Source organism: Oncorhynchus masou, chromosome 33 (assembly GCF_036934945.1).
Source record: "Oncorhynchus masou masou isolate Uvic2021 chromosome 33, UVic_Omas_1.1, whole genome shotgun sequence".
NCBI classification, from domain to species: Eukaryota; Metazoa; Chordata; class Actinopteri; order Salmoniformes; family Salmonidae; genus Oncorhynchus; species Oncorhynchus masou.
The window spans coordinates 35,994,571-36,137,206 of record NC_088244.1 but is presented as its reverse complement, the minus strand read 5'-3'; the positions used below and the strand labels follow the sequence as shown (position 1 = coordinate 36,137,206).

Here is a 142,636-nt window from a genome sequence, read left to right as displayed (position 1 = left end):
CTTTCATTCATTTTTCATATGGTGCATAAATACATTAAACTGTGCTGTATTTATCATCCGGATGTAGGTTCCTTGCCTTGGAGGATTTAACTTACTACAGGTATGGAAGCTGTTGCACCAGAAATAACTATAATTCTGTTTCTGTATTGTCCAAAGAGGGAGTAGCTTGATGCGTCTTTGTGAGCAGACAACATTTCAGAAGACAGAACACAACATGTCACAGAGAACATTTTTTCCACACTTGAGTACATAACGACCATGGAAGTCCTACTTGCATAGTAACATGATGTTGCGCTTGTAACAAAAATATTCAAAGGGGCTCATTAGGACCCAGCAGATATCCCACGAGACTGAGTGCCAGTCTACGCTATCAGGTCACCTCCTTGGAATTCATCAGCATGCTAAGGAATTAACATGATTAGCACAAACAGACTGGCACTCAGTGGTAGAAGAAGTTGTCATGCTCACTCACCCGTGTGCTGGTTAAATGTATATCTGCCAAGTCTGAGGGTGGTACCACACTGCTGGCAGGTGAAGCAGCTACGGTGGAAGAACTTGCCCTCGGTGCTGATCCTTTCCAGCACATAGACCCTCTGGCCGCAGAAGTAACACTCCTCATTGTTCATTGACGTCGGGCTTAGTTCAGGGTCAGGGGTCACCTCAGGGGCTGAGAGAGGGGCTACAGGCTGAGAGCAAAGAAATTGAGACCAACAATCATATTTGAACAGTACTTCAATAACTTAGCACACAAACATGTGCTTATGATGTAACAATAGCGACTAGTCCTGAAGGCCAAAGTAAGAGGAACGACTCAAAATGACAAATCTGGCATGTTCAACAATTGTTACAAAGGTCTGTACCCTAGGTGTTATAACCCAGTAGTAACCAAAGAGAGGAACAACCGCCAGTGATGTCAGTAGTTCAATAACATAGCACGGAAACATTGTATAGAATAGCAGTTGGAGTAGCCCTGCAGTCTGCAGATCCATCCATCACACAGGAAAAGGTTAGCGCTGCATGGAAGCCGATGGTAATGAGGATAGCATTTGTATTCTAGACACTACTCACATCTTCCTCATCTCCCATCCTCATCCTTTTATCTTTTTCTTCTGTCTCGGCTGCCAGTCTCTCCTGTGTAAAAGATAAAAGAGTCACATGACAGTTTTTGGTTTAAAATATGCAAATGAATAATGGATGATGTCAAAATGAACAATGCTTTAGATATTATCTTACATGCTTGAGAGGTGTCTTTGCTATTACAGTTGATTTTGGAAAAGGCCAACAAAGGTAAACATCTACTGTAAGTGTTCTGCAGTACGGTATTAGTTATAATAACGAACTAAAACAAGCAAATTATGACTAAAACACATTGTTTAACTGTTGACAATGAACGTACAATGAATGAATCAAAGCATAATTACGAGAACCAAAACCAAAATGGCTGGGCATGTGAATTGAAGGTTCCTATCTAGAGAACTCTGATATTACTGTAAGTAAATAGTTAATGACAGTGGGGAGTTGCATGAAAAAGATTGACAGTCGATGTGAACTTGGTTGGCCTACTCTCCATTTTACCCGACAGACAAATGTTTGTTTTTTTAGCACGCTATACCTGATACTGTATTGAGTAAACAGCTGACCAGTCGCAGTGACAACATGCAGCTGATTGCCCGAGCCTTACCTTGCGTCTTTGCAGAGAGTTGTGCTTGAGCTTGTTGAGGAAGAACACAGCCTGAAATGACAGGGTCTTCGACGGTGTCAGAAGGCTCGGGGGTTCTGCTGCAGACACACAAACGCACTCCGGCTTCAGTTTCATACTGTCCCTGTTCTGCCAGAACACACACGTTTCACAGGCACTAACCTAACCCCACTGTGTTGTCCGGAGTCCCTCCCTACAGCAGAGAAACCTGCATTTTAAAAATGTGCACAGCTTCTTGTACATAAACAATGTGTTCTGGCTTTTTCCTCTACCAATCTCTCTTATGTAAAAATCCTGTCAAGTCATTTTATATTACACATCCAGCTTCTCTACACTGCTGTTGAAAACAAGGCTTTGTAGAAGATGTAATTAAATTCAACTTGTCAATCCCCCTGAGAGAACTCCTGTGTAAGCGCCCGGTGACAGACAGGACATGTCCCTCGTGCATGCGCATCTGTGTGCAAGCCAGACAGCCGATCCCCCTACAGAGAGCTACTGTTATGCTACTTACGGCATCACAGCGACAAGGCAAGCGGAGCAAGTCACACCCTCTCTCCAAGCCTGCCTCCAAATGCTGGATCACCACTGAAAATATCTCTGCTACACACTCTGCTAGTATTTACCAGAAATACCCCCGGCAGCAAAAACAGACCGGGAAAATCCTTCTTCCTCACAGCAGGAATATTAGATATCATTTAGATGACGCCGAGGCTCGTCCCACCCAAGCCTGACAAGCCATTTCCTCACGGGCTGCTGTGCCGTTTGCTTTGACTGCTGCCTGGCTTACCGACTGAGCTCAGGAGAGCAGCACAACCCTGACAGTCAATCAGGGCTGGTTATGAGCACAGACCCAGCTACTCTAACCAGAGGAATGCTGGGTAATGCTCTTAAAGGGACAATGACAGCCCTCTCCCTCCTTATCAACACAAAACACATTTCATAGAGAAAAAACACCTGGGCCCAAGGTTGTACAAATGGGGGTTACATAAGCTATGCACTGTCTAAACAGCAAACATAGGTCCAGATTCAATCGCTTTCACTAATAGTAGGCTATTTGATATGGTTAATATTGAAAACTGCTGAAATTTGGTCCAGCATTTTTAGAAATTAAGCACAAGAAAAACACCTTTATGTAATGAATACAACTATGCATAATGTTGAGATAACAATGTCACAGTAACATTCTACAAATATACATCATCTAGTCTCGTGATACAGACCTCAACAACACTTTCTTGTTCAAGGTGGCTGGCGTCAAGGCTACAAGTAACCAAACAATCACGGTGCTAATTACTGTACGTAACATGTCTGACAGCCATTGCCCTGATGCTTACCTCTCGTGGGCGTCCTTTCGTTGAAGGCATCGTGGATCTGTGTGAGGTAGAGCACCATGGAGAGCTTGTCTATCTGTTCCTTGGTGGCCATGTCACTGGCTGATATGATGGGAGGGATGCCCAGCTCTTCCTCCAGGAGGCTGAAGGCCAGCTGGTTGTTTTGGACCGAATCAGACTCCTTCAGAGAGGACATGTCACTGGAGGGACAGGTGAGGGATAGTTACTGTGTTGACCAGGGCCATGTTCAGTAGGGCACACCATAGAACATGAACGTTTGCTTTCTTATTGGACAGGTAGTAGCATGGAATTAGAATAATTTGAAATTAGAAAAGCCTCTCAGACCAATGACATTTTACTGTAGACTCACGGGTAGTCTTTCCTCCTGCGGTACTACTTGGTGCATTTGCTACATTTGTGCTGTATAAATTGAATTGTCCCCTTATAAAGCCCACAGACTCACATAAGATGGGGTCTGAAGGTGTTGATGAGGGCACACAAGGCCAGGCCAGACCTCCAGGACTGGGTCAGATCCTTCACCTTCACCCTGTCGTACCCTGCCGTGTGCTGCTGGCACCACTTCAACAGCTCCTCAAAAGCTCCAACTGAATCTGGGCCATGAACACACATAGGAACACTGCATTAGGATTTAGAACGCATGCTTAGTAGGCTTACACTACGCAGGAATCGCTCCGCCATTTCCTGGTTGTTAAAATTCTAATAGTTCGCCTAATTTCAGTTTAGTGACAAAACAAGCAAGTATAGTATAGAGAATCATTGTACCATCTAAACCACTGTGAAATATCTTTCCATAACCAAAAATATTGTATTTTCAGATGTTTGAAGTGGGTGTACAAAACTGAAAGTAAAAGACAGCAAAAACTAAACTTAAGAACGCAATTAACGCACATAGAACAGATCTACTGCTTCTTAAACTTGCTTTCAATGAGAATGGCAGATCTATAACTCACATTTCTATGTGCATTTGGTCAGGTCTCCCAATAAGTTACATATTGCAGCTCTATTAAAACTTGTAAATTCCATTACAGAATTACGGCAAAAATCTGTAACGGAATTACTGCAACTGAATGGGAAATCATAATAGTCACAAACCACAGTTGGGTCACCTGCTACTGTCCTCCCTTCCACTGGCATCCTGTTATGTTCAGCTCAGAACTATTTTCTTTGTCTTTCTGTTATCTGGCCTGGAATATTAAAACAGTCAGAGTCTGGACAGTGCTCTGCTGTGCTGCACTGTGATTTCCAAACTTGCGAAACATGAGAATAACTACATTCCGATCCAGAATTATGCATCTCTGTACAGTACAGATCAGGGACCCATAATGTAATTCCGTTACTGTAATTCCGTCACCGTAATTCCATTACCAGATGTAAATCCACTTGTAGTTCAATAACCAAAATATATATTTTCAAACTCAAGGTGTCATGTCATAGCTGACACCCCATTCTTTCTGCAGACATCTTTGAATCTTAATTCAGAGCACGTATTTAACAACGTTATTGTGAAATGTAGACCTGTTACCAAAGTTTGCATCTGCACAGTTCTTCCACTAAGTTCCTTTTTTAAATTCTCCAGTGGAAATGGTTAAAAGTAGTCTTTGTGCATACAGTTGTATGGTTTGTAAAACATTAAGATCAAAAGGTTTTTGTTTAGCATACATTTAAAGTGGAAAAAACTGAGTCAAAGTGTAATTCCGTTACCGTGGAATTGCCCAGCACAGTCGTGTCCAAACAAACAATGAATCATGCCCATGCTCCCCTCATGCATTACTGCTTTAGTAAAGTGAAGCTAGACAAACCTTGTCGCAGGTGAGACAACCTGCCTTTCTGCTTCTTGGTTGGTCGGCCCAAATCAACATGGTCTTCAACATCATACAGATGTTGCAACTTTGGAATGCATGCAAAGAGAGAGAATCATAATAAACACCATAGCACTTGATTTGAGTTGAATTTTATACTAGAGCCAGAACACCGTAACCTGGTTTCAGATATGCTTGTGCTGTCTTGCCAACTCCTACGGTCATTGTCAAGCAAGGGCAATAGGAGTTGGATATACAGCACAAACAGATCTAGGACCAGGCTAAGAACACAGTAGGCTTCATAAGGCTGGTACTCAAATGCAGAAAGCTGGCGTTTGGTTTGATGCAGTGTAATTGATCTGGTAGTTTGTGAAAACTAAAGCCTTTCAGATCAATACTCCTCTAGTGGGGGAAATCAAAAAGCATTTCCTAGCCGGCTCAACACTTCATACACAAACAGAGCAGTTTCTTGGCAACACATGTACACTCTGGGAAATATCAACCCAAAATGGCATAGCAGCACTGATATAATTCACAATGTGTTTACAATGTTACTCAGCACAATATCTATTCACTTTGCTAGCACTGATACAGTGAGACAGTCATACCCTTTTCACCCCATCGAACCCCATCGAACCTGAACCAAACTTTACTGAGCTGGCCTGGTTACGCATCCATTATAGTTGCTGGAACCGTGTTGAAAAGAAAACAAATCCAAGCCAGCACAGTGTCTTTCAGGTTTGTCCAATATTGTGAATCAGGAATCAATGGAGCTTTGAGTCTGTGCTGACCATAGAAATAGAAGGACTATAATGTAATAGATAATATTTGTGTGTTTCTGACCTGGTTGGCCTTGATGGAGTTGAGGTTGACGTGCTGGTAGCGTGTAGCCGGGTCTATGCTGAAGACACTGTAGTTTTTACTGATGTTCTCTGGCGTGGTCTGGGACAGGAGCTGGTAGATACTCTCCCTATTTCAGTCAGAGGGAAAGACATCTCCTAGAAACACTTATCCCTCAGAAGCTCAGTGTAGAACTGAAGAAGAAGCAGCTCCAAAGGAAGAGAAGATTGATGGGTTTGTTCAGTGTCATGATGTTGGCCTGGGTTAGGTTTATGACAGTCATAAATACCTCTTTCCCCCCCCTTTTTCCTCTCTCTACCCTACTGATGTTACATTTGCAAACCCCTTGGTTAACATAGAGATTCTGGTAACATCAGAAGGTGGGGGGAAATTAACTATGCTCTGGTAATCTGACCAATTGAACATATGCAGTGGTACTTAATGAATATGATGTCAGTTCGGTTGTCATCTGAGACATTCTCATCATTGATAAGATGACAAACTCTATACAGTGTAAAGTCTACACATCAGAGTTATCGGATTCACATGGAATTGTTGTTCAATTTAAATGTTTCAACATAAAATTATTTGTGATGGGATGAAATGTGATTTTAGCTTCTAAAATATGAGAATTGCGTTTTCATGAGTGAATTAGGCCCGACTCAGTGGCCCCGCCCACGTGAAGAGACATTGATTGTAAACTATGAAACAGACCCCTTTTCTCCCTTCCTATATAAAGCCTCGACGACAATATAACCTCCTGTTCCGAGGATGTGAGGACGACAGTCCGATTTCAGAATGGTTCAGATAATAACTACAGAACGAAGCCAACATCAGCGTGAGCTTTGGTTGCGAATGGTATGAACTTTGAACTCTTATTCACTACAGAAATGATACCTCCTAGCCGTTGAGTTAGCAACAGCAGCTGCAAACGCAGGTTAGGAAGGAACAGACAGAGTATTCCATCTACCACACAACGACGTTACTACAACGTATACAATTTACCAGCAGAGACATTCTTCAAAGGACAAAGGACTCGGTTGGGCAACACGGCCTTCCATCTACCACCAACCTACCGAAGCGCAGCTCAGAGTAAATATTTATTGCATTTTCCTTTTCGAAATGGGCGGTAATTTAGAATACATAAGATACAGTACTTACGATAGCACAGCTTCTCCCTGTGTCCCTCAGTCTTCCCGCTCTTTCACTCAAACCCAGCCCCTTTTCTTTTGTGTAACCAGCTGTAATATCTGTTCCGCCCGCTAGGGACGTTTTCCTTTATGACGTAATTTGAAATCATGTTATGATTAATTATGTGTATGTGTAATTCTGTGTGATTAGTTAGGTATTTAGTAAATAAATAATTAAACCCAATTTTGTATTGCTGATTCAACTTGTTAGCCAGGGTTCGTGCAGATAACCAAGAATTTACAACTTTCAGATGCGACTGAATTTTGTGACGATTAATATTGACTGCTATTGATGTAAAATATTACTAGGTCTTTAAGAGTTTATTCAGAAGATAACAGCTCTATAAATATTCTTTCGTGGTGCCCCGACTCTAGTTAATTACATTTACATGATTAGCTCAATCAGGTAATATTAATTACGGATAAATTATTTTATAGAATAGCATGTCATATCACTTAATCCGGCATAGCCAAAGACACAACACCAGGAAGATTATTTTTTTTAAATCAGCTGCTTGTGAAGTAATGGATGTTCAAAAGAATGTTGTGAGGAAAAACAGTTAAAGGCCTAGAGTGGTATTACCAGTTGGAGAGTTTTCTCTGAAAGGCCCGGCCAGGGTAACCCCCTTCGATACAGTAACAATGAAAAGGGATGGGCCCATGATTTTTGAGGTGGTGTTTATGATCATATAGAAAAAGCTTGGTTACCGTTCAGCAACGACTTCCAGGTGTGGGTTTCCCTTGCCCCAGCTCCTGACCATCCACGCTGTGTCGAAGGCAGCCAGAAACCCACGGGCAATACCTGTTCCCAGAGGCCAGAACGGCTGTGGACACATACACTTTTAGGATAGTGCTGTATGACAACAGGAAATTGTATGTAGACACTGTAATGCCCCAAGACAATTTTATACTCCATTTCCTAAGTGACGACCGTGTATAAAGTACGATCAGTGTATCATTGTGTGTATAACTGAATGTATATACAGTATGTGATATAGATACCATGAAATATATATATATATATATATATAGAAATCATGAATACGTTAGACATTTTAGAACAAGGCCATCATCCATCACATGTCCATGACCTCTCACCTCCACCAGGCAGTCTCCGACCAGGCCTATGAGTAGTTTCTTTCCTTTCCTCTCCCTGACCAGCGAGGCGTTCTCAGCACGGTGCATACAGGTGAAGTCAAACATGGCCACGTCAGGCTGGCCAGCGTGGTTCAGGGCAAACTGCATGTTGGGCAGGCGGTGGCCTGTGGAGAAGTGGGCAGCGCCGCGGGCGTAACGCAACAAGGCGTCCTGGTCCACGTTGGCCTGGCCCAGGAGCTGATTGGCGTCACTGAAGTCCTGGAGACAAGAGGGAACATAATTGAGGTGGTCACAGAGGGGACACCATATAATTAAATCGAACAAAAATACAAATGGGGAACTATGGGGGACACATTGGGGGTGGTCAGTGCTTGAAGTGGAATGATAAAGGTGCCAGTAAGAATTTTAGAGGCCAGTACTCATTCTAATTTTACAGTAATGGTGTTCTTATATAAGAGGTGCCGATACTCAAGCAATAGAACATTGGAGAAGCTGATAGTCTGTACTACTGATGCAGACTGGCATAATTCAAGCACTGGGGTGGTGGTGACATACATCAGAGAGCTGCCTATCACAGACTAGAATCTAGATGTAGCTTTATGTGAAAACAATGGATATGATCCTCCCACGTAGTCTCGCCAAGCATTATATGCTCCACATAAAGAAGCAAGCCGACACTGAGTCAGCATCTTTAAACAAAGTGGAACAGTGACAAGAATTTCACAAATACCAACCCTCCATAATCATGCGCAAATATATAGAATGATTATAGCTTCAGCGCAACAGAAATACTAAACAGTTACTCAGCAGAACATCTCCCATCTTGGCAACTGAACTATAACAGATGAGACAGGGGAAAGTCTCTATTTTGATAACAGACAGAGTGGACTCTAATCATTGAGGACAAAACAAGAGGATCTGGCTTTGTCATTCCAGACCACTAGTGTGACAAGAGGGAGTGAGAGTGAGCAGACCCTGTGCTGCATAGACATCAATTACATCAACACGGTTTATTAGCGGCTAATTCCAAAGAGCATGAAAAGCCCCCTGCTTGTTTTTGGGAGGACTATGTTTGGATCCAGGCTTGGTCCAGTTTGTCTCGGTATTGTGAAAAGCCCTCTAGAGGCCTAGTGTGGAGCTGCTGCTGCTGGTTGTAATGATGTGGTTCCCTCACCTGTTTAATGACCCCCATCTTTAACAGGCTCTTCTTCTTGGCAGTCATGACAAAGTAGTGGGTGGCGTCTTTATAGTAGACTATGTTCTCCAGATCAATACCTGGAGGGAGGGTGGGAGAGATAGAGAGGAGAGAGAAAGAGTGATGGAGATATGGAAAAGAGAGAAAGAGAGAGAGAGAGAGATCAAAAACTAAATGAATGAAAGAGAGAGAATGAAATGAATGAGTGAGAAACTAAGAACAAGACAATGACAGGACAAGGGAAACAGCACGAGAGAAGAAGAACAGGGGGATTGCATCACAGATGATAGCATCAATTCAAATGACATTGACAAGAGGAAGAGGGACACAGATTAAAAAGACAGCAATCTCCACTGTCCACACCTTCTCTGTCGCCATAATTGTCACCATGCCCAGACTGCAATATTCTTTATCCTGATCCGCGGTCGCTGAAACCTTAGCGTCCAACAGTAGAAGTGTTGGCACTCACTAGACCCAAACCAGGGTCACATAATAGAATCCTACCTTCCTCTGTGAGCAGGTCCTGGAAGAACTTCTGGTTGTAGATGCGGGCCACACCACTGATCTCTGCCACCTGGGCCTCGGCTGCTGAGTGATGGTTGATGAAGTTACATGTGATGCCGATGGCCAGCTTTCCTCGCAGCTCCTTCCACCTGAAGCCTTGGGAGAAAGACATGCATATCGAGGAGAAGCATATGCAGTCTGAATTCAGGTGCATATAATTGAGTGTTTCCGTTTAATGAATCAATTGTAATCGGAGCTCGAGTGTCCGGCTACATTCTTTGTTTTCTAAGTGTGTACAGTATGTGCAGCAGGATGACAGCGTGTGAGTGTGTCCTCACTCCTCACCATCAGGGACAAAGCGCCCTCCTCCTGCAGAGATGAAGACATCAAACTGGAACTTCCCAGCAGGGTGATGGTCAGGAAACAGCTTGGCCATCCAGCCTGATGGGGTGAGCCATAGGGAACCATAGAGAGAGCATAGCATTAAGGTCTATTACCACACACAGGACTCTGGGCAGATTATTTCAACTGCCCTACAAGCTTTTACAGCCATGCAAATAGCTAGTATTTTATTTCTATAATACAGGGAGGGAACAGAGGGGAGTCTAGGAGTACCCGTGGCTTCTGAGGGCTCCACGAAGCCTTTGAATTCCACCCCAGTGTTAACCTCCACCCCTAGGAGGAGAGACACCTTCAGCAGTATCAGCTGGAGCTGACGGATGCCTGAAGGATACAGACACATAGAAAGATGTATGATATTGTCACACCGGGAATTAAAACAATCCTCTTCAATCCAAACAGTTGACTGACGATACGGATACACACTACCAGTCAAAAGTTTGAGAACACCTGATCTTTCAAGGGTTTATCTTTATTTTTTTTACTATTTTATACATTGTAGAATAATAGTGAAGACATAAAAACTATTAAAAAACACACATGGAATCATGTAGTAACCAAAAAAAAAAAGTGTTAAACAAATCAAATATTTTTTAGATTTGAGATTCTTCAAATAGCCACCCTTTGCCTTGATGACAGCTTTGCACACTCTTGGCATTCTCTCAACCAGCTTCACCTGGACTGCTTTTCCAATAGTCTTGAATGAGTTAGCACATATGCTGAGCACTTGTTTGCTTCTTTTCCTTCACTCTGAGGTCCAACTCATCCCAAACCATCTCAATTGTGTTGAGGTCAGGTGACTGTGGAGACCAGGTCATCTGATGCAGCACTCCATCACTCTCCTTCTTGGTCAAATAGGTGGTGTGTGGGTCATTGTCCTATTGAAAAACAAATGATAGTCGCACTAAGCAAAAACCAGATGGGATGGCGTATCGCTGCAGAATGCTGTGGTAGCCATGCTGGTTAAGTGTGCCTTGAATTCTAAATAAATCACTGACAGTGTCACCAGCAAAGCATCCCCACACCATAACACCTCCTGCTTCATGCTTTTACAGCGGTTGGAACCAAAAACAACCAATTTCGACTTTTCCACCGGTCTCTTCTTCTTACTGGTGTCGTTTAGTAGTGGTTTCTTTGCAATAATTTGACCATGAAGGCCTGATTCACGCAGTCTCCTCTGAACAGTTGATGTTGAGATGCGTCTGTTAATTGAATTCTGTGAAACATTTGTTTGGACTGCAATTTCTGAGGCTGGTAACTCTAATGAACTTATCTCCCGCAGCAGAGGTAACTCTGGGTCTTCCTTTCCTGTGGAGGTCCTCATGAGATCTAGTTTCATCATTAGTGCTTGATGGTTTTTATGACTGCACTTGAAGGAAACAATATGTATCCGTATTGATTGTAATTTTTCTTCGCTTATTTGAGCTGTTCATGCCATAATATGGAATTGGTCTTTTACCAAACAGGGCTATCCCCCTACCTTGTCAGAACACAACTGATTGGCTCAAACACATTAAGAAGGAAGGTGCCTTAACAAGGCACACCTGTTAATTGAAATTAATTCCAGGTGACTACCTCATGAAGCTGGTTGAGAGAATCCCAAGAGTGTGCAAAGCTGTCATCAAGGCAAAGGGTGGCTACTTGAAGATTCTCAAATATAAAATACATTTTGATTTGTTTAACACTTTTTTGGTTACTACATGATTCCATGTTATTTAATAGTATTGATTTCTTCACTACTATTCTACAATGTAGAAAATGGTAAAAAAAATAAATAACAACCCTTAATTAAATGAGTAGGTGTTCTAAAACGTTTGACTGGTAGTGTACACAGGCACTGTATGTGAAAAAATAACGGTAATAGATTCATCAACTAAATTAGGTTTGATTTAGTCATGCATAATGAATGACGATATATGATTGGCATTATTACATCAGTAAATCTAGTTGATATAGCATGGCAGTGGTAGACATACTGATGTGATCCAGAGCCCCAGTGCAGAATTTGCCATAGAACGTCTTGGCAGCCAGCCCACGCAGGTCACAGATGGTGTAAGGCCAGAGGTGCAGCACGTTATTCCGGGAAAAAGAGTCCCTCTTCTCCAGTACCACCACCTGAGCCCCCAGCAGAGCCAGCTCTATGGCTGTCCTCAGCCCGCACGGCCCTGCACCCAGAACCAGGCACTGAGGAGAGAGAGAGGGAGGGAGATACAGAGGTGGGTGGAGGGGGGAGAAAGAGCGAGCGAGACAGAGGGGAAAGGGAAAGGGTGCGTGAGAGAGAAGAGGGGAGAGAGTGGGGGGAGGAAGAGAGAAGGAATAAATATAGAGAGGAAGGAAGGAAATAGGATAAAGCTCTGCAGTTGCTGAATGCACCTTGATAGTATCAAAAGCACTGAAAGTACTCTGCCAATGTAGAGACACAATGCTGATGTTGAAACCTTAAACACAACTGGAGAGCCAACACTAACAGACCACCACACAGCCAGCCTCCTTGTACAACTGTGTTTTACTTCAGATAACTTCTTGAGTATTCCTCTTCATTGTTTAAATGAGAATAAAAACACACACACACACCTTGGTTTTGGCACAGACTTTGCCCTGCTGGTAGTCTTGGTGTTGGGCCCGCTTGTCCAGCTTGATCCAGAGGGCTTTGGCCTTCCAGTAGTTGAGCCTCTCCTTGAGCTTGGTGTAGAAACTGTGGTAGTCCCGGGGGTCCAATTCTAGGTGGTGGCAGAGCTCTGAGAAGGTACGCTGCACCTCCGTACAGGTCTGGGTCTGGACAAACTGGTCAAAGAGGGCATGGGAGGGGTTGGTGGGGTCCTGGTTCACCATGGTCGTGGATGCTCAATCTGTGCCTCCAGATTCTTGGATGTTCACTGTGGATAAAGTAAACACCAACACCACGAGAAATATATAAATTATATTATTAAAGTTGTCCTCTAAAGGGGCACACATTTTTGAAAATGTTAAATAATCTGCCTAAAAATAACTGAGCTCATTTACAGAAGTTATTATAATATAAAGACTAGCTAACAAAGCGATGCATTTTTGCCATTGGTCTTTGGAAATATATGGAGGTGGTCTGACTAACAGACAGCAACTGGGGACAATTCCTTCTGTCTGAAAATAAAACCCTAAAATTAGATGGTTTTAAAGCCACCTGAGTCATAGTCGTCGCTAACTACCCCAACCATGTGTTCTGTGTAGGTTCGTTATCTTTATGACAGCTCCCTAAGATTGAATGCTATGATGGGTGTTTACCACTGAACTTAGTGACGCTATATTACACACAAATAAGACCGTCTACTCTTAATAGAACACACTTCCTGTATCTTTGGTCCGGTGTTTCTCTTTCAGAGGGAAGAGAGACAGAAGTGGTTGGCCACATCACACTGAACAGATGGGATAATCTTAGCTTCACACACTGGCCACAAATAATACAGTCGCTATCCTCTTTACTTAAACTGGTTAGATAATATTCACTTAGTCAGCATTGGCTCTGGGTGCGGTAATACTAATAGATCTGAGAAGGGCTTACTTGGATCACATAGCTGAGCATTGCAATGACTAAAACAGACTGCTACTAGAACTTCTTCCATACACCTGTAATGCTTCTACCACCACTACATGTCAGTCAAAAAAAAGCAGTAAATATACATACGGATATAGACAGAAGAATCATTAAACTCCAGTTTAAATGTGCAGGCAAATGTAGACCAACCTAAAATGTTTAACAGCAGTGACAACAACTAGGTGACAAACTCTACTCAACCTACTGTATGTGTCAAGCATTTAGTGCATTGTGGTTGGCAAGTCATTTCCTGGACCTAATGTTTGTTCACACATGACTTCCTGAGATGACATTTACAAATGCTGTAACTTGCTGGTTATGTTCAGCATCTTCGGCTAGACACCGGAGGCAGACAGACACAAACCCGATTGGACAGAGTGGGTGAGGGCTTTTTATGTCCATAGAGCTATAAAAATAGATGTGTTTGTGGGAGAAATATAGGCTACTGTACAGTACAACCAAACATAACTGTATGAAGAGCTATTCATTCAATGGACCGAGATTGTCCAGGTCTTTATTATGTGGATGTTATGAATAAGGTCATAGAACAGGCTCTAGTCTACAGTGTACATTATGCACAAGGAACCTTCACCCTCTCAGTAGATCTCCCTCTATGTACTGTAGCATTTCCCTGGAGTTCTCTTTGGCCCTCATATAGTTGCTCTGTAACAACTCAAGTGTTATACTGGACATTGATAGAACAACATTGCGGTTGAGAGTTGAACCTCTCCGTCACTGCCTCAGGCAGAGCTATAAAATCAGACACAGCCTTGATAGTTGGAACACTTCAGCTGTCAGATCTAGCAGTATCATATCAACCCAGGCCCAACAGTCACACTGTAGCTATGCAAGGGAAATTTATCTGTCAAAAATACACAGGATATTGCTTCACTGGAGACAAAAACGACTGAACATAATTCCTCAAAACCATATCATTAAAATCAGAACTGCACCGCTCTCCAGTCATGCACGCTCTTGAACTCAGCTTTACAGTGACAAAGTGACTGCCATAAAGCTGGTATAAACCAGAGGCACACAACCACACTAATATGTGGGCACAAATTTCTGCCTGGTAATGATTAATCCTCTCTTATCAAATACAATAACAGCTTCCATGTGGGCACAAAGGTCAGGGTAAAAGTCCTTCTCTCACTAGACCTCAAGGAAACAAATAAAAGTGTGTCCAATACAACACATGTAAGCAAGTCACTTTCAGTATTGGTTGTGTGCAACTTGAATGTCCTACTATCCTACTGTCCCCAGCATCTCGTCTTCTCGGAGTCGTCTTATGCCAGTCGGCCATTCAAGTCTGTCACACACCTACGACTGTTTGTTCAGCTTAATTTTAGATGTGACATTTCTGGCATCCTTCTTCTTTGTTAAGCAACAGACATCTGCAAACAGAACGTTGTGTCATTCTCAACATCCGGAGTATTTCATCTAAGAGAGAGAGAGACAAGAGCAACAGTATTTGTTCATACTGTCGAAATACAGTTGACAGCCTCAATGAAGTGTTGGCTGCTGTGGTGGAGAAAGAAAGTAGACAGTTGCCTGTTCTTGACTCTTGTGATGATGTATGTGGTTAAGAATGCTGCACCCTGCAAAGCACAGAACATCTGCCTGGTACAAGTTAACACACACCATTTAGGGTCTGTTTCATTCCTGAGGTTCTACTCAAACAAGTCTTGTCATGACAAATATGGAAATGGCCAGGAACAAAACCTTGAGTGAGGAAGAACCTTTCCTTATGAAGTAGACTGCTCTGCTTGAGCAATGATCAAGTTATTGCTATACTTCCGACAGACAAGGCAGATGTAACATTTACCTGAGGAGAACAGTGGATAAGGGTTTTTGTCCCACCCCGTCGCGTGCCGGCTGAGGACAAGCGGTCTGCCACAATGATTGGTCTGCAAACGCTGCGGTGTATATGATCAAGCTGCTGAATGCCTCTGTAACGTGACAGAGCAGCCAAAAGTTGGGGCCAGGAAAGGGGCGGGACGGCAGAACAGTAGACACAGCACAAATGAGAGAGGTAGAAAGAAAGGTGAGTGAATTGGGTATGAGATGCTAACCATATTCCCCTGAAGTGAACTAATGTGTTTTTGTTGCTCGTTTGCCAAAAACAAAACAACTACGATACCAAGGTTGTACTTGAGAATTCTCACGTTACATGTTCCAATGGAGTTAAGTGGCAATGAGTTTTGGCGAAGTGTACCTCCGGCTACATCGAGTCGGTATCACATCGATACATGTAAAAATGTACATTCTTTAAATGTGTACCTTGTGCCCATTTGTCCTGTGTAAAGATGTTATTTTCTTTGGGTGCTGCAATTTGTCATTTTTGATAAAAATAGCATTTTATTCGACCTCCACCCAGGGAGCCGTTGTTTGTTAACAGAGAAGGAGCAGCCCTGCAAGGTAGATGCCAAAATAGAACTATGGCTTCAAACTCTCATTGACAACTCTAATAACAGGTCAGGACAAGGACAGGTACACAGTAAAAGTGTTTTCCACAAGTAATAGAGTAGCCAGCTAAATAAATAAAAGTAACAAAAGTAACTAAAAATGTATAGGGGGAAAAAACGACATTGAAAATGTTAAGACCACAACAATGCTTAAAACCTAAGGAGGCAACTTTTGAGGTCTGGGAAAAATGTGTGCAGATTTCCGGGTGTAGTTACCCTTTAATTCAAGTGCTAGAACAGTGTGTTGTGAACAACATTAGCATGAGCAAAAAAACAAGTGGAATTGGTGGTTCGCCTTCAAAATAAAAGTCCACGCCACCAAAACTCAATTGCCACTCAACTCCATTGAGATGTGATGTACATATTGTGGAGTTGAGAATTCTCAGCTACCAAGGTTGCTTGATATACAATAATGGGAAATTGATGAATTAAATAACAGGGGGAAATGGGTTGCTGAATAATATGGTGTGTGCCAATCCTGCCCTGCAGAACATTCTTCCTGGTTTCAATAACAACGTAGGCCTAGTATCTGTAATATTACTGGAATTTCAGAATAAAACTTTATTGTGCCATTATCCCAACTGTTACACTGAGAAGATTGAAGGACTGCTACTGTTTACTAGCTGTCATTCAATCTTCTCTGTGTAACAGTTGATATAATGGGATAATTCAGAGTACAACGCAATTTCTCATCACTGGATTGAGGGAAGTTTTTTTTGAGCCATCTCTCACGCCAGCTGAACAGTGTTATAATTCAAGAAAATGCTCTGCTCAACCCTCTAGTGCAGCTGAGAGCAAGCATAAGGTGTTGGATCTGCAGGCTACCTACTGTCTGATCACAGTTGAAGTGAATTCCAGAAATAAATAATTCATTCTCACCTGCACGCACGTTCAGCGCACAGTCAAAATGGACTATATTGTAACTATTCATGAAAACAAAAATGTGCTTTTAGGTCTTAACTCTTAAGTATCTGCCCCTTTTACCCCCCCTCCAATTTTTACCTAAAAAGACATACCCAAATCTAACTACCATTTGAAAGGAAACATTGAAGTTTGTGGAAATGTAAAATGAATGCAGGAGAATACAACACATTAGATCTGGTAAAAGATAATACAAAGAAAAACCAACCGTGTTTTTGTAAAAAATAATTGTACCATCAATCAAAGGTATTTATAAAGCCCTTCTTCCATCAGCTGATGTCACAAAGTGCTGTACAGAAACCCAGCCGAAAACAGCAAGCAACAGCAAGCAATGCAGGTGTAGAAGCACGGTGGCTAGGAAAAACCCCCGAGAAAAGGCCAAAACCTAGGAAGATACCTAGAGAGGAACCAGGCTATGAGGGGTGGCCAGTCCTATTCTGGCTGTGCCGGGTGGAGATTATAACAGTACATGGTCAAGATGTTCAAATGTTCATAGATGACCAGCAGGGTCAAATAATAATAATCACAGTGGTTGTCGAGGGTGCAACCGGAGTAAATGTCAGTTGGATTTTCATAGCATCTCTACCGCTCCTGCTGTCAATAGAGTTGAAAACAGCAGGTCTGGGACAGATAGCACGTCCGGTGAACAGGTCGGGATTCCATAGCCGCAGGCAGAACAGTTAAAATTGGAGCAGATAGCACGGCCAGGTGGACTGGGGACAGCAAGGAGTCATCAGGCCAGGTAGTCCTGAGGCATGGTCCTAAGGCTCAGGTCCTCAGAGAGAGAAAGGAGAGAGAGAGAGGAGAGAGAATTAGAGAGAGCATGCTTAAATTCACACAGGACACCGGATAAAACAGGAGAAAATAGTCCAGATATAACAGAATGACCCTAGCCCCCCGACACAAACGACTGCAGCATAAATACTGTAGGCTGAGACAGGAGGGGTCGGGATAAACTGTGGCCACATCCGACGATACCACCAGATAGGGCCAAACAGGCAGGATACAACCCCACCCACTCTGCCAAAGCACAGCTCCCACACCACTAGAGGGATATCTTCAACCACCAACTTACCATCCTGAGACAAGGCCGAGTATAGCCCGCAAAGATCTACGCCACGGCACAAGCCCGGGGGGTGGACACCTCCAATCCGGACAGGAAGATCATGGCATTGACTCAACCCACTCAAGTGACGCACCTCTCCTAGGGACAGCATACTATCATCTTTGAAGTGCAAGAGAAAGGCCATAATGTATTATTCCAGCCGAGGCACCATTTCGATTTTGGCCACTAGATGGCAGCAGTGTATGTGGAAAGTTTTAGACTGATCCAATGAACCATTGCCTTTCTGTTCAACATTTTCCCAAATGTGCCTAACTGGTTTATTAATAACTTTTCAAGTTCATAACTGTGCACTCTCCTCAAACAATAGCATGGTATTCTGTCACTGTAATAGCTACTGTAAATTGGACAGCACAGTTAGATTAACAAGAATTTAAGCTTTCTGCCAATATCGGATATGTCCATGTCTTGGGATTTTTTTGTGTTACTTACAACCTCATGTTAATCACATTAGTCTAGGTTAGCTCAATCATCCAGCAGGGGACCCACCGATCCTGTAGAGGTTAATTTAAGGTTAGAGTTAAGCACAATGTTAGCAGTGTGGTTCGGGTTAAGGTCAGGTTTATAATACGATTTTAAGAAGAGACATTGTAGAAAAATGTGGGTTTAGCCATAATTATAACTTTGTGGTTGTGGTAACTAGTGATGACCATGAATAAAAGAGGGAGTTTCTGCATATTATGCAACAAGGACAGTGGTGTGAAGTACTTTTAAGTAATAATACTTTAAAAAGTACTCAACCAGTTTTTTGGTGTATCTGCACTTTATCATTTATATTTTTGACAACTTTTACTTCACTGCATTCCTAAAGAAAATAAGGTACTTTTTACTCCATAGATTTGACCTGACACCCAAAAGTACTAGTTACATTTTGAATGCTTAGCAGGACAGGAAGATGGTCCAATTCATGTACTTATCAAGAGAACGTCCCTGGCATCTCTACTGCCTCACTAAACAGAAGTGCTTCCTTTGTAAATGATGTCTGAGTGTTTGAGTATGCCCCTGACCAACCATACATGTTTTTTTAAAGAAAGAAAATGGTGCCGTCTGGTTTGCGTAATATAGGGAATATTAAATCATTTATACTTTTACTTTTGAACTTGAAGTATGTATATTTGAGAAATTACATTGACTTTTGATACTTAAATTTATTTAAAAACAAATACTTTTAGACTTTTACTCAAGTAGTATTTTACTGGGTGACTTTCCCTTTTACTTGAGTAAATTTCTATTAAAAAAAGGTATTTTTTACTTTTACTCAAGTACGACAATTGGGTACTTTTTCCACCACTGAACAAGGGTATCACTTCACATGAAGTAATATAACACAAATGTTTACTTCTTTGTTTTGTTCTCAATCATATCTTATATCGAATGATCTGACAACCACAAACAGGCCTACAGTAGCCTGGGTCTACTGCCTCATAACAACATACAATAGGGATTTGGCATATTATTTGTTTACCAAGCTATAATGATTAAAAGCACCTCTAAAAAAGACAAAGGGTTAGTATCTCAAAGATATGCAATTATCTAGACCAACCCTAGCTCACAGTACCTTGAACTACAGGAGGCTTTTGGATAAAATGACATTGTGACACTGCATCTTACCTCCACCCTATATAAAAACTCACCGAAAGGAAGCCGTCACTTCAGAATGAATTGAAAGGTATAAAGTTCTAGTCTGTTAGGGTTCATGACCTTATGTGAGGTAAAACACTATTTACTGTAAACTGATAGACATCAACTGACTCACTGCCTGGTTGCTCAACCAATGTTGTTATAGTCAATATAAGAAACATCATTTAATGCACTTTACAACATTTGTCAGATTACAGTTTGCAATGTACACATTTTATTCCAACTGTCATTTGAATTTTAAACAATAGTAAGAATTTCAGGCAATATTTGTGCATTTTCCACTGAATACGGTAAAAAAAGAATATACAAAAGGAATATCACAGATCCAAAAAACTGCATAGGTTGAGGTGAAAAAGACCCAAAGAACCCAATGGAGACGTCCTTGTTTTATCAATATGATCATACAATGGGGATTAGGATTAAGACGACAGACTAGTCAGTCTGCTGCTCCATATATTCACAGGACAGAAAACATAACTCAGATTAATAATCTAGGCCAGTGTCTGAGAATTCAATGAAAACCGTATAGAATTTCTAGTGGTTTATGAAATCTTAGCACTCAAGAAGCCCTACAGTACCACAATACCCAGTTCAGATTCTTGATGCAAGTCTTCTTGCCACAGTAACATAGAAACCATGCTGTACCACAGCACTGTACATCAGCTGTCTTCTATTAAAAAAACACTGACCTTTAGTTCGCAAGCCAGCCTCCCCATCAATGGCCTTAAGAGTAGGAAAGACTTCGACATGTTAACGTATGATTGATGAATGTAATTTTTCACAGCAGAAATAGAATCAGTGGCACCTTTAGAGGCTACATAAAAAGGCGCTCTCTTATTCTGAAACGAGGAAGATGAAACCTGAGGTGCGTTCAGTTTGCTTAAACATTTGCGGAACAGTTTGTACTGAACTACAACGTTCCCCCAAAAATGTTCTTGTACCTTTTTGAACAGATATTGAGGTATGTTTGCTGCCTTTGGGTGGGTGTGGCTTGATGCAATGAGTGACGTATTTAAAAAAAAAAGGGCAGTGGCCATGCTAATAGCGTTCCCCAACCCAACCACGTTTTTTTCAACTGGACGTTCAGTACCGTTTCCGTTCAATTGAATGTTCCAGAACGTTTAAAAAAAAAAAAAACGTACTGAACGCACCACTGATGAAAGCTTGTTTTCAACCATGTCCCTCGGGCAGTTCCTCAGTCAGATGTAGTACCAATAAGCATGGTTTCGTAAAAAGATGGAAACAAAGTAAAAAAGTGGTACAAAAGACAGGCGTATAAAGAAAGTTGTAAAACAAAAGAAAAAAACGTTGCTTCACTCGTCACTGATGAGCTCCCAGTATAATAGTGGGATGTACCGTAGACATGGCAACAGGCAGAATGATGCTGAAAATAAATAGACAAATCAAAAGAACCTTTTAATAATATGAATAAATTAGAAACAGGATATATACAAAAAAAATAGTAGCATTGAGGATATTTATGTACAATTGCCCAATGACAGTGGACGTTCAAAATGGCAATTCAGCATCTCAGGCCACTGGGAAGCTCTGTCGTCTCATGCAGGTTGACGTTTATTGTCGTGAGTCTTGTCCTGGAGGCACAACTGAGCGATTTTGCCTTAGATAAGCCAGCTGCAAAGTCAAAATTGTCTATAATGTAAAAATTCATGAAAACACAAATGAGCTTTTTGGTCATAATTGAAGGTTAGGCATACGTGTTGACAGTGTAGTTACGGTTAAGGTTAGGTTTAAAATCAGATTTTATGGCTGTGCCAGCTAGACCACTCTGCAGAGCTGTTTCCAGAACAAGGTTCATGATGAAAAATGCTAACCTGCTCCTCTCATATCTTCAGAATAATTTCCCCATCATTCAATGAAAACAAAACCACTAAATACACTATATATACACAAAAATATGTAGACACCCCTTCAAATGAGTGGATTCAGCTATTTCAGCCACACCCGTTGCTGACGGATGTATAAAATCAAGCACAGAGCCATGCAATCTCTATTGACAAACATTGGCAGTAGAATGGCCTTACTGAAGAGCTCAGTGACTTTCAATGTGGCACCTTTCCAACTAGTCAGTCCCCGGTTGCAACAATCACTACAGAGTTCCAAACTGCCTCTGGAAGCAACGTCAGCACAATAACTGTTCTTTGGGAGCTTCATGAAATGGGTTTACATGGCCGAGCAGCTGCACACCAGCCTAAGATCACCATGCACAATGCCAAGCATCGGCTGGAGGGGTGTAAAGCTCACCGCCATTGGACTCTGGAGGAGTGGAAACAAGTTCTCTGGAGTGATGAATCAAGCTTCACCATCTGGCAGTCCGACAGACGAATTGGGTTAGGCGGATGCCAGGAGAACTATGCCCGAATGCATAATGCTAACTGTAAAGTTTGGTGGAGGAGGAATAATGGTCTGGGGCTGTTTTTCATGGTTCGGGTTAGGCCCCTTAGTTCCAGTGAAGGGAAATCTTAATGCTACAGCATACAATGACATTCTAGACAATTCTGTGCTTCCAACTTTGTGGCAACAATTTGGGGAAGGCTCTTTCCTGTGTCAGCATGACAATGCCCCTGTGCACAAAGTGAGGTCCATACTGAAATGGTTTGTTGAGATCGGTGTGGAAGAACTTGACTGGCCTGCACAGAGCCCTGACCTCAACCGCATCAAACACCATTGGGATGAATTGGACCGCCGACTGTGAGCCAGGTTTAATCACCCAACATCAGTACCCGACCTCACTAATGCTCATGGCTGAATGGAAGCAAATCCCCACAGCAATTTTCCAACATCTAGTGCAAAGCCTTCCCAGAAGAGTAAAGGCTGTCACAGACGCAAGGGGGGGGGGGCCAACTCCATATTGATGCCTATGATTTCGGAATGAGATGTTCGACGAGCAGATGTCCACTTACTTTTGGAAGGTAGACTCAGCGATATGACATAGGTGCAGGAATGAACAGCAGAGTGGATTAATTTGGCAAGGCTCAACTTCGCCTGGCTACCACGCTGTTACAGTGTGAAGCGAACCGCGCAGATACTGGGTGTGACTATGTGAGTGAAGTTTTGCATCTCGCTCATCTCAATATCTGCAGTGCTGCTCATGGCAACGTCATTTCGCTGAGTCTACCTTCAACCAGCGGCTGCACTGATATCACTTCTCAAATAATAGATTGTGAAAGGTCTTAGGGTTACTCCTTTCCTGAAAATAACTAAAAACCATTGCAGAACATTGATGGAGTTTTAATCTGAATGTTTGAACAACCAAAGCCTTAAAATACATGCCTTAGATATTTGATGGAATATGGATGGTATTATTCATATGGATGGTAATTATTCAAAACACATGTTTGGGAATGATTTACAAATAGTGTGTATAATTACAGGGCAACGCTTATTGAACTTTGTAGTAAGAAAAAACAAACAAACTTTAAAACAATGAAGAGAGTAGAAAATAGTAATTTACAGCATTGGCACAAAAACATTGCAGCAGGATTCATGGTCCCCTTCCTGAGAGGAGACTGAGTGATCGTCAGTAGCCTTTTTTAGTCTTCTTCTAGAAACGCTGTGAATATAAAATGAAAAATAACAAACAATTATTCTCCTCTCATCTTCTTTAAGAGTGCCTGGGGAGGGTTATTCCATGCATAGCAATTCTAATTGGTTTCATGGAAGTGTCTGCGTAGTGAAAGTTCCGCCCACCTCGGTCAACTACAAACAGCACCTCAAGCTGCCAAGAATGACCACAATGTAGAGGGGAAACGTTCATCTGAAATAACTGTGGCCTGATTTATAATACCAAATATTCCAGGTTTTAGAACAAATTTGATCAAAAACATAATGCGATATCCTGACAACAGTACCCCTCAGAGTTGCTTCTAGAGCAGTCTGTGGGAATAGATTGGAAGACATACCAGAACAAGAACCCATCCTTAAAACATGGAATCTCATTGTAGAGAGGAACCAATAGGGATATGAGAAATCTGTTATTTCTTTAGCTCTCCAAAGGTGTACCTCTAAAGAGATGGACTGAATTGGTCCATACAGTTGGTTGCTACTCTTGTCCAATGATAAATGAAGGGGCGGGGGGGGGGGGGGTGGGCGTTGGGTGGAGCTACCGCACAATGTCAATAGGAGCACACAGTAACTGACAGGTATGAATGTAGATGAACTCAAAATAAACCAGTAGATTAGTGCTGTCCTTTTCAAAAATCAGAAGGATATCAACAACAATCAAGTAACAAAATAACGATATCGTCACATTGAATAATTATAATATAGGTCAGGTCAGTGTGTGGTCATTGGGAGTTCAGTTCCAGGTGCAACAGAGGTCAGTCTGGCTGTATCCAAAGCACCGTTCCCCTCTCCCCTTCCAACATGAGCCCTATAGTACCTCAGGTTCTCGACTAAAGGTTCTCCCCGGGCTGGTACTGTGGCTCAGTGGAGGTAAAGTAGTCTTCCAGGAAGCCCTGCAGGTACTCAAATGTGGGCCTCTCCTCAGCGTCCTTCCTCCAGCAGGTGAGCATGAGGTCATGGAGGGAGTCAGGGCACTCAGCAGGACAAGGCATCCTGTAACCACGTTCCACCTGGTCCAGCACCTCCCGATTCACCATGCCTGGGGGGGTCGGGGAGAACACAAACATCATTATACAGGGGCCGAATTGCAGGAGAGAAAGATACTGCATTGACCTTCATGGTTTCAAAAAGGTTAACGGCCAACAGTGTCTTCACATAGGTAGACTCGCTTGCTAGCAGAGTGCGTCTTTGGGATGTGCTCACAGTGGTAAGCAACTCTATCAGACAAGGGATCCTTTCACCAAAGCGACATCTTTGCAGATTCACAGTTGCTACCTGGATATGGTACTCTCCCCTTGGTGGCCAGTTCTGTCAGTAAGACCCCGAACGACCAGACGTCTGATTTGATGGTGAAGCGGCCATACAGCGCAGCTTCAGGAGCCGTCCACTTGATGGGGAACTTTGCTCCTGCAAGGGTAGGAGACACACGTTAGACAAGACTCTGTAATTCAAGTTGTGGTGAGAAAACCTGAGAATAAAAACGATGCCAATTGGTCTGGCGGGCCAAAACATTGAGAAGAGGGAGAGGGAAAAAAAACAGAGACAGACAAAAGGAAGAGATGGTAATCAGCCCCCTCTAGTGGTCTTACCCTGCCTGGCAGTGTACTCATTGTCCTCTATGAGACGGGCCAGTCCAAAGTCAGCCACTTTACAAACCAAGTTGTCTCCCACTAGAATGTTGGCAGCCCTGAGGTCTCTGTGGACGTAGTTCATCCTCTCTACATACGCCATTCCTGAGGCAATCTGACGAGAAGACACATGTTTAGGTTTGACTAAAACAGCCAGCGTGTGTGTGTGTGTGTGTGTGTGTGTGTGTGTGTGTGTGTGTGTGTGTGTGTGTGTGTGTGTGTAATACTCGACAGTATTTACACTGACCATCTCTAAACTTGCTTACCTGTGAAGCCATGTCAACCAGCTGAGGAAGGCGGAGCATCTTGCCCATGTCTCCCTTCAGGAAGTCCAACAAGCTTCCTTGTCCCATGTACTCCGTGACAATATAGATAGGTTCTTCAGACACCACGGCGTACAGCTGGACCAGTTTTTCATGTCTCAGCTTCTTCATGACCTGGGCCTCCATAAGGAATGCCTCGGGGGACATGGTACCTGTCTTCAGGGTCTTGACCGCTACCCGCGTTGTCCCGTTCCACGTGCCTACATAAGGGTTGCACAGCTAGTTGTGTTGTTGTGGTAACCATTTCTAGCGTAAGATGATGTTTTCAAAACTGTCAAATAGGTGCCAACTGCCAAGGAATGTGTCGATGCAATGACAAATGCACTCTATAGACATGTTTAGGTCCTCTACATGGCAGTACCCTCTGCTTTGTTTGAGAGGATCAGCTGGTTTAGGGAGTAGGCTGAAGATCAGAATGGATCCCACTGATTAACTGATTCATGAAGTAGCTGATTAAATCACAACATAGCAGAGATAGTATTGTTTTTTAAGATTCCCATTAGCTACGGCACATGCAGCAGCTACTCTTTCTGGGGTCCACATAAAAACGTACAAATTCATGACAAAGTACAGAAAAGTTACATTATATATATATATATATATATATATATATATAAATAAGAGTTATATATATATGGAAAGTCACCAAGAGACAACAAATATACTATTTACACACTATTCATACTCTTATATACAGTTCAATTAGCTCGTAGTGTCTTACCCATCCAGACCTCTCCGAAGCATCCCTGTCCCAGTTTGAGGTCGAGGCATAGAGAGTCCCTGGGGATCTCCCAGGCATCGCGGGCCAGCCCCTGGGTCTGAGGCTTTAGTATGGGACATACCTCCGTCAGACAGTGGCACAGTCCGTCTGCATGCTCTGAGAGGACAGGGAAGAAAACATGGTGAGCTCTAATATCACCTTCTGGTAGTGTGATTTGTTCATCACACATAGTCTCTTCTCAGAGGTATTTGCTCAGAGGTAATTGGTTGAGATGTTTACACTTGTACAGTGTTGGCAATGTGTGTGTGACTCACTGTGGTAGTGTGTGACCAGCTGATGTATGTTGTTAAACTGAGTGCGTGAGGTGATGTAGAAACCTCCACTGTCCAGCTTTCTAATCTTGTAGTGTTTCACATTCAGTCCTTTAGTGTTGTCATAGTCCAGGACTGACAGACAGTAGGCACCTAGGAAGAGGTACATTAGAGACAGGAAATCAGTAAAGAAAGCAAGATAACCTTGGGCAAGAAATATTGTTTAATCCTTTATTCACATTTCCATTAGACGATGCCTTTAGCGACTCCTAGTCTTCCTGGGGAAGGAAGTGTAGTTTGAAAGAAATTGCTTTATTAGTGTAATTTTGTGTTCACAAGTTCCATTCCTTGTGGTCCCACAAAAACAAAACAATACATCCAGTCTGCCACCAGATGGCGGCACCAGCCCAGTGAGCCAGCCTGACGAGTGAACTCAAAGAACCCCTGGGCAATTCCCCCTCCTCCCCTCTCTGTTTAAACTGGGTGATATGCCTCTGGTTGTCGAACGTTGCAGATAGAGATTTCACAAATAGAGCCGACATGATTCCTTATTCTTTGTTATCTAGAGGCATGTTTACATAACATACACAGTGCCCTGCTAAACGTGCCCCTGGCTCCTCAATGACCTACTTCTGTCTTACTCACTCACCCGAGGGCTCCCCACTGCTCCCACTCAGTTCCCGGCAACGCCCCCCACCCGCCCCCTCCCTCCACCTCTTTACCCTCTCTCTTTCTCAGATGAGCTCGGCCCATGGAGAGCGTGTGTGCGCGACACTACTGTGGCTGTGCCCCAGGGGCGTCACATCGAATCCACAAATCAAATTTTATTTGTCACATGCTTGGTAAATAAGAATTTGTTCTTAATTGACTTGCCTAGTTAAATAAAAGGTAAAAAAAATGATTAGGAACACCTTCCTAATATTGAGTTGCATCCCCTCCTTTTGCCCTCAGAACAGCCTCAATTTGTTGGGGCATGAACTCAAGGTGGCCCATGTAGACTCCAATGCTTCCCACAGTTGTGTCAAGTTGGCTGAATGTCCGATGGGTGTTGGGCCATTCTTGATACACACAGGGAACTGTTGAGCGTGAAAAACCCAGCAGCGTTGCAGTTCTTGACACAAACCGGTGCACCCGACGTGTCTTTCTATACCCCCTTCAAAAGGACCTCACATTGTTTGTCGCATATTCGCCCTCTGAATGGCACACACACACAATCCTAGTCTCAATTCTTATTTTACAAATCAGAGGTTAGCTTTCTCTACATAAAAGGGTTGCGAAACAGCCATTTTATAAGAACATGGTTGCACAGCTACACGGCTTGATCCCCAGAAAAGGACAATTCCCACGGGCCAGCATTCCAATGTGGTCTTAATTGTCAGTGGAGATGCTTTGGTGTAATCTGTGAGGTGTTTCCACTGGAGATGCCAGCCTCAGACACTCACCTTTGGTGGTCTCACTCTCTCTCACCAGGAACGTCCCTCTCCTGTTGTCCAAACTCAAGAGGAGCCTCTCCGAGTCGCGACGTGTGATCTTCCCAAAATACCACCTAGGGAAGAGAGGGAAGAGAGCAAGGGGACACAGGGACCAGGTTGAGAGGAAGGGAGAAAGAAAAAAAAAGTGTGGCTGTGTGTGTGAGAGAGAGAGAGAGCGCACGCGATATAACTGCCTTCTGTGCATGCCCCAATCAAAGAAGTATTGCATTCTGATTACTGCCCCTTACCTGGAAGCCATAGGCAATCTGAGATGACTGGTAGGATAAAGGTAAGAAATGGAATCATTACACAGGTTAGTTTGTGTGTGTTATTATCCACGTGTGTGTCTGTGCATGTCAGCTTGTGGAGTGTGTATGTCTTCAAGGTGCATAGAGAGATACTGTAGATGGAGCTCCTTTTGAATTCCATCAGTTTTATTTTCAACTCCTGATTAAAATTAAATACAGGAGAGAAAAGAAACGGTGGGACGGATAAATAGAGGATGAGAGAGAGAGAGAGAGAGAGAGAGAGAGAAGGGAGGGAGGGATTTACTCTTCTGCCTGGATGGAGTCGGAAGGAGCCACATAATTGCTGGGGATGTAACCACTTTCTCCAGTGGTCAGAGAGCGAGCCAGCCACCAGTCCCCTTCTCTGCGGAGACAAGAACGGAACGGTTTCACAGATGGTCTCCTTTGCAAGTCTGTGATTCCAGTTTACGTGGGGTGATTTGGATTCTACTTCATATGGTGGGATACTTAAGACAGGACTCTTGAGTGAAGGAAACCCTTTGCACACAATACATTCACATTGGGAGGCAAATATTGAATATAGTCTTCACAGAGGCTCTTCTTCACATGGAGCTTTCTATTTCGCATAGACAGGGACTACGGTGAAACAGTAACACACGCTCATACAGGGTCGACTCAACGGGAGGAAATGATTTACAATATCCGTAGACTACAGGGCGGTTTCGTGAAGACAGATTAAAACTCCCGGACTAAGAGGATGCGTCAATGAAGATTCTCCATTAAACTCCAATAGATTCTCTAGGATTAGGCTTAATCTGTGTCCAGGAAATCAACCCTACAACTACTAGGAATATTAAAGGAATTGATGCAGGGTGGATTCAAACACAAACGTGTACTATGACACAATTAACCAAATGCCGGGAAGTTATCATGTGAACCAGCAACTATGATGTATTAGTGACATGAACACACACACACACAAAATACAAGAGAAGCTTCACTGACCTGCTGTTCAACTTTCTCCTACATACAATTACAAAAAGGTACAGAGAAATAGTTTGGGGAGATGGAGAGAGAGAATAGATGCGAAGGGGGTGGATGGGGTTTAAAATAAAAAAAAGAGACAGAAAGCGTGTTAGCGAAGCAGATTTGTAGCTAGAGATCCAGTATACAGAACCATTACAACAGGTATCCGCCACCCCAACACTACAGCAGAACCTAGCTCCCTTTGCAAAGACATACAGTGCAGCCATTAAACCAGAAGTCTGTCGAAAGATCATACTGTATGTACATGGAAACAAGGTTATTGACTGATTGCATAGAAAGAAGAGACATTCAGCAGCATACCTAAAACAGAGGATAGATAATATAATAGGTGCAGACCTAATATTAACACCAAGAAAGCTTCAGAACATTATAGCAAGTGCATGGTGCAGAAATAAAGCTGAGAACGGGTTGGCTTATAACACAGGAAATAGTGAAACATTATCTTGTGGTTATCATATCTCGGTGAGTTCACAGAGTTGACGTATTTGACCTGGTAACCCTAAGGGAATAGCTGTAGCAGCTTCGGGGGAAGATGCACTAATCACAATAATCCACTATAGTTCCATTGTCCTCAGCTCAGGCCTTCTAGGTCAACACTTTGTTATAGCTAGAGTATTGGGGACTCGGCTCACTAGAATAATATGGTCCACTGCACTTCTATTGATTAGAGAAAGACTCAAATTTGTAAAAGCAGCACAGACTGACATTATTAGAATGAATGGTCATTTGTCACTTTAACATATACGTTTAAATGACAGTTATTTCGCAGACAATTATCGAGCAAGACTTCAACTAAGGTAGAGGCAGCAGGAAGGGGCTAGTCGCAGCAGGAAGTAGTAGCAGCAGGAAGGGGCTAGTAACAAACGGGAAGGGGGTAGAAACATATCAGCCTCCAAGTGGACGCACCAGTGAGATGAACAGCTGTACTTTTGTGAATGAGCAGGAGAAAATAGGAAATCTACGACAAAAACGTGTCAGCTCACACAAAACAGATACTGGTAAAGGGAGACTGTTTCTATGGTTACGGGCTTTACAAAGGGCGGGTGACTGACACAGGGTTTGGGGGCAGGCAAAACAGCCAGCCAGCGCAGCAAGAGACCAGACATGCAGACTACGGTGTGTGTGTGTGTGTGTGTGTGTGTGTGTGAGTGAGAGAGAATGGGGGGGGGGGGCATGTGCGTCTATCCCTGGGGATATGTCCCCATCCTCATCTTATGCTAATATGTTTATTCTATTCTACTGGGCCATTTAGTTTATGTTCGTATTCTTATATTTTGTTTATTCTTATTGTTGCATTGTTTAGAAGGAAGCTGCAAGTAAATATTTTGTTGGACGATGTACAGTTGAAGTCAGAAGTTTTTCACAATTCCTGACATTTAATCCTAGTAAAAATTACCTGGCTTAGGTTAGTTAGGATCACCACTTTATTTTAAGGAATGTGAAATGTCAGAATAATAGTAGAGTGAATGATTTATTTCAGCTTTATTTCTTTTCATCACATTCACAGTGGGTCAGAAGTTTACATGCTACCAAATACTAATTGAGTGCATTGCCTTTAAATTGGGTCAAACATTTCAGATAACCATCCACAAGCTTCCCACAATAAGTAGGGTGAATTTTGGCCCATTCCTCCTGACAGAGCTGTTGTAACTGAGTCAGGTTTGTAGGCTAGGGCTTTGTGATGGCCACTCCAATACCTTGGCTTTGTTGTCCTTAAGCCATTTTGCCACAACTTTGGAAGTATGCTGGGGTCAATGTCCATTTGGAAGACCCATTGGCGAACAAGCCTTAACTTCCTGTCTGATGTCTTGAGATGTTGCTTCAATATATCCACATCATTTTCCTCCTCATGATGCCATCTATTTTGTGAAGTGCACCAGTCCCTCCTGCAACAACGCACCCACACAACATGATGCTGCCACCCCCGTGCTTCATGGTTGGGATGGTGTTCTTCGGCTAGCAAGTCTCTCCCTTTTTCCGATGGTCATTATGGACAAACAGTTCTATTTTTGTTTCATCAGACCAGAGGACATTTTCCCCAAAAGTATGTGCAAGTTGCAAACCGTAGTCTGTTTTTTTTATGGCGGTTTTAGAGCAGTGGCTTCTTCCTTGCTGAGCGGCCTTTCAGGTTATGCCGATATAGGACTCGTTTTTACTGTGGATATAGATACTTTTGTACCCATTTCATCCAGCATCCTTTGCTGTTGTTCTGGGATCGATTTGCACTTTTCGCACCAAAGTGCGTTCATCTCTAGGAGACAGAACGCGTCTCCTTCCTGAGCGGTAATGACGGCTGCGTGGTCCCATGGTGTTTATACTTTTGTTTGTACTATTGTTTGTACAGATGAACATGGTACCTTCAGGCGTTTGGAAACTGCTCCCAAGGATGAACCAGACTTGCAGAGGTCTATAATTTTTTGGCTGATTTCTTTTGATTTTCCAATGATGTCAAGCAAAGAGGCACTGAGTTTGAAGGTAGGCCTTAAAATACATCCACAGGTACACCTCCATTTGACTCAAACAATGTCAATGAGCCTATCAGAAGCTTATAAAGCCAAGACATAATTTTCTGGAATTTTCCAAGCTGTTTAAAGGCACCGTCAACTTAGTGTATGTAAACGTCTGACCCACTGGAATTGGGATACAGTGAATTATAAGTGAAATAATCTTGTCTGTAAACAATTGTTGGAAAAATGACTCGTGTCATGCACAAAGAAGTCCTAACCGACTTGCCAAAACTATAGTTTGTTAACAAGAAATTTGTGGAGTGGTTGAAAAAACGAGTTTTAATGACTTCAACCTAAGTATATGTAAACTTCCGACTTCGACTGTATATCATGCGTTTCCCGTACATATGACTAATAAAACGTGAAACTTGAAAGACTCATCCCAGTGTGTGTGGAGTTGCCTCACATGTTGTTCACTATTTGTAGCCGTTCCCCCTTCCTGAAAGACAGATCGGAGGCAGTGCGAGACTCGTAGTCATACAGCGCCATGAACGTCGTCACACCTCCTGTGGGGGAGAGAGGCAGACAGACACTCATACCTCAGAGGATGGGTCATCAAATATTAAGTGATATTGCAATACCATTTTTTAAAAATACAGTACTATTCATATATGCAGAGTAAACTGTGTAGCTTTTCCATAAAGGGTATCAAACATACATTGTACTGAATAAGATTTGCATGCACTACAGTAGTCAGTAGCATCAAATAAGTAGCATTCAATGCACCTCTGCCTGTTTTAGACAATCTTACCTTTAGTGAAATTAATCACTATAGTGATTTAATACATTTATTTATATTCCATTCTAGGTATTAGTGGGGTATCTGGGCCCTACAGTCTTACCTGCAAGTGTCCCTCTGTTAGGAGACGTGACACTATTGGCGGACTCCACTCCCCCAAACAGTGCCAGCTCCGGGGTATTGATCAACGGCTGAGTGGACCGGCGTGTTCCACCCACTGCTGGACTCAGATTGGGCGTGAGGGTGTGCTGGGCGGGGCTGATGTTGTAGCTGCCACCCCCTCCTCCTAAACTGATGTTACCATCAAGACTCCGTGTTCGAAGGCCTGCGTCTTTGGGCTTGCTCTTGGTTCCCCCCATGGCCTAAGCCTGTAAGACAGACAGAGAGACTTATGAGCTTTTGCACTTTAAGCAAAGACAATAAAATGCTGGGAGTTTGAGCTGTTTAATTAATCCAATAATATATTGCACAGTTCAGACTTCTCCTTTCTACATGATGGTATAGGCTTAGAATAGATAGAATAATCTTCAGCCAAACACCATTCGATACCTATATACTGTATATTTATTTTGTTTGGTCAATAGGCTGTTGGTCGACCGAGATATTTTTAGTCGAGCAGTAGGAAATATATATAGCACAAGACATATCATATTTCACGCCTGTCTGCGTGGATTGATCCATTGGAGGTTGCAGGGTTGGCACACCAGTAGTACATTTACCATTAACTTCTTGGTGACAGGGGGGCAGTATTGAGTAGCTTGGATGAATAGCGTGCCCAGAGTAAACTGCCTGCTACTCTGTCCCAGATGCTAATATATGCATATTATTATTAGATTTGGATAGAAAGGCGCGGTCACGAGAGAGTTAGCTCTAGTTCCATTGCTTTTCTACAGACATAGGAATTCTCCGGTTGGAACATTATTGAACATTTATGATAAAAACATCCTAAAGATTGATTCTATACTTAGTTTGACAAGTTTCTACGGGCTGTAATATAACGTATTGAACTTTTCGTCCGACGTTAAGGCTGGACCTGAACGCGCGTTTGGATTTGTTTACCAAACGCGCTAACAAAAGAAGCTATTTGGACATAAATTATGGACATTATCGAACAAATCAAACATTCATCGTGGAACTGGGATTCCTGGGAGTGCATTCTGATGAAGATCATCAAAGGTAAGTGAATATTTATAATGCTATTTCTGACTAATGTTGACTACACAATATGGCAGATATCTTTTTGGCTGCTTTGTTGTCTGAACGCTGTACTCAGATTATTGCATCGTTTGCTTTTTCCGTAAAGTAAAAAAAAAAAATCTGACACAGCGGTTGCATTAAGGAGATGTATATCTCTAATTCCATGTATAACACTTGTATTTTCATCAACATTTATAATGAGTATTCCTGTCAATAGATGTGGCTCTCTGCACAAATCCCAGCATGTTTTAGAACTACTGAACGTAACACGTAATGGAAAATGAGATGTTTTGATATAAATATGCACTTTATCAAACAAAACATACATGCATTGTGTAACATGAAGTCCTATGAGTGTCATCTGATGAAGATCAAAGGTTAGTGATTAATTTGATCTCTATTTGTGCTTTTTGTGACTCCTCTCTTTGGCTAGAAAAGTGTTTTTCTGTGAGTTGTTGGTGACCTAACATAATCGTTTGGGCTGTAAGGCATCATTTTTGAAACGAGACACTGTGGGCTGGATTAATGAAAATGTTATCTTTAAAATGGTGTAAAATACTTGTATGCTTGAGGCATTTTAATTATGAGATTTTTGTTGTTTTTAATTTGGCGCCCTGCACTTTCACTGGCTGTTGGCGAGGTGGGACGCTACCGTCCCACATATCCCAGAGAGGTTAATTCCCATAAATCCTTATTTTATATTTAAAAATAACTAAAATAATATCCCCTTTTCGTGGTATCCAATTGGTAGTTACAGTCTTGTCTCATCGCTACAACCCCACAGTACGGACTCGGGAGAGTCAAAGGCTGAGAGCCGTGCGTCCTCCGAAACACAACCCAACCAAGCCGCACTCCTTCTTGACACAATTCCCACTTAACCCGGAAGCACCAATGTGTCAGAGGAAACACCGGACACCTGGCAACCGTGTCAGCGTGCACTGCGCCCGGCCCGCAACAGGAGTTGTAAGTGCGTGATGGGACAAGGACATCCCTGCCGGCAAACCCTCTGCTTACCCGGATGACGCTGGGCCAATTGTGTGCCGCCCCATGGGTCTCCCAGTCGCAGCCGGCTTCGACAGAGCCTGGACTCGAACCCAGAATCTCTAGTGCCGAATCTCTAGTAGCACAGCGAGCATTGTGATCCAGTGCCTTAGACCACTGCCCCACATGGGAGGCCAATTCCAATCATTTCTAATCTACAACGCTTGTTTGGTTACAGAAATGTATGTTAATGTATTCAATATAAACTCAGCAAAAAAAGAAACGTCCTCACTGTCAACTGCGTTTATTTTCAGCAAACTTAACATCTGTAAATATTTGTATGAACATAACGAGATTCAACAACAGACATGAACTGAACAAGTTCCAAAGATATGTGACTAACAGAATAGTGGGGGGGGGGGATAAAAATCAAAAGTAACAGTCAATGCAGCTGGTGGCCACACCAGTACTACAGTGCATCTAAGTACTACAGTGCATCTCCTCCTCATGGACTGCACCAGATTTGCCAGTTCTTGCTGTGAGTTGTTACCACACTCTTCCACCAAGGCACCTGCAAGTTCCCTGACATTTCTGGGGTGAATGGCCCTAGCCCTCAACCTCCGTTTCAACAGGTCCCAAACGTGCTCAATGGGATTGAGATCTATGCTCTTCACTGGCCATGGCAGAACACTGACATTCCTGTCTTCACGCACAGAACGAGCAGTATGGCTGGTGGCATTGTCATGCTGCAGGATGAACCTGCAGGAAGAGTACCACATGAGGGAGGAAAATGTCTTCCCTGTATAACGAGTTGAGAATGCCTGCAATGACAACAAGCTCAGTCTGATGATGCTGTGACACACCGTCCCAGACCATGACGGACCCTCCACCTCCAAACTCGATCCCGCTCCAGAGTACAGGCCTCATAGTAACGCTCATTCCTTCGACGATAAACGCGAATCCGACCATCACCCCCGGTGAGACAAAACCGTGACTCGTCAGTGAAGAGCACTTTTTGCCAGTCCTGTTTGGTTCAGCAATGATGGGTTTGTGCCCATAGGCGACGTTGTTGCTGTTGATGTCTGGTGAGCACCTGCCTTACAACAGGCTTACAAGCCCTCAGTCTAGCCTCTCTCAGCCTATTGCGGACAGTCTGAGCACTGACGGAGGGATTGTGCGTTTCTGGTGTAACTCGGGCAGTTGTTGCCATCCTGTACCGGTCCCACAGGTGTGATGTCTGGATGTACCGATCCTGTGCAGGTGTTGTTACACTTGCGAGGATGGTCAGCTGTCCATCCTGTCTTCCTGTAGTGCTGTCTAAGGCATCTCACAGTACAAACATTTAAATGTATTACCCTGGCCACATCTGCAGTCCTCATGCCTCCTTGCAGCATGCCTAAGGCACGTTCACGCAGATCAGCAGGGACCCTGGGGATCTTTGTTTTGGTGTTTTTCAGAGTCAGTAGAAAGGCCTCTTTCGGAGGTCGGAGCTCCGTGGCCCAAACCTATCCCCGATAGGGGAGAGAGCTGAGGCCCCTCAGTTTTTATAACTGTAACCTTAATTGCCTACCGTGTGTAAGCTGTTAGTGTCTCAATGCCCGTTCCAAAGGTGCATGTTTATTAATTGTTTATGGTTCATTGAACAAGCATGGGAAACAGTGTTTAAACCCTATACAAAGAAGATCTGTGAAGTTATTCCGATTTTTACGAATTATCTTTGAAAGACAGGGTCCTGAAAAAGGGATGTTTCTTTTTTTGCTGAGATTATTATTACTACTACTACTACAGTCTTTCCATTATCATTGGAGGAGTGGAGGAGCACACAACCTAGGCTACACTGGTGAGAAAACGTTTTGTGTTTATTTCATTCCATTTATGAGTTGTCAATTACTCACTGTCTTTTGTTCGGAGCGCTCCAGACTTGTCTAACTGGCCTGTGTGCAGGTGCAGGCCTATAAATGTGCCAATTTGGGGATCTGATACCATTTCTGATTGTCTTAACTCTCCATCACTGTGGCGCTTCTCAAATTTGCTTTTGCTTCGCCTCAAACGGCAAGTGAACGAAGTCTGTTTTTACATCCATTGAGAATGACAATAGTTCCTCAACGTAGCCTATTGTAAAAACTTTTCCAGCTCTCTCGCCTTCGATTAGCACTCGGCATGACAGGGGAAACAAATGTGATGCGCTGATCTGGTGGAAACATCATAAAAATAGGCCGACCTGATTACTTCTTATCCCTTGAACAGAATAGCCTGTGTCTGTTTGGAGTGCATTGGTGTGGGAAACCCTGGAGGACCCAGAATATTCCATACAATGTTCGCTAGCACGAGCTTCAAGCCGGACCAAGTTAATACTATAGATTATACAATGTTTCAAGTTCCTTGTTGGCTTTATGTTTATTTTTACATATTGGCAGTGGCAATATGAGTTTTAAATTTGTATAATTTTTATTTAGAATTTCTTAAACCACATTGAGATATTTTTCATTATCAATTCAATTAAAAACTGTTCCACAAAAATGTGTATATGATAATCATAACTAGCACTCAGATCAGTAGAAATGGTAGGATAACTTGGCACTCCAAATGGAAAACGTTTGCGACCGCTGGTGTAGCCTATTATCGGCAACTTCAGGAGCATAACAGTAGAATCTGCTAAGACCAGCAGCAGCGGGTGGAGGAGGCTCAGGAACAGGTTCTCTTTCTTCTAGTTAGGCTATATTTATCTCTGGCTCCCTCTTTAGTCATTTGTATGTCTTCGTTTTTAATTGCAATGCTTAAAGCGTCAGACAAGCTCAGTAGCCGACATAGGGAGTGTCTATAGATGGAAAAATACACATTTAAAAAAAGTTTGACCTATCGTTTGGTCAAAAGAACAGAAGACTCAACAATTTGTTTTTTTTGTCAGGGACAACCCTAATATTTATATTCTGGACTCTGACATTGCTCGTTCTGATGTTTCTTAATTTCTTTCTTTTACATTTTTGGTTAATGTGTGTATTGCTAGGCATTACTGCACTCACAGTGCAACATCTGCAAATCTGTGTTCGTGACCAATAAACTTTGATTAAAAAAAATTATATTTGAACACTCACCTCGCTGACCCCAGGCTGCTTAAGAGGGCAGGGCCAAGAGCAGAAACCAGAGATACATGGGAAGCCATACAGTTGCTATATCCTAACCCACAGAAGTACAGTCATGTGCAGCAATAATATATGCTTAACCAATGCTTCCCTAAGGATGGGCTTGCAGCTGCCACTCCTCAGCCACCAGACAGGAAGCCACAGCTGTAAGACCCCTCATCCTAGCTTTCACCCACACCCACCCACAACATACCAAACAGAGGCTTCTCCACCCCAAGAGAGATGATTGAATATGAAATGTATGAAATACAGAAAAGACAGAATGGGAAAGATCATGTTAAGAGAGCAAGAAATCAGCAACTAAAGTGTATGGACATGGATCATTTTTCGCTCCGCCATCATGGCTTTGTGCCACTGTATGGCCTCCAGTGTTCAAATGGCAGAGCACGTTGCTCTCCGCCATCATGGTTTTTGCAGTGGCACTACAACACTAGTCAATGGCACAGGGCAGAGGACATAGCCACAGTCCTCAGTTTACACCGAAAATGATCATTGCCTACAATACCGATCACTTATCGCGGGCCTTTTGCTGACATCGTTCATAACGATAATAGCCCATACTAGGGAAATGTGAAGTTTGAAATTAAATACGTTTGCTAATATGGGTGATTGTTAAATGGGACAATGATGTCTATAACCGTCAAAACTAGGAGCAGTTTAAAGGATCATTTAAAAAAAAGATGTGGTGTTCTAAACGTATATTTTTATTTATGATTATCGCATCAATTCAGGCAATTAACTGCGATATGGATTTTTACCCATGTAGCCAAGCTCTAGTTTCCACACAATGATATTAATGAGTCAGGATCAATAGACTCACTACCAGTCAGAGCAAAGGGTTGGCTGTACGGTATCCAACCTAACCTCTCATTCACATCCCCCTACCACCCGGTGAATAGTGTGACCTGCTGCCGTGCCATCGCTCGAGCTCATTTGCTCCAAATGAATGCTGTGAACATGTTGCCCAAGGCGACTCAGCCCATCCGGCCATAAGGCTTACAAATGGGCTCGGACACATAATTGGATAGAGTTCAATTGAGCATAAATATTGACATGTTGCTGTATCAGTCTGTGTAATCACACGGTCAGCCTGTATAAATCGCATGTACTGTAGCAGCTTTAAACAAAGCGGGTCTCTCTTTTTATCTCAAGAAGAATAGCCTGGATAAAAGGAGGTTAAATCAAAGAAAAAAGAAAAACCAAGAGCTGCAATTCCACCAGAGGTTTTGTCCAGAGTATAACAATGACCTATGAGGAGAGTTTACACTTTAACGTGCAATTAAGGCACTAAGATCTCTTAAAGACTCTTGCCTCTTTACTCCGAAGCTCCCGGCGTTCTTCGGAAGAGGCTCCAGCTATAAACACATGATGCATCTCAGTTTAATCACAGTTTAGTGCATGTAATCATTACACTAGATCCAGGATCATTTAGGCACTCAGCCTCCACTACTATTATGGATGGATACACACTAACCTATGTATTTATTTGGACAGCGAAGCTTAAACTTGTCATTTGTCTCTAAACTTCCAGCATTTTGGATTTGATATCAAATGTTTTCATATGAGGCGACAGCACAGAATGTCACCTTTCATTTGAGGTCATGTACATATCTGTTTTACTGTTTAGAAATTAAAGCACTACGCATCTAGTCCCCCCCATTTGAAGGTGTCAAGTATTTGGACAAATTTCCTTGATGTATAACATTGTCAAAAGTTTAGTATTTGGTCCCATATTCTTAGCACGCAATGACTACATCGAGCTTGTGACTCTACAAACTTGTTGGATACATTTGCAGTTCATTTTGGTTGTGTTTCAGATTATTTTGTGCCCAGTAGAAATGAATGGTAAATAATGTAGTGTGTCATTATGGAGTTACTTTTACTGTAAATATAATATATTTCTGAACACTTCTACATTAATGTGGATGCTACCAGGATTACGGATAATCCTGAATGAATCATGAATAATGAGTGAGAAAGTTAGATGCATAAATATCATTCCCCCAAAATTGCTAACCTCCCTGTTATTGTTAAGGGTGAGAGGTTGAGAGGTTAGCACGTTTTGGGGGCATGATCTTTGTGCATCTGTAAAATGTTGTTATTGTCTATAACTGTTCTGTACTTTGTCATGTACTTTGTGTTTTATGTGGACCTCAGGAAGAGTAGCTGCTGCATGTTCAGTAGCTAATTTGGGATTCTAATAAACTAAACCAAAACTCCAAAGTAACTGAACCAAAACTCCAAAGTAACTAAACCAAAACTCCAAAGTAACTAAACCAAACTCCAAAGTAAGATCCAAAGGATTCAGCTACTTTCTATCCCGTTGATCTAATTATGGAGTCGGTCATTGTGTGGTAGTGGAGTCATTCATCAGGCTGCCATGTGTCTGTCTATAATCCTGCTAAACTAAACCAAGGTAGCAAGGCTATGGTGACAGACAGCTTCTCAGAGGCTTGCAATGTACTGATGATACGCTGGAAAAATGTATGACACACAAAGAAAAAACACCCTTCTTTCACCAGGGGGAACATTCTGAGACCTATCCATGCTTCTCATCTGTCAGAGGAGAGACATGCACACACATGCTTGGCAGGCAGCCAGGAGATTGGAGACGGAGGCCCCATAGCCTCTTGCTGCTTATCAAACAGCTGAGGAGATTCCTATGGATCCGATGTAGACTAGGACACAGCAGCAGCCAGTCTATCCTGCCAGCCTCCATCTTTCTCACTCACACACACACACACACACACACTTTTCATGAGGAAGAAAAGCTGAACCAGGGGGGCTCATTACATTTCTAGCCCAGCCGGCATCAGGGTGTGTGAGGGGGCTGGTTGTTGGAAGGAAAGGGGGGCTGGTGGGGAGCGAGAGGGGGCAATAGGGATAGAGGAAGTCGATATGTCCCCCAAGGGTATGTCTGTACAACAGGGTAGTTTTACTGTACAGTTGCTAACAGTGTGGCCAGGTTAGAGCGCAGTCAGTGCACACACTCGAGCAGACACAAAGAGGACGGGTAGCACAGCAAGCCAGTCTTTGTGTCTTTTGTGTGTCTCATCCACTGCATATTAAATATCCTCACTGTAAATCAGCCTATTCTCCAGAGTTTTATGTTTGTCTAATGTATTTAATAAAGTATATTGTCTATTCTGTATGGTGACAATGTTGACTGTCTATTCTGTCTGTACATTGTCTATTGCTGGCAGCACCTATTCTGGGCATGTGTAAATGTAGGCTACTTGGCGAATAAAGTGATTCTGATTGTGGTTGAATGGTTAATACGCCTTTTCAGACACTTCCTCTACCATCTCACTGTCTCCATCAAATGACCAGTCACATTTCACACAACTGGCACTTTCATGATGGAGATGTTATTTGAATATGTCTCAGGTATTTATTTAGTAATACACATAACAGTTTCTTAGTGAATACGCTGAACCCATTTCATTAGTGGAAATCAATGTAATATCTAGATCAGCTTTAGACTATAGCATGCAACAAGAGCTTAACATACCATGTGATCTGAGAGAAAAAAATCCCCATTTTCTTTTTTTTTTCTACAGAATTTCCTCCCATTAACATCCAAAAACAAAACTCCAGCAAAGCTTGTTTGTCAGATCTGACCAAATCTACCCACGTCTCAGACAGCTGAGTGAAGTAAACATCAGATGGGTCTCAAAGTCTGAGCTCTGGGGCATTCCACCCTTCCTCTATTACACTACTGCTCAAACAAAGAACTCTACTGTCAGCTCACACTCCCAGCAAGCCTTACAATCAAACACAATTTATTTGAATAGACTCGATTCACACTATAGATCCGTCCTGGATCGCACTGCATTGGCTCGGCTACTGCATGGTTTGAAACAGGCAGCACTTTGCCCATGCCCAAGCTACTGCGTGTATGTGTGAGAGAGAGAGCGCTATACCACCCAGATTCTGCCCTTTGTGCATGTACACTGTGTAATAAACCAGTGAGGTCCTGTCAGTGCCTCATTGACTAATAAGATTGAGGTAACTAAGCACCTGCTCTACTCACTACGATGCAGAAAGAAACCCAGAAAAATCCCTCTGGCAGCAAGGCAGGGGGTGATGAGGGATAATTATGCACAAGAAACCAGCAATGGTTTCCAAATCCTTCCAGTCTCATGGGCTTTGGCTGAATGGGGGGGGGGTCGTCTTTTCACTTCGCTGCCGTTGTTTTTGTATATTCTGTTGTTCTCTCTTCATTTTTCTGTTTCTTCTGAAAGGATCATCCCTGACTAGGAAAGTGAAACAGACTAATCAAAGGCTATGGTGTCATTAATCTATTTAAGACGGTGCACATTAAATCACTTCTTTGTCTGAACATTTCCTATTAATTCAATAACACATTGATTAAAAAAAAAATTTTTTTGCTCCTTACTGATAATCGAGAAGTCATCATTTACTCATGAATAGTGGTGCTTCGTGGCTCAGTTGGTAGAGCAGGGCGTGTTCAACGACATGAGGTTGTGGGTTTGATTTCCGCTGGGCCCACCCATATGGGGCAGCCGGTAGGCTAGTTGTTAGAGCGTTGGGCCAGTAACCTGAAGGTTAAAGGATCGAATCCATGAGCCGACAAGGTAACAATTTGTCGAGGGGTTGGGTTGAATGCGAAAGACATTTCAGTTGAATACATTCAGTTGGACAAATTACTAGGCATCTCCCTTTCACATTGGAGAAAATAGTCAGCAAAATGGCATATTATTATATTATGACATAATAAAATAATAAAATATATAATAAATATAATATAATAAAACAGCGACTTGCATGATTAGATTTTTTCAGGCTAAGATTGAAACCCCGCAGCCAACTATGATGATGGACTGTTGACAGTAAGTGTGAATTGCATGCTCATTCCAGTGAGACAGCTGAAAACCACACAGAGGAAATCAAAACAAAACTCATGAGAAGGAGAATCGCCACGAGGGGGGGGGGACGACACCAAACATAATGAGCCTGAAAGTCGTCATTGTGGCCACGCTGTGGCAGTTTGACGTCAGTGGTGAGGCTTGACATTTAAATTCCATCTTATCCACTAGCCTTCCTTCCCATTACATGAGTGACAGAACAACAGGTGCCAGACAGGTGGAGAGATAATCATCTTGATTTTATTCCATTTACATGAGTAAGACATCAAATATTGTTTTAATATGCTGTATGCATCTGAGACCTGGACAGCTCGGTACAGTGTGTGTTTTTTAGGCTCTTTCACATGTTGTGCAACTTATAGTACATCTAACCCAGGGATGGGCAACTTTGATGGAGGTGGGGACAACCCAAAATCTGAACTCATCAGATTTTTGGTCGTTGGTCTGCATACCCAAATATGCAGTCAGAGCCGGCCCTAGCCTTTTGGGGGCCCTAAGTACAATTTATTGGGCCCACCCCCACCTTGCGAACAAAACATTTAAGTTTTGTGTAGAATTGCAGGAAATTCACACATTTTGCTATGGGGCGTAAAGAAAATGTTGTAGTTTTAAAATAGGTTTGCTGCAATTGTACACATTTTGCCATAGGTTGGAGAGAAACATTTTGCAGTTTTTTTTTTATATAATCGGTCGCTAATTCGACCATGATTACTACAAATTGATCGTCTAGCCAACTAATTTACTCACCTAAAAAATGTTAGCTGACATGGGCTAATTGAGTGACTGTCAGTGACTGACATAACCTGTGTATTCTACCATTATAACTCTCAATAAGTTGAAACCCCAACGGAGTTACTCATTTTATATTTCTTTATGCATTTCCTTTAAATTAAAATCGGGTCGTTTTGTGGCCAATCCATGATTTTACCGCATAGGTTCTAACAACAAATCAACATATAGCTCAACTCTTGTCCTGTTACATAACATGTGAACTGCTTCCCCGGCTACTACTATCGTTATCAGCTGGAGACCAGTCTGAGCCACAGGTAGAGTCAACTGGGGATGCTAAAGAAAGGATTCAGATAAACTCCTATCAAAACACTGAGGTACTGTACATCAAGTATCGAAAGGTCGGATCATGGGTGAAATATCTGAGGCTACGGTTTCATGTCATTGCTCAACGATGTTCACATTTAGGCAGAAGTTCCACATCAACTCCCTGAGAAAAAGAAGGTTGAGGGCAAGTTAGACCAGCATTGAACCAGGGAATTGCAGCATGTGGTCCTGTGTCCGAAACAGTTACCGGCTGTCATTCTTGCTTCCTCAATTCTTCTCAAAGTGAATTGAAGGAGAGGATCTAAGGTCCCTCCTCCAATGCGCTTGGTGAGGAACTGAGGAAACAAGAATGGAGGAAGTGAGGAGTTGACCGTTACAGATGTAATTTTTTATTTGTATTTTTTTAAACACAGCCGTGAATCAGGCCCTGGATGTATTCCTTCATCTTAATGCTCTCTACGTAATTACTTAAGGGAAAGCAGGGAAAGTGGGAGGCTTTGGCTCGGCCCTCCTTTTCCTGCGTCACTGCCCACCGTCTGCTTGTTCTCTCCAGATTACCAACATCAATTCTGTAATCGTGTTCGGCTATGCCGTGATGACATGCCATATGGGGAGTCAAGACTAGCTGTAACAGAACAACATGGCTACAACAAAATTGAAAGACCGGATATACCGGTCGGACTTCTACATGCAGCCAGCACATATCTTATCCTGCCTAGACAAATCCATCTGCCGCAGTGTGCTAAATACGAGAAGGCACCCAACAGTAAATCTCCCCCTCAGACAGAGTGAGTGAGTGAGTGAGTGAGTACTGGCATTCCACAAGCAACGGCCCAAATGCACTTGTACACCAACTTTTTTTTCTTTTTCAGAGAAACGTGCAGAAAACAGCAGCAAGTTTATCAGTTAAAGAGAGAAAGAGAGAGAGAGAGAAGTCTCCCTGGCTGTCTCGGAGCTATCAGGTTGGATGCCGGTCATGTCCTGAGAGCGACTGAAGTGAAATCACCCGGAAAATTCTTTCCATTTATGTTTGATCTCCAGAGAGTCCTGTAAAAACACAGGTTGCATCCCAAATGGCAGCCTATTCCCTTTAAAAAGCGGCCCATATGTCTCCGGTCAAAAGGAATGTACCACATAGGGGATAGGGTGCCATTTGGGAAACTCAATGTATTGTAGCCTCATTCGGACGAAAGAGTAGCAGAGGAAGGAGTTTGCTTCTGGTGCAGATTTTGCGGTAAAACATTACACGTTGCTGCAGTGCTATGAATTGGGACGCAGCGTTTACCCACTTTCCTTTCCCCAGCAGTCTCTTAAGAGTCTACTGTACTGCGGAGAGTCCTGTTCCCGTTCACTGCTCAAGTATGTGTGTGTTTGGGGGGGGGTGGGGGGGGGGGTGATGTGAACTTAACCCAATCTAAGTTCACATCACCTTCGGTTTTTAAAACAAAACATCCGGTCAGTGTGACCATGAGCGCGAGTGACATCTCTCTCGCCCTCAAAAAAGTCTCAGAGGCTGAGGCTGGTTGGCCTTACAACCCTGTCTCTTCAGGCAGGCCTTTCATATTTACGACTTCACAACAACAAATGAGCCACTGGTCTGGCAGGGTTCCCAGATCCATGGATTTTCTAAAGGCCTGTTATCACCAGTTCTTAATCTCACTGCAACACATATTAAATCATTTGGGAATTTAGGCTCAACTCAAAAAATAATCTGGGCCATTTTGTATAAGAAGGGATTAGTTCAGAGGACAGTTCCTGTGACGTCATGGAGGGAGTTAAAAAAAATAGAAAAAGGTACTTCACTTACCATAGAGCAACACAAAAGTAGGATATTTTCACTTTTTCAACCCTCTTTTCTTTCTTTAATCATCTCTCCCTTGCTTCATTCCTTCCTTCACTCATTCTTCATTCCCTAGCAGAACCACCCCACATCATCTCTCAAAGCACAAACTTATACCACTCCACCTTCTCTATGCTCTTATAATTTCAGTCAAGTCACTCAGCATAGGACACATCAATATTGTGCATCACAAAAGTAGAGAGGAGCAACTTCTAGCACCCTCACTGCTCTCTGCAACCATGATACAGAGGCATAGTCATTCCAGGACACAAACTATTATGTGACCAAATTGAGAGTGTGGCAAGCAAGAGCAGAGCTGAGGCTGAGCTTGCAGAGCGCAGCACGCCAGTCTCTCTCCATCCCTGCAGTGAGCCTCCCACCCAGGCAAACTTGGCCCATCTGATCTGAGCCACACACAGTAGGAGACGAGCCCCAGTCCCACAGCAGCTCTGTGTATGTGAATCATCCACAGATTTAGCCCACACCGAGGTACAATCCCATGTTAGACAGAAGCACAGCACTGTTTCCCACGCAACTCTGACTGACTGAGCCATAGGCCTACAACCATCCCAACACAGACTTTGCTGTACCATGCCTAGTGGCTTATAAGAGGCTCTTAAGAGACAGACATGGAGAATTAAAAATGGTTAGCTTACACAAGTTTGGGAAGTGGATTTACAAAATATGACTCTTTCCGTCTCTGAGGTTCTGTAAGAGGTTCAAGCTGTTGACTGATTTTGGAATTGAAAAACAAAAATTGGTTGACTGTTTTGAATCACGAGACTATCAAAAAGAGGTAACTCCTAGAGTGCCAAAAGTGATCATCATTGCTTAAGTAATAAGGAGGTAGCAAACAAAACCCACTACTGATGTGGACAGCGTCAGAGCAGTCATGAAGCCACTAGGACTGTCCCCGACTAAAAAAAAAAAAAATCTTGGTAGACCGAAAGTAGTCTGTTCTTTTGACCAATCGACTATTCGAAAATTTTAAAAATGTGTATTTTACCATATATAGACACACCCTGTGTGTTTTAATAAAAAAAAAAAAAAAAAAAAAAATTATATATATATATATATATGAGCTTGTCTGATGCTTTACGCTTATGGTTTGATGCCTCAAGAGGGTGCCAGATATCTAGATAAAAATATAAAAAAACTTCACCTGACCCAACTATTCTCTTCCTGCTCCTGCTGGCTTTTGCAGATTCTGCCATTACTCTCCTGAAGTTGCCAGTAACAGGCTACACAAGGAGTCGACAACCTTTCTAATGTGGAATGCCAATTTACCTTACCATTTCTACTGATCTGCGTTCCAGTTTCTATTGTTTACATATGGAAATTTCCGTGAAACAGTATCAATTGATTTATAATAACATCTTCGTATCTCAAAATCATTGTCATGTGATTAATCAAAATTCTATCCAAATATAAATGAAAATTATAAACCTAAAAGAGTAATTTCTACTGCCATTGCAAACTATTTAAAAATAGTCTACATTGCAGCTGCAGGGACAAAATATCCAGATGAAAATAAATATCCTATAAATCGCATTGGCTACACATGGCTTATCTGCAACGAACTTGAAACATTGTATCAACCATTAACTTGGGTCTGGCAGAAGCTTGCACTAGCAAACTTGCAACATTATATAACATATTCTGGGCCCTCAGAGTTTCCTGAGCCAGTGAGCTCGGGACAGACACAGCTGTAGACTATTTGCGCAAGGGATAAGAAGGAGTGCTTGACTTGGGCAGGAGCTTCTGTTGTGCTCCTGTTCCTCTTATAGAATATTAGCTCAAAAGTATTGTGGAGCTCCTGCACATAAATATAAACAGTAGCAGCACCAAAAAACGATTACCAGAACTGATTTCAGTCCAAATCAAGCACTGATAAGAAGCCTATTTTATGATGTTTCCACTGGATCAGAGCATGACATTTTTCCCTTTCACGCTGAATGGTTATCGAAAGGGAGAGCGCTCTAATAAAAATCTAATACATTGAGGAACTAGTGTAATTCTCAATGGATGTAAAAACAGACTTAATTTGCTTGCTGTTTGAAGTGAAGAAAACATTACTTTGAGAAGCTCCACAGGTCAATAGGGATGAGTTAAGCCAATAAGAAATACTATCAGATCCCCAAATGGGCACATTTATATGCCTACATTTGCACGCAGGCCATGTAGCCTATAGGCCTACTACTATTGGCAAGAGCACTGCAAACAAAAGACAATGACTGAACTGACAGAACTCAAAACTGGAATTAAATCAAACAAAAACTTGTTTCTCACAAGTGTAGCATAGGCTGTGCACTCTGCAAACAACGTGTCCACTCTGACAATGAGAACAGGAAGAATGATGAAATAATATTGAATGCATTAAAAGATATGACCATCACGAAAAGTAAGAAACATTGTAGATTTGAAGTTATAGGTATTAACGGTAAATGTACTACATAGGATGGGGAATACATATACACTAAACAATCAAACGCAAACAATTCACACAATGAAGTAGTGAAACAATGAATGTGCACAAATTTGCGGGAGAAATCGCATTCTGGAGAAAGAAGTGCATTGGGCATCTGGGCACATGGTCAATCCTATGTCTGCATTGGCCATGCAGCATTTACGGTGAAATGGCCTCGGCAGAAATCAAGGCATTCATACTTCTTGCGCTTCACGGAGCAGTGCCTAGCTGAAGTCAGAGAAGTGAGTTTGTGTTTATACAGGCTGAAACGCCCCCACCTAGGGTCAACCAATCATGCCAGTGTGGAGCTATACAGAGCCCTAGGCATTGTTTTCAAAATTGGGGAGGCACATGGCGATGCGGTACAGAGCTCGATTTGGCCTCTGCATGCCTCTGGAAGCTCCGCAATTGTGTCACACCCTCCATATGGAGCCTCTGACCACATTTTTGGATCAAGCATAAATTGGCTTTTAGTCTAGGCCTCCGCAATGGATTAGTTCACTGAGATGGGCAAAAATAAATAAATAAATAAATTCCACCAATTAACTTAAAGCACACCTGTTAATTGAAATGCATTCCAGGTGACTGACTCATGAAGCTGGTTGAGAGAATGCCAAGAGTGTGTAACGCTGTCAAGGCAAAGGGTGGCTACTTTGAAGAATCTAAAATATATTTAGATTTGTTTAACACTTTTTTGGTTACTACATGGTTCCATCTGTGTTATTTCATAGTTTTGATGTCGTCACTATTATTCTACAATGTAGAAAATAGTAAAAATAAAGAAAAACCCTTGAATGAGTAGGTGTGTCCAAACTTGACTGGTACCAATTGTGCAAGTTCTCCCACTTTAAAAAGATTAGGCCTGTAATTTTCATCATAGATACACTTCAACTATGACAGACAAAATGAGGGGGAAAAAAATCCAGAAAATCACATTGTAGGACTTTTAATGAATTTATTTGCAAATTATGGTGGAAAATAAGTATTTGGTCAATAACAAAAGTTTTCCACCATACTTTGCAAATCAATTCATTAAGATCCTACAATGTGATTTTCTGGATTTTTTTTCTCATTTTGTCTGTCATAGTTGAAGTGTATCTTTGATGAAAATTACAGGCCTCTCATCTTTTTAAGTGGGAGAACTTGCACAATTGGTGGCTGACTAAATACTTTTTTGCCCCACTGTGTGTGTGTGTGTGTGTGTGTACACACACACACACACACACACACACACACACACACACATATATATAAATTCACACACATATATATAAATTGGGGTCAGCTCTAGAAGCCATACAGATTAGGCCGTTATAAAAAGCAGTTTATTCAGTTACAGTAATGTCGTGAAACAGTCTATACAAAAGCGTGTTTGATTTCAGGGCTCAGGATTTACGGCTGCTAACTTAGCAAAATATCTTCAGATAAATATAGAAGAGACTGAAGCAAGCAAACGAAAGCCTTAGTCACTTTCTCCTGCATTGAGAGTTAAGGAACTTCAAGAGATGGTTCATCGATATGTAATTCAGCAGAATCTCCAATTAAAGATGGATTTTTTTGTGCTTAACAAATATGTACCTTACCATGCTCGTTTTAGAATTTAAAATGGTATTTAATTTATTTTTAGGAAAGCTTTTTTAGGAAACATCAATTTCTCAAGCAATAATTTTGCTAGGACATGTGCTACTGGGCACGAATATGGCATGTGGTTTGTATTCAAACAGGTAATCAAACTCCAGCTCATCTTGGCAGTTCCTCTTCCAACCCTAACTCACTAGGGTTCTTTCTGTTGTAAAACGAGCTCATCTGTCTTATTGAATCAGTTTACTTATGATAAAAATGAAAGGAAACAGTGATGTTACGCTGGCTACTCTCGACATCCACGAAGGCCATGCGATGTCAGAGGTGTTGATGGAGGGGGAGAGGCTATGAGAAAATATTTACATGCTCGATTGAAGCGATGATGCATCAGTAAAAAGCTTTGAAAAGAACGAGCAGAAACGTAATAGCAGCTGAAGCTTCCTGGTTCAAACTTAACCGCATGGTGCGATAAGGCGTGTCTATTTTCAGAGAGTAAATAAATACGATGCAAGGTGTCAAAGGAGAAGGGATCATGCCTCTCTATGATCACTGGCATACAGTAACAGCTGCACAACTTCATAATGATGAGTTGCATCAGTGGTACCGTTGATGTGCTGCTGCCCCCGGGTGTTTGACAACTTATGAGTGGTAGGAAAGGAACTCTTTCTCATTGGTCTATTAAAGGTCGACTTTGGGTAAAAATAACAGCTTTAAACTGAATAACTGTGCAATGCACCACCACACCAGGCAATGTAATACTTAAATACAAAACAAAATGGATGAATATGATATTTTGCTACAGAAGTGCCATTTCTTACCCATCTCTACAGCTTCCGATCAAAAACAAATCCTGTGAAATGAAATCGTCACATACTGGACGTAGTAGAGGTCGACCGATTAATCGGAAGCTGACTAGACTTAGGGATGCCACCCGTTAGATAAAATACCAAACAGTTCCGTATTTCACTGAAATAAAAAAACGTTTAGTTTTCGAAATTATAGTTTCCGGATTCGACCATATTAATGACCAAAGGCTCGTATTTCTGTGTGTTATGTTATAATTAAGTCTATGATTTGATAGAGCAGTCTGTCTGAGCGATGGTAGGCCGCAGCAGGCTCGTAAGCATTCATTCAAACAACACTTTTGTGCGTTTTGCCAGCAGCTCTTCGCAAGCACAGCGCTGTTTATGACTTCAAGCCTATCAGCCTAATGGCTGGTGTAACCGATGTGAAATGGCTAGCTAGTTAGCGGGATGCGCGCTAATAGCGTTTCAAACATCACTCGCTCTGAGACTTGGAGTGGTTGTTCCCCTTGCTCTGCAAGGGCCTTGTCTTTTGTGGAGCGATGGGTAAACACTGCTTGGAGGGTGGCTATTGTCGATGTGTTCCTGGTTCGAGCCCAGGTAGGGGCGAGGAGAGGGATGGAAGCTATACTGTTACACTGGCAATACTATAATGCCTATAAGAACATCCAATACAAATGTTATAGAGAGAAATAGTCCTATAAATACTATATTAACTACAACCTAAAACCTCTTACCTTGGAATATTGAAGTCTCATGTTAAAAGTAACCACCAACTTTCATATGTTCTCATCTTCTGAGCAAGAAACTCAAACATTAGCTTCTTTACATGGCACATATTGCACATTTACTTCTCCAACACTTTGTTTTTGTATTACTTAAACCAAATGTTTCATTATTTATTTGAGGCTAAATAGATTTTTATTGATGTATTATATTAAAGTTAAAATAAGTGTTCATTCAGTATTGTTGTAATTGTCATTATTACAAATAAATGAAATCAGCCGATTAATCGGGATCGGCTTTTTTTGGTCCTCCAATAATCGGCATCGGCATAGAAAAATCCTACTCGGTCGACCTCTAGTTACAAGTGGCTAGCTTAGCTAACGAACTAGCTATGCCAGTTGCGTTGCACATGACCAGAATAACACATTAGTAGTTCAAAGGCACATCCCATTTCTGTTTGAGAATTGAGAAAGAGGAGTTGGACCAGTTCTCATGCCCAAAATCAGTTTTTTCAACCAGCTCTTACACTAAAAGGGTGTTTTCATAAATGTCACAGTATTATTTCAACCCGGAAATGTATGTTTTTGACTGCACAGGGCCTTTAAGCATCTGGGGCTCAGCAATTAAAATAAAACGTGACTGCACTGCAGTGACCTGTGTGTGCATTCTATAGACCATAAGCAGATCCATTTTGTTTCTATTGTATATGGTATATTTACACTAAGAATAGAATGTCTGATTTAGTGTTGAATTGTTTAAAATCTGCTCTGCCATAGCTTCACTTTGGAATCCTGGAAGCCTTACCAGAAGTATGTATAATGCTTGGGTACCCTGTATTGTTCTGCCATTGCCCCCAAACAATCACATATCCTCCCCATCTCTTTCCCTTCATCTGAATATGGTTATTATGTGCACAGAGACTGATGATCTGTGGTCATGTGTTTGAGGGACATGAAGAGTGAGTGAGAGTGAGGCAGAAGAAAAACATAATTCTAAGGGTTTAGCTTTTTCCAATTCTTACTCTCTCCTTTGCTGTCTCTTTCTCCAATCCTTTCAAGAGATTTCCAAAGGAAAATGTATAATTCAAAAGGCACTTGGCACATCTGAGCTATTTTTTTGTTTCAGGTGCATGGTAACAGTTGAATAAAATGAGAAAGAAACCTGCACACTGCTCTTTAATAAACTTTTACGTACCAGCCTCACTGCCTTCCGTCAGAGCTTTTGTGAGTTTTTAAAAATTAGCACCCCTTGGGGTGGCAGGGTAGCCTAGTGGTTAGAGCGTTGGACTAGTAACCAGAAGGTTGCAAGCTAAAATCCCCGAGCTGACAAGGTACAAATCTGCCGTTCTGCCCCTGAACAGACAGCTAACCCACTGTTCCTAGGCCGTCATTGAAAATAAGAATTTGTTCTTAACTGACTTGCTGAGTTAAATAACGTTTTTTTTTTTTTCTTTTTACATGTAGACATAGCCCCACCCACATCTGTTCCATGCATCGAATGGGGTTGGAGTCGAGGGAGAAACAAATAAGTGCTACCAAATACAACGTGCATTTCATAAATATTTACAAAGTGTGTACATAAAACATTAAAACACATCTGTAAAACCACAATGAGGACATCGACCTACCAAGCAAGTTTTCATAAATCATTGGGTACAGCACAAGAAAAACGTCAGATTAATCTGAAATGGGGACATAATTCATATTCACATCATAACATAACATACATAGCATTTCATCACTAAGATCTCTAGGAAAACAAAAAAACTCTCAAAAGCCATGACGAATACGTGACGACTACGTAAAGCTAATTAAAGAGCAGTGTTACTATCAAGAGTAGTGCGCGGATTTCTTTTTTCTCAAAGGAAAATGTATAAAATAAACCAATTTCATCCACAGCCTATTACGGCACATGACAAGGAAAAACATCCTTTTTGCCTGCTTCCCAAATATTACTGAACTAGTCAACTACAAGTAGTTGAAAAACACACCGATCCGTATAGAAATGTATTAGAAAATATAGCCAATGTATTTTCTTCCCTACGATTTTGCTTGTTCACATTATAAACTCTGTCAGAACAGATTACCAAAACTATGCAACATAAAATGCTAGGATAATAAAGGAGAAAACTAGCAAACATGTTACAAAGCCTACAGAAGGCACTGAGATTCTATGAAGTATAACCCTTCAATGATGCTTCTAGCACTTTTCAATCTTATTTCAAAAGAGGGAACATCAGAGCAGCTGAGCTAACATCTGACCAGCCAGCATCCACAGAGACCCGAGAGCGATGCATCCTTCAGTAACTCAGGGGTTTGACCATTTAACTTTTGATCTAGGCAGCAGTGCCTAGTACTGTTACCATTAAGAAAAATCCATGTAGCTCTGAAATCTGAAGTCCCATCAGGGAAACATCTACACTTACAAGAACAAAAGTATGTGGACATCTGCTCGTCGAACATCTCATCAAAAATGTTTATGGGCATTAATATGGAGTTGGTCCCCCTTTTGCTGCTATAACAGCGTCCACTCTTCTGGGAAGGCGTTCCACTAGATGCTGGAACATTGCTGCGGGGACTCGCTTCCACTCAGCCACAAGAGCACTAGTGAGGTCGGGCACTGTTGGGCTATTAGGCATGTCTCGCAGTCAGCGTTCCAATTCCTCCCAAAGGTGTTTGATGGGGTTGAGGTCAGGGCTCTGTGCAAGCCAGTCTAGTTCTTGACAAACCATTTCAGTATGGACCTCACTTTGTGCACAGGGGCATTGTCATGTTGAAACAGGAAAGGGCCTTTCCAAACTGTTGCCACAAAGTTGGAAGCATAGAATTATCTAGAATGTCATTGTATGCTGTAGCGTTAAGATTTCCATTCACTGGAACTAAGGGGCCTAGCCCGAACCATGAAAAACAGCCCCACACCATTATTCCTCCTCCACCAAACATTAAAGTTGGCACTATGCATTCGAGCAGGTAGCGTTCTCCTGGCATCCGCCAAACCCAGATTTGTCCGTCAGACTGCCAGATGGTGAAGCATAATTCATCACTCCAGAGAACGTGTCTCCACTTCTCCAGAGTCCAATAGTGGTGAGCTTTACACCACTCCAGCCGACACTTGGCTTTGCGCTAAAAGCCAAGTGTTAGGCTTGTGGGCGGCTGCTCGGTCATGGAAACCCATTTCATGAAGCTCCCAATGAACACTTGTGCTGACTTTGCTTCCAGAGGCAGTTTGGAAGTCAGTAGTGAGTGTTGCAACAGACAGACAGACATTTACACTTAACAATAACAACACTTATAGTTGACCGGTGCAGCTCTAGCAGTGCAGAAATTTGGCAAACTGACTTGTTAGAAAGGTGGCATCCTATGATGGTGCCACGTTGAAAGTCACTGAGCTCTTCAGTAAGGCCATTCTACTGCCAATGTTTGTCCATAGAGATAGCATGGCTGTGTGCTTGATTTTATACACCGGTCAGCAACTCGTGTGGCTGAAATAGCAGAATCCACTTATTTGAAGTGGTGTCCACATACCTTTGTATATATAGTCTATAATAGATTGGAGAAATCCATCAGGAAAAGTGAATAAAATGTAAAATGGCAGTTCACAGCAACTCTAAACACGTGTGCTTACACACAAGCCCAAATATTAGTCCCCATTACAGGTATGAGCCATCAACAGGAATGAGGAATGAGACAACCAGGTTTGTGTGTGTGTGTGTAGTGGGTCGGTTTGTTGGGCGGGCTGTGTGTCTACGTACAGTCTGTGCATTCAGGTTTGTTAGAACAGTGAGAGAGAGTGAGGCAGCCCCAGTCATGGTTGTGGAATGTAGATTGGAGGATAAGGCAGGTCCTATCTCCTCTCCCACTAACACACCCCACATGAGGAATGCTCTGGGAACAGGTAGAGACACCATACACCCAGGATGTGGATAGATGTTCATGATGCCACAGGCCATAGAAACGTTTTACAATAACTTAGAGTAGGAAAAAGGTTATGGGAGTGTTTCCATTCTTAAAAACAATAAGCAGAACTAATGGAAGACTGATCGTTGTTCTCATCAACAACACAGACTTCTTCAGACTAGTGGATGTTTGGATTTTGAACTGTGGTCCTTTGTTGCTCAGTTGGTAAAGCATGGTGTTTGTAACACCAGGTTAGTGGGTTCGATTCACGGGACCACCCATACGTAAAATGTATGCACATATGACTAAGTCTCTTTGGATAAAAGCGTCTGCTAAATGGCATATATTATAGAACTGACTGAATCGGTGTTTTGTTCGTAATTAGCGTGGAAATAATTAAAGCTTTGATTATATTTTCCTCTTGAGGCTTCAGACAAGAGCACTTCTTCAATGAGACAAGAACTATCCTTCAGAACAGAACGGTCAAAGCTGCAATAGGCCTATACCATTGCCATATATGGATCTGTGCCAATCACTTTGAACTTGACTGTGTTTACAGCATGAGCGGTCGTGAGTAGATGCGCTTGTTTTGAGATCAAAGCGAGAGCTGCATGTAGCCACGTGTGCACGTGTTCATATCCGTTTATAGTTAGTTAATTATTAGCCCAGTTATAGATAACTTGTAGTCAGCAATGGGGGAGGGATTGCTTCCTACAAGAGCACAAAACGTGTACATTTCTAGACAACTTTGAAAAGTGAGTCAGGTAATGAGCTTTTTTTTGGTCTTAAAAGGGGTAGCATTGTATTTTAAATGGGCTTGAATAGGCTAAGTAGCCAATAGGCAGAGGGTAGCATAATGTATTTGATTTTCTGTAATAATGGCATGGAATAATAATGCATTTAATTTTTTTAAGTGGTTTATTGCATCAAACAACATTTTCAGTCACCTCCTTGTCTGAAGGACAAGTGGATAAACAGGTTAATGTCAAGCCCTGCATGTTCTTTTCAAAAGTCTCATGGAATGTAGGCCTACATTGAACACCACACATTGGCTGCTACTATAGGCTGAAGGACAGAACAGCTATTTCCATAATAAAATGTTATGGGATACATTTTCTCAAATTTTTTATGGTAGACCACTCTGGTAGGCTGACATTATGAACAAATAGCCAAAGTAGCCTTCTTGACCTTTTGTCTGAAACTGTAACTTAAAGCGGGTTCAGCCTCAGTGTTTACAGTAAACGTACGCTGAAAGTTGCGCAGAATTTTCACAACGTTCAAGTTTGCGCTCAGCAGACCTGAAATTTGCTCAGTGCTGAAAATAAATTAGAGGGAACATTGGTCATAAACTAAGCATATTTAGAACTTTTAATATTCAAAAACATAAAATGCAGTCAAAACCAGTTGTTCTCCCGTTTATTACTTAACTATGTCAACCGTGATTATCTGGCTCGGCTAAAATAACTGACTTTAGCTAGCTGGCTTTCTGGCCAAGATAACAGCATATACCAGTGACATTATTTGATAACTGGTTAGATTGCGTGGTATATTTCCAAAACTTTGGTTTACTTTAATGTAGCTGGAAGCTAGGTGTTGATAGCAACTGTCTGACTCACGCAGCGCTAATGTAAAGTTAGCAGGCTGGTTGGGCTAAAATTAGCAGGCTATTTGGCTAGCAACCTTGCAAACTGTTTTGTAACCATAAATTATTTGCTTGTAAGTTAGCCATGAGAGCAAACAATTTGGTTCAATTTGAAGTTATACATTTGAAGGTATTTCTGTTGGAGTTTACGTTATAGGGAATAGACTGCTTGCCCGTCCTTCATATTACATCACACCCCGCATATGTTTTTTCCCCGGCATTCTGATCAGTTTTATGTAATAATTGTAACTTTGCATTGGGACTTTTGATGGGCATTCTAATGCAAATCCATATGTTACAATTGGTTATATTTATGCTACCTACCCTTTAAGGAAGTCCAGATTTTTTGCTGTCCTGAGTTAGAATACCTCTTGATAAGCTGCAGACCATACTATTTACCAGTTTTCGTAGCTGTCTATTTACCACCACAAATTGATACTGACACTAAGACCACACTCGGCGAGCTGTGTAGGGCCATAAGCAAACAAGAAAATGCACAACCAGAAGCTGCGCTTCTCGTGGCCGGTGATTTTAATGCAGGGAAACTGAAATCAGTTATACCTCATTTTACCAGCATGCCAAACTTGTTCAACTAGAGGCGTCAAAATTGTAGATCACCTTTACTCCACACAGAAAAGCATACAAGGCTCTCCCTCGCCCTCGCTTTGGCAAATCTGACCATAAAACGCTATCCTCCTGATTCCTGCTTACAAGCAAAAACTCAAAAAGGAAGTACCAGCTCAATAGGGAAGCGGTCCGATGAAGCAGATGCTAAGCTACAGGACTGTTTTACTAGCACAGGCTGGAATATGTTCCGGGATTCATCCGATAACATTGAGGAGTTTACCACATCAGTCACTGGCTTCATTAATAAGTGCATTGATGACATCGTCCTCACAGTGACCGTACGTACATATCCCAACCAGAAGCCATGGATTACAGGCAACAGCTGCACTGAGCTATAGGATAGAGCTGCCGCGTTCAAGGAGCGGGACACTAATCTGGACGCTTATAAGAAATCCCACTATGACCTCTGATGAGCCATCAAACAGGCAAAGCATCAAAACAGGACTAAGATCCTACTCTGGCACTTGTTGGATGTTGCAGGGCTTGCAAACTATCACGGATTAGAAAGAGTAACCCGGCCGCGACTTGCCCAGTGACGCGAGCCAACCAGACAAGCTAAATGCATTTACGCTCACTTCGAGGCAAGCAACACTGAACCATGCATGAGAGCACCAGACAACTGTGTGACCTCACTTTCCGGCGAAGTGAGTAAGGCTGAGAGCCAGACGGATTACCAGAACGCATACTAAGAGCACGCGCTGACCAGCTGGCAAATGTTTTTACTGACATTTTCAACCTCTCCCTGACCCAGTCTGTGATAACTACATGTTTCAAGCAAACCACCATAGTCACTGTGCCAACAACGCCAAGGTAACATGTCTAAATTACTATCGCCCGTAGTATCATATCTGTAGCCATGAAATGCTGTAAAAGGTTGGTCATGACTTACAGCAACACCATCATCCCATACACCCTGGGCCCACTCCAATTTGCATGCCGCCCCAAACAAATCCACAGATCACGCAATCTCTATTGCATTCCACACTGCCCTCTCCCACCTGGACAAAAGGAATACCTGTGTGAGATTTCTGTTCATCAACTACAGTTCGGCGTTCAACACCATAATGCCCTCCAAGCTCATCACTAAGCTTAGGACCCTGGGACTAAACACTTCCCTCTGCAACTGGATGGTTGCAGGTGGTGAGGGTAGGCAACAACAAATCTGCCACTCTGACCCTCAACACGGGGCCCCTGTGCTTAGTCCACTTCTGTACTTCCTGTTAACCCATGACAGTGCACGACTCCAACACCATCAATAAGTTTGTTGACAACATCGTGGTGGTAGGCCTGATCACCGACGATGATGAGGCAGCCTATTGGGAGGTCTGTAACCTGCCAGTGTGGTGCTAGGACACCCCCCCCCCCCCCCTCAACATCAGCAAAACAAAAAGGAGCTGATCGTGGACTACAGGAAACAGAGGGCCGAGCACACATCGACGGGGCTATAGTGAAGCGGGTCGGGAGCTTTAAGTTCCTCGGTGTCCACATCACTAAGGTATTAACATGGTCCACATACACTATCACAGTCGTAAAGAAAGCAGGACAACACCTCTTCCCCCACAGGGGGCTGAAAATATTTGGCATGGGCCCTCAGATCCTCGACAGATGCTCTGTCATTTCCCAAAGGTGTCTGCAGCTTTGTGACGTATTTGTAGCCATATCATTGGAAGATTGACCATAAGAGACTACATTTACCAGGTGTCCGCCTGGTGTCCTCCGTCGAAATTATTGCGTAATCTCCAGCTGCATGCGCGTTTACATTTTCTTCAGAAGTGAAAGTCAACTGCCACGAATGATTTATCGTCGATAGATATGTGAAAAACACCTTGAGGATTGATTCTAAACAACGTTTGCCATGTTTGTCGATATTATGGAGTTAATTTGGAAAAAAGTTTGCATTGTAATGACTGAATTTTCAGGGTTCTCTCTTAGCCAAACATGATGAACAAAACGGAGCGATTTGTCCTACACAAATAATCTTTTTGGAAAAACTGAACATTTGCCATCTAACTGAGAGTCTCCTCATTGAAAACATCTGAAGTTCTTCAAAGGTAAATTATTTTATTTGAATGCTTTTCTTGTTTTTGTGAAAATGTTGCCTGCTGAATGCTAGGCTTAATGCTATGCTAGCTATCAATACTCTTACACAAATGCTTGTTTAGCTATGGTTCAAAAGGATATTTTGAAAATCTGAGATGACAGTGTTGTTAACAAAAGGCTAAGCTTGAGAGCTAATATATTTATTTCATTTCATTTGCGATTTTCATGAATAGTTAACGTTGCGTTATGGTAATGAGCTTGAGGCTATAATTACGATCCCGGATACGGGATTGCTCGTCACAAGAGGATATATTAAAACAATTGTGTAAATTGTTAAAAGTAGTCCTTGTACATAGAGTTGTATGGTTTGTTAAACATCGATTAAAAAATAAATAAAAAGTTCAAGTGAAAATTCTGTTATCGTGGAATTGCGCATGATCATCAAAACATAACATAATTTCCATAACTGATTTTAGGGTGTGGGCCCCATCAATGGAGCGATATCCTCCATTGCTTTTATATCAGCCTTTGTTCACCACAGAGCCTGATTTCAATATTCAAATTAACACTGTCATTCAGGCGTGAGGACCAGGGGCAACTTCCTTTGGGTAGGGGACAGCAGGGCCATGTTCATTAGGCACTAAATAGAAGAAAACTGACTGCAACAGGGAGGGACTACCTGGACTTATCCAATAAGAAACGCTTAGCTTTGCATTGCATAATGTTTTGCTACAGTGTGCACTAATAAATACACCAGCTGTATAGCTTCCAGTCCCCAGGGCGTGGCTGCTGCTGCTCAGCTCAGACGACTGATGAGAAGGAAGAGGACCCCAGGGAGCAGCTCTTGCACTCACACAGATAAGCATCAGGGCATTCAGGGGCAACTAAGGCCACCACTCAGGAAAACTGCTCGTCTGTCCATGTGAGGACTGGAACAGGTTCTCAGTTATAGATAAAGGCTGCTTTTCAAGCATGACTGAACCCATTCCCACTCACAGATAATTCCCCTATCGGTTTCTCCTTGACCTGCTCTGGCTTAGTAGTGGTTGTTGTCAACAAATAGCCCCCACAGGAATCACAGTGATGCAGGTGTGGTCTGTCTTTTGTTACGATAGACACTAAAGTCACACAGTGAATGCAGAAAGGAGAATTGTGTGTTTCCATTCCCCTGTAAATGAGAGGATCTGAGATTGTGTTGTTATCTACCTACAGCCTCTTGTGCTCATATTAAAATGTACAGACAAAAAAAAGATTGTGTTGTCTTTTCAGTCATTTTACAACAACAGGGTAAAGGACAGCAAGTCCAACTTGAGAGGCAAATTTTGTCAATACAACATTTACATAAAATCCATTCCAATATAGTGATTTTCAGGCAGGGCAGAGGAACAAAGACCAAGGCTGGTCCAGCATCTCAAAATTGTATTTATCAACCAGGTGAGTCCCATTTTTAAGGGAGCCCTGGACAAGAGGAAGCCGCAAGCAGTCATACAACTTGACTTAGTGGCCCAGCTGTGACTGCATTAAGACACGGAGACCGAGTGACACCTCTGAATGCAAAGGAGCCATTTCCTGTCAAGACAAGATATTTTGACTGATAGCCCTCCCGTCCACACTCCCTTGCAACAGTGGAGGGATTGAGATGAGAAGTATGGCCCGTCGCCCTGTTCACAGAGAAGGCTAGGCCAGAACAGGAAGTGACTAGCCTCAGTAGCCTGAAACCCTGGGAGGGCTGAGAGGACACAGTCCTTCCTCTGTTCTATTCCGCTCAATGAACCACAATCAGATATTCAATTCAAATGTCTCCAGCCACAGGAACAGCCACAGATAGCAGTCACTCACCCAGCCCTCTCTCCATGCAGCTACCTGTGCAACCCCTTTCCATTCTTATTATCATATACAGTGGTTGCTAAGCCAAACATTGATTTAACAAATGGTTTGACTTTTGCATATTGTGCACCCTTACGTAAATCTACTTATGTAACTCAGGTGACATCCTGCGGGGATTTCACTGCTCAGTTGACTGTAACCTGTAACTTGGTAATACACTCCAGGTCATACGTTTGGTTCCCTTTACACACACGTTCACAAACACACTTTTACATGAAGCTTTGTCAGTAAATTACAACGAGGCTTAGACAGCCCCACCCAGCTCTGTGAAGATGGCCAGGGCTCACTTGGCCAGGGATCACCTTAAAAACAGATGTCAATCTTAAATGTGTCTGCCCTGTTTAAATAAAGAATAGGCCTACATAAAAGGAAAAACAAGTTGTCCACTTCCACCATTTATGGAAATACTACCCCAAACATCAACAGAGAACAGGTGCTATTTCCATTCCCCTCTTAAAATGGCTGCCCTTGAACATCGCTGGGCACTAATTAGCACCAAAACTGGGCCAGATAGAGCAACAGAAGTTTGGTGTCTGTCGGAGTGTGCGTCTGCCACATGAAAAAGTGTTCAGAGGCTGTCACAGTCACAGTGCTCGCGCCAGCTAGCCAAAGTACCAATACAACTGCACTGAGCAGTGTGACTGTGAATCATACATCCGAATGCCAAAACTTAGGGGGATTGTTGGCATCAGATATCAGGGAACGTTGTGCTGTTCTACTTGGACCAACAAAACAGTACGTCTATACTTCTGTATGGCTTATTGTTTTCATCATCTCTATCCTATTCCCCGGGCCCAAAAACCAGACCCCTACTCATAATATTATCGCTAATTAAGTTAGACGTTTCCTCAAATTAATCCTCCTCTGACCTGAAGTAACTCACCTGAAATGATTTTCACTAGAAAACTAACGAGACTGTTCTGTTTTCATTCTATTTGCCCAGTTTGAGTCCTACAGCCAAATTAGGTTAACATTTCAATTCAAGACAATAATATAGGGTCAAAACTGCACATATTAGACGGCCTCAAGTGAGATTCATGGTACTGGAGTCACTCCTCAAGTAGTTCTACAAGGCCTGTCGAAATGCCCTTTCCATTTTACTTTCTCATTATGAGCACAAAGACAATTTTATGAAAGGAAGTCACAACTTGTTTCCGAGGCAGATCATTCTCAATGCTTGGACGCCTGGCTTCAGAAACAAGCAAGTCATTGACTACCGCCAGGCCCAGTGTAGTGTACTGCCCTGTCAGACAGAGTGATTCAGTATATAGGGGGAACAAAGGGGCCAATCGACCAATTGACAGGAATTTCTGCTTCAAGAGCCACTTTGCAGTGATCTCATCGGAACCAACATAAAGCGCCAAATCTTTCACTGGGATGACATTCTTTCATAGGATTCCAAGGGGCCATTAAGTTCTGTCTGTGAGGCCTTTCCTTCGACAATGGCCCCCAAATCAGCCAGGGAAGATTCTGTTAGTCACGAGTGTTTCACCACCATGCCTGGCCAGCTGAAAAGACATGTAAGAGAGTGAGAGGATGGCTCCCAAGAAATCAGCAAAATCATATTGAAATATCCCATTGTTTTATAACAAAAGAAGCACATTTTAAATTAAATCTTCTGGAGGAAAATAAAAGGGTGACTAAAAGGACTGCGGTGCTCTTCTCGTCATATTGTATGCTTTGGGGCATTACAACGGTATAACTAAATATCAATGGAGCGTAAATCTGCGTGTCCGATTTTGGGAGACAGATTATATCCTTTCCAAAAATCAGTTCGCCTATACAGAGATGTTAATAGCTTCAGAATGCTCTGCCAAACAACATAATTCCTCAATAATAGAGAAAGAGATATAGGCTTACTGTTCATGCACTCTAAATTCATTCTCATCCTCACAGAATACACAACTGAATGTTCCTAGTTCATATTCAATTTAGGATGTGTTTTCAATTCATCTAATAAATCGATGAACAGTTGACCATTTTCTGGCGAATTCAATAGAATGAAATTCCTTGGCAAAGTTGTGATTCTAAATTCTGGGTGAATTTCAGATGAGATTTTTGCCTTTGTTCACACAATGTCTTGCCTTCAGGCAGATCAAAAAGGTACAAGACAACACACTCAGCAGGGCGTAAACAACGTGAATGTATACTGTGTAACTTATGTGTGCGTGCTTAAGGAATATGACAACTCCGTGTTGGATACATTCAATTGCCATGAGGCTGAGGCGAACCCATTACTTCAAGTGTAGCCCACTCACTACATCTCAAAACTGAAACCTAGAGTTTAATGTCATTATTCTTTATAGCCATACTCAACTGGGGAAAACATAATTCATTCTGTATGTTCAAAAACAGGAATTAGACATGCTAGGATACCGCTTCATTAAGAGTCAATATTTGTCTAAGTCAACTTTTTTCATTTGAATTATTTCACCTTTATTTCAACAGGTAGGCCAGTTGAGAACGAGTTCTAATTTACAACTGCGACCTGGCCAAGATAAAAGCAAAGCAGTGCGACAAACAGGCACACATGGGATAAACAAACGTACAGTCAACAACACAATAGAAAAGTCTATATACTGTCTGTGCAAATGTAGAAGATTAGGGAGGTAAGGCAATAAATAGGCGATAGTAGCGAAATAAATACAATATAGCAATTAAAACACTGGAGTGATGGATGTGCAGAAGATTAATGTGCAAGTAGAGATACTGGGGTGCAAAGGAGCAAAAAATAAATAACAATATGGGAATGAGGTAGTTGGGTGGGCTATTTACAGATGGGCTGTGTACAGGTGCGATGATCTGTAAGCTGTTCTGAAAGCTGATGCTTAAATTTAGTGAGGGAGATAAGACTTCAGCGATTTTTGTCATTCGTTCCAGTCATTGGCAGCAGAGAACTGGAAGGAAAGGCGGCCAAAGAGGAGTTGGCTTTGGGGATGACCAGTGAAATATACCTGCTGGAGCACGTGCTCCACCCGCAGCAGATATATTTCACTGGTCATCCCCAAAGCCAACTCCTCTTTGGCCGCCTTTCCTTCCAGTTCTCTGCTGCCAATGACTGGAACGGATTACAAAAATGCTTAAGGACTATGACAACTCTGTGTTGGATAAATTCAATTGCTGCTATGGTGACCAGTGAGCTGAGATAAGGTGGGGCTTTACCTAGCAAAGACTTAGAAATGACCTGGAGCTGGTGGGTTTGGTGACAAATATGAAGCGAGGGCCAGCCATCTTGAGTGGGATAACACTAATCCTGAGCATATGACACAGCCCATAGTTAAAGAAGGATTGTTAAGACATTTGAGACATGAATTGTGTATATGTTCCATTCAGAGGGTGAATGGGCAAGACAAAATATTTAAGAGTGCCTTTGAACAGGCTATGGTAGTAGGTTGCAGGTTGCAGGCGCACTGGTTTGTGTTAAGAACTGCAACGCTGCTGAGTTTCACACTCAAGAGTTTCCCCATGTGTATGAAGAATGGTCCAGCGCCCAAAGGACATCCAGCCAACTTTACAACTGTGGGAAGCATTGGGGTCAACATGGACCAGCATACCTGTGGAACGCTTGACACATGGTAGAGTCCATGCCCTGACCAATTGAGGCTGTTCCGAGGAAGGTGTTCCTAATGGTTGGTATAGTCAGTGTATATCAACACCTTATAACATATCACCCCCCTCACACACTAGTGTATTGTTGATTGACTTACATATTGGCATACACATGTAGCTACTTGAAAAATATGATGTGATGGTCAATGGGGTTTGTGTCCCAATCCTAGTACTAGCTACTGAATATCTATGTAAGCACACAATTAACATACTTGCATTCAAATCATTTATTGGATTGAAAGCCCCTCCTCAGCACCCTGATCCAGCGAGCTATTTCATATCAACTGTAGCCTATCAGAAGAATTGTCGAGATCAGAATGCATTTCAATAAATATTGCCGGAGTGGATACATTTGTGATACATTGTTTCTGTTCAATCAATGGTTTCATCGTATCCCAAAATAACAAGTCACTTACCCTAACACGTACCAGTGTATTGCGTTGCTCGTTTATTTACCAGATGGACAATAGTTCATCGAATGTAACGACAGAATACACAGATCCGTCATCGAAGTAAACCCAAAAATGATAACAGATTACAGACGACGTTCACAGCAGAAAATCTATGGTCGAACTAATGAGGTTTCCCATCCATTCAACCAGAGGGGCGGGCTAGGTCATGACGGGGAATGCCCGAGAATCACTGTACGTAGGCAGTCAGAACTAGTCTGATTCCTGCAATAATTTTAAAAATCCCAATAATTATGAAAGGGAGTAGGCTTTCAAGCAGGTTGACAATTGCCTAAGAAATGGCTAGATTTTGCGATGGAAAAATATCTAGGCTACTGCGTTCAGTGCTGCGCGTAGTAAATCACACACACAAGCAGAGAGAATTCAGGACCAAAACATAGAGGGTGGCAGAGTGTGGGATAGGAGGGGGTAAGGGGAGGGGTTTGGAGGATTGGGACAGCTGACTATTGAGACCTAATAGACTGTTTCTGCATAATTAGCTTTAGGCTCATTTGAATTGTTCCGCATTTGAGCACCGCCCGCAAAAAGGTGGGAGTCCACACCCAGACTGTTTTGGAAGTAGCCACAATTTTGCCATTGGCTGTGATTGGGATAAGGCGGGTCATGTTCACAATTAGATATGCATTCATTATACATAATCATGCATTATAATTTGACAGGTAATTTGTCCATTTCTCACTGCAGGTCATTAAAAATCAACGGACCTACTTTGGGCACAGTCATTGAGTCTACATGTTTAGGTTAATGAAAATATGCTATCACTTTAGGGCAGTAGGCTAAATATAGAAAAACAATATATGGGAGGGTGGCGTAAATTGAGTCATTTTTTACTTTCAGCATCACGCGGTCAAGGGAAATATATTATTCTTTATCACAAACATATGTACATATATTTCAGGATGTTGTGTATCCCTGGAAATAATCTAATCTCTTGGTAAAACGAGCAAGTATAGTAGAGAATCATTCTACCATCTAAACTGCTGTGAAATATATTTTCAGCTGTTTGATGCTGGTGTACCAAACCTGAAAGTAAAAGACGCAAAAACTAAATCTAAGCACCGGAAGCATAGAACAGATCTAGCGCGTCTTAGACTTGCGTTCAATGAGAATGAAATATCTATAACAAAAATGTCTGGTCCGGTCGCCCAAAAAGGCACATAATGCAGCTTGGGGCGGCAGTGTAGCCTAGTGGTTAGAGCGTTGGACTGATAACCGAAAGGTTAAAGGCAAGTTCAAACCACCGAGCTGACAAGGTACAAATCTGTCGCTCTGCCCCTGAACAGGCAGTTAACCCACTGTTCCTAGGCCGTCATTGAAAATAAGAATTTGTTCTTAACTGACTTGCTTAGTAAAATAAAGGTAAAAAATAATAATTTAATAGGCCTCTAAGACACCTGCAAATTTCTATACAGAATATTACCACTACATTTTTAAAACAATGTCTATCACATTACCTTTTTGTAATTTAATCACTAAGCATATTTTAACACAGGCTTCACACATAACATAGAACATGTTCTTACCTCAAATCCCAGCGATAATGCATTGCATTACACCTGGGAAGAAAACCCTTCAATTTCAACTTGCTATTGACTGAATCATTGATTGGCTCAACTTACCATGGCAAACATTGCCTATATTAGCCCACACAACTACAAGGATGCACTTTCATACTAGATTTAGTACCTCCCATTGATGCATATAGAGACCCAAACGGATGTACTGAACAATCTTAAAATGATCTACTTTGATTTAGATACAATAATAACACCTCTTTCACAATACGTTCATTTGACTTAGTGCAAAACTAATTTGGTGACCTAAATTGCTTACCACTTGCTCATGTGGTTTCTTCCTTCACAGAATCCATGAAATGACAACCTCTTCCTAAATATAAATGCAACATGTAAAGTGTTGGACCCATGTTAATGAGCTGAAATAAAAAGATCCCAGAAATGATCCATATGCACAAAAACATATTTCTCTAAAATGTTGGGCACAAATTTGTTTACATCCCCATTAGTGAGCTTTTCTCCTTTAACAAGACAATCCATCCACCTGACAGGTAGCATATGAAGAAGCTGATTAAAAAGCATGATCATTACACAGGTGCACCTTGTGCTGGGGACAATAAAAGGCCACCCAAAAATGTGCAATTTTGTCACAACGCCACAGATGTCTCAAGTTTGAAAGTGTGCAATTTGCACGCAGGAACGTCCACCAGAGCTGTTGTCAGAGAATCTAATGTACATTTCTGTAGCATAAGTCGCCTCAAACTTCGTTTTAGAGAATTTGGCAGTATTGTCCAAACGGCCTCACAACCACAGACCATGTGTAACCATGCCAGCCAAGGACCTCCACATCCGGCTTCTTCTCCTGCAGGATTGACTGAGACCAGCCACCCGGACAGCTGATGAAACTGTGGGTTTTCACAATGGAAGAATTTCTGCACAAACTGTCAGAAACCGTCTCAGGGAAGCCCATCTGCGTGCTCGTTGTCCTCACCATGGTCTTGAGCGGACTGCAGTTCGGCATCATAACTGACTTCAGTGTGCAAATTTTCACCTTCAATGCACACTGGCACGCTGGAGAAGTGTGCGCTTCACGGATGAATCCCGGTTTCAACTGTACCGGGCAGATGGCAGACAAAGTGGATTGTGCTGTGTGGGTGAGCTGTTTGCTGATGTCAACATTATGAACAGAGTACCACATGGTGGGGTTATGGTATTGGTACGGGCAACGAACACAATTGTATTTTATCGATGGCAATTTGAATGCACAGAGATATCGTGATGAGATTATCGTGCCATTCAACCGTTGCCATCACCTCAGGTTTCAACATGATAATGCACAGCCCCATGTCTCAATGATCTGTACACAATTCCTAGAAGCTGAAAATGACCCAGTTTTGCCATGGATTGCATACTCAACCAGACATGTGACCCATTGAGCATGTCCACCAATTTCACACAGCCATTGAAGGAGTGGGACAACATACCAAAGGCCACAATCAACAGTCTGATCAACTCTATGCAAAGGTGGTGTCATGCTACATGAGGCAAATGGTGGTCACACCAGGTACTGACTGGTGCATGCCGCCATCTACTGTATTGACTGTGTACCAGCCTACTATTTTCCAGTATGAATTCATTGCAATTCATGAAAAGAAATGGCCCTACCAACTAACCCTGTACCCATTAAAACCACTATTCCACTACCTTGATCGGATCCGACTCCAGGCCAGCAGGCTGGGAGGACAGGATACTATAGTTCAAAACATCTTGTAACTCATCTGCTGTAAAATCTAAAACACCCAAGTACTTCTCTGCAGCTGCCACCACAACTTCTGTCCTCTGTGATTTACATTCCATTCCTGCGGTACAACTGACAACCATGGACATGAATGCCAAAAAAAAACACACACAAAAAAAAAACTTACTGAAGAACATGTTATTCCTATCACTTTGGTCCTCGGCCTACTCACAGGGATCCTTTTAGGATCAATGAACCTGGACCCATCTTCCTCTACTACTTACTTTCACTGCCTCAGCATACGACACCTTCCGCACTACTCTGATCCTGGTAAGCTGAACCTGCCTTTCTCTCACCGGACACCCCTGATCTCTAGCACCATGGGTAGCCCGACAGTTTACACACACAACCAATGTCCTCCCGCACATTTCTCACATCTAGGAGTCTCCCAGATTTACCTCCAAAAATACCACTCCCACTGGGCCATCTGTCTTACAAATGTTTGTGTATGAGATCTGTCTTGTAGCATGTGGAGGGGTGTGGCCACCAAGCGTGCAGGTGACCATGGTCTGCTCATTAAGAAGGGACACGCCATTACTAATTAGGGGGAAATAGTTTCTTCACTCGTCCAGCTCTTTAAAACTATTCTATATATTTCTGTCTCGTACAGGTTATAGTATCTAAACTGTCATTGTGGAGTTGTTTACTTTGCTAAATGTTTATTGGCTTAGTTTGACCAAGTGAATTCAATTACAAGTGCTTCCTGTTTCCTAGTCTCTGCCAGGTTATAAATGCTCACCATACAAATCGACCGAACCACAGTGGAGAAGATGAGAAGCTTAAAGTTCCTCGGCATACATATCACTGTCAATCTTAAATGGTCCACACACACAGCCTCTTCTACCTCAGGAGGCTGAAGAAATTTGTCTTGGCCCCTAAGACTCTCACAAACTTTTACGGATGCACCATTGAGAGCATCCTGTCGAGCTGTACCACCACCTGGTACGAAAACCGCACTGCCCGCAACCGCAGGGCTCTCCAGATTGTGGTGTGATCTGCTCAACACATCACTGGGGGCACACTGTCTGCCCTCCAAGACACCTACAGAACCCAATGTCACAGGAAGGCCAAAAGAGACTGAGAAACAGCTTCTAGCTCAAGGCCATCAGACTGTTTAAATATCTATCACTAGCCGGCCTCCACCCAATACCCTCCCCTGAACTTAGTCACTGTCACTAGCCGGCTACCACCCGGTTTACTCAAATGAAAATCAAACTTTATTTGTGACATGCGCCGAATACAACCTTACAGTGAAATGCTTACTTCCAAGCCCTTAACCAACAGTGCAGTTCAAGAAAGAGTTAAGAAAATATTCACCAAATAAACTAAAGTTCAAAAAAATAAAATAACACAATAAAGAGGCCATATACAGGGGGTCAAAGTGCGGGGGTACAGGTTAGTCGAGGTAATTTGTACATGTAGGTAGGGGTGAAGTGACTATGCATAGATAATAAACAGTGCAGCAGCAGTATAAAAACCTAATGGGGGGGGGGGTTCAATGTAAATAGTCCGGTGGCCATTTCATTAATTGTTCAGCAGTCTTATGGCTTGGGGGTAGAAGTTGTTAAGGAGCCTTTTGGTCCTAGACTTGGTGCCCCGGTACCGCTTGCCATGCGATAGCAGAGAAAACAGTCTATGACTTGGGTGACTGGGGTCTTTGACAATTTTTGGGGCTTTCCTCTGACACCGCCTAGTATGTAGGTCATTAATAGCAGTGAGCTTGGCCCCAGTGATGTACTAGGCCGTACACACCACCCCCTAAAGCACCTTATGGTCAGATGCTTAGCATTTGCCATACCAGCCAGTGATACAACCGGTCAGGATGCTCTTGATGGTGCAGCTGTATAACTTTTTGAGGATTTGGGGACCCATGGCAAATATTTTCAGTTTCCTGAGGGGGAAAAGGTGTTGTCATGCCCTCTTTATGACTGTCTTGGTGTGTTTGGACCATGATAGTTGATTGTGATTTGGACACCAAAGGAACTTGAAACTCTCGACCCGCTCCACTACAGCCCCTTCAATGTTAATGGAGGCCTGTTCGGCCAGCCTTTTCCTGTAGTCCACGATCAGCTCCTTTGTCTTGCTCACATTGAGGGAGAGGTTGTTGTCCTGGCACCACACTGCCAGGTCTCTGACCTCCTCCCTATAGGCTGTCTCATCGTTGTCAGTGATCAGGCCTACCACTGTTGTGTCGTCAGAAAACTTAATGATGGTTTCGGAGTCATGTTTGGCCATGCAGTCGTGGGTGAACAGGGAGTACAGGAAGGGACTAAGCACACACCCCTGAGGGGCCCCAGTGTTGAGGATCAGCGTGGCAGGTGTTGTTGCCTACCCTTACTTCCTGGGGGCGGCCCGTCAGGAAGTCCAGGATCCAGTTGCAGAGGGAGGTGTTTAGTCCCAGGGTCCTTAGTTCAGTGATGAGCTTTGTGGGCACTATGGTGTTGAACACTGAGCTGTAGTTAATGAACAGCATTCTCACATTGTTGTTCCTTTTGTCCAGGTGGGAAAGGGCAGTGTGGAGTGCGATTGAGATTGTGTCATCTGTGTATCTGTTGGGGCAGTATGCAAATTGGAGTGGGTCATGACCAGCCTTTCAATCACTTCATGTCTACAGAGTGCTATGGGTCGGTAGTCATTCAGGAAGGTTCCCTCCCTGTTCTTGGCCACAGGGACTATGGTGGTCAGCTTGAAACATGTTGGTATTACAGACTCAGACAGGGAGAGGTTAAAAATGTCAGTGAAGACTTTTCAGTTGGTCAGCGCATGCTCTGAGTACACATCCTGGTAATTCGTCTGGCCATACGGCCTTGTGAATGTTGACCTCTTTAAAGGTCTTACTCACATCGGTTGCAGAGAACGTGATCACACAGTAGTCCGGAACAGCTGATGCTCTCATGCATGTTTCAGTGTTACTTGCATCAAAGCGAGCACAGAAGTAATTTAGCTTGTCTGATAGGCTCGTGTCACTGGGCAGCTCTCGATGGTGCTTCCCTTTGTAGTCTGTAATAGTTTGCAAGCCCTGGCACATCTGATGAGCGTTGGAGCCGTGTAGTACGATTTGATCTTAGTCCTGTATTGACGCTTTGCCTGTTTGGTGGTTGATCGGAGGGCATAGCGGGATTTCTTATAAGCTTCCGGGTTAGAATCCCGCTCCTTGAAATCGACAGCTCTACCCATTAGCTCAGTGCGGATGTTGCCTGTAATCCATGGTTTCTGGTTGGGGTATGTATGTACAGTCACTGTGGGTACGACGTCAGATGCACTTATTGATGAAGCCAGTGACTGATGTGGTGTACTCCTCATTGTCATCAGAAGAATCCCGGAACATATTCCAGTCTGTGTTAGCAAAACAGTCCTGTAGTTTAACATCTGCTTCATCTGACCACTCTTTCATTGACGAGTCACTGGTGCTCCTGCGTTAATTTTTGCTTGTAAGCAGGAATCAGGAGGATAGAATTATGTTCAGATTTGCCAAATGGAGGGCAAGGGAGAACTTTGTACGCGTCTCTGTGCGTGGAGTAAAGGTGGTCTAGAGTTGTTGTTTTCCCCCTCTCGCTGCACATTTAACATGCTGATAAAACGGATTTAAGTTTCCCTGCATTAAAGTCCTCAGCCTCTAGGAGCGGCATCTCTGGATGAGCGTTTTCCTCTTTACTTATGGCCGTATACAGCTCATTGAGTGTAGACTTAGTGCCAGAATCGGTTTGTGGCGGTAAATAGACAGCAAAGAATAATATATATGAAAACTCTCTAGGTCGATAGCGTGGTCTACAGCTCATCATATGGCTGCTCTAACATCAATCAAAATGAAAATAAATGGTGTTTGAGAGGATCAAAACCGCAATGTATAATGGTTAAATTGTGACTGACTGATCTACCAATAATTAGTTGTTATTTATGATGCAAGGTTTGTAGATCAGTCAGTCACCTGCAGTCGTTTTGATGCTCTCAAACACTACCAATGGGTGTGTTTGAGTTGTAAGCGAAAGCTACCGACTGTAGACAAAAGTCGAGGAGTGAAGTGGGGGGAGGTGTATCTTCGATGGCCAAAAGTTGGGCAGTGATTTTCTAACAGCAATGCTCAGACCAACATCCCAGTGTTGTCATTGTTTATCAAAGTTTTTCTTTATAATGTCGAAATAACATGGCTCCAATACCCATATCACACGCTCACAAACTGAAATGATGTGTGTTCATTGTTCAATTATTTACTGAGAGTATCAAATATCACATTAATTTGTATATAGGTTATCCACTGTATACAAGAAGTTGGTTCCTGTTTCAGTCATGTCTTTGGTTCCATTCACATGGATCAAACAAAAACATCCAATTGATTGGTTTACAATAGTGCCTCCCATAATGCAGGCAAGGCTGCAGGAGGAAGTTGGCGAAGAGCAGCTGCAGAAACTTGCAGTCAACTTCATTACCTTTGATCACATGATTTCTTTAAAGTCCATGCAGTCGACATGTGGGAGCAAGTCAGACTATTTTTATGCACATAACACAACACGTTTTGAAAGGCGGTGACCAACGATACACTCGAACGTGTCCCATGTCTTCAAAAATGGAAGGCAGTTGGAGAAGTCAAGATCAGGTGGGAAAATTCTAGCCAATGAGAGAACGGATATGCATGTGAACAGGTGCAACGGTTTCCACTAGTTACCACAGCCACAAAGTCAAAACTGTATCCTAAAAATGTATGGAGAAAAAAGTGCTTTTTGGTCTTGATTTAAGGTTAGGGTTAGGCATAAGGTTAGTAGTGTGGTTAAGGTTAGAATTAGGTTTAAAATCACATTTTGAGAAGATAGATTGTATAAATAGTTGGGATTATATGACTTTGTGTTTGTGGTAACTTGTGACGACAGGGCACCACATTGTTGCTAGACTTGTATAGCCACAATGAACAGTTTTGTGACCTTGTGACTTTATTGGACCTTTTCTGCTGCTTTTGGGACATGGTTCGATCCCCCTTGGGGCACTAATTGTTGACTAATTATAACACTTAAACAATCACAATACAGTAACTATTGGTCACACTTATGTATTATTATTGTAATATGTATTAATTATATAATTGTGTCCGTTATTAATGATCATTTTTATGATGAACCTTTTTTACTGCACTTGAGTGTTAGAGGCCTAGATATCTTACAATGTATTTATATATGTACAGACTGTGTGTGTGTGTGAGAGAGAGAGAGGAAAGAGAGTGTGTGCAGGTTGTTTTATTTTTTTCCTTGTCAGCCACCCATCTCTGCTTTTCTTCTTCATAAAAAGCTGAGGTCTGGAACTCCCTCCAGGTCATCTCTCTCTCCATTCCTTGGTCTTGGTTGCCTGATGTCTCACCCTGAATTTAAATTGCTACATACATTCATTGTGGAGAACAAACATCAGTTTGGCCAGAGCAATGTGATGGGTAGCTAGGGGCCTTAAAAACTAGGGAGTAGGGGCATTAAAAACACTTTTGCAGGACAATAAACTATCTGCCTGCCACTCCTGGGAACCTTGTATATGCTGTATGTGAGGGAGAGAGAGAGATGAGAGGGAGTAATGTTTTTCAACAGAAAAAGCACACAGAATTTCCTCAAACTGTACACATTAAGCAATACTCTTTTACAATATTATCAATCACACTTTGATTTGATAGCTATTTAGATTCATTATGTAGATGTTGATAATGGATATGTAGGAGTAGATATCTCCAATCCTAAAATAATATGGAGCATACATAAAATAAACAAGTAATTACAAATGATTTACATTGGGGATAATGTGTGTGTGTGTGCATGTTATGTTTTATTTTTCCTTGTCACTCACCCATCTCTGCTTTGTCAGTCTTGATAGGCCGAGTGTACGCTCGTCTGGGTGAGGCTGTCGGGCTTTGGTGGAGTGTATGGTAAATCTGAAAGAGAGATGCACAACGTGGCAGTAAGTATATAGCTCAACATGTTTGTGTGTGCACATCTGTTGGTCTGAGTTAATGTGTGTGTTAATGTAATATAATTCTGAATTGCCTGATTCCATCTGAGAATCCTTAAGTTTCTCCCTTCACGGCCAGTGTAGTAGGACCTGGTGCTGCAGAGGACTGCTGTGGCTGCAGCTGAACTGCTGAGGGTGGCAGATCAGAAAGAGAGAGGCACACGTTTTAAGATTCAATCAGATACTAAAGATTTTTTTTAACCTTTAATTAATAAGGCAAGTCAGTTAATTAAGAACACAATGACAGCCTAGGAACAGTGGTCTAACTTCCTTGATCAGTGGCTGAATGGGGCGGTAGGGTTAGCCTAATGGTTAGAGTGTTAGACTAGTAACCAGAAGGTTACAAGTTCAAATCCCCGAGCTGACAAGGTACAAATCTGTCATTCTGCCCCTGAACAGGCAGTTAACCCACTGTTCCTAAGCCGTCATTGAAAATAAGAATTTGTTCTTAACTGACTTGCCTAGTTAAATAAAGGTTCTTAAAAATATACAGATTTTTACCTTGTCAGCTCAGGGATTCAACCTAGCAACCTTTTTGTTACTGGCCCAACACTCTAACCACTAGACTACCTGCCGCAGATAGCCGACTCCCGCATAGCTGATGTTTTGGCAGTGTCTGAGATTTAATTAAGTTGGATTTGTAAAATCGGTAAGCAGCTGCTCTTGATCATTGTCACAAAGCCACACCCATCCTTCTCGTGATACAAGTTCCGAACGAGAAAGAGTAGGCTATAAAAAAAATGTGCCTTTTTCAGGACCCTGTCTTTCAAAGATAATTCGTAAAAATCCAAATAACTTCACAGATCTTCATTGTAAATGGTTTAAACACTGTTTCCCATGCTTGTTCAATGAACCATAAACAATTAATGAACATGCACCTGTGGTACGGTCGCTAAGACACTAACAGCTTACAGACGTTAGGCAATTACGGTCACAGTTATGAAAACTTAGGACACTAAAGAGGCCTTTCTACTGACTCTGAAAAACACCAAAAGAAAGATGCCCAGCGTTCCTGCTCATCTGCCATAGGCATGCTGCAAGGAGGCATGAGGACTGCAGATGTTTTAAATTACAATGTCCGTACTGTGAGACGCCTAAGACAGCGCTACAGAGAGACAGGATGGACAGCTGATCATCCTCACAGTGGCAGACCACATGTAACAACACCTGCACAGGCTCAGTACATCCGAGCATCACACTTGCGGGACAGGTACAGGATGGCAATAACAACTGCCCGAGTTACACCAGGAACGCACAATCCCTCCATCAGTGCTCAGACTGTCTGCAATAGGCTGAGAGAGGCTGGACTGAGGGCTTGTGGGCCTGTTGTAAGGCAGGTCATCACCAGACATCACCAGCAACAACGTCGCCTATGGGCACAAACCCACCGTCGCTGTACCAGACAGGACTGGCAAAAAGTGCTCTTCACTGACTAGTCGCGGTTTTGCCTCGCCAGGGGTGAGGGTCGGATTCGCGTTTATCGTTGAAGGAATGAGCGTTACACAGAGGTCTGCACTCTGGAGTGGGATTGATTTGGAGGTGGAGGGCCCTTCATGGTCTGCGCTGTGTTACAGCATCATCGGACTGAGCTTGTTGTCAGTGCAGGCAATCTCAACGCTGTGCGTTATAGGGAAGACATCTTCCTCCCTCATGTGGCACCGTTCCTGCAGGCTCATCCTGACATGACCCTCCAGCATGACAATGCCACCAGCCATACTGCTCGCACTGTGTGTAATTGTGAGGGTTCTGTCATGGCCAGCGAGGAGCCCAGATCTCAATCCCATTGAGCACATCTGGGACCTGATGGATCAGAGGGTGAGGGCTAGGGCCAATACCCCCAGAAATGTCAGGGAACTTGCAGGTGGCTTGGTGGAAGAGTGGGGTAACATCTCACAGCAAGAACTGGCAAATCTGGTGCCATCCATTAGGAGGAGATGCACAGCAGTACTTAATGCAGCTGGTGGACACACCAGATACTGACTGTTACTTTTGATTTTGACCCCCCATTTGTTCAGGGACACATTATTCCATTTCTGTTAGTCACGTGTCTTTGGAACTTGTTCAGTTTATGTCTCAGAATCTTGTTTTGTTCATACAAATATTTACACATGTTAAGTTTGCTGAAAATAAACGCAATTGACAGTGAGAGGACATTTTAGAAATAATGCTGACACCACCAAAACAAACGCTATGCGGATGTCCGCTAAAGCGGATGTGATTGAATAGAGCCCCAAGTGATGGAGACTGTGAATATGTGTATACATGTGCAGTACTAGTCAAAATCTTGGAAACACCTACTTATTCAAGGGCTTTTCTTTATTTTTAATATTTTCTACATTGTAGAATAATAGTGAAGACATCAAAACTATGAAATAACACATATGGAAGTAACCAAGAAAGTGTTAAACAAATCAAAATATATTTGAGATTTTTCAAAGTCGCCACCCCTATGGTGGCTACTTTGCACTCTTGGTATTTTCTCAACCAGCTTCACCTGGAATGCTTTTCCAAGAGTCTTAAAGGAGTTCCCACATATGCTGAGCACTTGTTGGCTGCTTTTCCTTCACTCTGTGGTCTAACTCATCCCAAACCATCTCAATTGGGTTGAGGTCAGGTGATTGTGGAGGCCAAGTCATCTGATGCGGCAATCCATCACTCCTTCTTGGTCAAATTGTTTCACCTGTCTTTGTGCTTGTCTCCACCCCCTCAAGGTGTCGCCCATCTTCCCCATTAACCCCAGTGCATTTATACCGGTGTTCTCTGTTTGTCTATTGCCAGTTCGTCTTGTCTTGACAAGCCTACCAGCGTGTTTTTTCCGTATTCCTGGTTTTCCTAGTCTGTTTTCTAGCCCTCCCTGTTCCGACCTTTTCTGCTTCCCCTGATTTCGAGCCTGTCTGCCACCCTGTACCTTTCGGACTCGGTTGGTTAATGAAATTCTGCCTGTCCTCAACCTGCCTCTTGTATTTTAATAAATATCAGAGACTTGAACCATCTGCCTCCTGTCTCTGCATCTGTGTCGTTATACAAATAGCCCTTACACCGCCTGGAGGAGTGTTGGGTCATTGTCCTGTTATAAAACAAATAGACCCACTAACAGCAAACCAGATGGGATGGCGTATCGCTGCAGAATGCTGTGATAGCCATGCTGGTTAAGTGTGCCTTGAATTCTAAATAAATCACCAACAGTGTCACCAGAAAATCACTCCCACACCATCAAACCTGCTTCATGGTGGGAACTACACATGCGGAGATCATCCGTTCACCTACTCAGCATCTCACAAAGACACGGATGGTGTTACCAGAAATCTCCAATTTGGACTCTCCAAAGGGCAGAAATCTCCAAAGGACAGATTTCCACCGGTCTAATGTCCATTGCTCGTGTTTCTTGTCCTAAGCTAGTCTCTTCTTATTATTGGTGTCCTTTGGTAGTGGTTTATTTGCAGCATTTTGACCATCAAGGTCTGATTCATGCAGTCTCCTCTGAACAGTTGATGTTGAGATGTGTCTGTTACTTGAACTCTGTGAAGCATTTTTTTGACCTGCAATTTCTGAGGCTTGTAACTCTCAAAAACATATCCTCTGCAGCAGTGGTAACTCTGGATCTTCCTTTCCTGTGGCGGTCCTCATGAGAGCCAGTTTCATCATAGCGCTTGATGGTTTTTGTGGCTGCCGTTGAAGAAACTTTCAAAGTTCTTGACATGTTCCATATTGACTGACCTTCATGTCTTAAAGTAATGATGGACTGTCGTTTCTCTTTGCTTATTAGCGCTGTTCTTGCCATAATATGGACTTGGTCTTTTACCAAATAGGGCTATCTTCTGTATACCCCCTTACCTTGTCACAACACAACTGATTAGCTTAAGAAGGATAGAAATTCTACAAATTAACTACAAGGTTAATTCTACAAGGTTAATTGAAATGCATTCCAGGTGACCACCTCATGAAGCCCGCCTGTCCCGAGCTGCCGGAGTCGCCCGCCTGTCCCGAGCTGCCGGAGTCGCCCGCCTGTCCCGAGCTGCCGGAGTCGCCCGCCTGTCCCGAGCTGCCGGAGTCGCCCGCCTGTCCCGAGCTGCCGGAGTCGCCCGCCTGTCCCGAGCTGCCGGAGTCGCCCGTCTGTCCCGAGCTGCCGGAGTCGCCCGCCTGTCCCGAGCTGCCGGAGTCGCCCGCCTGTCCCGAGCTGCCGGAGTCGTCCGCCTGTCCCGAGCTGCCGGAGTCGCCCGTCTGTCCCGAGCTGCCGGAGTCGCCCGTCTGTCCCTGTCTTTGTTTTAGTATGGTCAGGGCGTGAGTTGGGTGGGCAGTCTATGTTCTTTTTTCTATGATTTGGTATTTCTGTGTTTGGCCTGGTATGGTTCTCAATCAGAGGCAGCTGTCAATCGTTGTCCCTGATTGAGAACCATACCCAAGCAGCCTGTTTTCACCCTTGAGTTGTGGGTGATTCTTTTCTGTTCTGTGTTCTGTGTATTCACCGTACAGGACTGTTTCATTTTCGTTGGTTGTCGCTTTATTGTTTTGTTTCAGTGTTCAATTGTTCTATTAAATCAATATGGACACTTACCACACTGCGCATTGGTCCTCCTCTTCTTCCACCACCAACAACGGCCGTTACACTCAGAAGTGTGTCAACCTGACCACATCCTTGTAGTAGGACATTCAGTGATTAGCTTTGGAAAAATTACTATCAACATTGTACAGTAAAAAGGATATATCAAATATTCAGATCTGGATTGACAAGTTGGCTAAATCATGTGAAGTTACAAAACCTCTTGGACTTAGTCTACACTTAAATTAAATAAAGAATTTAGGACCTGAGCTCCAGGACCATGCCTCAGGACTACCTGGCCTGATGACTCATGTCCCCAGCCCACCTGGTCGTGCTACTGATCCAGTTTCTGCTGTTTCTGTCTGCGCCTATGGAACCCTGAACTGCTCAGGCCTCACTGGAAGTGCTACCTTGTCCCAGACCTGCTGTTTGATACTGTCTCTCTCTATCAGACCTACTGTCCCAACCTATAAATGCTCAGCTATGAAGAGCCAACTGGCATTTAATCCTGAGTTGCTGAACTACTGCACCCGCTATAACCATTGTGATTATTATTTAACCCTGCTGGTCATCTATGAACGTTTAAATGTCTTAAAGAACAATCTGGCCTAAATAGCTGTACTCTTTTATAATATCCACCAGCACAGCCAGAAGAAGACTGGCCACCTCTCAGAATTAATGTCTTAATTACATCAAAATGTAGAGCAGAACTGATACAGTAGTGCACAGAGAAAGCTCTCCAGGTTTCTTCCTATGATCCTGCCTTTCGAGGGAGTTTTTCCTAGCCACTGTGCTTCTACAGCTGCATTGCTTGCTCTTTGGGGTTTAAGGCTGGGTATCTGTATAAGCACTTTGTGACAACTGCTGATGTAAAACAACATTGATTGAGTGCTTGTATATGCTTCTCTTCATGTCAGTAACTCTAAATATGACATTGAGTTTAGAGGTTGACCGATTAATCGGAATGGCAGATTAATTAGGGCCGTTTTCATAACAATCGGAAATCGGTGTTTTTGGACACCGATTTGGCCGATTTTTTTATAGTTTAATTATAGTTTTTTTTACCCCTTTATTTAATCTTTATTTAACTAGGCAAGTCAGTTAAGAACACATTCTTATTTTCAATGACGGCCTAGGAACGATGGGTTAACTGCCTTGTTCAGGGGCAGAATGACAGATTTTTTCCTTGTCAGCTCCGGGGATTCAATCTTGCAACCTCACAGTTAACTAGTCCAACGTTATAACCACCTGCCTCTCATTGCACTCCACAAGGAGACTGCCTGTTATGCGAATGCAGTAAGCCAAGGTACGTTGCTAGCTAGCATTAAACTTATCTTATAAAAACAATCAATCAATCATAATCACTAGTTAACTACACATGGTTGATGATATTACTAGTTTATCTATAATCGATGCAGTGCGTATCGTTGCTCAAATGTGTACCTAACCATAAACATCAATGCCTTTCTTAATATCAATACACAGAAGCATATATTTTTAAACCTGCATATTTAGCTAAAAGAAATCCAGGTTAGCAGGCAATATTAACCAGGTGAAATTGTGTCATTTCTCTTGCGTTCATTGCACGCATTGTCAGTGTATATGCAACAGTTTGGGCTGCCTAATTTGCCAAAATGTTACGTAATTATGACATAACATTGAAGGTTGTACAATGTAACAACAATATTTAGACTTATGGATGCCACCCATTAGATAAAATACGGAACGGTTCCGTATTTCACTGAAAGAATAAATGTCTTGTTTTCGAAATGATAGTTTCCGGATTCGGCCATATTAATGACCTAAGGCTTGTATTTCTGTGTGTTATCATGTTATAACTAATTCTATGATTTGATAGAGCAGTCTGACTGAGCGATTGTAGGCAGCAGCAGGCTCGTAAGCATTCATTCAAACAATACTTTCATTTTTTTCCAGCAGCTGTTTTTGACTTCAAGCCTATCAACTCCCGAGATTAGGCTCGTGTAACTGATATGAAATGGCTAGCTAGTTAGCGGGGTGCACGCTAATAGCGTTTCAAACGCCACTCGCTCTGAGACTTGGAGTGGTTGTTCCCCTTGCTCTGCATGGGTAACGCTGCTTCGTGGGTGGCTGTTGACGATGTGTTCCCGGTTCGAGCCCAGGTAGCAGTGAGGAGAGGGACGGAAGCTATACTGTTACACTGGCAATACTAAAGTGCCTATAAGAACATCCAATAGTCAAAGGTTAATGAATTACAAATGGTATAGAGAAAACTAGTCCTATAATTCCTATAATAGCTACAACCTACAACTTCTTACCTGGGAATATTGAAGACATGTTAAAAGGAACCACCAGCTTTCATATGTTCTCATGTTCTGAGCGAGGAACTTAAATGTTAGCTTTCTCCAACACTTTATTTTTGCATTATTTAAACCAAATTGAACATGTTTCATTATTTATTTGAGGCTAAATTGATTTTATTGATGTATTATATTAAGTTAAAATAAGTGTTGATTCAGTATTGTTGTAATTGTCATTATTACAAATACATTTTTTTTTAAATCGGCCGATTTAATCGGTATCGGCTTTTTTTTGGGGTCCTCCAATAATCGGTAATCGGTATCGACATGGGAAATAGGTCGACCTCTAGTTGAGTTATCTTCCATTTCCTCAATAGGAAGTTGTACCTTAAGCCAACACTTTTAATTGTCTTTACTGCTGGGGACAGGGGGCTTCGGAAGGACCTAAAGAATTGTAATATCAACAATAATTAGTGGACACGTTTATGAATGAAATTCAAGGTGGGTTAGCTGTTTATCTCATCTGATTGCGAATTGCTGATGATAAACTGCACGTCTATTTTCTTTTGAAAATCTACCACCGAACCACACAATTCAATCTAGTGAGAGTACACACCACCGTTAGCTTATTTCACCAGGTCAAAAATAACAAAAATCCAAGGAAGACCTAGAAAAGAGGGTAGAGCGCTCAAGTAAAAGGCATATCAATAGCAACAGCTATGGTATGGATAAAGACAATATGACACCACCACATCTGCATGTATGTGTGATCGCTCGATAATAGTATCTAATTTAAGATATTAACTTAACTAGTTAACTTAGCTCCAGAGAGACAACCAATGGCATCAACAGTCTTTTTAACTAAAGGTCCATCTAGTTAGCAATGGTTGCATGTAAAACCACTTTAGAGATGATCGCAAAGTTGACTCATTGGTCTGCTGCTCTTCGGAACTAGAGGCATCCACATACCTAGCGTTGTTAGCATTAGCTAGCTAGCAGTGCTTGCGTGTCCAGCAAGAATGTCGAAAACAAAATTAAATATGTTAATTAAGCCATGCTGATTTAGTAAGGTAAATCCAATTGGACTGAAGTAATTAACAGGCTGAACGTACATTTCTGTGACTCACTAGCTAACTTTAGCTTGCTAGTTGTCCCAGCGTGCGGATTCTTTGGCTCAACAGCCCTAAACCATTTCCCATGCATTGCCAATGGGGTTTCTAAAACAACCCGGGTGTAATGTAATTCTGGCCACTGGTTGGTTTTGCGTCACTAGTCTGATTTCCCATAGGGAACACTGAAAACAGGACGAGGTGCATATTTCTTAGCCCAGCAGCAGTCACTGAGACAACTGGCCTCTGATATAACGTTGTTGTTTTTTAGTTACTGGGATGTCACGTTTCCTATTTGTATCAGTACACTTCTAACAACCTAATCATTACGAAACTTCTATTCGATCAATAAGCCACACCTAGCAAATAAACCATTTCATTTTTTGTTAACCAGATTCGACACTCTTAAGAATAGAATACACTACATGACCAAAAGTGTGTCGAACATCTCATTACAAAATCATGGGCATTAATAGTTGGTCCCCCCTTTGCTGCTATAACAGCCTCCACTCTTCTGGGAAGATGTTCCACTAGATGTTGGAACATTGCTGAGGGGACTTGCTTCCATTCAGCCACAAGAGCTTTAGTGTGGTCGGACAATGATGTTGGGCGGTTAGGCCTGGTCCACAGTCGGCGTTCCAATTTAATAAAATTTGATTTGATTTATGGGAGATTTAGATGGTGTTCCAAGATTAAGACTTATAGTTGACCGGGGCAGCTCTAGCAGGGCAGATATCTGACAAACTGACTTGTTAGAAAGGGTAGCTTTCAATGATGGTGCCATGTTGAAAGTCACTGAGCTCTTCAGTAAAGACATTCTACTGTCAATGTTTGTCTATGGAGATTGCATGGCGGTGTGCTCGAGTTCATACGTCTGTCCAGGGGCACAACTTTGGTTTTAGAAGTAGGGGGGCATCATTTATTTATTTATTTTTATCTAGTCGGATAAACACTCCAAACAGCCTACTCGACCACTCGGAGGCGTCCGCATTGTCCTAGAGCTCACCGATGCCTTGTTTTGCATCACATTTTAATGATAAAACTGGGGAGGACAAAAATGCAATTTCAGAATGTGGAGGGGACATGTCCCCCACGCCCCTACTGAAAGTTGTGCCCCTGCATCTGTCAGCAATGGGTGTCGCTGAAATAGCCAAATCCACTTATTTGAAGGGGTGTCCACAAACTTTTGTATATATAGTTTATGTGAGTGGAGCTGGAACTGGAGCACAGCGATCCCAATTTGACTGGAGTGTGGAGCGAGATTCCCAAAGGCTGGAGCCTTGGCATTCTCGCCCACTCCAATTTAGCTCCAGTAGCTCTCACTTCACGAGCTCAGGGCATGCCCTGACCCAGCATGCATTTGTAGTCTACTTGTGTGCTGCTATATCCCCTTGCTTTAGCTACTGTAATGCAGTTCGCTGTATATTCTCACAAAGAAACTGATAAAACACACAGGTGCAAAATCAAGATGACCAGGAGCAAGAGAGGGAGTGTGGTGTTGTTGCGTCTGCAACTAAAGAATTATCATGGAATCTGAAAAGACAAGTATCCAAAAAGCATGATAGTTTTCTTATTACATCCACATTGTAAATGAAAGGAAATGAGGTGGTTAGATAACTCAGTGTGTCATTGTAGCAAATCATTTAGAAACTAAAAATCCGATCTCTTAAACGTTTCGTTCATTTTTTGTTCTATTATCTATACATTAGACCATCCGTTATTTTGGCCCAATAGACCTGGCATATTTCCATGTTCAAAAAACTTTCTATTTTGATTGGGTTATTTTGCCTAAAAACCTTTAGGCCTACCTATAAAAAATAAAAGCAACTCTGCATCTCTGCCCAGCCTGTCAAGAACAGCCAAAAGGATGTTAAGCATCCCCAGTGGCTCTGCAAGTGTGGAGAGGATATTCTCCGCTCCTGGCCAGATCTCCAGGCAACGTTGCATGAGCCTGAAGCCACAGACTGGCCAAACTTGTGCTTCTAAAAATAAATTCGAAGGCACTAATAAGTCATTTTTAGTATAATTTGTACTTAATTCTAAGTACGTCCTAGCCTATATGTGAAATTTATAGTGGTGTAAAGTACTCAAGTAAAAATACTTAAATGTACTATTTAAAGTAGTTTTGGGTGGTATCTGTACTTTACTATTTATAGTTTAAACAACTTTTAATTTTAGTTCACTACATTCCTAAAGAGGTATGAGGTAGGTTTGTTCCCATTTGGTGGGTGTGGCAAGGTGTGGTCTTGTTAATATGAGTGTGACCATCTGAAATCGCTAAACTGGTGCAGCACATAATAGTAACTGCCCTCTCTCTGGCCCACCTTAATCACAACTTTTTTCAACTGGTCATTCAAATCCTACCCAACTCTATAAAAGAAAAAAAGAAGAAAAATAGAATCACCTGTAATAGCGTGAAAGTGGTATGACTAAAAAGAGTGGGTCGAATGTTAAATTGTGTGCATTCCATGTTAGTCTATTATCGACACTATCAGACACTTTCTCTTTGCCCTTTACAGGCCTTGAGCGGTATAACATTCTAATAAATCCTATAGCTGAAAGGCAAATATGCCTGTTTTTATTCTTATTTTACGTCTGGAAAGGTCAAATCTAGGAGTGATTGCCTGTTGCAGGGTTTATTTTAAAGATCTGGCCCAGGACGCTGTAGCCAAGTAATGAGAATATAGGTGGTAATCACATAGTTGACCGCATATAATCTTAAATGCATATTTGTACATTATTTACTATATGGATAGACTTTGACAGATTCCCTGTGGCTCTCATCTTGATCAATACGGCTTTTTTCACTTGTGCATTATTTAACAACATAAAAGAACATGCACAGGCTTCCCCCAGAAAACATATTTTATAAGCGGTAAACTAAAAAACAGTACAGCAGTCATTTATTGAAGTCTACAAGTGCTATTGTTTGTCTATCATTGTGTAATACTGGGCATGCGAGTGGTAAGCTGAAAGTAGCCAACTGTAGACGGAAGTCGAAGAGTAAAGTCAGGGCAGGTACATATGCACCGACAGCAAATCATAAAACTTCTGATGTTTCTAGGAAACGCGACAATAGAGTACCACAGAATGAGTCATACTGTAATACCCATAAAACCTTGCGGTCAAACAAGGAAATGGTTCCAAATGTTTTTCCGCCGTTCATTTTTCCCATAGGGGATTTTTAGAAACATTTAAACTAAGGGCTGTGTTTCATGTAGGCTTACCCTGTCATGATGTTTTGAGAACTGTGTAAATCTCTCTAGGACAAGGTGACTTTTATCAATATATTTGCTTGTAATTACCCACCCAAAATGAAATTATAATTAGCTGCTAATGTGGCTATCAAAGAACTACAAACGCCATGATGATCTGGACGAGACTGCCAAACCGAGGCAAAGGTAAGAATCTCTGGATTAACCATCTAAGGCAAACAAACATCAGAGACAAAGTAGAGTAGCAATTCAACGGCTCAGACCAGAGACATATGTGGCAGGGTCCACAGACAATCACGGAATACAGAAGGAAAACCAGCCACGACGCGGACACCGACATCTTGCTTCCGGACAAGCTAAACACCTCCTTTGTCCGCTTTGAGGATAATACAGTGCCACAAACTCAGCCCGCTACCAAGGACTGTGGGCTCTCCTTCTCTGTGACCAACGTGAGTAAGACATTTAAGCGTGTTAATCCTCGCAAGGCTGCCGGCCCAGACGGCATCCCTAGCTGCGTCCTCAGAGCATGTGCAGACCAGCTGGCTGGTGTGTTTACGGACATATTCAATTTCTCCCTATACCAGTCTGCGGTCCCCACATACTTCAAGATGGCCTCCATTGTTCCTGTACCCAAGAAAGCAAAGTATCCTCCAAGCTCATCATTAAGCTTGAGGTCCTGGGTCTGAACCCCGCCCTGTGCAACTGGGTCCTGGACTTCCTAACAGGCCACTCCCAGGTGGTGAAGGTAGGAAACAATATCTCCACTTCACTGATCCTCAACACTGGATCCCCACAAAGGTGTGTGTTCGGCCCCCTCCTGTATTCCCTGTTCACCCATGACTTTGTGGCCAAACACGCCTCCAACTCAATCATCAAGTTTGCAGATGACACAACAGTAGTAGGCTTGATTACCAACAATGATGAGACGGCCTACAGGGAGGAAGTGAGGGCTATGGGAGTGTGGTGCCAGGAAAATAACCTCTCACTCACTCCACATCAACAAAACAAAGGAGATGATCGTGGACTTCAGGAAACAGCAGAGGGAGCACCCTTCTATCCACATCGACGGGACAGCAGTGGAGACGGTGGAAATGTTCAAGTTCCTCGGCGTACACATCACTGACAAACTGAAATGGTCCACCCACACAGACAGTGTGGAGAAGAAAGCGCAACAGCGCCTTTTCAACCTCAGGAGGCTGAAGAAATTTGGCTTGGCACCTAAAACGCTCCCAAACTTTTACAGATACACAATTGAGAGCATCCTGTTGGGCTGTATCTCCCCTGGTACGGCAACTGCACCGCTTTTAACTGCAGGGCTCTCCAGAGGGTGGTGCGGTCTGCCCAACGCATCACTGGGGGCAAAGTACAGGTGCATCAACACTGGCGCTGAAAGTGAAAAACAGCTTCTATCTCAAGGCCATCAAACTGTTAAATGGCCATCATGAGCACATTAGAGGCTTCTGCCTGTTTACATAGACTTGAAATTACTGGCCACTTAAATAAATGGAACACTAGACACTTTGATAAATGCTTACATATTTTGCATTACTCATCTCATATGTACACTTCTGGTCAAAGTTTTAGAACACCTACTCATTCAAGGGTTTTTCTTTATTTTTACTATTTTCTACATTGTAGAATAAGAGTTGTAACGTGTACGCTAATAATCGGGAATCAAGTACAGTGAATTTACAAAATAAACGAACCATGGAACAAAACAAGAAACACGAGTAGTGTGGAGACATATAACACAGGAACAGAATCAATAACACCTAGGGAAAGAACCAAAGGGAGTGATAGATATAGGGGAGGTAATCAGGAAGGTGATGGAGTCCAGGTGAGTCTCATGAAGCGCAGGTGCGCATATCAATGGTGGCAGATGTGCGTAATAATGATTAAACTGGCGACACCGAGCGCCAGAGAGGTGGAGCGGGAGTAGACGTGACAGTACCGCATCCCTGATACACGGCTCAAGCCGCAGGATGCCAACCAGAGGGACGTCCAAAGGACCAGGAGCGGGCCGGTCGCTTCTGCTGAGGCGCGGGAACCTGTAGAGCCAGCTGAAGTGCAGGAACCTGTAGAGCCGGTTGAGGCGCGGGAACCTGTAGAGCCGGCTGAGGCGCGGGAACCTGTAGAGCCGGCTGAGGCGCGGGAACCTGTAGAGCCGGCTGAGGCGCGGGAACCTGTAGAGCCGGCTGAGGCGCGGGAACCTGTAGAGCCGGCTGAGGCGCGGGAACCTGTAGAGCCGGCTGAGGCGCGGGAACCTGTAGAGCTGCCTGAGGCGCGGGAACCTGTAGAGCCGGCTGAGGCGCGGGAACCTGTAGAGCCGGCTGAGGCGCGGGAGCCTAACGAGCCGGCTAAGGCATGGGAGCCTGACTAGCTAACCAAGGCTTGGGAACCTGTCGATCCAGCTGAGGCATGGAAGCGTGACGAGGTAGCTGACACATCCCTGGTAGCTTCGGCAATGGAAAACTGACAAGCCAACCGGGGCTTGTGAACATGTCGAGCCAGCTGAGGCATGGAAGCCTGATGAGCCAGCTGAGGCATCCCCAGTTGCTTCAGCAGCCACCCTTGGACCCGACATAACCAGTAAAAAATAAATAAAACATCCCTGTTGCTTCCCTTTGGGGATGCGTTATTCTTTCACGTGTACTCTAATAATTGGGAAGCAGGTACAGGGAGGGAATTTAATAAATAAATGACCAAAACAAGAAAAACACTATTAGCATACAGACATATAACACAGGAACAGAATCAATAACGCCTGGGGAAAGAACCAAAGGGAGTGACAGATATAGGGGAGGTGATCAGGAAGGTAATGGAGACCAGCTGAGTCTCATGAGGAGCAGGTGCGTGTAACGATGGTGGCAGGTGTGCGTAATAATGAGTAAACTGTCGACAACGAGCTCCAGAGAGAGGAAGCGGGAGAAGATGTGACAATAGTGAAGACATCAAAACTATAAAATAACACCTATGGAGTCATGTAGTAACCAACAAAGTGTTAAACAAATCAAAATATATTTTATATTTGAGATTCTTCAAATAGCCACCTTTTGCCTTGATGACAGCTTTGCACAATCTTGGCATTCTCTCAACCAGCTTCATTTGGTAGTCATCTGGAATGCATTTCAATTAACAGGTGTGCCTTAAAAGTTAATTTGTGGAATTTCTTTCCTTCTTATTGTGTTTAAGCCAATCAGTTGTGTTGTGACAAGGTAGGTGGGTATACAGAAGATAGCACTATTTGGTAAAAGACTAAGTCCATATTATGGCAGGAACAGCTCAAATAAGTAAAGAGAAACAACAGTCCATCATTACTTTAAGACATGAAGCTCAGTCAATACTGAACAATTCAAGAACTTTCAGTTTCTGTGCAGTCAAGTGCAGTCACAAAACCCATCAAGCACTATGATGAAACTGGCTCTCACGAGGGCCACCACAGGAAAGGAAGACCCAGAGTTACCTCTGCTGCATAGGATAAGCCCATTAGAGTTACCAGCCTCAGAAATTGCAGGTCAAATAAATGCTTCACAGAGTTCAAGTAACAGACACATCTCAACATCAACTGTTCAGAGGAGACTGTGTGGAGCAGGCCTTCATGGTCAAATTGCTGCAAAGAAACCACTACTAAAGGACACCAATAATAAGAAGAGACTTGCTTGGGCCAAGAAACATAAGCAATGGACTTGGAGGAAATGTGTCCTTTTGTCTGGAGTCCAAATTGGAAATTTTTGGTTCCAACGGCTGTGTCTTTGTGAGATGCGGTGTGGGTGAACGGATGATCTCCGCATGTGTATTTCACACCGCAAAGCTTGGAGGAGGAGGTGTTATGGTGTTGGGGTGCTTGGCTGGTGACACTGTCTGTGATTTATTTAGAATTCAAGGCACACTTAACCAGCACGGCTCCCACAGCATTCTTCAGCGATACGCCATCCCATCTGGTTTGGGCTTAGTCCCACAATCTTCTTTTTTTTCAACAGGACAATGCCCCAAAACACACCTTCAGGATGTGTAAGAGCTATTTTACTAAGAAGGAGAGTGATGGAGTGCTGCATCAGATGACCTGGCTTCCACAATCCCCGGACCTCAACCAAATGGAGAAGGTTTGGGATGAGTCAGGCAGCAAAGTGAAGGAAAAGCAGCCAACAAGTGCTCAGCATATGTGGGAACTCGTTCACGACTGTTGGAAAAGCATTCCAGGTGAAGCTGGTTGAGAGAATACGAAGAGTATGCAAAGCTGTCATCAAGGCATAGGGTGGCTACTTGAAGAATCTCAAATATAAAATATATTTTCATTTGTTTAACACTTTTTTGGTTACTACTTGATTCCATATGTGTTATTTCATAGTTTGATGTCTCCGCTATTATTGTACAATGCAGGAAACAGTAAAAATAAAGAAAATCCCTTGAATGAGTACGTGTTCTAAAACTTTTGACCGGTAGTTTATATTCCATTCTACTCTTAGGCTATGCCGCTCTGACATTGCTTGACCATATATTTATATATTCTCAATTCCATTCCTTTACTTAGATTTGTGTGTATTGGGTATATGTTGTAAAAATGTTAGATATTACTTGTTAGATATTACTGCACTGTTGGAGCTAGAAACACAAGCATTTCACTACACCCACAATGACATCTGCTAAACAAGTGTATGTGACCAATACAATATGATTTGATTGAGAACGGTAGCTAAATTTAGCAATGAATAAATTGGCTACATTTCTTTAAATTAACAATTCTGTGAACCGTCTCGTGCATGTTTTAAATGGACACAATACCTGTTAGCATAGGTGTCAGCTAGAGATGACGTGCAGGAGCTTGCAGGGATTTGTAGTCTTGCATGATGTTTACTTTGATGCTAATTAGCATTTTCAAATCTGAGTGTAAATAGAGCCTAATATATTGATAACAGTCACCTTGTCAGAGAGAGATTTGCATGGTTATCAAAACGTCACGCCAGGGTAAGCCTACAAAAAACACAGCCCTTATTTTAAGTGTTTCTAAAATTCCCAATGGGAAAAATGAATGGTGGAAAAATTGGAACCATTTCCCTGTTTGACCGCTAAGTTTTATGGGTATTATTACACCTCCACAGTGGGGCTCTATAGGCAGTTTTCCATTGACCCAGGTTTATTCCATAATGGAAACGCAGATAGGCCAATAGCAAACATTTTCTACAGATCAACAACATTTTTATATATTTGACAGGTGGATTTGTCTTTTGTTGAACTTTCTTTATTGCGACAAATTATGATGGAAACAATGTTAAAAAAAATGCTGAATCATTTTGAAGGCACTTGATGTCACCCACATAACTATAAAACTCCACTCCACCCACATTTACTTCTAAATGCCTACTGCTTGCAAAATCCTTTTTTTCAGCTATAAAATGTATGTTTCTTTGCAGGACAAGGATTGTCCTGACTTTCCAGAATACCCGAATTGCTTCGCCTTGCTTTTCTAGTTTCACCATCCAATTATTTCAGATCTACATGAGTGCAAGTTCCACCCTGGCATGGACTGTGGCGATAGGTTGGCAGAGGAGAATTAATAGACTGGCAAATATTAGTCAATTATTGCATTCTATACATGCAGGCTTTTGCGGGCTACCTGACACATGACACATAGGCCTACAGGCTGTGGCCAGGTTATTAACATGCAATTTGCCAAAATGGCTAATGGAAACACTTCAACCACCACATTTGTATTCGACACTGACCATAGGTTTTTGCAAAAAAATGTCATTATGCTGCTTTTCATTGACACAAGATAGTTAGCCTGAATGGAAACTCACCCTAGCAGGCAATTGTCGCATCTATTTTCTATGCGAGCACTTTCTAAATGTCGACAAGAAAATCACTGGACACCTTAACAGAAACATAGCCAATTGCAGATGTGGAATTCGCCTTTGTTACTGCCGATGAAGTGGAGGCTATCGAAATTCGTCATCTCATACCCGAAGCTGAACACGATCAACATGGTCCAAGGAATTAATATGCTGATGAGGAAATTAGATACCAGCCCAAGCTCTCTAACATTCACAGGAAATGTTCTGTATTTTTTTGATGGGTTTCTCAAAACACAACCAGATAGTGAGTGCATAGGCTACTAGAATGAGAACATATCGGTGTTTTTGCATCATGTGAGAAATGATGTGTTGTTTGCAATTTCGTCATGGCCTTGCACCTTCCTCATTATTTGTGCTTGTGCAACACGGAGTTGTAATAACAGATGTGATTAAACCTAGTCCACAAAGATTCTTACTGTATGGTAATTGATTGAAGGGCAGCATCGCTACAGCGGGAGTGTAATTTATTTAATTCTCAACCTTTATGTTGCTTTTGTCAGCATGTAAAGAACATAATTTGATTGAAGCGCATGAAGGACAAAACACTCACTGTACAGAAAAGGAATCATTTACATGTACATCAGTTCACATACTGGGTAAACAATATGAACAGGATTAGACTATACATGTACATCAGTTCACATAAATTACTTGGCAAACAATATGACAAACAACATGCCAAGCAGTTAAATGCAGTTGGTATTGACCTCACGACTGGCGTCTGGGATACTTGCTCATTAAGGGCTGGTTTCCTGGCCACAGATTAAGCCTCTAAAATTGCCAGTGTAGAAATCCCCTAAAATAATCCATGTGTAGCATACAATATGTATTCAATTTTATTCACACTTAATAGACAATCAACACATTTGCCTTTGTTTGGTGACAACAATATTACAGACTGAACAAATAAATTGCAGGATATAACATGGGACACAACGTTACAGTAGCATCTAGTTGGATATTTCATTTATCATTTATGTTCGAAATGTGGATCACATGTAGGCCTATGGAATTAGATTGTTAGGATGTAAAGATAAAGATGTATTTATACTCTAAATAGTCATCCACCCAAAAACAGTAAACATGCATTGATAATAACCAATGATAGATGGCAACATGAAAAAAAATTGAAGAGGCTCATCTCACACAATGCTTTGGTTTCGAATTCAAGTTGACTGCAATCTTCAGTTGACTGCAGTCGAAGTGCATGACCTTTGATCGTATGATTGCTGTAAAGGTCATGCAGCCGATTTAGTCAGACAATTTTTATGCCCATATTGCAACACACTTTGAAAGTTGGTGACCATCGTTGGTCACTATCTTGACAAAAGTGAACGCTCCCATCTTCCGATAGATCCTCCCACATGCCTCTTCTGCCAAACCGGGTACCAAAAGAACCTAATTGATTGTAGTTATAGACGTGCCGCATTCAACAAATCAGCAAGTCAGAAATGTCAAAGTTTCCTAGTTATGACTAGCATGTGAACGTGACGTAACACCTGAAACATCAGAAACGTGAACCTGAACCGATCATTTGAGTAACTGTTTGGGTTTGTTTATGGGTTCTTTTGGTACCGGGTTGGCAGAGGAGGCAGGTGGGAGGATCTATAGGAGGACGGGTTCATTGTAATGCCTGGAATGGAATAATGGAACGGTATCAAACACATTAAATATATAGAAACCACATTACAATGTGGGAGACAGTCCTCCTATAGCTCCTTACACCAGCCTCCACTTCTGTTTGGAGTTATTTTGGGTACCTGATTAGGTTTTTTTGTTATTCTTTTGGGTTCTTTTGGCTATTATTGGGTTATTTTGGGTACTTTTAGGTACTTGTTGGTACTTTTGGGTTGTTTTGGGTTGTTTGGGGTGATTAGTAGGACCCAATAGACATATAATTTTTTGGGAAATAGCAACAAAGTCAGTGAAATTACAAATAAGTCCAAGCAATCATGAGGCAGATCAGCATCAGTTCAGTTGTAAATATTTAGCAACCGACAGCATTATTTAGAAATACATTTTCAAGACACGGAGCACACAACAACTACAGACATATACATGTTTCTTCAATGTTTCATACATTAAAATTGCATATGCAACCCCTAACAGTGCTGAGCACCAATACACCTCCAATACATCTAACTCTTAAGAAATATGGTTATGGACTGGACTCTTCACAATTGAGACACAAAAATGAATAAGAAATCGATCACATATTACATATAGCTTATACTGTAGGTTATTTTTGATTTATGCATTTATGGAATATAATGTACTGTTATACAGCAAAATGTCAATGATCTAATAGGATTCATCACAATCTTCTTTCTGTTATTGTGCAGATCTTCTGGTTTATGGGAATATTTCTGGCCTCTATTACCGCATAATGGCAGACAGAGATGACATCATCCAGAGAAGAATAATAAACTAAAACATTGTTAGCAGAGCATTGCCAGGTCCTCTTAACCCTTATTTGTTTCTCTCTCAGATTTTCTCTCCGTTGTCTCTGTGCTTTGTGTCCTTGATTTCTTTCTTTCTCATCCACAGTCATTTGGGTCGCTGTTCACAGATGAAGTTGACAAGTCCTAACCCCTCTTTTGTTTTATTCTCTCTGTGCTTCGTGTCCTTTAATTCTCCCTCCTCCACCTACTGCTTCTCCTACTGCTCCTCCTCCTCCTCCTCCTCCTACTCTTCAGTCATCCCGGTCCCTGGTCTTAGTGGAGCCATAGCTGTCACTCTCCAGCGACATGTTACTTCCCAGCCCACCCATCCTCCTGCGTAACAGGAAGTGTGTCCGTCTTTGCAGTAGCCTCTGCTGCTCCTGCTTCAGTTCCACGTAGGACCGGGAGAACGTATGAAAGATGGAGGTGACTGGGAATGCCATGAGAAGAATCCCGCTCAGGATACTGCTTAGCGCCACCACCTGACCCGGGATGCTCCTCGGAACCATGTCCCCGTAGCCCACCGTTGTCATGGTAATGACGGCCCACCAGTAGGTGGCGGGGATACTGCTGAACTCGTGGGTGGCGGCCATCTCGTTCTCAATGAGGTAGAGCAGCGGGGAGAAGAGGGCAATGGCCACACAGAGGAAGAGGAGGAGCAACCCAAACTCCCGTGTGCAGCGCCGCGCCGTCAGCCCCAGAGTCTGCAGGCCCAAGGAGTGGCGGGCCAGTCGCATCACATATAGGATCCTCAGGGCGCGGAGGATACGGAGCACAAGGCCCACCTTATCCAGGTAACTACTTCCCGAGCCCAGCTTCTTCTCCCCCTGGTAGCTGTCCACGACCAGGGTGATGTAGTAGGGCAGGATTGCCACCACGTCTATGAGGTTCAGAGGGCGCCTCAGGAAGGCTAGTTTGTCTCGGTCCTGGATGAAGCGCAGGGTGAATTCTAGGGAGAACCAGCCCACACACACCGTCTCCACAATGAAGATGTTGTAGCACATCTGGGAGCACTTGCCCTAAGAGACACGAGATACTGGTTATCACCTGTATATAAACATCTAGCATATACAGCAGTGTTCTATACACCAAGCCACAAGGTGTATAGGCTTTTGCTCTGAACTCGTTCTTGACTTTTGGTTGTTGCAAGAGTAGTTTGACACTAGAGGGAGCTATGGTGCTGCCTAAAATCCAAGGTAGGTCATTGAGGTATGCCAAATTCTATTCCTCAAATGTCAAATTGTAGACTGCAGGGCATTGAACACAGACTCCATTCATTACAGCCCAAATATTTTATGTTCATAGCTTGTTACCAATATTTTGTATGTTCTCTGTTCTCTGCTCAGACGGTTCTTGCACAGAGTGAGGTGCTGTGTAGGTACGTGTTGCTTTATTCAGCTACATGAAATATTTAAAAAATCTATGTACTGAAACAAAAACATAAACAAATTCCTGAATTTAGTTAACACAAAATAATGCTCTCCAAGGCTGAAGGTTATGTACTATTTGCGAGATTGTTTCTTAGAAATTGTTTTTCAATTGTGGATATTAAATTATTAACTAATTCAAAGCACGTACGGTATGATATAAAGTGGCCTTTGAGTTGATTCAATTTCAGAAGAAAACATGCAGTATTATCACAAAACACTCCCACAGAGTAGGAAACAACTTATACCAGTGTATCATTTCTACACAGAGTGTACAATAAGCTTGTTCTCAGACAGAACAGCGTTTAGATAGCAAAATACTCTTCTTCAATTGATTCTAACCGTCTAACAATAGAATCTATCAGGGATGCAATTTTGGAATGCTGTGCTCAGGTATCAGCCTTTGGAGCACCATCTAAAGTCCATCACCTCTGGGGTAATGAATTACCTTCTGGGATACAAAATATGTTCCATGATGGTTACCAACAGATAACGGAGGCTAAAAATGAATTAATTGCTTTTGCTCCTGGAAGTACTCTCCTAGAACTCACAGTGAAACCAGAGAAGTGCAGTGGTGTGTGTGTGTGTGTGTGTGTCACTCCAATTTTCTTTTTATCTGGCTACCGAGGCCAAAAAAAGAGGAATTACTGCAGTGATTCAAGTCAGCCATGTTCATGAGCATGTATATTCAATTCGAACAAGGCTTTTCCAAATGTTTCAGATGTGTTTTCTTTGCAAAGTATAGCCCATGCACTTAATCCATTATTACTTTAACTTGACAAATGCTCTTTGTGCTTTACATTACAGCTCTGATATTCAAAATGTTTGTTTTTTACAATTTCAAAGTGCAAGTTTTGTTATCAAGTGTCTGGGAAGTGTACAGAGTGTATGACCTGTTGCCCTGTACTGAGGCCTCCTGGTCCTCAAAATTTCCACCTACTTGCTCCTCCTCCTCTCTCATAGCCGGCATGGTACTGATGGACAGGTTGACAGCTGTGATGGTGACAAACAGCACCGACAGACAGGCAAAGATCTTTCCTGGCAGGCCCGAGTGGGGCCGCTCCACCATGTCCCTCAGCTTGTTCATACAATGTCCCATCCGGGTCTCCGTAGCCAGGGCGGTGGAACCCCTACGGTGCCCGCTGTCCGTGTCCATCATCAGCTCCTCCTCCTCGTCCTCCTGGGCAGCCCGCTCCAACTCGTCACACTCATCCACCCGCTGGATGAGGCGGCGACGGCAGCACCACTCCAGGTTCTCTTCAGGGACCCCCCAGTAGTGCAGCTCCTCCCTGAAGGAGAGGGCACACATCTCCCTGAGGGACCGCAGCTTCCCAGCCCGCAGGAAAGTCAGGATGGTGCGGAAGGCACAGGGCGAGCGGTCGAAGAAGAACTCGTTTTGAGCGATGTCGTAATCATCGCAGACGCACATGATCTCGTCGAAGCTGCTGCAGAGGCGCAGCTGGCCCAGTCGGGACAGGGGGAAGTCCTCCAAGGTGGTCCAGGGTAGTTGATAACGCAGCCCACCCACGTTGATGATGACGTGGAGTTTATGGGTAGCGAAGAGCGAGGTAGCATTGGTGAGGAGGTGGTCTGAGTCCTCGGGAAGTAATTGGGCTCGTTTGTAGTAGGCCCCCTTGAGGGCCTCCTGCTCTGACAGGGGCGGGGGTTGAGGGAGGAGGAGGAGGGAGGCATCAGAGGCACAGCTCAGAGCGCTGTAGTCGTAGTCCGAGCCATCACCTGCCAGCAGCGTCATCTTTACCTATACAGGAACAACCCCTCTACCTCCATCGCTGGTCACATCCCTGTGGTCGACCTTTCTCTGGCACATGCTTACCTTTAGAAGGAGAGGAAAGGACAAACACAAAATTCTATGTATCATTATTTCATAATCTCATATGCAAAGGGTACAGGTACTGGGTAGGACTACATGTACTACAAAGGAACGTTCATAGATTGTTCTTTGTTGGATTGTGGGTTCCAGGACCAGGTTGAACTCTTTCCTGATTAAGATCTTTGTGTTCTTTAAGTGTTAAAGCCACCAACTGATCATATTAGACATTAAGTATTGAAAAATACTTTTGCCTGAAATTATGTTTTAAAATGTAGGATGTAGTATACATCAAACTCCAAGTTCTCCTCCACCCCAACCCCAGCAAAAATATTGTGTCATTTTCTTCTGAGGTAAAAGCACTCGAGTTGCAGTCAGACTCTGTCTGAAAAACAAACCGGTGACTCCAGAGTTCACTGTTTTGGTGAGTGACTTTTTCCTAACTCTACATCTTTTCATTTAACTGAATTACCGACATAACTTTGGTAGTGTAGCTTGGTAGTTAGCTACAAAATACCGTCTCTGCTTTGACTTTTCTGGCTGGTAGCAAATAAAAATTAGCTGGGAAGATAGCTAGCTGCTCGTCCTATGTCCACACAACTCGGTGGACATTTCTCTTTCGTAACTTTATTAACTGTGCTAACTTGTTTTTAGTAGCATTGGTATTCTTGGCATATTTGTTTAATGACTACCCATTATTATTTTTGATGTCAGTCAGTCATCCACAATATCTTGATTAAGATCGAAGATAATGTTGGTTAATGTAATAATGGTAGCTAGCTAGCTAGTATTCTATGTACTGCTCATATGGAGGAATGTACTTGCTAACAGAGAGGAAGAGGCAAAGCATCTTTGTTGCTAGTTAGAATTTTTAATTTACTTTATGTATCCTGCAATTTAACTTAGAAGGGTAGGAGGGTAGTGCGTACGGCCCAGTACATCCCTGGGGCTAAGCTGCCTACCATCCAGGACCTCTACACCAGGTGGTGTCAGTGGAAGGCCCTAAAAACGGTCAAAGACCCCAGCCACCCCAGTCATAGACTGTTCTCTCTACTACCGCATGGCAAGCGGTACCGGAGTGCCAAGTCTAGGACAAAAAAGCTTCTCAACAGTTTTTACCCCCAAGCCATAAGACTCCTGAACAGGTAATCAAATGGCTACCCGGACTATTTGCATTGTGTAACCCCCCAACCCCTCTTTAACGCTGCTGCTACTCTCTGTTTATCATATCTGCATTGTGTCCTGCCACCCACCACCCACCAACCCCTCTTTTACCCTACTGATACTCTCTGTTCATCATATATGCATAGTCACTTTAACCATATCTACATGTACATACTACCTCAATCAGCCTGACTAACCGGTGTCTGTATGTAGCCTCCTACTTTTATAGCCTCGCTACTATATATAGCCTGTCTTTTTACTGTTGTTTTATTTCTTTACTTACCTATTGATCACCTAATACCTTTTTTTGCACTACTGGTTAGAGCCTGTAAGTTCACTGTAAGGTGAAACACACCTGTTGTATTCGGCGCACGTGACAAAGAAACTTTGGTTTGATTTGATGGGACCATAATGTACAGTTAACACATAACAGATGTGGAATCATATGAAAAACTAAAAACATTAAGAAATCATTGATTCCCTGTCTTTTCTCATTATATGTCACTAATAGGCAAACGCCTCAATAAAATAAACCCTGTTACATGTATTGGTTGTAACTTTAGATGCTTGAAATGGTTGTGATTGATTTCCCCTGTAATGCACTTAAAAGCTCTGTCTAATGGATAGGCAACATATGATTTCACTGTGATGTTGATGCTCGATGGACAACACCTGAAATTATCTGGGGTCTGGTTGTCTAATGGATGTAATTGTAGTGGATGCCACACATGCTGTTGATTCTTTACAGCCGTAGGGCAACCATGTATCATGTAGAGGAGTCATGTAACTATGATAAACACTGGGGTGAGATGATAAATGTACTTGGAACGAAAACACTGGTGAGAACTTGGCAAGACTAATTCATAGCCGAAGGTGATATAGTTAAATTTACAGTACATGGGAATCAAGATCTTACAGCAAACTTCTATTTCAGGACTACTGCATAATGACACTGCATACACAGTACACACACTCACACACACACACACACACTCACACACACAAACACACAAACACATAGGCAGGTAGACCTAGACTCAGCAATGTGATATCATCATTAAGAGCAGGGTGACTTCCTGCTTACATAAATTGATTTCTAATCTGCCAAGACTGCCAATATTGGCTCTTCCCAATATGAACATTCCTGCCACATTGGTTCAACAACATTGGACAAATGTAGTTGTTCTTGATGTCCCCCTACTTGTACAACTTTTAGGCAGCTAAGCAGAGGCAACCCCAACCCCAGTACCCAGTTCTGTCACAACAAACGGATCATTATCGTCTAATGATGCTAAACCCACACTGTTGGTCCATGTTACATAAAGATACCATGCACACATATTTGAACACGTTTACTCATCTAGATGAATTGATATAAACATTTTCTGTCAGAAAACATCTGCTATCCATTGCGTAACAGTTGCAGTGTAGTTTTTCCAGTGCTGCTTTGATTTTTTCAGACTATATGGTAGCTATAGCACTTAGGGATGGATTGATTGCATGTGATACTTCACACTTTATACAATACGATCACCTCTTAGTTATACAGCCTCATTCTCTGCAACTATAAAGAATAGCCTTGTGTGAAATGACTACCAATCCCACAATACAACACACGTTTTAGCTGTGAATAAAAAACCCATATGACAAAACGCATAAAAATGTATGTATCAGAGTGCGTCACGGTCAGTGGGTGGTTATTAGGTGTTTGCACTGTCAGTGCCTCGGGCCAATGATTCTGTTTCCCACCTGTCACATTAGAGTGAACCACCCCAAGCGAAGCCAAAGATGATGGAGTACATTGACATTCACCTATTCCTCTCATTTAGCCTGCTTGGTTTCCCATGGGAGCAATCTGTGTTTGGTTTGCCACTGGTTGTTTCTAAAGAACATCTTAAATAGAAGGGAAAAAGTATGTAGAAATGTGTTTTAAGGCTGTTTTAAAAGTTCTGATTGATGGAGCATCTCTCAGATAGCTCGGTCCCCCATAGTACGAAGACGTGTCTTAGGGAATTGAAGCAGTAGGGAGTTGCTGAGAGTCCGAGGTGGCTCATTGATAGAAATGAGGTCACTGATGTAGGTAGGCCTCAATCCAATCAAGGCTTTAAAACACTACGAGGATTATTTTAAAGTCAATCGTATAGTTGACCGGAAGCCAGTTGAGTTCAGCAAGGATGGGATTGTTGATTAATCCCTCTGGATAAGAGGGTCTGATAGATGACTCAAATGGAAATTAAAAGTGTATATCTGGATATGTACGAGGAGAAACATTTCGGTCACAATGAACAGCAGCTTGAATCTGCTCAACCACTTGAACAAACTATACAGGCCACTTTTGTGAGGGCCAATAACACTGCAGTAATTCTCATTAAATTGGCTCATTTATTGATGCTCCAAGGATATTATACTGATAGATACCAATCTGGAAGAAACATTATTGTGAGACATTATTAAAATCCTTTCCACTTCTTTGCCCAAAGACAGTAAAAAGAACATTCCACTCTAAATTGCAGAACAATTATGTCTTCTTCATGCTCCAAAGATAAAATGATCAAATAAATTATAAATTATTATCTTAAATTCCTCTCCTCTTCTTCGCCCAAAGACATGGATGGCAAAGACCGGATAGATAAAACCCTTCAATCACTCTGGCACCGTTTGTTTTCTCTCTGGGGCCAGTAGTAACAGGTGGTCCTTTGGTCCTTCCAGTCACAGGAGCACCCATGAAGTAGTTGTGTTTTAGAACTCTACTGTTCCTTTAAACACCTCCTTGAGGAAGAGCTGTATCTCCCAGAAGTCTCAGAGGAAGAGATGAAACAACACAGAGCCAGAGAATGTTTCTGTCTCCATCAGATCGCCTAAGGTCTGGCCCTCTGTCGATGGGCCTCTCCGTGCCGGTGCTATGCCGTGCTGTCTATCGCAGCTTTGCCAAAGGGCATGTTCTCTCCAGATTGCTTGTGAGTCACTGGCCTGGGCTGTGATTCTTTCTATCTGCAGAGCTCATGCGTCTTCTACTGTGCTTCGAGAAACTGACACTAACTGTCTTTGAAAAGCATTACCAGATTACACAGGACACTTCAAGGGTCTGAGAAAGGCTATTACTGAAATGTTAGAGTTGTCTGTCGCTTCGTAATGTAACAGAAATACAGCAGATTTCCTACAGCGCCATGAGAATCTGACTCAAACTGCTTTGGAAATGTAGTGATCAACTCACTTCAAGTGTCTGAGAAAGGCTATAACTGAGATCCTGGAGTAGTGTCGTTCACGGCTTGGTAATGGACCAAATATAAAGTTGATCAGGGGTGATCCTTATTTGGTGATATTTTCTCAATTCTGGCACACTTTAAATAAACATTGAAGTTTGTGTTAGCTTTCAGAGGCCATTGGTTTGGTCATGAGTAAAATATGTTTTGTTTTCAGATAAGTCTGTGTAAAAACAAGTACATTATAGTTGACTAATTATACAATGCTTAAATTCATCTTATCGAGTCCTTTTTGATCTATACACTTATATGTTAAATCCAGTGTCCACATTTTGCTAAATTCTTATAAGTAAAATATTTACAATTCAATACAGAATCAAGGTCTATGAAATTCAAAACTCAGGTTGAATTTGAATATGCAAATCATATATAGTGACAGTCAAAAGTTTGGACACACCTACTCATTCCAGGGTTTTTCTTTATTTTTACTATTTTCTACATAGCAGAATAATAGTGAAGACATCAAAACTATGAAATAACACGTATGGAATCATGTAGTAACCAAAAAAGTGTTAAACAAATCATTTGAGATTCTATTTGAGATTCTTCAAAGTAGCCAGCCTTTGCCTTGATGACAGCTTTAAACACTCTTGGCATTCTCTCAACCAGCCTCATGAAGTAGTCACCTTAAATGCATTACAATTAACAGGTGTGCCTTGTTAAAAGTTCATTTGTGGAATTTCTTTCCTTCATATTGCTTTAGAGACAATCACTTGTGTTGTGTCAAGGTAGGTTTGGTATACAGAAGATAGCCCTATTTGGCAAAAGACCAAGTCCATATTATGGCAAAACAGCTCAAATAAGCAAAAAGAAATGACAGTCCGTCATTACTTTAAGACATGAAGGTCAGTCAATCTGTAACATTTCAAGAAATTTGAACGTTTCTTCAAGTGCAGTCGCAAAAACCATCACGCGCAATGATGAAACTGGCTCCCATGAGGACCGCTACAGGAAAGGAAGACCCAGAGTTACCTCTGCTGCAGAGGATAAGTTAACTAGAGTTACCAGCCTCAAAAATTGCAAGTAACAGACACATCTCAACATCAACTGTTCAGAGGAGACTGTGTGAATCAGGCCTTCATGGTCGAATTGCTGCAAAGAAACCACTACTAAAGGACACCAATAATAAGAAGAGACTTGCTTGGGCCAAAAAACTTGAGCAACGATATTAGACCGGTGGAAATCTGTCCTTTGGTCTGATGAGTCCAAATTTGAGATTTTGGGTTCCAGCCGCCGTGTCTTTGTGAGATGCAGAGTATGTGAACAGATGATCTCTGCATGTGTGGTTCCCAATGTGAAGCATGGAGGAGGTGTGATGGTGTGGGGTGCTTGGCTGGTGACACTGTCAGTGATTTATTTAGAATTCAAGGCACACTTAACCAGCATGGCTACCACAGCATTCTGCAGCAATACGCCATCCCATCTGGTTTGCATTTGGTGGGAATATCATTTGTTTTTCAACAGGACAATAACCCAACACACCTCCAGGCTGTGTAAGGGCAATTTGACCAAAAAGGAGAGTGATGGAGTTCTGCATCAGATGACCTGGCCTCCATAATCACCTGACCTCAATCCAATTGAGATGGTTTGGGATGAGCTGGACTGCAGAGTGAAGGAAAAACAGCAAACAAGTGCTCAGCATATGTGGGAACTCCTTCAAGACATTTGGGAAAACATTCCAGGTGAAGCTGGTTGAGAGAATGCCGAGAGTGTGCAAAGCTGTCATCAAGGTAAAGGTTGGCTACTTTGAAGAATCTAAATCTTTTGATTTGTTTAACACTTTGTTTAATGTCTGTTACTGCATGATTCCGTCTGTATGTGTTATTTCATAGTTTTGATGTCTTCACTATTATTATACAATGTCGAAAATGTAAAAAATTAAGAAAACCTTTGCATGATTAGGTGTGTTCAAACTTTTGAGTGGTGCTGTATATTTCTTTAGTAATACGGTTCGTTACTTTTTATTCATTTTGTATGATCTGTCATTATTTAATAATCCTGTCTATGTGGTGTGAGTAGAGTGGTAACTATTTTTCACCCTCTACTACAGACGTGTCTTACTTTGCCAAAATTGATCAAAACAAGTCTGCCTGGAGGACTGGGTCCCTGTTTTTTTAATGGCTTGTGTGCTCTCCTCTCCTGGGAGGACTATCCTTCCCATCAACCCCGTAACAGTGTCTACCTACTGTAGACCGAAAACCATTTGTTTTTGACCCCGATCTCAAATGTGTGGTGCAAGTAGACTTTTCAAGATGACAACAGTATACATCCTGGCCTGGAGTCTTACAGTCTCCTCTAATGACCATTCAGACCACATAATGACCATCTGAACAACATTGTTTTCCTTTAGAAACCCATCTAACTTAATGAACTCGAAGTGGGTAGTGTTGAAATGGACTTCTGACCACAGAAATACTGAGCCAATACTCTGTCTCTGTCTCTCTTGCTCGCTCTCTCCCTCTCTGTTTTCAAATCTGTTTTTTTACGCAGGCAAGATTCAATGCCTGGAGCAAACCTTACATTATAAGACCTATGCCAACAGAAACTCTGTCAGGAATTGCGGAATAGAAAAAAATACCCTTTTCTGATGTAAGTGGGTGGATTTAGTAAATACGGACTACATTGGAACAAGAAATATCTCAAGGGATGTAATTGCCTTGCTAGCCCTCACCATGGTCCACAATATCCAAATGTGATTTACTTTAATCAACATCATACTTTCATACTTTTACTTTATATATCTTTAATACAACCAACAGTTGGTTTCATACAGTATATCGTATATTTTACATACTATACTACCATCTTTATCTTTCCTGTCGCTCTTACTTTAAAATAAAATCCTGGGGCCTCCTGGGTGGCTGCAGCGCAGCGCAGCGCTAGCTGTGCCATCAGAGACTCTGGGTTTGCGCCCAGGCTCTGTCGCAGCCAGCCGCAACCGGGAGGTCCGAGGGGCGACGCACAATTGGCCTAGCGTTGTCCGGGTTAAGGAGGGTTTGGCTGGTAGGGATATCCTTGTCTCATCGCGCACCAGTGACTCCTGTGGCGGGCTGGGTGCAGTGCGCGCTAACCAAGGTAGCCAGGTGCACTGTGTTTCCTCCGACACATTGGTTCGGCTGGCTTCCGGGTTGGAGGCTCGCTTTGTTAAGAAGCAGTGCGGATTGGTTGGGTTGTGTTTCGGAGGACTCATGGCTTTCAACCTTCGTCTCTCCCGAGCCTGTACGGGAGTTGTAGCGATGAGAAAAGATAGTAATCACTAACAACAATTGGATACCATGAAATTGGTGAGAAAAAGGGCGTAAAAAATATTTTTTTAAAGGAAAATCCTTTATGCCATCTTTCTAATTGATGTGTGTAGTGGGGAACCTTTCGACGCCAGCCTATGGAGATGTCCTTTCTTGCAGTTGCAGTTGTCTTTCCTTCGGTAGATTCTTTCCACTCTCAGCAAATGTCAGGCCGCTAATGGGAATTATCGAACTTTTACCATTTTCTCCATTAATCTTAGTGTTCCGTCCTTGTCCTTCTTCGTGCCCTCAGGACTACGCAGACAGAAACTGAAAAGACACTGCCAATTCCTCCTTTTCTGCCTGGCTGCTCCATATTATGCCTCATCACTCCTCCTCATCCCCTCAACGCCACCACACCGTGACTGACAATATTTCGGGTAGCACCCTAATGCTCACCCTCAACCCTACACCTTCCACCCTCCACCTTAACGTAACCTCTATATTCTTCTTTCTGAAGTGTCTTGACCTACTACGGCAATAGTTTGGAATAGAGAGTAGTTTTCCCTGTCATATTTAAGCGATCATTAGGCTACAGAACTGGAAACATAATTGGCTAATGGACAACACTTGGGGAATTCTGCTCACAATCTACTGTATCTTTCTGCCCAAGGAACGTAGATTTTCTCGTAAATTGTAGAGAGTACCTCTCAATCTTCGTAATTTAGATGAATTATGCCCGTAAAAGGACATTTGTAAAGCTAAATGTAGTTTCTGAGTTTCTATATGTTTCTATATGAGGTAAGTATTCTTATCTTGTTCTCATGGGTTTGGTTCTTATGCATATGGTTTCTTTCTTGCCCATCCACATTTTCTGTGATCTCTTTGTTTGATATCACACTCTCTGAGTTGGAAAGTAAACTCACAGATGGAACAGAACACAACTTTAGATTGCGTAATGATTACGCAAGATCTCAGCTGTGAGACTGTGTGCATTACATAACCACACATTAGTATCCTGTTATAGTACTGTCCATACCTGTCTCGGACGGCGCAGGGTATGTATGTTTAATTAAGGTTCAATTGACCCTAGTCCTGCTCTTCACTGATAAAAGAGTCCCAGTAGGGATGTGCACAGACAGACAGTCTGATGTTTGATGTTCATGAAGAGAGCTGCCTGCCCTGTCTGTCCTGTCACTGCAGGGACAGAGTGTTTGAAGGGATTGCTCTGAGTGGCTACGAGACCAAACCAGACCCCATTACAGGCCTCATTGGGATGGTCTGGCAGGGAGGACATTGAACGACAGATAAAAGAGAGATGGGGGGATGAGAGATGGATCATTTTGGACTAAAAATTAGAGAAAAGACAACATCCAGTCTTTCTGGAAGCCCTTATTAGATTTGTGTCAGCCTGAACAGAGAGGAGAAACTACTTTAGTTGATGGGATGGATTAACAGATCTGGGCTCTTGGAAATTACAACAGGGAACAAAGTTGTTTTGTGTGGAGTTGAGTGAAGGCTAGTATTTTCTGCAGTGGTAGCAAATAGAATGGTAGTGAGTCAAAGGGAAAAGTTGTTTTGTGTGGTGTTGAGTGAAGACTGCTACTTTCACCAGTGGTACTGGTAGCCAATATGATCATTTTGATATAACGATTAGTGACTCAAAAAGATGGATAGTAGGTTCCTCTGTCAATTATAATCTGCTGTCAGCAAGGATTTGTACTGTAACATGTTATTGTAGAAAAGATGTCTAGTGCTGTTTCATGTTTAATGTCTAAATGTCTAATGCTGTTTAAATGCACATAATTTTTTATGTAAGCTTCTGCTTACTATTCAGCCAGTGTTAGTTTGCCCAAATTACTCAGACCCAAAATATCTAAATCATTCTAGATGGGAGATTTGTACTGTACATCAATTGCTGTTGAATATTTAATGCTGGAACTAGCCAACGTTTTAAGGCACTCAACTCAAGTTGTGTGTAAATGGGGGAAGAGTGAAGTGTTTTGCTCTCCAATCACACACCACCTATCCCAGCCTAATTTGTGTCGACAGTTAGCCCTGACCAGAGAGCAGAAAGGGCTCTGTAGACTACTTTCCTCAGGCGCATTGACAATGTAAGTTAATTAATGCCGTTAAAATGGCGACTCTGCGGTCTGATCTAATGACATGCAAGGACATGTCGCTCAGGTCCGCCACTTCTAAAGACATCTGGGAATAAGCAGATTATATTTACTCTTGCACTGGCCCAGTCGGAGTGGAATGGGGGAGCATGACTGCCATAGATGTAAATACAAGAAAGTCATTAGTTCATCTCATTCAAATCGGAATGACCTTGCAGAGTGGGTGAAATAGATCTATGGATTACCCAACATACATCATAAAGGGGTCTGAAGAAAGAACTTGCATTCTGTGCACGATTGCATTTGAGGAAAACCGAGGTCAGATTATTGGTAGTATCACAATTGATTAATGACCCTCTTACATATGTGATCCAACAACAGTGGCGCTAGTAAATCAACGCAGCTCATATTGCTTCCCTTCTTAGGTCTGGTATTGCTCCTAATTTGCCATTAATCAATTTCCAGTAGTGGCTTTCAGAGATGTAATCAAGGTTTTGAGCATTGCTTCCTTCGTGTTGCCGGTTGCAACTAAATATAGAAAATCTGTGTAGGGGTTTACAGTGTAGAGCAGAAATATGTTAGGTACTGTATGTAGAGTGTGGAAATGCCTAAAGCAGCCAAAAGTCTCTTAGCTCCTTATGCATAGACTCGACATTCATGTAGTCAGACTGATATAGCTATCAATGTCTGTCTAACTTGTGTCTCCAAGCCATGAATACATTAATGTAGCGGGTCTCTACACTTACAACCAAATATGGGGAACTGTGGGCAAGGAGTATGATAAAATATTGTTATGAGTTTTTGACTCCAGAAACATATTATATTGAGTGACCTATCTGTCAATCAATAGTATTCACTCTCTAATGTTTAATACGTCTGTCAGACTGTGAAATTACTAGGTACCAATAATGCTGGAACCATTGTGTCTTTTGAAGCTCGGCGTTACTCTGGACCCTGACCTCTCTTTTGACGAACATATCAAGACTGTTTCAAGGACAGCTTTTTTCCATCTACGTAACATTGCAAAAATCAGAAACTTTCTGTCCAAAAATGATGCAGAAAAATTAATCCATGCTTTTGTTACTTCTAGGTTAGACTACTGCAATGCTCTACTTTCCGGCTACCCGAATAAAGCACTAAATAAACTTCAGTTAGTGCAAAATACAGCTGCTAGAATCCTAACTAGAACCAAAACATTTGATCATATTACTCCACTGCTAGCCTCCCTACACTGGCTTCCTGTCAAGGCAAGGGCTGATTTCAAGGTTTTACTGCTAACCTACAAAGCATTACATGGGCTCGCTCCTACCTATCTCTCTGATTTGGTCCTGCCGTACATACCTACACGTACGCTACGGTCACAAGACGCAGGCCTCCAAATTATCCCTAGAATTTCTAAGCAAACAGCTGGAGGCAGGGCTTTTTCCTATAGAGCTCCATTTTTATGGAATGGTCTGCCTACCCATGTGAGAGACGCAAACTCGGTCTCAACCTTTAAGTCTTTACTGAAGACTCATCTCTTCAGTGGGTCATATGATTGGAGTGTGAAGGTGAACAGAAAGGCCCTGGAGCAACGAACTGCCCTTGCTGTCTCTGCCTGGCCGGTTCCCCTCTTTCCACTGGGATTCTCTGCCTCTAACCCTATTACAGGGGCTGAGTCACTGGCTTACTGGTGCTCTTTCATGCCGTCCCTAGGAGGGGTGCGTCACTTGAGTGGGTTGAGTCAATGATGTGATCTTCCTGTCTGGGTTGGCGCCACCCCCCTTGGGTTGTGCCGTGGCGGAGATCTTTGTGGGCTATACTCGGCCTTGTCTCAGGATAGTAAGTTGGTGGTTGAAGATATCCCTCTAGTAGTGTGGGGGCTGTGCCTTGGCAAAGTGGGTGGGGTTATATCCTTCCTGTTTGGCCCTGTCTGGGGGTATCATCAGATGGGGCCACAGTGTCTCCTGACCCCTCCTGTCTCAGCCTCCAGCATTTATGCTGCAGTAGTTTATGTGTCGGCGGGCTAGGGTCAGTTTGTTATATCTGGAGTACTTCTACCGTCTTATCCGGTGTCTTGTGTGAATTTAAGTATGCTCTCTCTAATTCTCTCTTTCTCTCTTTCTTTCTCTCTCTCAGAGGACCTGAGCCGTAGGACCATGACTCAGGACTACCTGGCATGATGACTCCTTGCTGTCCCCAGTCCACCTGGCCCTGCTGCTGCTCCAGTTTAAACTGTTCTGCCTGCGACTATGGAATCCTGACCTGTTCACCGGACGTGCTACCTGTCCCAGACCTATTATTTGACCATGCTGGTCATTTATGAATATTTGAACATCTTGGCCATGTCCTGTTATAATCTCCACCTGGCACAGCCAGAAGAGGACGGGCCACCCCTCATAGCCTGGTTCCTCTCTAGGTTTCTTCATAGGTTTTGGCCTTGCTCGGGAGTTTTTTTCCTAGCCAACATGCTTCAACACCTGCATTGCTTGCTGTTTGGGGTTTTAGGCTAGGTTTCTGTACAGCACTTTGAGATATCAGCTGATGTACGAAGGGCTATATAAATAATTGTGATTTTATTTTGATTTGAAGCTTAAATTCTTTCTTTTTGGCCATTTTGAATAGAACATATACTATATTTTCTGTATGTTGCTCGGATGCTACAGCTATGGAAGTTCAACAAAATCTGGCAAATACATAAAAAAAAGTGACTTACCATGTACCATATGTAGTATATCGGCCACTCTATTACCATGTAGTGATCTACGGTATGCTAATCATAGTCATCTGTCAGAGACATGGAGATGGAGCAATAACATTAGAATAAATGAACAGATGGGACCCATTGGATACAATCAGAGTGGACAGTAGCTAAAATGTTCATGGCCCTGGAAGAATAGTATATCATTCATATTAAATTCAAAAACCTGAGGGGAAATGTAAACTTGCAGTATATACGTAGTTACTGTACATGTGAAAATATCAATGTGTGCAAGAGTATCATTATAAAAACGTCATAATTCTGTCATCTGAATTACATCACATTCAGATGACAGAATTATGACGTTTTTATAATGATACTCTTGCACACATTGATATTTTCACATGGTTGACTCATTTTTTCCAACTAACTGTTGCTGAATATAAAAACATGCTCGTTAGATAAACATGATCATGGCAACTGTGGGGGTGATTAGTACATTAGCAATTCTAATATTACACCACTCAATGGTTTATCATGTGTTATACTGAAAATTACAACAAATTACAGCCCCTATAATGTTGATAGGGTGGTCAGCATCAACAGATGCACACTTACTGAAGTCTTAGTGAATACTGATAGCACTTAGTTGATACCGCCATGCATTTTACTGAGCTGTCAAAAGGGATTGATATACGGTACAGTATGTGTATTAACATCCTCTGAGATGAGGTAAATAAGAACAAATATGATGAAATACTCACTGTGGTCGCGTATCAGTTCTTCCCACAGCTGTGAGTTTTAGTTCGTACAAAGTGATCAGAAATACAAGAAAACCTGAAGTCCTAACTGTTGCTGTCGCTTCTGCATCGAACACCAACTCTGCTCTCTCTGCGCACAGGAACAAGGCTTATAGAGTACTAGCAGGCTATTTGATGATCATGAGCAACAGGCTATAGGCTCCCCCTTCCTCTCTACATCAACAGCTAGTCTTGCAGCTCTGACATCACAGGTGGGATGTGCTATTCTGCCATTATTCTGAGAGCTTTTCACAGAAATCCACAGCAACCAGCATCTAGCTGGTGAGCATAGCGGAGGATTCCACCTTCGAAAGAGGAATAATCACTCATGTGGACGGTTTATATTTATACAGTTCGGGGCGGCAGGTATCCTAGTGGTTAGAGCGTTGGACTAGCAACCGTGAAGGTTGCAAGATCGAATCCCTGAGCTGAAAAGGTACAAATCTGTTGTTCTGCCCCTGAACAAGACAGTTAGCCCACTGTTCCTAGGCTGTCATTGAAAATAAGAATTTGTTCTTAACTGACTTGCCTCGTTAAATAAAGATATATATATATATATATATATATATATATATATATATATATATATATATGCGCCCCCTGAAGTTACCCTCCTGAGCTTCACATAGTGTGGTTCCTCATCACTCTTGTGTACTCCGACAGCCGTCACTGTGTCCAGAGTTAGTGGTTGGTGTAGGTACAGTCGACCATTGTCAATGTACAAATAAAGCGTTAACAGTACAAAAAAAGTGTTCTTTTTTTCACTGTCAGATACCCTCTTCCTCCATCCTATTCTCTATGTCCATTTCAAAATGGTATAAATATATTCACTCAAAATGTTACAGATATAGCCTACTATCTTACTGTAATATGACCAGTTTCTCAGCAGGAAAAAAATATTGCAGCAACAGGAAATGTGAATTATTATGTGCATTATAATTGTTCAAATTGCTCAAACCCTAATTGCTCAAACCATACACCCCAACCTGAGCACTCCGTTCTGGTGCCTCTGGTCTCTTGGCCCTCCCATCCAGCTCCTGTTCAGCCCAGTCCAAGCTCTTCTCTGTCCTGGTCAATGGTAGAACCATCTTCCCCCTGAAGCTAGGACAGCAGAGTCCCTGCCCATCTTCAAAAAGCACCTGAAACCCTACCTCTTCAAAGAGTATCTTAAATAAAACCCCTCCTCACCTCAACTGACCCCCCCAACACAATTGCACTTGGACCCCCTCCCACCTAACTATTCTAAGATGAGTGCACTAACTGTAAGCCGCTGGTTTGCTGGAAAATTCTCTGCAAAAACAGATCAAATTAAGATAACTTTTTCCACATTTTGTAGTGTTACAGCCTGAATTTAAAATGGATTGAATATATTTTTTTTCTTCACACATCTACACACAATATATCCATAATGACAAAGTGAAAACATGTTTTTGGAAATGTATTGAAAATGAAATAAAGACATCTAATTTACATGTCCAAGAACAGCCCTTAGCCGTGGTATACTGGCCATACACCACAACCACCTGAAGTGCCAAATTTCTATTATAAACTGGTTAGCCAACGTAATAACAACGGTAAAAATAAATGTTTTGTCATACCCCTGGTATAAGGTCTGATATACCACAGCTTTCAGCCAATCAGCATTAAGGGCATAAACAATAAAGGCCATTTAGAACTTAACATAAATTTGGAACTTAGAGTATTATATAGAGTACCAGTCAAAGGTTTGGACACACCTACTCATTCAATGTTTTGCTTTTTTTGTGACTATTTTCTACATTGTAGAATAATAATGAAGACCTCAAAATTATGAAATAGCACATATGGAATCATGTAGTAACCAAAAAAATGTTAAACAAATCAAAATATATTTCATGCTTTAGAATCTTCAAAGTAGCCACCTTTGCCTTGATGACAGCTTTGCACACTCTTGACATTCTCTCAACCAGCTTCACCTGGAATGCTTTTCCAAAGTTCTTGAATGGGTTCGCACATATGCTGAGCACTTGTTGGATGCTTTTCCTTCACTCTGCGGGCCAACTCATCCCGAACTATCTTAACTGGTGTCACGACTCTGACCGAAGGTGGCTCCCCTTACCATTCGGGTAGGGCTCGGCGGTTGTCGTCGCCGGCCTACTAGCTGGCACTGATTCTTTTATCCCCCACCTTATGTGTTTATTGAGTACACCTGTTTTGAGTTGGTTATAATTAGTGAGGCTTCATTAGTCAGCCGGCCCGCCTGGTTCTTTGTGCGGGATTGATTATTGTAACCCTGGTGTTTGCATTAGATGTACATGTTTGTGTACTTAGTGCTAGACAGTTTTCGTTTCCCTGTGTCTGGGGCATTTGGTTTGAGCACCCGTAAGTGGGGTGACCGTAGTTCACCGTGTGTGCATTAAAAAAAGCACTTTATTGAACTCTGCTTTCCTGCGCCAGATTTCACCCTCACTCTGAAATTTCCCCTGATGTTGGTCCCTGTACGGGGACAGCAGCCATATCAGGTTAAAGTAATGATGGACTGTCATAATATGAACTTGGTATTTTACCAAATAGGGCTATCTTCTGTATACCACCCCTACCTTGTCACAACACAACTGATTGGCTCAAACGCGTTAAGAAGGAAAGAAATTCCACACCTGTATTTTGAATTGCATTTCAGGTGACTACCTCATGAAGCTGGTTGAGAGAATGTCAAGAGTGTGCAAAGCTGTCATGAAGGAACCCATGGATAATTTATGAAAGGGACAATTGTAGCTTGCTACTGTAGCTAGCCACCGGAGGACAACGACACAAGATGCATTCAAGTTTTTTCTATCAATTACGTTTTGCTTTTGATTTGATGTGATTGGTGCGAAGCCAAATCCAAACTGGATTCCCTTGACACATTTCCTTAGTGCGCAAGGCCCATTCACAGTTTAGCACACTCAGTTTAGCTCAACGGTAATTTGCTATTATTTTATACTTTTATTATCAAGCAAGGCTAAATGCTCACTGGCTTTCCCTGCATTCAATGCCATGGGCAGAAACAATGCCATACTCTTTTTGACCAGACGGAATCAGGTAGATACTGTAGGCTACACATACAGAGACAGAGGGGTAGTGTTTTCCTCACTTGGATGCTTTCTCCGGTGGCATACACTCAGCCTCTTGCGAACTAAATAAACATGAGAAAAGTTTTTATTTTCTTCTCTGTACGTTTTTGGGGAAGCCTGGCTTCCCTTGGCATCCATGAATTACAGGCCACTGGATGTTGCACGCAACTTTAAAAAAGGCAGATCGAGAAATTGAAAATTGTCTTATGATTCTTTCTGTGCAATATATGTGTTGTAAGCTTTTGAGCATTTTATACAGATGTAGTATCTTCATTTGATCACCCTGTTGCAGGAGAACGTTGCTGCAATGCAGGACATCTTAAACTTGTAGTGTATTTGATTGAGGTTTAAAAAGGCTTCTGAAGTTTGTAATTTCCATTTTGAAATGTCAGACTTGATTTCTCCTTACGAAAATCTATCAAGCCCTACAAAAATGTCCATTAATTGCAATCCACATAATAATTCACATTTCTTGTTGCTGTTGGATTATTTTCCTTCTGTGTACAAACTGGCTCAAATTAAGATCCTACATCTGTACCCAGTACATACAGTAGTTGTTACATTCGTTGGATGAATTAGACCAAGGTGCAGCGTGGTAGGCGAACATCATACTTTATTTAAAATGAACACAACAAAATACAAACGAACGTACAGTTCTGCAGGCCACACAGCACCTATACAAAATCAAGATACCACAAACTAAAGGGGGCAAAAGGCTGCCTAAGTATGATCCCTAATCAGAGACAACGATAGACAGCTGCTTCTGATTGGGAACCATACCAGGCCAAACAAAGAAATAGGAAAACTAGAATGTCCACCCAAAACACACCCTGACCTGACCAAATAGAGAAATAAAAAGGCTCTCTAAGGTCAGGGCGTGACAGTAGAACCCCCCCCCCCCCCCAAAGGTGCGGAACCAGACCGTGGATCGCCGCCGGATGCTCTGTACCGTAGATCATCGCCGGAGGCTCTGGACTGTAGAACGTCGCCGGGAACTCTGGACTGTAGATTGTCGCCGGGAACTCTGGACCGTAGATTGTCGCCGGAGGCTCTGGACTGTAGAACGTCGCCGGGGACTCCGGACCGTAGAACGTCGCCGGGGACTCCGGACCGTAGATTGTCGCCGGGGACTCCGGACCGTAGATTGTCGCCGGGGACTCCGGACCGTAGATTGTCGCCGGGGACTCCGGACCGTAGATTGTCGCCGGGGACTCCGGACCGTAGATCGTCGCCGGAGGCTCTGGACTGGAAATCCCCGCTGGAGGCTCTAGGCTGCAGATTGTCGCTGAAGACTCTGGACCGCCGACCGTCGTTGGAGGCTCTGGACCTTGGGTCATCACTGGAGAATCCGGGCCATGGATCATCACTGGAGGCTCTGGGCCATGGATCATCACCGGAGGCTAAGGGCCATGGATCATCACCGGAGGCTAAGGGCCATGGATCATCACCGGAGGCTAATGGCCATGGATCATCACCGGAGGCTAATGGCCATGGATCATCACCGGAGGCTAAGGGCCATGGATCACCACCAGAGGCTCCGGGCCATGGATCATCACCGGAGGCTCCGTGCCATGGATCACCACCGGAGGCTCCGTGCCATGGATCACCACCGGAGGCTTCGTGCCTTGGATCATCACTGGAGGTTCCGGACTGTGGACCGTCGCTGGAGGTTCCGGACTGTGAACCGGGAATGGTCGCCGGAAGCTCTGGACTGGCAACTGTTGCCGGAAGCTCTGGACTTGGAACTGTCGCCGGCAGCTTGGTGCGTGGGACCGGTACAGGTGGCACCGGGCTGGTGACATGCACCTCAGGCGAGTGCGGGGAGGTAACGCAGGACGTACTGGACTGAAGAGGCGCACTGGAGGCCTGATGCGTGGGACCGGTACAGGTGGCACCGGGCTGTTGACACGCACCTCAGGGCAAGTGCAGGGAGGTACCACAGGACGTACTGGGCTGTGAAGGCAACATCAGAGCGACTGCGGGGAGCCGGCACAGGACGTACCGGACTGAAGAGGCGCACTGGAGGCCTGATGCGTGGGACCGGCCCAGATTTCCTCGGACTGGTGACACGCTCCTCCAGACGCCTACGTTGCCGCATACTCCTCGCCAACTCCATTCTCCGGTATCCCTCCTTGCACTGTTCTATTGAATCCCAGGAGGGCTCTGGTACTCTCCCTGGGTCGACCGACCACCTCTCGAACCCCGCGAACCCCGGTGTCGTCATTGTTCCTCCCTCGCTGCCTCCATCTGCTCCCATGGAAGGCAATCCCTTCCGGCCAGGATGGCTGATGGCTCTGGCAGCTCCTGGCTGACTGACGGCTCTGGCAGCTCCTGGCTGACTGACGGCTCAGGACAGACTGGCGGCTCTGACGGCTCAGGACGGACGGGAGACTCTGACGGCTCAGGACGGACGGGAGACTCTGACGGCTCAGGACGGACGGGAGACTCTGACGGCTCAGGACGGACGGGAGACTCTGACGGCTCAGGACGGACTGGCGGCTCTGACGGCTCAGGACGGACTGGCGGCTCTGACGGCTCAGGACAGACTGGCGGCTCTGACGGCTCAGGACGGACGGGAGACTCTGACGGCTCAGGACGGACGGGAGACTCTGACGGCTCAGGACGGACGGGAGACTCTGACGGCTCAGGACGGACGGGAGACTCTGACGGCTCAGGACGGACGGGAGACTCTGACGGCTCAGGACGGACGGGAGACTCTGACGGCTCAGGACGGACGGGAGACTCTGACGGCTCAGGACGGACGGGAGACTCTGACGGCTCAGGACGGACGGGAGACTCTGACGGCTCAGGACGGACGGGAGACTCTGACGGCTCAGGACGGACGGGAGACTCTGACGGCTCAGGACGGACGGGAGACTCTGACGGCTCAGGACGGACGGGAGACTGACGGCTCAGGACGGACGGGAGACTCTGACGGCTCAGGACGGACGGGAGACTCTGACGGCTCAGGACGGACGGGAGACTGACGGCTCAGGACGGACGGGAGACTGACGGCTCAGGACGGACGGGAGACTGACGGCTCAGGACGGACGGGAGACTGACGGCTCAGGACGGACGGGAGACTCTGACGGCTCAGGACGGACAGGAGACTGACGGCTCAGGACAGACGGGAGACTGACGGGAGACTCCAATTTAATATTACTTTTGTAATACAGTAAATAGCCTAAAGTTAAGGCAATCTTGTAAACTAATGTAAATGTGTTTATTCAACCTTAATTAAAAGGAGTAACATCCATGGCCATGTTTTGAGGTTAGCTTACTGTAACTATTAATGTCTTCTTTGTAAGCATAGAAAGTGTGCATGTTCAAGATAGCATGCAAAGGTCGCAGGTCTGTGGATATCTTCACAATTGCTGTAATAATCTGTGGACATTCTCAAACAGCATTGATCACTTCCACTTTGTACTTTTTAATGTAATCTCAACTGCAATCCAGGTCATTTGGTTTTGTTATTAGATGAAGCACAGTGATAACACATTAAGTTGATGAAAATACAAAATATCTGACATTACATTCCCATTTGATCTTTGTTGTGTTTTTAAATGGTTGAAAGTGCAGTGAAAACACATTTAAATAACAAATAAACCCCCAAAAATCAGACATTGTTTCTCCATTGGAATCGGGCTGTGCTTAGATGGTTGAAAGCTTAGCGGTAACACTTTGGGAATTCAATGATCAAATTCTGGCTATCTTTTTGAGTGGGTGAAAAAAGGTTGAAGTCTCATTGATCCAACTCTCAACTAAATATTACCCAAATTTCCACGTTGAAATGAGGTGGTGTGCCCAGTGGGCTGTCTCTTGGTAGATAAATACTATTGGTATTCTGGAGCCAAAATCCACAGTTGCATCTCCCTCAGGCAACTGACACATGTTGATAGTGGTAATGCTTATACGTCACTTGGAGAGCCAAAGAGTCTCTGTATTTGTGTTTCTGATCAACTCACACTACGTGACTTTTGGGGTTGGTTACCCAGTGAATACATTTAATGCCTACTTAAGAATATTTGTTTGTCATCTTGTTTACATATCTTTATATATCATGACTGAATATCACACACAAAGAGGAAGTGGCTAAGAAATGTATTACAGACGGTTTATTCAAGGCACTAAATAATGTGGCTACTCGTAGTTATCAACAAGAGACATGATTAGATATTTACATTTGTTTTCCTTCGACAGTAAATTGTCATTTGGTATTTGGACTACAGCACATAAGATAAATAAAGTTAATATTCAGTTAAGAGTAATTAACACAATGCTTAGCATATGTATATGTTTTCAATGTATGCAATACATATGATTTCCAGTGTTCTATTTGTGACACTCATTTGTGTACTGGTTGATGGTCACTCGACTTGATACTGAATGCCACACAGCTGCCACTCAGCTTCCTGCAGTAGGGTTGGATTACCTTACTATAGAATGTAGATCTACCATGCAGCAGCAGCATCACACAGTTTGGAAGTACAGTTGAAGTGGGAAATGTATATACACCTTAGCCAAACACATTTAAACTCAGTTTTTCACAATTCCTGACATTTAATCCTAGTAGAAATTCCCTGTCTTAGATCAGTTAGGATCACCACTTTATTTTAAGAATGTGAAATGTCATAATAATAGTACAGAGAATGATTTATTTCAGCTTTTATTTCTTTCATCACATTCCCAGTGGGTCAGAAGTTTACATACTCTCAATTAGTATTTGGTACCATTGCCTTTAAATTGTTTAACTTGGGTCAAATGTTCCAAAAGCTTCCCACAATAAGTTGGGTGAATTTTGGCCCATTCCTTCTGATAGAGCTGGTGTAACAGAGTCAGGTTTCTAGGCCTCCTTGCTCGCACACTCTTTTTCAGTTCTGCCCACAAATTTTCTATAGAATTGCGGTCGGGGCTTTGTAATGGCCACTCCAATACCTTGACTTTGTTGTCCTTAAGCCATTTTTCCACAACTTTGGAAGTACGCTTGGGGTCATTGTCCATTTGGAAGAACCATTTGTGACCAAGCTTTAACTTCCTGACTGATGTCTTGAGATGTTGTTTCAATATATCCCCATAATTTGCCTACCTCATGATGCCATCTATTTTGTGAAGTGCACCAGTCCCTCCTGCAGCAAAGCACCCCACAACATGATGCTGCCACCCCCGTGCTTCACGGTTGCAATGGTGTTCTTCGGCTTGAAAGACTCCCCCTTTTTCCTGTTCTATTTTTGTTTCATCAGAACAGAGGGCATTTCTCCAAAAAGTACGATCTCTGTCTCATGTGCAGTTGCAAACCGTAGTCTGGCTTTTTTGTGCCGGTTTTGGAGCAGTGGCTTCTTCCTTGCTGAGCGGCCTTTCAGGTTATGTCGATATAGGACTAATTTTACTGTGGATATAGATACTTTTGTACCTGTTTTCTCCAGCATCTTCACAAGGTCCTTTGCTGATGTTCTGGGATTGATTTGAACTTTTCACACCAAAGTACGTTCATCTCTAGGAGACAGAGCTCGTCCAATTGACTCAAATGATGTCAATTAGCCTATCAGACGCTTCTAAAGCCATGACATAATTTTCTGGAATTTTCCAAGCTGTTTAAAGGCACAGTCAACTTAGTGTATGTAAACTTCTGACCCACTGGAATTGTGATACAGTGAATTATAAGTGAAATAATTTGTCTGTAAACAATTGTTGGAAAATGACTTGTGTCATGCACTAAGTAGATGTCCTAACCGACTTGCCAAAACTATAGTTTGTTTACCAAGAAATTTGTGGAGTGGTTGAAAAACGAGTTTTAATGATTCCAACCTAAGTGTATGTAAGCTTCCGACTTTAACTGCATGTAGGATGGGCCGTGACCTCTGCCTATTTGTGACAGAATCCCTGTGTAATTTAGGTCTGAATAACAGCTTGATTGTACTGTACATTCTCTTTGTTTACCAGTGGATAACAGCCGCACAGCATTATTGCATTTAAAAAATAATCAGTATCAGCTAACAGTCATTTTGGACACATGCAGCTACTCCACTTGAAAAAAATGATTAATTCAAACAATTATATTTTGCAGTGTTTGGTATTCAACTCACTTCCCATAACATCCTCCTCTGTGGGGCCAGCATTGTGGGGGAAAAAAATCATCACACAACACAAATCTAAGAGTATGAACTCAAACACAGTGTTTGGTATTCGATACACCTCCCCTCCTACCTCATGAAATGTTAAGCCATTCTCTTGGTAGCTCTAAAAGCAGCATCTCTTCCATTCATTTTGTACAAGAAACGACTTCCTGGCAGAAACGCTAGCATTTGTATATGTGAGAACCATTTTGCAAAAGGGAAAGTCTCCCAACGTATAAGAAACAGTCGCTTACAGATCAGATTACCCTCTTGGGGCAATGGCCACTATGAATTAAAAAGAGACTTGATACGTGTTCAAGCAGTTTGGGTTACAGTAACAGCATGAAAGCTTTTTATGAATCATCCAAAATCAAATGTTCCTAATTCGTGTATTTGACCGTGGCATGGGAATAACATATTGTTCATATCACTTAACGTGAACAATGATTTAAATTCTGTAAGTGGTGTATTGGATGTGTGCATGCACTGGCTATATTATTTCATTTTTACAATTGTAACGTCTGCTCCCAACTCACACCCTCAAACACGTAGATCCCCTGAGCGCAGCTCACTTTCCAGCCCACTTTCCAACTCACACTCTCAAACACCTAGATCCCCTGAACGCAGGTCACTCTCCAGATCCCAATCACCTGAATTCTAATCACCTGTTCACACACCTATATGTAATTACCACTAGCTATTTAGTTCTGTTCTTTGCACCCCATCACTGTGAGGTATTGTTTGTTTTGTGACACGTCTTTCGGAGCGCTGTTTTTCCCGTGATTTACTCCTCCTGTGCATGATAGTTTTTGCCTGCCTCACTAACGACGCCTTTTGCCTATTCCCTGCCTGTATTTTAGCCGGATTCCTGTTTTCTACCTATTGCCTGATCTCCCGGACTACGTTACTATCCTTTTCCCTGCCTGTACTGTTGCCCCTTTGAACCGCCTGTGTATGAGCTTCTGTCTGCCCCTGGACCCAGCTACCTGCCTCCTCCTGTGGTACTTTATAATAAACACCTGCTGCGCCTGCTCTTGAAACCAGCTCTCTGTCTCCCCTCGTGTTCATTACAACAATAACAAAATATCCTGGAAATCAAATTCCACCTGTCTTTATTCCTCAATGTTTATGCATGTTGACAATGAATATAATGAATCAAACTATTCAGTACACTAAAGTAAATGTATATTGACACACGTATTACATATAAGGCTAATTCTAATACAAACAGACAAATATTAAAGAGCAAGAATGCTTTGAACATGTTTTTCTACATAATTCAATTGGACATTCAATAGGCAGGGATTTTCTGTCTAACATACAGAACAAAAAATGACTTATGAAAGTCTGTTTATCAAGCTTTCTCTAGACTGAAATACAAAACAATCAATTAGTTACAAGTTGGCTGTTTTGAGGCCTCTATTTGAGATTTATTGGCACGTTGACTCGCTGCCATTTTCCCTCCCTTTTTATTGCAATTTTAATGACAAAATTAGGAACCAGTGATAAACTCAATTCCCCTCCAAACCATCGGGGCTGGAGCAGAATCTCATTTGAGCAGCGTGGAGATAGTGACATGTCTGAGAACCATATGTCTGACCATGCTGGAGTAATATAACCTGCTCTGCGCACAAAAACAACAGCATACAAAATGTCCCAAAGCATGTAAATATAACTATATGATTTTTTAAAAACACATTTTTTAAGATTTGAAGATGTGTCCTCTCCACTCTCCCAAATACCCCCCAACCAATGGTCTGAAGTATGAACATTAGCCAGGGGCAGAGCAGAGGTATAAAGTTAACCCTTTGAGTGTTCATCTCATTAAGCAGTTCTAGATATAATGGGTCAGTATTGTACTGTAACGATGGAGGTCTGGGCTGTGATGTGTGCATTGGAGGGTTCTCTGTACATCGATATATCAATAATGGATCAATACATCTCAAATTATAGCTCAACTCCTGTAATGTGGATAAACAATCTTTCTCTCTCCAGTTTGAGTTATCTAGCCATTGTGAACATGCAGTATGCATGTCGGAAAACCCATCCTGCCTCAGCCTGGCCACACTCAAATTCTGAGACACAACAAACACATCAAAGTTTAACTATATGCGGAAAATACCTAGACCTCTCTATCCAGCATCAGTTTCACAATAAACTGGAGAAACCTAGATGTGTTATTGTGGCTGTTATCAGAACTAGGGAGGTACTGTTACGGTTTTCTTCTAACTCCTCCTCTGACGAAGAGGTGTAGCAAGGATCGGACCAAAATGCAGCGTGGTAATTTTCATACATGTTTAATGAACGAATAAACACGAACAATACAAATCAACAAACGTAACGTGAAAACCTAAACAGCCTATCTGGTGACAACAAACACAGAGACAGGAACAATCACCCACGAAACACTCAAAGAATATGGCTGCCTAAATATGGTTCCCAATCAGAGACAACGATAAACACCTGCCCATGGTGGCGGCTCCGGCGCGGGACGTGGACCCCACTCTATCAAAGTCTTAGTCCCTCCTCCTCGTGTCCTTGGATAGTCCACCCTCGCCGCCGACCATGGCCTAGTAGTCCTCACCCAGAACCCCACTGGACTGAGGGGCAGCTTGGGACTGAGGGGCAGCTCGGGACTGAGGGGCAGCTCGGGACTGAGGGGCAGCTCGGGACTGAGGGGCAGCTCGGGACTGAGGGGAAACTCGGAACTGTGGGGAAGCTCAGCACTGAGGGGAAGCTCAGCACTGAGGGGAATCTCAGGCAGGTGGTTGGATCTGGCAGATCCTGGCTGGCTGGCGGTTCTGGCAGATCCTGGCTGACTGGCGGTTCTGGCAGATCCTGGCTGACTGGCGGTTCTGGAAGGGTCTGGCTGACTGGCGGATCTGGAAGAGTCTGGCAGATCTGGAAGAGTCTGGCTGACTGGCAGATCTGGAAGAGTCTGGCTGACTGGCGGATCCTGGCAGACTGACGGATCTGGCTGCTCCATGCTGACTGGCGGCTCTGGCTGCTCCATGCTGACTGGCGGCTCTGGCTGCTCCATGCTGACTGGCGGCTCTGGCTGCTCCATGCTGACTGGCGGCTCTGGCGGCTTCTTACAGACTGGCGGCTCTGGCGGCTCCTTGCAGACTGGCAGCTCTGGCGGCTCCTTGCAGACTGGCAGCTCTGGCGGCTCCTTGCAGACTGGCAGCTCTGGCGGCTCCTTGCAGACTGGCAGCTCCTTGCAGACTGGCAGCTCCTTGCAGACTGGCAGCTCCGGCTGCTCCATACTGACTGATGGCTCCGGCTGCTCCATGCAGACTGGCAGCTCTGGCGGCTTCTTACAGACTGGCAGCTCTGGCGGCTTCTTGCAGACTGGCAGCTCTGGCAGCTCCTTGCAGACTGGCTGCTCCATGCAGACCGACAGCTCTGGCTGCTCCATGCAGACCGACAGCTCTGGCTGCTCCATGCAGACCGACAGCTCTGGCTGCTCCATGCAGACCGACAGCTCTGGCTGCTCCATGCAGACCGACAGCTCTGGCTGCTCCATGCAGACCGACAGCTCTGGCTGCTCCATGCAGACCGACAGCTCTGGCTGCGCTGAACGGGCAGGAGACTCCAACAGCGCTGTAGAGGAGGAAGGCTCTAGCAGCGCTGAACAGGCAGGAGACTCCAGCAGCACTATAGAGGAGGAAGGCTCTGGCAGCGCTGAACAGGCGGGAGACTCCGGCAGCGCAGGAGAGGAGGAAGGCTCGGGCAGCGCTGAACAGGCGGGAGACTCCGGCAGCGCAGGAGAGGAGGAAGGCTCGGGCAGCGCTGGAGAGGCGAGGCGCACTGTAGGCCTTATGCGTGGTGCTGGCACTGGTGGTACTGGGCCGAGGACACGCACAGGAAGCCTGGTGCGGGGAGCTGCCACCGGAGGACTGGTGCGTGGCGGTGGTACTGGGTAGACCGGACCGTGCAGGCGCACTGGAGCTCTTGAGCACCGAGCCTGCCCAACCTTACCTGGTTGAATTCTCCCGGTCGCTCGGCCAGTGAGGCGAGGTGGAATAGCCCGCATTGGGCTATGCAGGCGAACCGGGGACACCGTGCGCAAGGCTGGTGCCATGTAAGCCGGCCCAAGGAGACGCACTGGGGACCAGATGCGTAGAGCCGGCTTCATGGCATTTGGCTCGACGCTCACTCTAGCCCGGCCGATACGCGGAGCTGGAATATACCGCACCGGGCTATGCACCCACACTGGGGACACCGTGCGCACCACAGCATAACACGGTGCCTGCCCGGTCTCTCTAGCCCCCCGGTAACCACAGGCAGGAAGTTGACGCAGGTCTCCTACCTGACGTCGCCATACTCCCTGTGAGCCACCCCCAAGAAATTTTTGGGGCTGACTCCCGGGCTTCCTTCCGCGCCGCCGTGCTTGCTTCGCCAACCTCATTCTCTCGTAACCTTCCGCACACTGCTCCATCGAATCCCAGGCGGGCTCCGGCACTCTCCCTGGGTCGACCGCCCACATGTCTATCTCCTCCCAAGTTGTGTAGTCCAGATTCTGCTCCCATGTCCCGAAATCCTGACCTCGCTGTTGCTGTTGCCTCTGTTCCTTCTCCTGCTGCTGCTTTTGCTGTTGCCCGTTACAACGCTGCTTGGTCCTGTTGTGGTGGGTGATTCTGTTACGGCTTTCGTTGTGGGAAGGAGAGTCGGACCAAAATGCGGCGTGGTAATTTTCATACATGTTTAATGAACGAATAAACACGAACAATACAAAACAACAAACGTAACGTGAAAACAAACACAGAGACAGGAACAATCACCCATGAAATACTCAAAGAATATGGCTGCCTAAATATGGTTCCCAATCAGAGACAACGATAAACACCTGCCTCTGATTGAGAACCACTCCAGACAGCCATAGACTATGCTAGATACCCCCACTAAGCCACAAACCCAATACCTAACAAAACCCCAAGACAAAACACACCACAATAAACCCATGTCACACCCTGGCCTGACCAAATAAATGAAGACAAACACAATATACTTCGACCAGGGCGTGACAGGTACATCTGTGTATTGTAGCCTTCCTTCAAAAACAAATACAAATCTAACGGCAGCCATTTTGTTTATGCTGTCAGGGGCAATACTAACACTAAAGTAATACTAATGGAAACACTCATCTCTATCTGTCAACTACAGTAGCTTAGGTTGTTTTGTAATTCTGGCCTGGTGATCACAGATCTGTGAATAAGGAGAGGATGAATTTGACTGCTCCACTCTGCTGTTGGAGACTTTTTTGTTGCTGCTTTTTAAAATGTGAATTACTTTTATGGGCTCTTCAGGGGGTAATATATGAAGGTGTTACCACAAGTTTAGTCGCAACAGAGAGTCAAGACAATGGCACACATAAATACTATAGGTGCTCCAAGACAAAGCGATAAGAGCACATTCGCAGGATGTGAAACGTAGGCCATTTGTGTCTTACTTGTCTAATCGGTACGTTCATTGGATCAGCAAATCCTTTTATTGATAGATTCTTAGTCCATCTGGGATGTTTTTGTAGAAGAATGTACAGTAGGCCTATTCATTTGTCACAGTACAACTTCCAGCACGGCTCTGCAACACGGCTCTGCTTGCTACAAAAAAAGCTTTATTTGTGTCGTCTTTCTGGTTTCAGATGTTGGTGTATGACTGAGATTAGTTGGTGTACTAGCCTTAAGGAATGTCAAATCCATTGAGCTTAGTCCCATATTTTTTCACTTAAAATACAGAAGATATCGTTTATTTTACACATACTTAGTCCAAGAAAAGGAATTTGCCCATCTGTGCCACTTTCCTAAAGAAAACAAACAAGAGGTTCACAACACTCCTGCTAGCATTGTTTACATTTCCGTGGGAAGGAATACTTTCCCTCAGGGGAAAGTGGAGGCAGCAGTACGATCTATTCACGCTGATGTCAGATGACAGGTTGATTGTGCTTCTGTCCCATTACCCGCCATTATCTACCATCGGAGGTTGGAATCTAATAGAAACAACATGGGGGAACTGGGAACATAATTGTAACCGGTCATAACCAGACACACTGACTGATGTTGGCAAGAACTCCTACAGTACATGCCTCTCAGATCATTATTGTACTGTCTGTGTGATTTATTTGTATTTGATTTTGGGAAATGTTATGAGTTTACTTAGTATGTGAAGACTGTAATGGCCACATGTAACCACACAGCTGAATATCCCTAACTTGTATCCCCAACAATATTTTTAAAAGCACAATACTCCCTTGAGAAAATAAAATCATCAATACACTGTCTAGAAGATGAGTGCTCCTCAAACTTTTCACACCTTTGCAGTTAGTTCTTTGGCATGCAGGAGAGGGGCTGTTAGTGTACTCTTCTAGCCTATTCACTCTATTGTTGTCAGTGCTTGTCTACTCAACAGCACAACTGTAGGTGCTCATACACAACAAAACATAACTAGACTTTCTACAAGTCAAGTCCCCTCTCAAACCTTTCACATCTTTGCTAAAAGCCAATCGCAATTCCACATTATTGACTCAGAGTGTAACAAAACACATACCAGTCTACTGTACCTTTTTTTGGTTACACATGGTTTATTGTATGGTTACACATCCTCATGATCAGTCTTCATGTCTTTCCAGGAGACTTGCGTTACAAACAAATCTTCTGTAAGAGGTCGAAGCAGTGGGTGGTGAAGAAAGTGCACGAGAAGTTTGTCCACCTGGCTGTAGAGTTTAGAAAGGATCAGACCACAGCCCATTTAACCCAACATCACTGCCAACATTGCCACGGTGACAAAGCTTGCTAAATCAGCTGCCATTACCCAACACAAGAAGAGGTTCACCAGCTGAAGAACATTCTGGAAACTGCCTGGAACATTCAACCCACACAACATCCATATTCAGTTACACCCGCAATAACATCTTAATATGTGTACAGTATGTGACCAATAAAATGTGATTTGATTTGATGTTGTAGTATAATGTAGAATGCTTAGTATGCTCACAACTGCATTGTGGTATAGATATTGCTAGCTGTTGTACATATGTATGTTTATAATGGTGTTTAATATCATCATTGTTTAATTTTTTTTTTTTTTTTTTTTACATGTGACTAAAGTGTTGACTTCAAATTCTTGATTAATTCATTGTGATATTCATGAATTGTAATTAGATAAACTAGCTTTAGACTTACTGCTAAAACAAATGATGAGGAGTTGGGAGTTGGTGTATCATTTACAGTAATTTGTTGGCAAGTGAACATGCTTTAATAAAACAGTACATTAGTCTGTCAATATAGCAAATAAATAGGCATGGCTTGTATTCAAGATAAAGGTTGTTTGCTCTGGAGACGAGGTGAGTTTACACAACAGTATGCAGGAACAATTATGGATGGCAATGCATCACCTCGAGTGCATTCAGAAAGTATTCAAACTCCTTCGCTTTTTCCACATTATGTTACATTACAGCCTTATTCTAAAATGTATGAAATATTTTTTTTTACTCATCAATCTACACACAATATCCCATAATGACAAAGCAAAAACAGATTTTTAGATTTTTTTGCACATGTATAAAAAATAAATACAAAATAGCTTTTCAGACCCTTTGCTATGAGACTCGAAATTGAGCTCAGGTGCATCCTGTTTCCATTGATCATTCTTGAGATGTTTCTACAACTAAATTGAAGTCCACTTGTGCTAAATTCAATTTATTGGACATGATTTGGAAAGGCACACACCTGTCTATATAAGGTTCCACAGTTGACAGTGCATGTCAGCGCAAAAACCAAGCCATGAGGTCGAAGGATTGTGCCGAGGCACAAATCTGGGGAAGGATAGCAAAATATTTCTGCAGCATTTAAGGTGGCCTCTATCATTCTTAAAATTGAAGAAGTTTGGAACCACCAAGACTCTTCCTGGAGCTGGCCGCCCGGCCAAACTGAGAAATCGAGGTAGAAAGGCCTTGGTCAGGGAGATGAACAAGAACCCGATGTTCACTCTGACAGAGCTCCAGAGTTCCTCTGTGGAGATGGAAGAACATTCTAGAAGGACAACCATCTCTGCAGCACTCCACCAATCTGGACTTTGTGGTAGACTGGCCAGACAGAAGCCACTCCTTAGTAAAAGGCACATGACAGCCCGCTTGGAGTTTGCCAAAAGGCACTTAAAGGATTCTCAAACCACGAGAACAACATTCTCTGGTCTGATGAAACCACGATTGAACACTTTGGTCTGAATGCAAAATGTCACGTCTGGAGGAAATCTGGTTACCCTCCCTACGGTGAAGCATGGTGGTAGCAGCATCATGCTGTGGGGATGTTTTTCAGCGGCAGTGACTGGGAGACTAGTCAGGATCGAGGGAAAGATGAACGGAGCAAAGTATCCTCGATGAAAACTTGCTCCAGAGCGCTCAGGACCTCAGACTGGGGCAAAGGTTCACCTTCCACCTGGAGAACGACCCTAAGCACACAGCGAAGACAATGCAGGAATGACATTTGGAGAAGGCTCTGAATGTCCTTGAGTGGCCCAGCCAGAGCCCGGACTTGAACCTGATCTAACATCTCTGGAGAGACCTGAAAACAGCTGTGCAGTGACACTCCCTATCTAACCTGACAGAGCTTGAGAGGATGCAGAAAATAATGTGAGAAACTCCCCAAATACAGGTGCGCCAAGCTTGTAGCATCATACCCAAGAAGTCTCTAGGCTGTAATTGCTTCAACAAAGTACTGAGTAAAGGGTCTGAATACTTATGTAAATGTGATATTTAAATTTTTGTATTTTCTTTTAATCTGCAAAATGTTCTAAAAACCTGTTATTGCTGTAAGGTTCTGTATTGATTTTCTTTGTCAACTTTGTGTTCTGTTTTGTTGTCTTCTTGAACGTAGCCCTGTTTCTTTGTGTTATTGAACGTAGCCCTGTCTTTCATTTTTATTCATTGTTTTCACCTGTGTTAGTTACTCACCTGGTCTCATCAGCTCCTTATTTAGTTCAGTTCATTCTGTTTGTGCCTTTGTGAGGTATTGTTCGTTTAGACTTTACTAAGCCTTTCCTAGAACCAGTTGTAGCCTTCAGTCTTCGTTTTGATTCACCTGCCTGTTTGCCTACCTGTGTATGCCCATTGCCTGCATGTGACCACGATTCCTGCCTTCTGTGAAGGCGAAATAAACACCTGCCACTCTCTGCACGTGAATCAACACCTTTTTCTCCCTGAGTATTCGTTACAGTTGCTTTGTCATTATGGGGTATTGTGTGTAGATTGATGAGGGGAAAAAACAATTGCATCAATTTCAAAATAAGGCAGTAACGTACCAAAGTGGGGAGAAAAAGTCAAGGGGTCTGAATACTTTCCGAATGCACTGTATATACAGTTAACAAATATACTACTAACGCTTATAGTAAATACTACAGTAGTACAAAGGGAATACTTGCAAATGGTATGTTTGGATGGTGCAGCGAGGTGTTCAGAGTCACCTTTATATAAGGAGAGTTGTGGTTACGTGACCTTTTACATCTTCCCTTGAGAGTCATCAATTTCTTTGTAGTCAAGCTGTTTTGTCTGTGACAGAAAGACGAAAACGCTACACATGCATGGCAATCATTATGTACTGTCTGTATTCCAATTGTAGCAGCATGGTGTAAAATATGAGTAAACTCAGACACACGTTAGCTAGCTAGCTACAACATTCAGGTATAGTTACTATAGTTACAAGACTAATATGAGTGATCAAGATAGCCAGCTAGCTATGCTGTTTATCTAAACTTGGCTAGCTTGGCTTGTAGTGGTTCTAGCAAGTGCCTTTATGGCTGAATCGATCACTAAAGTGTACTGTACTGAACAACACTGTCTCGGTTAAAAGAAAGCTTATATTGCTAGCTAGCTACCGACAGCAAAACAAGTTATTCGTTTGTCATTTACCCTCCTGAGTCCTGGTCCAGCTGGTCTAGGCTGCCACCACTGCTTGCTGGTCTCGCAATTATTTTTCTCTTCAGTCCAGCACAAATAAATGGGACTGTATGTTCCTATGTAAAAGAACATGAAAAGTGTTTACTTTGTCCAGCTCTTATTGGATGGAGGTATCATCAGAAGCAACATGCCTTTGACAGCAGAAGAAAGTGTTGAACAAGATGAGTGAATTTCTTTGTGCTCTCATTGCTTTGTTATAGCACCGTATCATCACAGGACCTTATTGAAGAACACTGTATATGGTGGAACTGTCTTGTCAGTCAACGGATTAGCATTAGACCTAGTCAATCAGATTGAGCGTTAACCATCGTTGGCCGACATGCACATAGCAGATGTTTCGACGGATATGGAGGTGTAACTGCAGTATGAGCTGACATAGGCTATTGGTGAGTGGCTGCTGTTGTGTGTCACAGACCAATCGCTTCCTTATTATCCCTATCACGTTTTGAGTTCAAAACGGCGCTAGAAAGTGTAAGCTCCATCAATGTTAGAAAAGAATGACTCTCAAATATCAAACCAATGATGTTAGGCTAATGCATGTTTTCATGTTAATTTGGATGGGGAGGATTTATGCCTAATTAGAGTGTTTGAACTTGTAACGTGGCTGCATGAACTTCCCAGTTGAAACAGTTCACACATATATTATAACAAAGGTTTTTTTCTTCGTTTTGGTGGTTTTTTTGGCTGTTCCTGCACACATTCTTTTTCTTGAGGCAAGTTGATGTTCGGTAGCCGAAGTCTACGTCCTTTTATCGGTGATTAGTCAACAGTAAAACAGATGGTAGGAGTGTGAACTATGGACGGGATTCTTCATTGAACTGTTTGTTGTCATTCAACAACAGATGACTAGTTCTAATGCAATTTGCGTTAAACATCTTAGTTAGATGTAAAATTGCATGCGACTAAAACATCCTCTGCAAAAACTTATTTTAGATTAATTCTGACTATTTTGAGGAAGTGTTATAGCTATGCTGTTGCTACGATGGATCAAGAGGGACAAACGTAGGTCTTTAGGGAGTATGCAAGCACAGACGTTCACTTCGCCTAGCCAAATTCTGCTAAGAGCACACCAACCTATGTATGCAGACGCTTTAACGAGGTTATATGGGATTTGTCAGATTACAGTCTGGTGTGGTTTCGCTGCATCCGATGACAGTGTAAGGTAACGTAACAAGCCACTTGTGGATTTGACAGCTCAGTTCCACCTCTGAAACCACCAAAACACTATGCAAATGTAAATCTGATTTTATCTAGCCCTAAATCTTGTATTGAGGAACACTGTTTGTGTCTGCTTTCTGTTTCCAATTGACACCTGGGCTGAAGAAAACATGGGAAAAGTCATTATTATTGACTGCATGTCAAAATGGATTTGTTTATCTAGTTTCAGGACATAACATTAATCTCCAAATGTTTGGGTTAGGGTTAGAGTTCAGGGATAGTAAACAACATGTGCTGATCACAGATACAACAGCATGTCTGTTACGCAAGGGGTTTGTCAGTTGGTAGCTAGGGTGTTTTCACACTGGCCTTTTCACCCTGAGAGGAGATTTTTTTAAATGGGATGACCCAACCTTGCTATGGACTAGGATATCCCCTTTTATGAACAGAACATTATCAGAGAATGGTTCCCACAGAGCTACAATTGACAACTATGGCACACACTCAAAATGCTTTTTATGTACAATTTGGTGATCATTTATCTGTCCGACATATTCATTTCAGTGTATCAGTGAGAGGCTGCAGAACTGGGCTAAGTATCCCCATTAGCCTCACTGTAGAATAGAGTGACCATAACAGATTCACTTCTTCCCAAGTGGATCAAATGGCCTTTAATTGATAAATTAACAATGCGTACAGTTTGCAGTAATAGTATATTCTGTTATTCTTTGAGGCCAGGACGAGTACAATAGCTGTGGATCTTGCATCCCTTTAGCTAGCGATGTTCATGAAAAGCTTAATATTTTTCTCTGATAAAATCATCATGCAACAGTACCTATAGGTTGAATCTCCTTGATGAAAATCCATTAAATGTCATGATGGGAGAGAATACGGCATTGGAATTAATTTCTGAACACATATGGTCAAAATGATGATAATGGAAAAAGGTTCAGAGACAGTAATCGAAAGAAAAATTGACCTTCAATTTCCATCATTTAAAAGGGTCATCTATTCCCTCCCTGTAATTTTCATCTTCATGCCAGTCAGTGGAATAAATCATGAAAATCCTGTCAAAATTGTTTTTTTATTTCACATATGTGTAATCCCATAAGTACCCTATTTGGATAAGGAACTCATGAAGCGGGCAAGTCTCAATGTAAATTCACACTCAACATACTGTATTTCTTACACATGACCTAAATCTAATAAATAGAAGAGTTCATAAAAAAGAGTTCACTTCATTGATCTGCTTGAGTGCAATTTCTTCTGCACGTATCCTATAATGCTCTGACTGTGGGTAAGCCTACTAATTTATATTCAGAGAGCAAAATGATGTGTTAAAAACAATTAGCTCTGCAGAGTTTAATAGATCACAGATTGAGGGAGCATAAGCTTCCTGGATCGCTCTCTGTCGACCAGTAACTAACGATTGAAATGCATTCCTCATCAATCACGTGGAGGACACTGGATCCGATTAGATTTGATCTATATACCTTTAATCGTTATGATAATACATTACTTGAAGTGTCAGTATTTTACTCGGCTAAATGCAGTCCATCTTTTTTCAAAGTTATTACATTATTTGATACAGACGTCGTATTGCAAAGTTGAAAATGTATAATATGAGTTACATGAATTATAATCAGATATAATCTATAGAGTAGCGAGTGGTATGCTGACACTTCACTGTGTGACTGTGACACATTTGGCTTGGCAAATACCTGATAAATTTGTGCTTAATTTTCACATCCCTACAGGAATGAGTGTGGTAATTGAGTTATGACACGAGGGAACAGAGCTGTTGAAGGGGAGGTTTTAATGTTCAGCACTGTGTTGATAATTGTGTTGTTGCTATGGATAAGTGTCTTGTGTATTCCTCTCCGGAGACCATATTACAGTGTGACTCTGTTAGACATTGTTTCTCTTCACGTGCTAATATTAGCCCACTGGTACAATGTGTCTGTGTCCCAAAATGGCACCTTATCCCTTATATAGTGCCCTACGTTTGACCTAGATCCATACGGCTCTTAGTCGCCCTAGGAAGACGGGTTGCCTCCCACATTAACAATGTTCTGACATTGTCCTAGGTAAAGGATTTCCAAGACTTTAGGGTGATTCCACGCCAGAGGGAGTGCACAATATTTTTGGATTGTTCTGGCAATTCTCACATGGGAACTTGCTCTAACATATGACATGTGTTTAGATTCTGAAATACAAATGTTCACATTCATATATTCAACACAAAAAATATGAATATCTCAAAACTAACTTTTAATTTTTGTAATTTTAAGACACATTGTTTGGAAAAATATACTCTACAAGAACATCAAATTTAGAGAGTGGGCTCTCTGCTAATTCTGAGTTTGATACATTTTATGAGTACCACCAATACAGTGATGGTAAATAGAGTCCAAGGGAACTCCCTCTGCTGGTGATTTGCTTAATGTGCAATCCTAAAGGAGGGATGTGATTGGTTAATGACCTATAATGTAAATTTATGTTTAAAATTGGTCATCATTAAACATTGTACGTGTTTGAAGAGTATATTGTTATAAAAATGTTGTCTAAAAATAAGCAAAATCAAATGGGTAGTTTTGAGACATTCAAATTAAAGGGGAACTGAATTGGCCTCGTTTTTGGCGGCCATGACTGAAGCAAGATGTGAGTTGGCATGGGGGTGTGGTTTGATGTGGGTGATTCTTGCCACCACCAAGACACACTCATCTGTCAGAACCTTGCTCGCAGCTGTTTTCCCCCACTCATTCACAACAAACAAACCTCCAGAACGTTGAGTTCAATAACTACAGGCAAATGTATGTGGAGATGCCAGAGGAAGCTTTGAAGAGGTCAGTAGCCTACAGAGTAATATTAGAAGAATGCAATTTCTGAATTTCTGTAGATATATTCTAAAATAAGTATTTTGATAACTTTCAAATGTAGTAACAGGTCCATGTAGAATAAACAACCCTTTACATAATTCCATAGAAGCAGTGTTCTGCTAGTATAACAATGTGCATGTTTCCCCTTTCATTGTCATTCCCAGCTGATACAGATACTTTGCAGCATTTTGTCTGGTGGCAATGGGGCTACCTTAGCAACATACCTTCCTGTGTGGTGTCCCATATACCTGGTGCAGAATACACAGGGTTTTTCCCTCCCCATATTGACTGATACTGTTACGGCTTTCCAGGTGTGAAGGAGAGTCAGACCAAAATGCGGCGTGTAGATTGAGATCCATGTTTATTAAACTGAAGCAACACGAATCTAAATACAAACACTACAAAACAATAAACGTAACGAAAACCGAAACAGCCTAATACTGGTGCAAACTAGTACACAAGACAGGAACGTAATGACACTAAGGACAATAACCCACGACACACTCAAAGAATATGGCTGCCTAAATATGGTTCCCAATCAGAGACAATGATAAACACCTGCCTCTGATTGAGAACCACTTCAGACAGCCATAGACTTAACTAGAACACCCAACTAAGCTACAATCCCAATGCAAACACACCACATACAAAAACCCATGCCACACCCTGGCCTGACCAAATAAATGAAGACAAACACAAAATACTTCGACCAGGGCGTGACAGATACCATTCAATTCAATAATAAAAGTAAAAGTTGTCTAGTAAAAATGTTACGCCGAGTGCCAGGTCTCTCTCCATTCAGAGACATCAGTATCAAACCCGTCACTCAGTCTGGAATTCATCACAATCCTCTCCATGTGCTGGCTCCGTACATGTTTCTGTGAACACATACACACATAGTCCAAGTTATATTACCAATTGCAGTTAGGATAAGTGATATCTGACACACAAACAGATACTATGTTGAAGTTTGAAGTCAGACTAAACCTACCTAATTCTGTTCTCCCCATCGACAAACATTGGTGAATAGACAAAAGGTCAAGCTGATCTCCCCCCCCCCCCCCCCACAAACACACACACAGAGAGAGCACTGATTACATTATCAATGGTGGTTATGATTAGCCTGGTGGAGCCAACCTTATCTTTGCTTTCACATGTTTATAAGCAAAGTGGGCTGAGGGGCAATTTGCACGTGGAGCTTGGGAAAAGGGGGGCATCATTTTGTTTCTGACACTTGAATAAATGTTTCTGACTCATATCGATGCCACATGGGCCATTTTCAAAGGGATTAGTTGTTTTCATATTTTTTATTTTGAATAAATTAATGTAAAACCTTTTTTCAGAATCTATAAAGAAATACTTTATATTTGAGAGCACACTATAAGGAGTATAATGACACCAAGATGTTGTCTGTATCAAGTACGGTTCCTGGATCGTAGGGTCTTACAGGAGGCATGTAAAGGGCCTAAAATGGCCACATTTATTATGACTTTCCAAAACAAATGAAGTGATACAAACGTAAAAACATGTTAAACAAACAGTACTTCTTCCCAATGAAATTCTGTGAGAATTGCCAAAACAATCTGAGATACCCACAAATGTATTCCACTGCCACTGGTTTGGAATCGGCGTATAGGGCTCTGGTTAAAAGTAGTGCACTATATAGGGAATTGGGTGTAATTTGGGATGCAGACTATGTTGCTGGAACCCAGCCTCCACATTAGCAGCAGCAGGTCAGCTACAGTACTCTAGCAGGTGTCAAAGCTGCATATGCTGAAAAACCTTGTTAGTGCATAGGTCAAATTCACTTTTGATGCTCATTTGAATTTCCTGTCTTTTTCGACTTCTGACATACGCTATATTTTTCACTTAAAACATACCTTTTTGTAATGAATATCGCTTGAATTCCTGAGAGCTTCAACATATTGTTGTTCAATTGTTTATTGGAGAGTGGTTGCCTGCTCTGACCGTCCGGAGTTCAAATCAGAGCCACATCTCTATTTATGCGCTGGTTGAAATTTACACTGCACAATGTACAGTATGATTGGGAATTTATTCAACAGCAGATTACTGTCATAGATTTTAATAGGTGTCTACAAAATGCCAGGTTAGTCAATGAAAAGGTAGAAACCACAGCACACTGGTGATCTTGGTTGCGCCACAAACAATTTAATAGATCTCACAGTAGGTACAGTATATACACCTGTCCACTCTCCTTCCCCTCAAATACAACTGGAGAACACTGATGCTCAAACCCAAAACTCGTGACCAGCCAGCCCGCATTGAGAAGCTCTTAGGAACCTGGTCAACCTGGTGATTGTTGTTGTACAGTTCATGACCTTTGGTCCTTTCCAGACAGCTCCAAGCCTCATCACCTCATCGCCTCATCCTAGCAGAAATCGCATACCGTCTCTTTCTCCATCTCTGTGGGAATTGAGGATGTCTCTCTCCAACAAAGCAAAATGATGGTGATTGTCCTGGAGGGAAGGTTAGTGACCGGAGCACACAAGAAAACAAACTCAAGAGGCTCCTATGAAAAGATTCAAAAATGACTGTTCAAAGGCGTAGCTCCAGGTTAACGGCTGAAGTAAATGTACTTGACATTCTTTAATGTCTCTTGGTCCTGTCGGTGTGAGCAGCATACACATCTTGGGTTCGGGCTGTTTATAACTTAATTCCCATATATCCACTGTTGATGTTTACAGTCAAAAAGTCCACATAGACTGCATGACAATTGTGTGAATTATCCCTCTTTTTGACTGGCAACGTTTTTGTCTGGCAACTCTGTCAGAAGCATTTAGCAATCTATTCATTCATAGTAACATAGTAATAACATATGCACAACATCTACAAATGCTTTCCTCTGAGCAATGAAGTGATGTGACCTTTGCAGCAACATTAACCAGCCTAATACACGACCTGATATGCTAACGAGGAGTACAGATCTATTACAATACACAGTCACTCTTCCAGGACTCCATTTTAATTCCCATGCACACCCAAAACAAACTAAATGCACATCCAAATCTTATTCAAAGCAAACAAAAGGCAGCCAGATTTGCAATTCAAATGTAATTTCATTGCGGGTGCCAGTGTTGTTGTTGATAGGGGACGGCATAGTGTTTCAGTTGGAGTACCTTTTTAATTGGGAATCTGGCTTTCAGAATAATTGAAACAAAGCAGTACTGGTGGGATGATGTGATGAAGAAATACTGCTACCAACTAAAAGTATTCTACCTCAGAACAAATGTCACATGTGAAGATAGATGTATGCTGTCCATTTAGGCTGGATATAATCATATTAGACAACTGTATAGATTATTGAAACACTTTTTTTTTAAAGGTTTTTGATAACCATAAAAAAAAACTCACGTGAAAAGAACAGATGTGGTTTTCAGACACGTGTGAAACGTTTTTCATTCATTTTATTTTAACATGAGTCAGGCACTTGTTTTTTTTGGTTACGTTTTATGTTTCACAGTTGACATGTTTTTCCCTCATGAATAAAAATAATTCCCCACATGTAAAAAAACAAATCCACAGATTTATTTTGACCACTTCCAGCTACATCTGGTATCCCATCCAGGGAATGACAAGGACTGTTCCCGCTTAGCTTCAGACTGGAAACAAGGCAGCGAAGTAAAATGGCCTGGTTAACAATAATCAAAGATATGGAAAATTCAACACATTATCACAGTTTACTGTGAAATAGACAAAAATTACTTATTTGAAATTCATCACATGCACATGAAAAAGTCCATGTATGTTTATGTATGTTATATGATTTTCATCATAACACAGTTTGTGTGTATTACACCATTTCTTTCTTCATAATGCATTTGTGTAAATGACACAAATTCCGATATGTGTGGCTAACGTTAGCATGGCTAGCTAGGTGGCTAACGTTAGCTAGGCTAGCTAGGTGGCTAACATTAGCTGTGTATTGTTAGATATAGATACTACTGCACTGTTGGAGCTTTGAATTACAAAGATTTTGCTACACCCGCAATAACATCTGCTAAATATGTGTGTGACCAGTGTTCGTTTACATTTACTTAATTTAAAAACAAGCCATTATTTTGGGTTCTGATGAGGTACGACAGTTGAACTAAGCTCATGAGGCATTTATATGTTATATTCTTCATATCTTACATTTACAAGTCCAAAAATGTATGTAGCAACTAAGGATTTCCCCTGTAACAGGCAGTGACCTTCATACAGTAGAACTATGTCCGCATTTGAACGTGATACATTAACCTGCCCCGCTCCCACCAAAGAAAATTGTCCACTGTTCCGTGAGTGTCCCAAAAACGAATTCCCTTGCCCTGCATTTGGGCTTTTTAGATGTAGTCACACTAATTCTACCGGTGGAAACATTGCTACTGCAACATGTTAAAGGTAGACTCAGCGAAATGACTTTTGCCACGAGCAGAAACTGCAGATATTGAGATGAGTGAGATGTAAGTTCACTTCACACTGTTACAGCGTGTTAGCCATGGGACCAAAACAGTGGAGAAGTTGAGCCTTGCACCCACTAAGTATGCTGTTGACTTTCTGCATCCACTGTACGTTATATTGTTGAGTCTACCTCTCATGTGCGTGCACTTCCACATGTAAAACTGCCTATCCACTTTTCACATGTGAACGTTTTTAACATGTGAAACTGCAATTCACATGTGAGGTGCAAACATGCTATTTTCGTCATGTAAAAAGATTGTGTTAACATGTGGACTCTAAATGTAATACATGTGAAAACATGGTTTCATTTTAGCTCAAATTGTGAAAACAGCTATTTCATATGTGTAGGGTGTGAGTGTAGGATACTGTATGAGTGATGCCTGTGGAGGTTTTAGTATGTAGGCTATCTTTTGTCACAGTGGAGAAAATCCAATACACTTTTTGTACCCTTTTCCTGAAGACATTTGTAGTCACATGGTACGTAATGCTTATTTTCCCTACCTTATAAATAGTGCCTTTGGGCACATGTTATCTAGACAAAGGCATTGTAAAGTCTTACAGAAGGTAAAATACAAATAAACAAGAACAATTCACTGGCAATTAAATCAATCCACCTCTAATTAGAGAACCCTTTTATTCTAACAAAAGAGATAAATATATACTTTTTTAGTTTGAAGCAGTTTCTATGGATACCATTTTGTTGCTATGTGACAGAGTTGAGACATGAAGTGGGCAGACTGTGTTTTCCATGTATGGTGTACATCTTGTATCTTTACAATTGACAATTTTTTATTGATTTCAATCAGAATCATGTGAATTTCAAGAACACTTTTTTTTTTAAATGGTATAACATTTGCTGAATTTGCCATGCAAAAGCTACATGGAGGTTTTGATACAAGACTATCATTCACCATCACTGGCAAGTCAATTCATTTACCCATGTACTGATATAGGCTAATAGGTAGTGTGACGATAGGTACAAATCTACAATATATGCTGTGAACCACAACTAAAGACTATAGAGCCCCACAGTGGAGGTGTCATAATACCCCTGTCATAACAGGGAACTGGTTCCGAACATTTTTCCCATTGGGAGATTTTAGAAACACTTAAAATAAGGGCTGTGTTTCATGTAGGCTTACCCTGGCTTAACGTTTTGACAACCATGTAATCTTTCTCGGACAAGGTGACTTTTATTAATAAATTCAACTGTGTTTACTCTCAGATTTGAAAATGCTTATTAGCATCAAAGTATACTCCTGCACTACATCTCTAGCTGACACTTGAGCTAACATAATTGTAAATTTAAAAACATTTTGCCAATGTATTAATTACTACATTTAGCTAAAATTAGGTTATTAATCCAAAGGTTCTTACCTTTGCCTCAATTCAGCAGTCTTGTCCAGATCATAGTGGCATTTGTAGTTCTGTAGGATAGCCGCATTAGCAGCTAATTTGCATTTAATTTGTCGGAGGTAAATACAGGCGAATATATTTATCTATTTTATATACTTTTTCATGTGCATGTGATGAATATATTTGTCCGAGAGAGATTTGCATAGTTATCAAAACGTCATGCCAGAGTAAGCCTACACAAAACACAGCCCTTATTTTAAGTGTTTCTAATCCCCCATGGGAAAAATGAATTGTGGAAAAATGATTGGAACCATTTCCCTGTTCGACGGCTGGGTTTTATGGGTATTATGACTCATTCTGTGGTATTCTAATTAGACATTACATACAATTATAGTAAGTTATTTGTCATGAAGTTTGTAACATTAGCTACGATGAAAGTAATTTTTCACAAAATCTGAGACAAATCTATATAGATTAAAATACTTGAATAAATGAATTTGTTACAATGAACCTGTCACGATCGTCGTATGAAGCGGACCAAAGCGCAGCGTGGTATGTGTTCATGATGATTTTTTAATTAAAGAAAGCACTGAACACAAACTCTACAAAACAATAAACAAATAAGACGTTATAATGAGAACTGTGCTGACACAAGCAACTAACATAGACAATCACCCACCAACAAACAGTGAAACCCAGGCTACATAAGTATGATTCTCAATCAGAGACAACTAATGACACCTGCCTCTGATTGAGAACCATACTAGGCCGAAACATAGAAATCCCAAAATCATAGAAAAACAAACATAAACTGCCCACCTCAACTCACTCCCTGACCATACTAAATAATGACAAAAACAGAAATAAAGGTCAGAACGTGACAGAACCATCGGTTCAGTTAGAGTATATATCTAATATTTTCTGAGAATGGAGTTGGCATGGGTAAAACTCAGCAGTCATGTTGATTTCTATTATGCAAAATAGCATGTCCCTCCCCAAAGCAATTTATGCAAGTCTCTGGCCATGGAACATAATACAATATTCGCTCCAAAATTATGTAGTAAATGTTTTATTGTGTTGAGGCTCAGTTCGTTTAGCTTCATTGACCTGCATGTTATGGTTCAAGGGACCATGGACCAGGATAATAGTAACATAGCAATCAATTAATATATTTCTGATAGAGTGTAACATCTTACATTCATTTGATAAACTGGGTAATGTAAATGATAACGATCTCCAACAGAGAGTGAATCATTGGAGATTTGACTATGTTCTGTGGTTGATGGAATAACAGAAGTCATGGCCATCATTAAAACTTGATATACTGTATATCTCATGATGAGGAAGGTTATTCACACCATGCACATTCACACACTATCAGCAACAGCCAGTCTCTCACAGTGCAAATTGCATTTTTTGGGGCATGGAAGATGAAACCAAACAGGAGGCCTTTGGTGACTGGCTCCTTTCAACTCGGCACAAGTATGTTTTTATTTTGAATAAAGTCAGGATCAGAGAAAATATAGATGCTCAATGCAGAGCCAACTTGGCATTATTCGTGGTTCATGTAAATGAGTAAAGCCCATTGAGTCAAAATATCAAGAATGTACAAACCAAAGAGAGAAAATGTGAAAATGCTTGCGATAGTATCTGCTTTTTCACCTCAGGTGTTGCACTCAACTTAGAATTTAAGTCTCTTGAGGGGAAAACATCTTGATTATTCAGTTTTCTAGCTGACAATTGCTTTAAGATGGTCATACTATAGATCATTTATCTATTTTATTTTGAATTTTAGTACCCCTTGGAGGAATAAAAAAATATATCTAAAAAATAATTTGATAACATATTTATTTGGGCCTTTACTACCAAAGCCCAAAGAAACACATTGAATAACACATTCATAAATGGCAAAAATGACAGTTAATAAAATAAATCACACGAAACAAGGTTCTGTTTGGAGATTTATATATATATATACACATATACAGTACCAGTCAAACCTACAGTACTCATTCAAGGGTTTCTGTCTTTTTGCTATTTTCTACATTGTAGAATATAGGTGGCTACTTTGAAGAATCTAAAATCATTTGTATTTGTTTAACACTTTTTAGGTTACCACATGATTCCATATGTGTTATTTCATAGTTTTGATGTCTTCACTAGTATTCTACAATGTAGAAAATAGTAAAAATAAAGAGTAACCCTTGAAGTTTTGACTGGTATGATATATATATATATATATATATATATATATATATATATTAATTTGTACACATATTTAGGGCTAGGCAAAAAACTGCCTTCACACTTCCATTTGCTTTTTAAACCGTAGAGAAAAACAGAGAACACCATCGTGTTCGTGGTAATCTTCCCTTTCCACAGTGGGGTCCCATTAGTTTGTGGCCCACCATTCTGATGCTACCAAACATCAGTTGGCACATCGACGGTACCAACTTCAGACAAGTCTTCTGACACTTGTGGTGGTTGTAGAGCAAAAATGCGTCTCCTCTTTACATAGAGCTGTGGTAATAATAGTTTATGGGTCAAAAATCCATCTTCTTTTGTGAGAAGACCAATTTTGGTGATGTCTCGTGGTCTGACAGACAACGCTCTAGCTCTGTCACCTTTCATCGCAGATGCGGAAGTGAAACACTGGCAGATGCGGTGGATTCAGACGCTTCCAACGCAAAAAATTGAATTTCTAACTTAAAATTATGGATTTTGATGGGGATTTTTGGTTTTGTAACTTATATTGATGCACCAGTGTGTCAATCGACTCTACAGGGTTAAAGCTAATTACCTGCAATTCTATACATTAAGCCTTGGCTTATTACGCGTTCATTTGATATCTGGGGGTGGGCCTGACCTCTAGGGGATTGTGCCCCCCCGTATTGCAGGGTCTGCAGGGGGGTGTGGGACGCTAGTGACCTTAACCCTAACTCCCAGTCCACATTCCGGTTCAACCCTAACCTCAACTCTAAACCTAAACCCAACCATAAGCCTAGCTTCATGTCCACATCCTGGTTCAACCCTAACCCTTGTATTCCTTTACAGCTGTGGACTATATTATACCGTTTAGAATGTGTAATGTAGAGCAAATAAACTTTATACGCTTTTCTGCAGGTTGATTAATTAAATGGAACAGGCAAGGAATACACAGAGCATT

General features: G+C 42.5%; 3 protein-coding genes across 10 annotated transcripts in view; all 3 read right to left on the bottom strand.

Moving 5' to 3' along the window:
* Positions 1-15,563, bottom strand: part of LOC135528396 (F-actin-monooxygenase mical1-like) — a 21,703-nt gene extending 6,140 nt beyond the window's left edge. For 3 of the 6 annotated variants that reach the window (XM_064957449.1, XM_064957453.1, XM_064957454.1), the window contains exons 1-17: positions 15,473-15,559; positions 13,738-15,087; positions 12,651-12,952; positions 12,053-12,260; positions 10,293-10,400; positions 10,023-10,118; positions 9,678-9,833; positions 9,153-9,253; positions 7,979-8,236; positions 7,589-7,704; positions 5,694-5,820; positions 4,851-4,938; positions 3,494-3,641; positions 3,034-3,230; positions 1,682-1,779; positions 1,069-1,131; positions 473-686 (exon numbers count right to left, since the gene is read on the bottom strand). In XM_064957449.1, coding sequence (XP_064813521.1) covers positions 473-686; positions 1,069-1,131; positions 1,682-1,779; positions 3,034-3,230; positions 3,494-3,641; positions 4,851-4,938; positions 5,694-5,820; positions 7,589-7,704; positions 7,979-8,236; positions 9,153-9,253; positions 9,678-9,833; positions 10,023-10,118; positions 10,293-10,400; positions 12,053-12,260; positions 12,651-12,908 — 2,236 coding nt within the window. In that variant the 5' untranslated portion in view covers positions 12,909-12,952; positions 13,738-15,087; positions 15,473-15,559. Of the gene's footprint in view, positions 1-472; positions 687-1,068; positions 1,132-1,681; positions 1,780-3,033; positions 3,231-3,493; positions 3,642-4,850; positions 4,939-5,693; positions 5,821-7,588; positions 7,705-7,978; positions 8,237-9,152; positions 9,254-9,677; positions 9,834-10,022; positions 10,119-10,292; positions 10,401-12,052; positions 12,261-12,650; positions 12,953-13,737; positions 15,088-15,472 lie in introns of all 6 variants that reach the window. The other 3 variants (XM_064957452.1, XM_064957450.1, XM_064957451.1) reach the window with 3 other exon arrangements.
* A 5,631-nt stretch (positions 15,564-21,194) lies between these two features.
* Positions 21,195-65,620, bottom strand: LOC135528398 (proto-oncogene tyrosine-protein kinase Src-like). 3 transcript variants are annotated; one of them, XM_064957457.1, is made up of 12 exons: positions 65,176-65,620; positions 32,479-32,743; positions 32,043-32,142; positions 28,387-28,485; positions 27,805-27,908; positions 26,366-26,515; positions 26,052-26,207; positions 25,274-25,530; positions 24,969-25,122; positions 24,655-24,786; positions 24,197-24,418; positions 21,195-23,368 (listed from the first exon to the last, which is right to left on the bottom strand). In XM_064957457.1, exons 2-11 carry the CDS (start codon positions 32,732-32,734, stop codon positions 24,210-24,212), a joined length of 1,617 nt encoding a protein of 538 aa, XP_064813529.1. In that variant the 5' UTR covers positions 32,735-32,743; positions 65,176-65,620; the 3' UTR covers positions 21,195-23,368; positions 24,197-24,209. The 3 variants fall into 3 exon arrangements, with proteins under 3 accessions (XP_064813529.1, XP_064813528.1, XP_064813527.1); XM_064957456.1 differs by having other exon boundaries at positions 21,195-24,418; positions 65,188-65,620; XM_064957455.1 differs by having other exon boundaries at positions 21,195-24,418; positions 65,176-65,619.
* A 26,354-nt stretch (positions 65,621-91,974) lies between these two features.
* Positions 91,975-110,532, bottom strand: LOC135528395 (potassium voltage-gated channel subfamily G member 1-like). The gene is made up of 3 exons (XM_064957448.1): positions 110,427-110,532; positions 96,324-97,217; positions 91,975-94,975 (listed from the first exon to the last, which is right to left on the bottom strand). Exons 2-3 carry the CDS (start codon positions 97,134-97,136, stop codon positions 94,208-94,210), a joined length of 1,581 nt encoding a protein of 526 aa, XP_064813520.1. The 5' UTR covers positions 97,137-97,217; positions 110,427-110,532; the 3' UTR covers positions 91,975-94,207.
* Between the last annotated feature and the right edge of the window lie 32,104 nt (positions 110,533-142,636).

Bases quoted from the DNA above. Each gene is read 5' to 3' on its own strand.
- LOC135528398 (XM_064957457.1), bottom strand. From the start codon at position 32,734: ATGGGGGGAACCAAGAGCAAGCCCAAAGACGCAGGCCTTCGAACACGG. The intron at 27,909-28,386 runs GTAAATCCCTCC...TCTCTTCCCTAG, and splicing joins GACTCCATCCAGGCAGAAGA to GTGGTATTTTGGGAAGATCA. The intron at 26,516-27,804 runs GTGAGTGTCTGA...ACCTCTTCCTAG, and splicing joins AGAGAGTGAGACCACCAAAG to GTGCCTACTGTCTGTCAGTC.
- LOC135528395 (XM_064957448.1), bottom strand. From the start codon at position 97,136: ATGACGCTGCTGGCAGGTGATGGCTCGGACTACGACTACAGCGCTCTG. The intron at 94,976-96,323 runs GTAGGTGGAAAT...CGTGTCTCTTAG, and splicing joins TGAGAGAGGAGGAGGAGCAA to GGCAAGTGCTCCCAGATGTG.